The 143,196-nt window shown below is 42.5% G+C and overlaps 1 protein-coding gene, 37 non-coding genes and 2 pseudogenes across 40 annotated transcripts; 28 read left to right on the top strand and 12 right to left on the bottom strand.

Annotated features, from left to right (window-relative positions):
- The first annotated feature begins 10,981 nt into the window (after positions 1-10,981).
- Positions 10,982-37,400, top strand: LOC130378567 (uncharacterized). Of its 3 annotated transcripts, none has more exons than XM_056585319.1 (26): positions 10,982-11,067; positions 11,353-11,479; positions 16,276-16,440; positions 19,667-19,801; positions 20,004-20,152; positions 20,288-20,397; positions 20,492-20,687; positions 20,869-21,000; positions 21,099-21,248; positions 21,409-21,538; positions 22,033-22,162; positions 22,667-22,803; positions 28,073-28,184; positions 28,495-28,558; positions 28,659-28,856; positions 29,709-29,854; positions 30,561-30,679; positions 31,781-31,905; positions 32,025-32,122; positions 32,822-32,952; positions 33,584-33,708; positions 33,822-33,967; positions 34,188-34,290; positions 35,581-35,672; positions 35,941-36,050; positions 36,175-37,400. In XM_056585319.1, exons 2-26 carry the CDS (start codon positions 11,353-11,355, stop codon positions 36,216-36,218), a joined length of 3,174 nt encoding a protein of 1,057 aa, XP_056441294.1. In that variant the 5' UTR covers positions 10,982-11,067; the 3' UTR covers positions 36,219-37,400. The 3 variants fall into 3 exon arrangements, with proteins under 3 accessions (XP_056441294.1, XP_056441293.1, XP_056441292.1); XM_056585318.1 differs by having other exon boundaries at positions 35,581-35,720; positions 36,219-37,400; XM_056585317.1 differs by having other exon boundaries at positions 35,581-35,720.
- A 35,599-nt stretch (positions 37,401-72,999) lies between these two features.
- On the top strand, positions 73,000-73,118 carry LOC130378596 (5S ribosomal RNA). Its single transcript, XR_008894792.1, has one exon. It is a non-coding gene; the product is annotated as a 5S ribosomal RNA (ribosomal RNA).
- Positions 73,119-73,637: 519 nt separating this feature from the next.
- LOC130378601 (5S ribosomal RNA) lies at positions 73,638-73,756 on the top strand. The gene has a single exon (XR_008894797.1). It is a non-coding gene; the product is annotated as a 5S ribosomal RNA (ribosomal RNA).
- Positions 73,757-74,275: 519 nt separating this feature from the next.
- On the top strand, positions 74,276-74,394 carry LOC130378568 (5S ribosomal RNA). The gene has a single exon (XR_008894766.1). It is a non-coding gene; the product is annotated as a 5S ribosomal RNA (ribosomal RNA).
- Positions 74,395-82,585: 8,191 nt separating this feature from the next.
- Positions 82,586-82,704, top strand: LOC130378570 (5S ribosomal RNA). Its single transcript, XR_008894768.1, has one exon. It is a non-coding gene; the product is annotated as a 5S ribosomal RNA (ribosomal RNA).
- Positions 82,705-83,528: 824 nt separating this feature from the next.
- On the top strand, positions 83,529-83,647 carry LOC130378598 (5S ribosomal RNA). The gene has a single exon (XR_008894794.1). It is a non-coding gene; the product is annotated as a 5S ribosomal RNA (ribosomal RNA).
- A 529-nt stretch (positions 83,648-84,176) lies between these two features.
- LOC130378579 (5S ribosomal RNA) lies at positions 84,177-84,295 on the top strand. Its single transcript, XR_008894776.1, has one exon. It is a non-coding gene; the product is annotated as a 5S ribosomal RNA (ribosomal RNA).
- Positions 84,296-84,816: 521 nt separating this feature from the next.
- On the top strand, positions 84,817-84,933 carry LOC130378602 (5S ribosomal RNA). Its single transcript, XR_008894798.1, has one exon. It is a non-coding gene; the product is annotated as a 5S ribosomal RNA (ribosomal RNA).
- A 521-nt stretch (positions 84,934-85,454) lies between these two features.
- Positions 85,455-85,573, top strand: LOC130378609 (5S ribosomal RNA). The gene has a single exon (XR_008894802.1). It is a non-coding gene; the product is annotated as a 5S ribosomal RNA (ribosomal RNA).
- A 519-nt stretch (positions 85,574-86,092) lies between these two features.
- On the top strand, positions 86,093-86,211 carry LOC130378599 (5S ribosomal RNA). The gene has a single exon (XR_008894795.1). It is a non-coding gene; the product is annotated as a 5S ribosomal RNA (ribosomal RNA).
- Positions 86,212-86,741: 530 nt separating this feature from the next.
- Positions 86,742-86,860, top strand: LOC130378603 (5S ribosomal RNA). The gene has a single exon (XR_008894799.1). It is a non-coding gene; the product is annotated as a 5S ribosomal RNA (ribosomal RNA).
- A 518-nt stretch (positions 86,861-87,378) lies between these two features.
- Positions 87,379-87,497, top strand: LOC130378600 (5S ribosomal RNA). Its single transcript, XR_008894796.1, has one exon. It is a non-coding gene; the product is annotated as a 5S ribosomal RNA (ribosomal RNA).
- Positions 87,498-88,018: 521 nt separating this feature from the next.
- LOC130378594 (5S ribosomal RNA) lies at positions 88,019-88,136 on the top strand. Its single transcript, XR_008894790.1, has one exon. It is a non-coding gene; the product is annotated as a 5S ribosomal RNA (ribosomal RNA).
- A 521-nt stretch (positions 88,137-88,657) lies between these two features.
- On the top strand, positions 88,658-88,776 carry LOC130378571 (5S ribosomal RNA). Its single transcript, XR_008894769.1, has one exon. It is a non-coding gene; the product is annotated as a 5S ribosomal RNA (ribosomal RNA).
- Positions 88,777-89,305: 529 nt separating this feature from the next.
- Positions 89,306-89,424, top strand: LOC130378573 (5S ribosomal RNA). Its single transcript, XR_008894771.1, has one exon. It is a non-coding gene; the product is annotated as a 5S ribosomal RNA (ribosomal RNA).
- A 529-nt stretch (positions 89,425-89,953) lies between these two features.
- Positions 89,954-90,072, top strand: LOC130378572 (5S ribosomal RNA). The gene has a single exon (XR_008894770.1). It is a non-coding gene; the product is annotated as a 5S ribosomal RNA (ribosomal RNA).
- Positions 90,073-90,601: 529 nt separating this feature from the next.
- LOC130378592 (5S ribosomal RNA) lies at positions 90,602-90,720 on the top strand. Its single transcript, XR_008894788.1, has one exon. It is a non-coding gene; the product is annotated as a 5S ribosomal RNA (ribosomal RNA).
- A 529-nt stretch (positions 90,721-91,249) lies between these two features.
- LOC130378569 (5S ribosomal RNA) lies at positions 91,250-91,368 on the top strand. Its single transcript, XR_008894767.1, has one exon. It is a non-coding gene; the product is annotated as a 5S ribosomal RNA (ribosomal RNA).
- Positions 91,369-91,897: 529 nt separating this feature from the next.
- Positions 91,898-92,016, top strand: LOC130378581 (5S ribosomal RNA). Its single transcript, XR_008894778.1, has one exon. It is a non-coding gene; the product is annotated as a 5S ribosomal RNA (ribosomal RNA).
- Positions 92,017-92,544: 528 nt separating this feature from the next.
- LOC130378595 (5S ribosomal RNA) lies at positions 92,545-92,663 on the top strand. The gene has a single exon (XR_008894791.1). It is a non-coding gene; the product is annotated as a 5S ribosomal RNA (ribosomal RNA).
- A 6,782-nt stretch (positions 92,664-99,445) lies between these two features.
- LOC130378585 (5S ribosomal RNA) lies at positions 99,446-99,564 on the top strand. Its single transcript, XR_008894782.1, has one exon. It is a non-coding gene; the product is annotated as a 5S ribosomal RNA (ribosomal RNA).
- A 518-nt stretch (positions 99,565-100,082) lies between these two features.
- On the top strand, positions 100,083-100,201 carry LOC130378574 (5S ribosomal RNA). Its single transcript, XR_008894772.1, has one exon. It is a non-coding gene; the product is annotated as a 5S ribosomal RNA (ribosomal RNA).
- Positions 100,202-100,720: 519 nt separating this feature from the next.
- Positions 100,721-100,840, top strand: LOC130378605 (5S ribosomal RNA). The gene has a single exon (XR_008894801.1). It is a non-coding gene; the product is annotated as a 5S ribosomal RNA (ribosomal RNA).
- A 6,274-nt stretch (positions 100,841-107,114) lies between these two features.
- LOC130378593 (5S ribosomal RNA) lies at positions 107,115-107,233 on the top strand. The gene has a single exon (XR_008894789.1). It is a non-coding gene; the product is annotated as a 5S ribosomal RNA (ribosomal RNA).
- Positions 107,234-107,762: 529 nt separating this feature from the next.
- On the top strand, positions 107,763-107,881 carry LOC130378584 (5S ribosomal RNA). Its single transcript, XR_008894781.1, has one exon. It is a non-coding gene; the product is annotated as a 5S ribosomal RNA (ribosomal RNA).
- A 519-nt stretch (positions 107,882-108,400) lies between these two features.
- Positions 108,401-108,519, top strand: LOC130378588 (5S ribosomal RNA). Its single transcript, XR_008894785.1, has one exon. It is a non-coding gene; the product is annotated as a 5S ribosomal RNA (ribosomal RNA).
- A 529-nt stretch (positions 108,520-109,048) lies between these two features.
- Positions 109,049-109,168, top strand: LOC130378590 (5S ribosomal RNA). Its single transcript, XR_008894787.1, has one exon. It is a non-coding gene; the product is annotated as a 5S ribosomal RNA (ribosomal RNA).
- A 4,429-nt stretch (positions 109,169-113,597) lies between these two features.
- On the bottom strand, positions 113,598-113,716 carry LOC130378604 (5S ribosomal RNA). The gene has a single exon (XR_008894800.1). It is a non-coding gene; the product is annotated as a 5S ribosomal RNA (ribosomal RNA).
- A 529-nt stretch (positions 113,717-114,245) lies between these two features.
- On the bottom strand, positions 114,246-114,364 carry LOC130378576 (5S ribosomal RNA). The gene has a single exon (XR_008894773.1). It is a non-coding gene; the product is annotated as a 5S ribosomal RNA (ribosomal RNA).
- Positions 114,365-114,893: 529 nt separating this feature from the next.
- Positions 114,894-115,012, bottom strand: LOC130378597 (5S ribosomal RNA). The gene has a single exon (XR_008894793.1). It is a non-coding gene; the product is annotated as a 5S ribosomal RNA (ribosomal RNA).
- Positions 115,013-115,541: 529 nt separating this feature from the next.
- LOC130378578 (5S ribosomal RNA) lies at positions 115,542-115,660 on the bottom strand. Its single transcript, XR_008894775.1, has one exon. It is a non-coding gene; the product is annotated as a 5S ribosomal RNA (ribosomal RNA).
- A 529-nt stretch (positions 115,661-116,189) lies between these two features.
- LOC130378577 (5S ribosomal RNA) lies at positions 116,190-116,308 on the bottom strand. The gene has a single exon (XR_008894774.1). It is a non-coding gene; the product is annotated as a 5S ribosomal RNA (ribosomal RNA).
- A 519-nt stretch (positions 116,309-116,827) lies between these two features.
- Positions 116,828-116,946, bottom strand: LOC130378587 (5S ribosomal RNA). The gene has a single exon (XR_008894784.1). It is a non-coding gene; the product is annotated as a 5S ribosomal RNA (ribosomal RNA).
- Positions 116,947-117,598: 652 nt separating this feature from the next.
- Positions 117,599-117,718, bottom strand: LOC130378582 (5S ribosomal RNA). Its single transcript, XR_008894779.1, has one exon. It is a non-coding gene; the product is annotated as a 5S ribosomal RNA (ribosomal RNA).
- Positions 117,719-118,237: 519 nt separating this feature from the next.
- Positions 118,238-118,356, bottom strand: LOC130378583 (5S ribosomal RNA). The gene has a single exon (XR_008894780.1). It is a non-coding gene; the product is annotated as a 5S ribosomal RNA (ribosomal RNA).
- A 529-nt stretch (positions 118,357-118,885) lies between these two features.
- LOC130378608 (5S ribosomal RNA) lies at positions 118,886-119,016 on the bottom strand (annotated as a pseudogene).
- Positions 119,017-127,481: 8,465 nt separating this feature from the next.
- On the bottom strand, positions 127,482-127,600 carry LOC130378586 (5S ribosomal RNA). The gene has a single exon (XR_008894783.1). It is a non-coding gene; the product is annotated as a 5S ribosomal RNA (ribosomal RNA).
- A 529-nt stretch (positions 127,601-128,129) lies between these two features.
- Positions 128,130-128,248, bottom strand: LOC130378589 (5S ribosomal RNA). Its single transcript, XR_008894786.1, has one exon. It is a non-coding gene; the product is annotated as a 5S ribosomal RNA (ribosomal RNA).
- Positions 128,249-128,777: 529 nt separating this feature from the next.
- Positions 128,778-128,894, bottom strand: LOC130378606 (5S ribosomal RNA; annotated as a pseudogene).
- Positions 128,895-129,450: 556 nt separating this feature from the next.
- Positions 129,451-129,569, top strand: LOC130378580 (5S ribosomal RNA). The gene has a single exon (XR_008894777.1). It is a non-coding gene; the product is annotated as a 5S ribosomal RNA (ribosomal RNA).
- Positions 129,570-143,196: the final 13,627 nt, after the last annotated feature.

Below are 143,196 nucleotides of genomic sequence, written 5' to 3'. Positions count from 1 at the left end.
AAGTACATGAACTGCGACATGCTGCCGGTTGCCGCGAGGCACCATCGCCCGGCAGCGGGCAGCCGGCAGCAGGCAGCGTGCGGTTCAGTCTACTAAAGGTTGATGTGGAAGTTTGCACTGTAGGCCAGAGTTGGTTGTCAGATCGAAGCCATTTATTTCAGATTTGCGCTCTTGTCAAATGGTCCCGCTTTTATGATCGCAATGCTTTTTAGTCAGCAAGCCAGACCTCCTGTCTTATAACTTCCAAATTCAGTGCCTTTTTAGTCAGCCAGCCAGATCCTCTCGGTGTCTTGTTACACGCTTTATAAGTTAATTATATTTAAATTATTATAGCCATGGAGACTTTGATCTGTGCTGAACTGATTTGACACCGAATTTGAAACTTGTTACGCAGGAGGTCTGGCCTGCTGACTAAAAAGCATTGCGATAATAAAAGCGGGAGAATCTGACAAACGATGGACTCGATCCGGTAACCTCTGGCTTACAAAGCAAATCTGGCTTTGTATGCGAGTTGTCGTAATTTCTTCCAAAATCTGTAGCATAGAATGACCCTCCAGTATTTGTCAGTAATTGCTTACCAGAACAGGGAATGGACTCAGTAATTATTCCCCCTCGTCATGTTGGTCTGATGGCGGGGCTTGAAGAAGGCTCCTCTGTTGGCCGCAGGTTCAGGGTTGATGTCGGGGGTGGAGGGAGATGAGGAGGGACTGCCGTTCCTGGCCCCTAGTGGAGGATGGCATGCGGTGTGTGAGAGGGGGAAAGAATTGTATTAAATCAGTCATCTGTTAATCATGACTGATAATACACATGGGACAGTTCTATTCACTAATATTTCAGAGTTCAGTCCTTACCTTGAGTAACTCTCCGCATGTTAAATGCAGGGAGTTGATTTGGCAACGGTTGTTGCGGTCCTGCCCCATGGTGAGGTGCTAAGGGAAATAAATTGTTATTAAATTATTGTGATTTGTTAACCATGGTAGGCTGTCAGCTAGAGCGTAGCTAGCGTCTCTCCCGACTCCCGCCGTGCCCCGCGAACGAATGAATGAATGGCCCGGGAACCGTGGGCACCGCGGCCCGGGCCACGGCACTCCCGCGTGCCCCGTGAATGAATGAATGGCCCTGGAACTGCGAGCCCCTGACAGCAGCCCAGGCAACGCGGGCACCACGTCCCGGGAACCGTCGGCACGCCACTCCCGCGTCTCCCGCGCCTCCCGCCGTGCCCCATCAATGAATGAATGGCCCGGGAACCGCGTGCACCGTGACAGCGGCCCAGGCAACGCGGGCATCGCAGCCCTGGAACCACGGGCACCGCGAAAACAGATCGCGCGCAGAGGATATTTTGTATTTGAAATGCAACGGCCTTTTCGTGGAGACTACGCTAAAATGATGCAATCGTGCCTGCCTACAAACATGCAAGCGAGCAGCTACATGCTGCTAGCATAGGCTAGGAGTAGATAATGGATATGGGCCTTAAAACAGACCAGACCAACACGGGGATCATTTTCCCCATAATGACCGGCGTTCTATACATTGTCCCTTACATAACATAGTCTGCCGAAATTGCTATTGCATTTTAAATCAAATACACTCACATGATCAATCACTTCTCGGTTCTACTGCTAGTTCAATATCAAGGGGGTGTGGGTGTGGTAGTTCAATATCAAGCAAAGTCATTACAATACAATTATAGCATAGCCCCTACGCGATGAAAACAGAAAGGCCAATGTTTACTGTGAATGTCGCAATAATTCAATTAATAAATGCACTTACTCAGTCAAGAGGATTCATCCCAAAGTCAAAAAAGCACAGAAAATCTCTGATAATGTCCTGACCATCTCCGGTGCTTTAAGCGTCTGCGATAGCTGTTAATTTCAACCGTTATAAGTGGGCGGAGCCATCCTCTGTGAATGGCGCGTCCGCATCCAGGTATCCGAAATGGGTCCGCTCAAGATCCAGTGTTTGACAGTGGGCGGAGCCATCCTCTGTGAAAGGCGCGTCCGCGTACAGGGATCCGACATGGGTCCGCTCAGGATCCGCTGTATGACATTAGAACTTTCGGAGGCAGAGCTGATCCTCTGGGCGGCGCCCAAACGGATGAGACAGCTTACGCGGGTTTGGCGACTTGAAGGCGGATCCGCCTAGGAGTCTCCTGCTGTGTGGGTGTGGTTGTGCATTACATGTTCACACGTCTGAATAACAGCTTAAGCAGTTTAGACGTTGTTTTTAAATTATACTGGATGTGAATTCGCTATGTGATGCGTGGATCCAAACATTGGATGATTGGTATGAGTCCTGTGGTTCTAGCCGTGCACTCGTCTATACAGAGCTATCGTCAATATTATTTTGCGAATGGCCCTAACTTTAACAAAACTGAATGTGCCACTTTTCAAAATATAAAATGGACTGTATAAAATACAGGTTAAAACATTTAATTAGCCAACTGATTGGATATCTATCAAGATTAAGTGAATTAAGCTTTGTGTCATGTTTCTGTGGAGAATCCCCCCTCTACCATTTCGTCCTCACGTTCCTCTGGGCACGTGCCCATTGCCCATATGGTAGATCAAGGATGGGTCTGGGGGAACTCCCCAACCAATACTTCTCAAGAAACAAAGGGGAGGGAGCGAGCAAGCAGGCTCAAATTTGCATGTCATGTAGGCCTTAATAACAATATGTTGATGACAATCTGAAGTCGAACAATGGCCACGCGCTCTAAACCCGTAAATCATGAATCTCTCATTTCTCGGCCAGGAACTTGGAGAGGAACTCTTCCGCCACTCAGTGTTTATGTGGAAAGTTTGGAAAGAGATCAAATAACATGTAGACATAAAACAACATAACCCTTCCCCTGTGTCAGCACAACATTTGTTGTGGAAATTAAATATTTTGACATAGAATGTCAAATAGAATGTCAGAGGTCAGTATAGGATTACTTTCCTCTTCAACATACGTAGTCCTTTGGTTTCAATGGTCGTCTCAGAACTAGGTTCATCATCCACTGCGGTAACAATTAGGGGATGAGGGCTTGAGTGAAACCTAGTGTCCACGGTCTTTATCCATGTTGCTGAACTCCTTCGGCTCTAGATGTTCTAATCCACTTTTTCTCCCACAATAAGTGAAGTAAGGTTTTAGATATGACAGTATAGTTGGCCTAGATAATACATTTTAAATGAGAAACACTTTGATTAACAACCTGGAACTCTAATCTTAGTTGTGAACAGAATTCACAAAACACCCAGACATTTGTGAAGCGACTTGTGAATATTCACAAGGGCAAGGAAGAACTCCCTCGATTATTAAGAAAGATACCTGTCTAAGGAACACAGATTGGTGTTCCCCCTTTCCTGGGATAATCAGAGGGACGGAGTACAATATGTGCCATAATGGACAGACCTAAGGGTTGCATAACAAGTTGCTTCTTCAATAATCAATAATCCATTATCAATAATCAACAGACAGTGAATCCTTTATTCAGACATATTACGAATACGTTTTATATAATATTGTTATGTAGAAAAGGGAATATATCTTGTCAAAAATCCTTGGCGGTTGCGCAGTCAAACATTGTTGTTGAGAGGCTGCTACTGGATAAAACCGGTTCATTCACCTCTGTTTGGCAGCTGGCCTGGTTAGGAGATGTTTCTCACATGTTCGACAACAACAACCCCAGTCAGGAACGTTCCAATATTAAAATGACATTAATGAAAGCAAAATTGTAGTTGTTTTAAAATTATACTGGATTTGAATTCGCTATGTGACGCTAGGATTCAAACATTGGATGATTGGTATCAGTCCTGTGGTTCTAGCCGTGCACTCCTCTATACAGAGCTATCGTCAATATTATTTCGTTAACAAAAGGTGAATTACAGAGTCTACCCCAGTCAGGAACGTTCCAATATTAAAATGACATTAATGAAAGCAAAATTGTAGTTGTTTTAAAATTATACTGGATTTGAATTCGCTATGTGATGCTAGGATTCAAACATTGGATGATTGGTATCAGTCCTGTGGTTCTAGCCGTGCACTCCTCTATACAGAGCTATCGTCAATATTATTTCGTTAACAAAAGGTGAATTACAGAGTCTACCCTGGCCGTAACTAAAACAAAACTACATAGGCCACGTTTCAAAATATCACATGGACTGTATAAAATACAGATTAACGCAGACAATTAGCCAACTGATTGGACTTTTATCAAGATCAAGTGAATTAAGCTTTGCGTCATGTTTCTGTGGAGTATCTCCGCCCATTGCGCATGTGTTTGATCCGGGACGGGTCTGGGGCAACTCAAGAAACAAAGGGGAGGGAGCAAGTGCGCAGGCTCAAATTCGCATGTCATGTAGGCCTTAATAACAATATGTTGATGATAATCTGAAATCAAACAATGGCCACGCGCTCTAAACCCGTAAATCATGAATCTCTCATTTCTCGGCCAGGAACTTGGAGAGGAACTCTTCCGCCACTCAGTGTTTTTGTGGAAAGTTTGGAAAGAGATCAAATAACATATAGACATAAAACAACATAACCCTTCCCCTGTGTCAGCACAACATTTGTTGTGGAAATTAAATATTTTGACATAGAATGTCAAATAGAAAGTCAGAGGTCAGTATAGGATTACTTTCCTCTTCAACATACGTAGTCCTTTGGTTTCAATGGTCGTCTCAGAACTAGGTTCATCATCCACTGCGGTAACAATTAGGGGATGAGGGCTTGAGTGAAACCTAGTGTCCACGGTCTTTATCCATGTTGCTGAACTCCTTCGGCTCTAGATGTTCTAATCCACTTTTTCTCCCACAATAAGTGAAGTAAGGTTTTAGATATGACAGTATAGTTGGCCTAGATAATACATTTTAAATGAGAAACACTTTGATTAACAACCTGGAACTCTAATCTTAGTTGTGAACAGAATTCACAAAACACCCAGACATTTGTGAAGCGACTTGTGAATATTCACAAGGGCAAGGAAGAACTCCCTCGATTATTAAGAAAGATACCTGTCTAAGGAACACAGATTGGTGTTCCCCCTTTCCTGGGATAATCAGAGGGACGGAGTACAATATGTGCCATAATGGACAGACCTAAGGGTTGCATAACAAGTTGCTTCTTCAATAATCAATAATCCATTATCAATAATCAACAGACAGTGAATCCTTTATTCAGACATATTACGAATACGTTTTATATAATATTGTTATGTAGAAAAGGGAATATATCTTGTCAAAAATCCTTGGCGGTTGCGCAGTCAAACATTGTTGTTGAGAGGCTGCTACTGGATAAAACCGGTTCATTCACCTCTGTTTGGCAGCTGGCCTGGTTAGGAGATGTTTCTCACATGTTCGACAACAACAACCCCAGTCAGGAACGTTCCAATATTAAAATGACATTAATGAAAGCAAAATTGTAGTTGTTTTAAAATTATACTGGATTTGAATTCGCTATGTGACGCTAGGATTCAAACATTGGATGATTGGTATCAGTCCTGTGGTTCTAGCCGTGCACTCCTCTATACAGAGCTATCGTCAATATTATTTCGTTAACAAAAGGTGAATTACAGAGTCTACCCCAGTCAGGAACGTTCCAATATTAAAATGACATTAATGAAAGCAAAATTGTAGTTGTTTTAAAATTATACTGGATTTGAATTCGCTATGTGATGCTAGGATTCAAACATTGGATGATTGGTATCAGTCCTGTGGTTCTAGCCGTGCACTCCTCTATACAGAGCTATCGTCAATATTATTTCGTTAACAAAAGGTGAATTACAGAGTCTACCCTGGCCGTAACTAAAACAAAACTACATAGGCCACGTTTCAAAATATCACATGGACTGTATAAAATACAGATTAACGCAGACGATTAGCCAACTGATTGGACTTTTATCAAGATCAAGTGAATTAAGCTTTGCGTCATGTTTCTGTGGAGTATCTCCGCCCATTGCGCATGTGTTTGATCCGGGACGGGTCTGGGGCAACTCAAGAAACAAAGGGGAGGGAGCAAGTGCGCAGGCTCAAATTCGCATGTCATGTAGGCCTTAATAACAATATGTTGATGATAATCTGAAATCAAACAATGGCCACGCGCTCTAAACCCGTAAATCATGAATCTCTCATTTCTCGGCCAGGAACTTGGAGAGGAACTCTAACGCCACTCAGTGTTTTTGTGGAAAGTTTGGAAAGAGATCAAATAACATATAGACATAAAACAACATAACCCTTCCCCTGTGTCAGCACAACATTTGTTGTGGAAATTAAATATTTTGACATAGAATGTCAAATAGAATGTCAGAGGTCAGTATAGGATTACTTTCCTCTTCAACATACGTAGTCCTTTGGTTTCAATGGTCGTCTCAGAACTAGGTTCATCATCCACTGCGGTAACAATTAGGGGATGAGGGCTTGAGTGAAACCTAGTGTCCACGGTCTTTATCCATGTTGCTGAACTCCTTCGGCTCTAGATGTTCTAATCCACTTTTTCTCCCACAATAAGTGAAGTAAGGTTTTAGATATGACAGTATAGTTGGCCTAGATAATACATTTTAAATGAGAAACACTTTGATTAACAACCTGGAACTCTAATCTTAGTTGTGAACAGAATTCACAAAACACCCAGACATTTGTGAAGCGACTTGTGAATATTCACAAGGGCAAGGAAGAACTCCCTCGATTATTAAGAAAGATACCTGTCTAAGGAACACAGATTGGTGTTCCCCCTTTCCTGGGATAATCAGAGGGACAGAGTACAATATGTGCCATAATGGACAGACCTAAGGGTTGCATAACAAGTTGCTTCTTCAATAATCAATAATCCATTATCAATAATCAACAGACAGTGAATCCTTTATTCAGACATATTACGAATACGTTTTATATAATATTGTTATGTAGAAAAGGGAATATATCTTGTCAAAAATCCTTGGCGGTTGCGCAGTCAAACATTGTTGTTGAGAGGCTGCTACTGGATAAAACCGGTTCATTCACCTCTGTTTGGCAGCTGGCCTGGTTAGGAGATGTTTCTCACATGTTCGACAACAACAACCCCAGTCAGGAACGTTCCAATATTAAAATGACATTAATGAAAGCAAAATTGTAGTTGTTTTAAAATTATACTGGATTTGAATTCGCTATGTGACGCTAGGATTCAAACATTGGATGATTGGTATCAGTCCTGTGGTTCTAGCCGTGCACTCCTCTATACAGAGCTATCGTCAATATTATTTCGTTAACAAAAGGTGAATTACAGAGTCTACCCCAGTCAGGAACGTTCCAATATTAAAATGACATTAATGAAAGCAAAATTGTAGTTGTTTTAAAATTATACTGGATTTGAATTCGCTATGTGATGCTAGGATTCAAACATTGGATGATTGGTATCAGTCCTGTGGTTCTAGCCGTGCACTCCTCTATACAGAGCTATCGTCAATATTATTTCGTTAACAAAAGGTGAATTACAGAGTCTACCCTGGCCGTAACTAAAACAAAACTACATAGGCCACGTTTCAAAATATCACATGGACTGTATAAAATACAGATTAACGCAGACAATTAGCCAACTGATTGGACTTTTATCAAGATCAAGTGAATTAAGCTTTGCGTCATGTTTCTGTGGAGTATCTCCGCCCATTGCGCATGTGTTTGATCCGGGACGGGTCTGGGGCAACTCAAGAAACAAAGGGGAGGGAGCAAGTGCGCAGGCTCAAATTCGCATGTCATGTAGGCCTTAATAACAATATGTTGATGATAATCTGAAATCAAACAATGGCCACGCGCTCTAAACCCGTAAATCATGAATCTCTCATTTCTCGGCCAGGAACTTGGAGAGGAACTCTTCCGCCACTCAGTGTTTTTGTGGAAAGTTTGGAAAGAGATCAAATAACATATAGACATAAAACAACATAACCCTTCCCCTGTGTCAGCACAACATTTGTTGTGGAAATTAAATATTTTGACATAGAATGTCAAATAGAAAGTCAGAGGTCAGTATAGGATTACTTTCCTCTTCAACATACGTAGTCCTTTGGTTTCAATGGTCGTCTCAGAACTAGGTTCATCATCCACTGCGGTAACAATTAGGGGATGAGGGCTTGAGTGAAACCTAGTGTCCACGGTCTTTATCCATGTTGCTGAACTCCTTCGGCTCTAGATGTTCTAATCCACTTTTTCTCCCACAATAAGTGAAGTAAGGTTTTAGATATGACAGTATAGTTGGCCTAGATAATACATTTTAAATGAGAAACACTTTGATTAACAACCTGGAACTCTAATCTTAGTTGTGAACAGAATTCACAAAACACCCAGACATTTGTGAAGCGACTTGTGAATATTCACAAGGGCAAGGAAGAACTCCCTCGATTATTAAGAAAGATACCTGTCTAAGGAACACAGATTGGTGTTCCCCCTTTCCTGGGATAATCAGAGGGACGGAGTACAATATGTGCCATAATGGACAGACCTAAGGGTTGCATAACAAGTTGCTTCTTCAATAATCAATAATCCATTATCAATAATCAACAGACAGTGAATCCTTTATTCAGACATATTACGAATACGTTTTATATAATATTGTTATGTAGAAAAGGGAATATATCTTGTCAAAAATCCTTGGCGGTTGCGCAGTCAAACATTGTTGTTGAGAGGCTGCTACTGGATAAAACCGGTTCATTCACCTCTGTTTGGCAGCTGGCCTGGTTAGGAGATGTTTCTCACATGTTCGACAACAACAACCCCAGTCAGGAACGTTCCAATATTAAAATGACATTAATGAAAGCAAAATTGTAGTTGTTTTAAAATTATACTGGATTTGAATTCGCTATGTGACGCTAGGATTCAAACATTGGATGATTGGTATCAGTCCTGTGGTTCTAGCCGTGCACTCCTCTATACAGAGCTATCGTCAATATTATTTCGTTAACAAAAGGTGAATTACAGAGTCTACCCCAGTCAGGAACGTTCCAATATTAAAATGACATTAATGAAAGCAAAATTGTAGTTGTTTTAAAATTATACTGGATTTGAATTCGCTATGTGATGCTAGGATTCAAACATTGGATGATTGGTATCAGTCCTGTGGTTCTATCCGTGCACTCCTCTATACAGAGCTATCGTCAATATTATTTCGTTAACAAAAGGTGAATTACAGAGTCTACCCTGGCCGTAACTAAAACAAAACTACATAGGCCACGTTTCAAAATATCACATGGACTGTATAAAATACAGATTAACGCAGACAATTAGCCAACTGATTGGACTTTTATCAAGATCAAGTGAATTAAGCTTTGCGTCATGTTTCTGTGGAGTATCTCCGCCCATTGCGCATGTGTTTGATCCGGGACGGGTCTGGGGCAACTCAAGAAACAAAGGGGAGGGAGCAAGTGCGCAGGCTCAAATTCGCATGTCATGTAGGCCTTAATAACAATATGTTGATGATAATCTGAAATCAAACAATGGCCACGCGCTCTAAACCCGTAAATCATGAATCTCTCATTTCTCGGCCAGGAACTTGGAGAGGAACTCTTCCGCCACTCAGTGTTTTTGTGGAAAGTTTGGAAAGAGATCAAATAACATATAGACATAAAACAACATAACCCTTCCCCTGTGTCAGCACAACATTTGTTGTGGAAATTAAATATTTTGACATAGAATGTCAAATAGAAAGTCATAGGTCAGTATAGGATTACTTTCCTCTTCAACATACGTAGTCCTTTGGTTTCAATGGTCGTCTCAGAACTAGGTTCATCATCCACTGCGGTAACAATTAGGGGATGAGGGCTTGAGTGAAACCTAGTGTCCACGGTCTATATCCATGTTGCTGAACTCCTTCGGCTCTAGATGTTCTAATCCACTTTTTCTCCCACAATAAGTGAAGTAAGGTTTTAGATATGACAGTATAGTTGGCCTAGATAATACATTTTAAATGAGAAACACTTTGATTAACAACCTGGAACTCTAATTTTAGTTGTGAACAGAATTCACAAAACACCCAGACATTTGTGATGCGACTTGTGAATATTCACAAGGGCAAGGAAGAACTCCCTCGATTATTAAGAAAGATACCTGTCTAAGGAACACAGATTGGTGTTCCCCCTTTCCTGGGATGATCAGAGGGACGGAGTACAATATGTGCCGTAATGGACAGACCTAAGGGTTGCATAAGAAGTTGCTTCTTCAATAATCAATAATCCATTATCAATAATCAACAGACAGTGTATCCTTTATTCAGACATATTACGAATACGTTTTATATAATATTGTTATGTAGAAAAGGGAATATATCTTGTCAAAAGCCTTGGCGGTTGCGCAGTCAAACATCGTTGTTGAGAGGCTGCTACTGGATAAAACCGGTTCATTCACCTCTGTTTGGCAGTTGGCCTGGTTAGGAGATGTTTCTCACATGTTCGACAACAACAACCCCAGTCAGGAACGTTCCAATATTAAAATGACATTAATGAAAGCAAAATTGTAGTTGTTTTAAAATTATACTGGATTTGAATTCGCTATGTGACGCTAGGATTCAAACATTGGATGATTGGTATCAGTCCTGTGGTTCTAGCCGTGCACTCCTCTATACAGAGCTATCGTCAATATTATTTCGTTAACAAAAGGTGAATTACAGAGTCTACCCTGGCCGTAACTAAAACAAAACTACGTAGGCCACGTTTCAAAACATCACATGGACTGTATAAAATACAGATTAACGCAGACAATTAGCCAACTGATTGGACTTTTATCAAGATCAAGTGAATTAAGCTTTGCGTCATGTTTCTGTGGAGTATCTCCGCCCATTGCCCATGTGGTTGATCCGGGACGGGTCTGGGGCAACTCAAGAAACAAAGGGGAGGGAGCAAGTGAGCAGGCTCAAATTTGCATGCCACGTAGGCCTTAATAACAAAATGTTGATGATAATCTGAAGTCGAACAATAACCACGCCCCCCTAAATCATGAATATCTCGTTTCTCGGGCAAAACCTTTCACATAAATAGGAGAGGAACTGCTCTGCCGCTCAGTGTTCCTAACCAGATGAGGAGAAATCTCTCTGGCTTCAGCCACGGTTCCACATCTGGAGCCATACAAGGTAGCCAATTGTTTTATGCTTTTATATCAGAAAGTTGAATTCACTGATTCTGAATCTAACTTGTAACCAACTAAATTGTCTAGCATTTAAGTGGTATCATTGGCTTAATAGACTGGAAAAACATTTCATACGCCTATTCAAATTATGCCAATCAATTCGGCTATACTTTCACTGATAACAAATGTAAACGTGTAGCCAAAGACAGATTTATATAGTCAGAACGGTTTTCTCGAAATATAAATGTAACTATAAATGTAACATTTTTATGTTTTTATAATTTCAAAGATGATAATCTACAACCTGCTTGAAAAATGCGGCCTCGAGTCCCGCTACAAATATTTCTTTGATTCCGGTGTCACCGATGGGTGGGACTTCATCGACAGAGTGAAAGATGATGATCTAAACAAAGAGGGTAAGACTAGACATAGCATACATATAGTTAATCTTAGAATGGACGATCACTTTTTGGTCCAACCAATCTGAAGACTTAAATGATGTGTCATTGAAATATAAACCCAACCAATCAGTCCAGAGTCAACTGTCAATCACTTTTTAACCTTTTTTTTTAAAAAACTTTTTAAGACATTCCTATTCATGGATTTGTCTATACATTCTTCTAGAATGTATGGACAAATCCTTCTGGAATACTATGGACAATTACACTATACCCGGTGTAAAACGTTAGGTTCAATGTTAAATTGTCATAAAGTCTTTTCATGTACCACCTCATATGAAAACCGTGAAATATATATAAATGCACATGCAGTCCCCCCGTTTTACAAAATTTCTACTGCAGGAAGGCCATGGCCAGTTGGAAACAGTGGAGAGAAACACACATCAATGGAAAACAATACAATGGAAAACATAAAATGGAATGCATGAAGCAACCCTATTTTCCAAATAATAACAAGCCATAGACTGTATTTGCTAGGGATGGGTGGGTCGCAAATGATTCGTTCATAATGAACTAATCCCGAATGTGAACGACGAGAACCGATTCCCAAAACAAGAGAATTTATTCTTTTTTTTTTTTTGCACAAAAGAAAAATATGGTCATGTTTATAAAATATACAAACAAACAGAGCTCCGTCTCCCCGCGACCTTATATTGATTGAATCTAAAACGTTCTAACAGATTCAGCCAATGAGAGTACTACAGAAGTTAGCAATCGTATGCGATTCGATTCGGTGCGGCTTGGCGCAGCTCAAGTGCGGCTTGGCGCAGCTCACGCCCGCCTTAATTGGCGGGCGTACCCAATACTTATAAGCAAAGGGGAGGCAGGCACCTGTGAGATTCCCTGTCAAATGACGTAATCTGACTTAACAAATGAATCAAACGAACAAATCAAACGAACGAATCGTGATTGTGAGCGGAACTGAAAGAACTGATTCCCGGAAAATAATAGTTTTGCCCATCCCTAGTATTTACTGAACAATAATTTACATTGTTCAGAGATTTTGGTGGTTCTGGATGCGCTTTATTTTTTCACAGATTCTTCTTTCTCCTTGTTTTCAGATTTACATTTCAACCACTTGTCCAGTTTTTAAATTTTCTATTCTCTAGGTTTCAGAATTTAAACTTGCTCAAGGTGCAATTATTTATTTATTTGTACAAATGTCTATATTTAAGTACCATTTTACTTTTTTTCTTGGGAGGTCCTATATCTGTGTATGACCTGTTTTGTGAAAAATGAAAGCAAACAGTAAAAAAAAAAAAGACCCAGCTGACCTTGGCTCTGCCCGACCCAGATCCTCAGTTCTGGGGTAAACGTGGTGCTTAATATCAAGGAAAACAGTCCTGCTGATGGCCTCATATTGAGCGTGTTGCTAAAATACTACACTTTGGTCGCCGAGCTTCTGCCCCCACCGTTGCAGGGAGTGTCATGGAAAGTGTTTTTCAGGCACACCCATAACCTGTTTAAGGAATGTTGCTAAGTACATCACTGTGAACTGTGATACTGACTGTATCTTGTTACGGCCAATCATTAGAAAAAGTGCAACAAGAAAAAAGTTCTGGGGTCTCATTTATAGAACTGTGCGTGGGATCGTTACCAAAGTTGTTGAAGTGGAAACACTTGTGGGTTAGGCGGAGGCCCGAAAAGTAGTTTTGTTCGGCCGTCACGGGATTGGGGTCACTAACAACAAAAAGTAGAGTGAGTACCAACATGTTGCTGCAGCAGTGAACTCTGTCAGTGGCACGGAGTGCACATTCCCAAAATGAAAAAAGAAGTGGTCTGACCTAAAGGTACATATTTTTATGTACCAATAAATCGTTACGGTTCCTGAAGACCCTCTCCCTCCGAATCGTGCCATTTGCATGGTCCTCCAGCAGTGCCATGGTGCAGCATTAGGGGCTCGGGGGCTCACCGCTTTATTTATAGGGTTACGGTAATAAGACTGACTGAGAAAACCTTGGATAATCAGTTTGTAAACACCCACGTAAAGTGTTCTTCAACATAACCCCTTTTTAATGCCTGATTTGTCATGAAAAGCATCAAGAGGAACGGACAATAATGTAACGATTGTGATGAGGAGTATGTGGCTTGGTTTTCCACACTTGGGATTTGATTGACATTTGATTATGTGTTTACAGTGTCACATAAAAATATTATGTTGTTGACACATGTTGGACAGATGCTTTATTCCATGCAGTCGCGCCGTCTAATTGATAGTCCCCTTAAATTAAATATAGAGAATTTTCATTTTGAATTTTCATTTCTATTCTAAGGAGATGTTTCTGGAGTTGTAAGTGAGAATTAACGCAGTTGACTTAAATTATTCTGATTACATAGATTTAACGCATGATACGGGTTGAAATTTAATTTATGAAGGGCGATGATAAAACATAATCGTTCTTCTCTACATTTCTTCTGTCTGACTTCCGTTCACCACCACACAGTCTGTGTCGCCAATTCTCCTCTTCCTCCAAACCAAGCGTCGTTATTTTTGTATAGATCACAACCTTGGCGTGGAAAGTCACGTACGCCACTTTCAGCCCCGTTTTGTGCGTACGCAACAGTTATAAATGAGACCCCAGGTGTGTCAAACGTATACTGTAGCGGTCCGCGCAGCCTGCATGAGCAGTGCTCTTGCCATCCTGACCCTCTTGTTATTCGCCTACTTCAGTGTCTATTGGATGCAGCTAGAGCCGCAGTGGCATGACTCTGCACTGTCCCTCTTTTATGAGATGGTGTATGACCACCCATTGGTGAGGAATCCTTTAGAGAAAGTAACAATACGTAGGCTGCGCCCATCCTGTATCTTTGGGGCACCACCTTTTGGACCTTCTCTTTGCGCTGAGCTCCATGACACGGGCTCATTATGAACCTATGTGGCAGTCTGACCTGAGATCCCTGTCGCTCAAGGCTACTCTCCTTCTGTTTAGCCAACGATTATGAGAGCTGCATCTCTTCTCAGTTGGCAAGGACCGCTGTGGAAAGCCGATGGCGCAGGGGTTTCCCTAAAGTTGATAAGCTCTCAGGCTGTGAACTACATGGTGGACATAGGGTTATTCTTAGTGATGGGTCGTTCGCGACCGAATCAATTCGAATGAACGAATCTTTAAGAAGAACGAACCGAACTGATTCTTCTCTCTCGTTCATTCTCAGACTTCACTCCTCCCAGACCCAATAGTCGCTGACTCACTGCCTCGCCGTTTGTTCACTGAATGTGAGTGGTTAGGAGGGAAGAGGCTTAGTGAGCGAGCATACGATAATACGATTCAATATCAGTGAAATGGTAAATGCATGCTGTCTTTGTACTTTCTGTATCATGCCAGATTAATCAAATATTTGAATGTCCCGTCAATCTCATTCTTTCATGCTTCAATCTCCATCCGGGACCCCAACCATCATTGCTAAATCAAGTCTATTATCTTGCTGAACACCCAATAATCAAATACACCCCCCCATCCCGCTGCGTTTGGTTAAAATTGTAATGTTGCATTGATTGATGACCGACTTCCACCATTGTTTTAGAATAAGAATGAGGGAGGAGCTGAGTCTGACGGACTCCGTGCATTCCATGATTCGATTCACCGCTATCACGACTGAACAAACAAACAATTCTGAACGATTCCTCTTGGCGAATTGACACGAACTGAATCATGAAAATAGTCATTAAATCCATCACGAGTTATTCTGCCCTACTCCAGATCTCTTGGGAGGTGAGGAAGGCCTCTAGATTTGCTGTATTAGGGCAACCCGAAATAATGTTGAGCGGACACAATCAATGAGAGGCTAAACACACAGCTCGTTGTCTACTATGCGAAAGGGAGACAGGGTCTTCACCTCTCCAAGCAATCCCTTTTCCACTGGATGGGGATGGGAATTGATCAGGACTATTCCATACAGAACCTACCTTGCACTGGAGAGGTTGTGGTTCACTCGACAAGGAGCATGGCCACTTCCTGGGCTGCTCTAAAGGGGGTCCCTACTGCGGACATCTGTGCAGAAGCATCCCGGGATAGACCAAACTTTGACCAGGTTGTAGATGGTTAAAGTGGCACTATAGTATGTGCCATAGTCCAGCGGGCTGAGGATAAGCATTTAATCGTAAAAATAATATAAACTTATAATAATAAAACCGTGATAAGCACCTGACATGGTGGGTCACTAACCCTTACCCCAACCCCTATTATTTACTATTTAAATAATATCAAAATCATAAAATATTATATATATATATATATATATATAATAAATATGTATTAAATAATGTAGCAATGAATACCGAACACGAACACCATTATCAAATGATTAATAGACTACGGTTAATTGTATGTTAGTGCTATTACTGCATTGACTAGGGTTAGCTAACCCTAACCCATCTGAATTAATGTTTAATTAATGTATCCTTATTTTAAAGTGCTACCAAATCATTGGTTTATTGCATTTAATCATTTCAAGGAAGTGTTATTTCTCTGACTTATCTTATCTCTTAAAACATGGACTTTGCATCTTAGTTTGTCCCTCCCAAATCATGGCAGAACTCTTGCATTGCTCTTGATGAATTTCTTGTTGGCATATGCTTATAGTTCACAAATTCATGAAATACATGTTACGATCAACTGATAAAGAAGCCCCATAAAAAAACAAATCTCAAGCGGCCAATACAAAGTTTCAATTGAATCAGCCTTGAATGAGCCCACAGTCCAGAAGCTGTAGCCTGTAAACATAAATCAGGATGTGCATTACACATTCCAAAACAGGTTTCACACAATTGGAGAGGAAAAGCTTTGAAAACCTGAAGGACCTTGTGAGAAGCATCAGAGCGAGGCCAGACCCAGGGGGCCATGGACAAGTCGCCGGCAAGAAGGAGGAATTCAGCCTTCAATACACATACCCAGAGTGTCCTGTGCCAAGAAATATCCCAGGTAAGATTGACGCGTCATTATATGAATGGCTGTCTTGTACAAGCACCCACTTTTCCATAAGTAGTCAAAATTAATTATAGAAAGTGTAGGAGAGGAGGAAGAACAATTTCTTGTCCAAAGAATTTCGACATCCGACTTATCATCCTCCGCCATTTCTCTCTCTCTTAATGGATTGTCTGTTGTGGTGTTGTTTATTTGCCTGTTGTTTGAGTGTCTATTCTGTCTGTATGTAGGCCTATTGCCTTTTCTAAAGCGTCTGAGTATTTAGAATAGCGCTGTAAAAAAGTGATCTGTTATGACTATTATTAGTTTTACAATAACGGCTACATTTACCCTAACCCATACACCACTGGCAGCTGGTGGTTTTCGACTTTTATGAACTATAAACGTTGTTATAATGATTTATGGTCTTCTTTAACCATACTAAAGTGTCAATAATGACGCTTTAGTATGGTACATGCATTTAGACGTATTCCCTGCTGACCGTCTGGGTTAGCTATGCAGAGCGCTAAACACTAGGGACGCCAGTTAGCGATTCACTTGTTCAAATTTCCGGGATATATCTAAGTAGAACAATCCGGATTTTCCATGTATGGTAATGCTGCAACATGCTCTTACAGAAGGTAACCAATCACAACGGAGTGGGATGGCAGGAGGGGGGCGAGGGGGCGCTGAAGGACGAAGCTGAGTGTTGACAGAGAATGCTGAAAGCGTCCAGATGAGAGGAAGAGTTTCCGAAAATCTCCATAGTTTTTTGTGCTGTGATTCGTTTCAGGTTGCTCTATAGGAGTCATTGATAAGAAATGAAGACCAGAAAAGTAGTATTATAGCAGATCGTTAAAGTGAGGGAGGAAGGACTGTGCGCTTGGTTGCCATTGGCCTGCTTGCACTTGCTTGTTAGTGGAAGCAGGCCAATATCAAACGGTTAGAGTAACAAACAATTATAAGAACAACAAGAACATTATTTCACAGCTATTTACATGGGCTGTAAGCCTAACATTGTTTGAGACGAATGTGGATGTCAATGGATGTTTCAGAATGTTGGTCATGATGTTGAGCCAATTAAGATTGAGGGACATCATTTCAAGTCAATCCTCTCCACTGTTTGTGCAAAGATATCAGTGTCAAACCAAAAAGTATATTTCTTAAGTGATTTCAGAATAACGGCGTGTGTAGCTCCTCGTTTTCGCAACCCTTTCAGACGGCTTGCTAACCCAATGGAGGAGTTTCGAAAAATAGTTAAGCTCAGCGCGTTTATTTTGGGACCTTGCTCAACTTTTGGCGTTGGTAACGCCAATGTAAGCGAACCGAGCTGCATCGAACCACACCGCTCGGTGGAAACGCCAATATAAGCGAACAGAGCCGCACTGTACCGCAAAGAACAGTAGCGCACCGCTCGGTGGAAACAAGGCATACGACTGAGCGGGTTTGTTGGTTCTCGTAGCAGGACTTGAGGGGATAACCCCTCCCTCCGGGCTGCTCCACAGCCAGGGCTCCTGCTTATTGGTTCATTGATTAGCCAGGGCTCCAGCCTATTCGTGAAAAGACGTTGGCGTGATTCAGATACCTTAGCTAGTCACACCCACTCAGAGGAGGAATTTCCTCCTCTCTCCTATTGAACCCCATGCTATTCACCAGCCGCGAGGGGAATGAATGAGATTCAATGAAGGCTGAGAGGAGGAACGTCCTCCAGCAGTAATTGTCAATAGGCAATAGGGGGTGCTAATGTCCCTTTACCCAGGGAAACAAACATTACATAAAGGCATTAAAGTAGTCATATTTAAGGGCATTAATTCATTACAGTAGTATGGGCAAACTACATTTTTTATTCTCAACAATGTTAAGGAGGATCTCCCTCCCTCTCCTCACTGGAGAAGCCTCCAATGCATACACAATACACACTCAAGATGAGGAATGACATCTCACACACACTTTTCGAAATAGCTGAGTTAGCGAACTTTGAACACACAGGACTGACAGTCTTTCAGATTTCCGCATAACGACCGGCCATAGCAATCCTGCCGAAATCAACGTGTGACGTCATCACCCTATTGTGCTCTCCCATAGTACGGCCACACCAACCGCGTTACTCGCGTTTGGGGCGTCGAAAATCAGCATTTTCACATAGGGAACCATTGGTATAGGCGCGTAGACACGTTACACGCGTTGAAGCGTCGCGTTAGGGGCGTTAGACGCGTCAGACGCACGTAATTACGCCCGTAAACGCAGTAATGCGCCCAACGCACCAACACCCGGAGTTCAAAAAATTGAACTTTCAACGCTCCAACGCGTGATGCCTAGCCGCGATAGCCAATCAGCGTGGAGCTTGACCCGACGTCACTTGCAGAGAGTAGTGACGCTTGCACAGAAGCATACGGCGACATCTTTCTTTATTCTGGGTGGAAATAGTAAAATAGTTACGCCGTTAAAAGCGTTTATGTAAACTTTTTTAGCGAGAAATGTGCATTTTACTTTCATAATGTTCGCTCGGTGAATGTGAAGGATGTTTGGTTTGATAGTTATCACGAAGAGGGAATGCTCCATTCACTTGCATGGACAGCGTTTCTGGTTGCTAAGCAACCTCAACGTCTTGGCGGACTATATCTCTGCTGATCAACACTACGAATGCTGGAAACACACCAGACACACCATGTGAATTTATTTAACCCGATTATTGTTATTTATATCCGAGATTATTTAATCTAACCCGATCTAAACTCTATCATGCACCCAAACACGGCGGCGTCCCTTGCTACCGCTGTGTACATTGTAATTTCTCTATTTCTTCGTCTACGGATGGAAGTTAAAATAGCCAATGATAACTTCACTGAAAGAACAGTTAGGACTTGCCCAAGGAAAACCAATTGCTGCTTAATTCCTCTCTCCATGTTTGTTGTTTGTTGTTACTCTTCTCTATTGGCGGACTGACCGCTTTTTGTTACATTCGTTACAGCTTTTCTACTTCTACCATTCATTACAGCCACGTATCGGCATTCATTTTTTACCTACAGCACCACCTCCAGGCAGAACTAGGGTAGTTACCCACTCCAACCACTTGATGGAAACGCACCTAATTCGATTTAATTTTTTGCGAACTTTCTAAAGATTTGCATCACCTTTTACTCCCATCACCGAGTAATTGAGCCCAGTAGTTTACGCAGTTCTTCCTGATTATCCAGGTAAGGTTTGCAATATAATGGCAATTCATAATTTCTTCCCCTTCTAGACATGGATCCTGCACAGAACACAGTTGAAGATTTGATGCTGCGGATTTGTCTTGAAAATGTCGACAACAGTAAAGGTGTCTGTCTGTTCACAGTCGACGGAATGCCCCTAACCGATGACCCCTTCCTCAACACATGTAAGAACAGGATTTACCTTTTGACGAAATCATGGTGATGAAACTGCCCTAAGAAACATTGCACAATTATTGATATATTACAAATCCTGAAACATTGATGTTAGCCAGTACTCTTTTGTTGATCTTAATCATGATCTTTTGTCATATGATCTACGATGCATTGAAAAACATTTGTGTGTTTGTCTTTATTGACTTTTCCCAGGGTCCTTAAAAGCCAGACATATCAAGGACAAAGATATACTCTATGCCATATTTACACCAGTGCAGAACCTAAAACAAAAAAGGTGTATTGAAAAACCAGTTGAAGAAGCCCGAGGAGAGCACATTGTTAAATGTCGCATAATGCTAATGGTGGGTGTTTAATGCACAAGCTCTTGTTTTCCTTCATGTTATTTGCAATGCAATATAAATTGTAAGATAACATGTCATTATTCTCTCTCTCTCTCTCTCTCTCTCTCTCTCTCTCTCTCTCTCTCTCTCTTCAAGCCAAAGGGAAACTTTGATATCTCTGTAAACTTGAAGAAGGACACAATTAATGATTTGAGAAGAAAACTGTCGCTTGAAAGTGAAGTCCCCGTCCAAGTTCTACATTACCAGTAATCTCAAATCAAATTGTTATAAAATATTAATATTACATTTTTTCCTGACAGCTCAATTAATTTCTAATCAGTCTCGACTTCATTTTGACAGAGGGATTCATGTTGTTGATAAGATATTGGCAGATTGTGGCATCTCCGAAGACAGAAGGTCAACAGTTACCTTTTCCTTGTCCTCGTTCCACGACGAACACCAGGACTATAACTCATTGTTCGATAATGATGTTACACTGTCTAAGCCTCAAACCAAAAAAGGGCAGAGTGTGTTCCTCGCTTTACTGTATTCTGTTGTAAGCAACATTCAATTATATGTTTGAATTGACTCATATATTAATCATATTTAATTATTCCTATATTAGTCATTTCTATATTATGAATTGTAAAAGTTGAATATAGCTTCCATAACACAACTTTTCAATACTATATCAGTATGCTTTGGAAACAAATTGAAATTATTTTGGCCTCTTTCAGAGAGCAAAAATGATTGGAGGGGAATCCAAACATTTGATTGCTTACATTTGGCAACTAACTGGATGTAACCCTCTGGCACAAAGCCTGTACCAGCTGATCTCCAGGAATGACTATGTAACCAGCATTCAGAGGGTATGAGTGTTTTAGCTATCTTTGTGCTAATCCCACACAACTCTCATACGTTGTACATGCATATGCATTATGGTTTTATTCTCTTCCACTCTCTAAAGATAGCAATCTTTGAGGGACTGTATCTGCTGTTTAGAAAACTTTTGCCAACACCTGGAAAACACACAGAGGAGAAACCGATAGAGGACACGGATGTCTTTGAGTATTCATCACACTGTTGGGCATATCTCATAACATATGCCAAGGAGGAGGTACATTTTGTAATACTAGCTGTAGACTTTGTCAAGATATTATTTGGCTCAAACCTGTCCATTGGAATGCCACACAACTCTTTGATTTAAAGATGATGTCCCATTTCCTTCAAATATAAATGACAGAGTTTAACATTTCCCTCCATTTATCCATAATAAGCCATTGGCGGATGAAAAACATGCACTGATACAACTGTCATCTGAGGATGGACATCGTTTCCATGAACCAGTCGTCCTCGTACCTGGAACAGTTATCTTTGAAAGAGCTGATATCCAACGAAAGATCGATGGTAAATTGAACAGTTTTCAGACCAGTTTTTCTACCCATGTAAAATACTAGCAAGCACTTTGCGAGGCGATAGATGCCAGGATGGTCTAATTCCTTAGTGAAATTGCAAGCTGATAATATATTGTCAATTTTAAACGATTTATGCATGCACAAATTCCTCTCCACACACCTAAACTATTCTGGATAATTGGACATCGGACAGCAGATTAACATGAATCCTTGATAAAAATTGAAATGTGCCCTCATTTAAATAATTTGGGTGTCATACATATAGAATATATTATTAAAGGCAAAAAGCGTAAAGCATGAAGCAAACATTAAGGAATCAATGTTACTGGGATGTTATCGAATATCACCAAAACAATACCTTAGAAAGGGCTAGGGTAGGTATAGGCTAGGCTCATATAATTGATTGATTTTTTTCAACCATATGTAATCGTTTGCAATGTTGTTAACTTCATTCATATTGCTTTGATTCTTTTACAATTCTTAAAGGCTCTCAGATACCCTTGGAGAAAAGATCACTGAAGAGGCACACTGATCTGGAGAAGGTCTTGCTCAGCCTGCCTCCCTCCTTCAAAATATACTACTCATGGATATCTGACGGCGACATGCTGGGAGTGAAGTCTGTAGCTATTTTACATAGATATACGATAAAACTGACTTGCCTCTGTTGATGTTATAAGACTGACAATATGACAGTATTTTAATGTGCGATTTGTAGGGCATTATACAGAAATTAATAATCAGAGGTGTCTCATTATGGAAAAATAATGCAGATCATATGTAAATGATTGACCAATCTAGATCAACTCTTTAAAAATGCTGATATAAAAAATATATATAAATTTATATATTTTTTACGCTGATTAAGTAGCTGATACAATTTAGAAGCTGAAAAGATTAAAATAACTTTATAGATGATAGTATCCAATATCTTATCATTATTGGTAACGGTGTTATAAGCGGAATCTGGGGTTTCCTGTTATTTATAAATAATGTAGGAAGGTGCCATGGTTGATTACCACCACCAAGAAGATGTGGTTTATTACTTTGTTGTTGCCAGGAAGCTTAGGCAACAAAAGCTGGAGTGGTAAAGTCCATGACTATTCACTGTTTTTGCTTTCAGCTTTCAGGTGGATGTAAAGGACACATTTACCAACATGACAGAGAAACTGACAGAGTTCCCCTTCCTGAGAGTGACACCTCCACTCCACCTCAAGGCAGCAGGGCAGCATGGGCCATTGCCTGTACTTCTGAGTGAAGGTACTGCAATAAGTACATTAAAGAAAATTATGCTGTCGTGTGTGTATGAAAACACTAGGGATACAATTTTAATTGGTTTCTTTATAAACTACAGTCAAATTCCAGACTTTCAGGATTTCTGTTTAAAAATGTATCTTCCAAACCATGTTTGATAACCAGTCTTTGAAGAATGCCCTCGCCAGCATCAACCAAACTTAGCAAAAGTCTTGCAGGTATGGGTTTGTTTTAGCCTGGTCCTACCAGTCTCTTGTAGGCCTACTTCATTTCATTTGCGCAGAGAGTCTTGAGCTACTCAATTGACCAACGTTCACTCACTTGAGGGCGGGTGTCTGTTGAAGTTTAAAAATAATGGATCTGCCCAGTGCCACTCTGGATCTTCCATAACCAATCGCTAACGATTTGCCGGGAATCAGGTTGCGCTCAGGCTGTAGACTAATGAAACACTATTTCCGTCATTGTTCTCAGCCATTCCCTCTGTTCACTGATTGGACGTAGAACATTTGGACGGAGAAAACCAACTTACATACCGCAGACTCAGATCTAGTTCTGTAGGGGAATCAAAATTGAGCGGAAGTACTTAGGCGGGCGGAGCCAGGCTAGGTTTGTTTTGCATCAATGAAAGACATGCTGGATGGCAGTGACAGCGCCCTGGAGCCTGGTCGACAGGCGTGGCGTTAGGTCTGGGCATTTGAGGCTATAGCCCTGGATCTTTTGGGAATAGCCCCGGATCGCTGTGCCGTCAAAAAAAACTAAAAGACATAATATTGATGAAAGTAGCCCCGTAGAGTTTACCCTATACGGGCAGATTTTGAATAATTTGCTGCAAAATGTTGCAAATTCAACATTGGTATTCTTTCTTCTCTATGCATAGCGCATCTCGTCGATATTGCTGTTTCGTGCTGCTAGCCTTTTAGTGAGATCAGAGAGTGTTGAGAAGGACTGTCATAAAATATCTTCGTAAGATGGCTATAAGAAGAGAGACCCGCAGTGAATTCACCCCGGTCGACTTGACACCGGGTAGGCTAGGTGCGTGACGGTGGACACATAAAACCTCAATAGCTTTTATTTGTTTCTATCACTGAACTTTTGAAAAAAACTCATGCTCAGCAAAGATGGGAAATACAATCAAATGTATTATTTAAACCAGTACGAATATTACCGGCAATCGAATAACGCACGCACGCACGCACGCACGCACGCACGCACGCACGCACGCACGCACGCACGCACGCACGCACGCACGCACGCACGCACGCACGCACAAGCGGAGTGGTAATCGGGAGAGTTAGGAGAATTCCCGGTGGGCCGTTAACGTTTCGGGGCCGCCGGGCTGATTACTGCAGGATAACAATATTGCATTTATAAAAGTTCCTTGCAGCGCCGTCCGACAGCCTGAGCTGTGCAACCGCAACCTCACACTCACCTAACACACGTAACACATACAATCTGACAACGTCGCAACTAATTCGATTTTGTCTAGAGGGGAGTAACTGAGCGCCCCCTCCCGAATTGGTACAGCCCAGGGCCCCGTTTCCCGAAAGCGTCGTTGGCCTAAGTGGATCGTGAAGTGCGTCGAAAGGGCATCGTAGAGTTTTCACCGCGTTTCCCGAAAGCATCGTGGGGAACGAACGTCTTGAAAACGCTCGTAGCTAACGAGTACTCCAGGGGTGCTCGTAGGTACTCGTAGGACGCTAAGAGCATCGTCAGCTATAGCCTCAGTGGCGACACCATCGGACATTCCGTCTATTGGATGCGTTTTATTAAAACGCATTGCGCCTTTATGTTCTTAGTTTGGTAATTAATAAAGATTATTAATTTATTTATTAGACAGTCCAGAAAATGTTTGCGCAGGCAGGGCACTCAAAATGTGTGTGAGAGAAAGTGGGGGGATTTGTGCAGACTGACATAGGCTACTCATAAAACGTAGCATAAAATAATGTAAAAAATAACGAAATAAAAGAAATTAAAAAAAATAAGAAAATAAAGAAATAATTTTTTTTATAAAAAACAAGCAAAGGAGCAGGCAAAAGGCTGGGATATGGTGGGGATTGGTCACGTTGACGGGAATGTTGTGTAGTGACATGATGGAGGGTGGAGGGGGTTAAAAAAAAGTCTCAATCACTATTCGACGCGCATGAAAACCAGCCGCGTAGTTATGAGGGAGGCCGTCCTCACACCGATCTTCCTCATCGTCATCGTCCTCAACGTCCTCCGGTTCAAACAATGCAACCCCAGCCTTAGCTGCAATGTTGTGCAACATAGCCATCACAAATATCACGGCGCATGACTTGGCCGGAGAAAACTGGAGCCCTCCGCCTGACTTGTGAAGGCATCTAAAGCGCAACTTCCACCTCCCGATCGTGCGCTCAACGATGCACCGGGCCAGACGGTGGGCTTCGTTGTATTCCTCATCATGGACGTCTCCCGGGTTATTCACAGCTGTGAAGAGGAATTATTTAAGGGGGGAAAATGCCGTGAAACACACAGTGCATTCAGGATTAGGACTGATATATGTCGGTTTAAGCCTAATCAATTGTGTTTTAATGTCTTTAGCATTCATATAATTCTATTCTATTTTTTTCGTAGGCTACTCTGCTGTTGTCCTTGATGGGGATATATTTTAACCCTTTTTAACACAATTTTCCTGCGACATTCCTGCGTCTCCCCCTCCTACGGAGCCCATTTCAGCACCGTGTCAGTAGACAGTTACAATCCTACGACGTCGTGAGTGCAGCGAATGCGCGTTCACGTTAAGAGGAGTTTCGGGAAACGCTCCAAAGAAATTGACGATGGATCGCAAGATCCATCGTGAGAATGATCGTACGAGCGTGGATCCATCGTTATCGGGAAACGGGGCCCAGGTCGGCCTTGAACTGCGATTGGTCTGAAAGACGTAACAGCTAATGACAACATTGCACTCTCGTGCAGGCTCGAACAGAGTGACAAAGAAACACACACACACACACACACACACACACACACACACACACACACACACACACACACACACACACACACACACACACACACACACACACACACATTTAATTCTTTATTTGAATCCACCAATCACATTACAAGAGACAAGATTCAAATATTTCAGAGATAAGATAAGTCATTGTTCAAGGGCACAAAAAACATTTCCTGCGCAACACTGCCAGGCTGCCTATCACTGCTGATATGGAGCAGAACTTTGCTAATTGTTTAGATTTTCTGCTGGAGAGCCCAGCCAGCCTTAACCCACTGAAAACATGGTTGTGGACATGCCCCAAGCTTCCAAAAATAAACACTATTAGCTTGCATTGGTAGCCTAGGTCCCTTAGTATTTCCAGAATGGGCTGGTATTTAATGATTTTATCGTTGAAAGCAATTTCAATGTACAGATCAAATACACAGCCTATCTCAAGTAAGAGCACTTCCCTTCTGTCTCTGTTTCAAAACACAACATCAGGGGTATTTGGGATGTTACACATCACCTCAATAGAGCTGTTAAACCATTCCGGCATGATACGTGAATGTTTGTACATGGTCACATTTTCTAGAGATACTTCCTTAACATTCCTGGAAATTAGATCGACAAGTCGGTCATGGCGTGCAATATACAGTACTTTGTACATAGTACAGCCATTCACAACATGGCCAACTGATTCAAGTTGATGGCCAGAGTGCATTATACAGTGTGGATGGTGGTGTGCAGGATACCATAATGCCAGATTATATTTGGTTGGTAGCACCTGCAGCCTAGCTTTGGCAGTGAGGGTTAGGGTTACACACACACACACACACACACACTTTTAAGGAGTTTTTCACCGGCTCCGTATGAAGCTTGTTTTACCTTTTAAGCACCCAGGCTACTAGTATCCGGCGAGCTGGGGCTCTCATGTTCCCCCGGGGTTGTATCGTGTTGCTGCATGACAGTGTTTATTTGGCTACAGGCTTTTCTAATGTCTCATTTTGGCTGCCGGTGTATGTGGTGCACTTTCCTATCCTTAACATAAACATTAACCTACTCAGTAGGCCTGCCCCGACGCATGTTCATAAGCCAGATTTTCTAACCCCCGTTTTAAAAGGACTCTAATTTCTGGGCTACAGCCCCGAATGTTTTCAATTGCTAGCAACACCCCTGCTGGTGAAGACAAGCTGTCCTTCCACAAAACTATCCTATTTTATTAAGAGGATTAATTTATAAGTTTTGCTTTTTCATCCAAGTATCAAATTGTTTGGCGAATGGCAGTTTGAAAACGAGGGGATAATGATTTGTAGGTGTATCTCGGTTTGAATTTCAAGCGTTCTTAAATACATCTATGTTTTAGAGATGTCAATTTTTGAGGTTGTTTCCCTGTTTGGTAAGCAATAGAAGGCTCTCACTCTTTTCGAGAAATTTGAAATTCAAACCAAAACTGTTGTGATACAACTGCACACTGTTATGTCATCAAAAACCACCTATATTCCGTTATTGCAGTGCAAATAAACATTCGCTTGTATCGCCGACTGCTATAAAGAATAATGACCCAATACAAAGAACACGTAGTGATAATCATAGGTCTATGAATTTAGTTATGGCTATGGCTATGGATGCAATAAGAGGACTGAGTGTTCGGAAACATAAATAAGCTCTTCCATCCGCCATTTCCGACAACATGTAAAGTGACCATGGTGATAATGAGAAAGATACCTGATTTTGATTGTTTAAACAGATTTATTCACAGGCTTGGTGCAACAAGAATGTATGCAACTTTTGCACAAAAACTGATATCATTCGTAAGTGTATGTTCCCAGTTTGCTTCATGATTTTATCTTCTTTAATTAATGTGGGCGTTCAATTGCACCAAATAATCCTGTTCAATTTAAGAGGACCTATGTCTGAACGTTGTCGTATTAAGTTTTCTCTAAGATTGCTGAGGGAAAGTTGCAGAACAAAAATGCTCCCAAAGGGCTCAACCATCTTTAACGTTGATGCACATTTCATATGGCTTTCATTGCTTTACATAATCTATTGGCTGTGTGTTGTTTTGATTTGTATGCAAACAAACTTGGTGAAAGGATTTCAGTGTGTGTATCAGTACTTTTTTTGTGTTAATTTGCTCACTATAATCGTGACCAAATGGTTATATTGTTTGAACTCTAGCGTGTACATGCACACACGCACGCACGCATACTTATGTGATTTGTTACTTATATAGCCAGCTCTAAGTACTTTCTTGACTAAATGTAACAAAATAAGTCAAAAGTGCATTATCTGTTCATCATCATGTTCTTCTTGTTGCAGATAATCTCGGCATTTGTCTGTGCAAAAATAAACAGCAGCCAAAACAGATTCAAGTGATGAATTTTCTCAGTGGTAAAAAAGAACTTGTGGATTTGGAGGAACTAGCCAGCAGGTAAGAAAATAAGTTTCACTTGTATATAAACAATACACACATTCATGTGTGCAGAACCTATATTACCCTGTTCTCAACCTAAAAGCTGAGGACCACCGTCAACCATTACCATTCAACCTGCTATATTTATATATATATATATATATATATATATATATATATATATATATATATATATATTTATATATGGAAATATATGAAATACAATAACTAAGGAACCCTAAGATTATCTTTCTATCTATCTATTGCAGGAATAATTGTCAATCTGTAGCAATACTTATTAGCCTGCTATGCATTTTCTTTTATACAGAATTGGTAATCTTTCGGATGACCAGAAATTGCTGACTTGCAGGACTCCAAAAGAAGCAATACTGGTATACTTTCAGTATATTTTAGGGACATATTCTGACTGAATAAATAGTCATAGTAGAGTAATGCAATTACATTGCAATACCAATCTTCTATTTTCTTTAGGTGCTGATGGATACCAGTTCCTCCATGGAGGAGGAATGTGAGCTGAAAATGAGGAAAATAGATGCTGTGAAGGAGCTATTTGACAGCTTTGCATCAAGGACCATGGCCTATGATTTCTATCACGTGATTGGCCTCGTGGGGTTCAGCACAGACGTGAAACTCCTGCATACATTTAAAGAAACTCTGGAAACATTCAAGGTAGGAAACATTTTGAAAGTCCCAAGGTGGGACTTTCAATAGTTCAATATATTCAATAGTTTCCACTATTAGATTGTTGATATCGATATTCAAAGCGTTTTTTTCCTAATTTCAAGGACATCGTGTGGCACTCTGGGAAATATTTGTGAAACATTGTCTTATGTGTTAAACAGGACCAATCTGAAATAATTTGGGTCTCAATGAGCTATTGATATTAGGAAGCATAAACGTCAAACTGAATTCATCATCGCGGATATCATTGTGCGTCGTCATTGTGTGTCTACCGTTGTATATCTGCCCATTGGGCAGCCTCACTCCTCTCTTAAGAGGATTGTGGATTGTGCAATCCTCTCTCATTATTTCTACATTATAGGGGATTTATAAATTACCCTTCCCTTAACATTGGCCAAACTATAATGCAATTAAACTGTAGATTAAAAATGTTCCCAATGGATAAAAATCACTTTTCCATAGTCTATCCCACTAGATTTACAAAAGTAACTATATGGCAAATAATAATAACTGGGTTGCCAAAGGAATTCTGATGTGGATGTAATGCTCATTCTGCTGTGTTGAGAGAGACAGAGCTTTGTTATTGGCCAGGAATCACTGGAAGACGAGATATTATATCTCAATGGGACCTTCTTGGATAAATAAAATAATTAATAGGATGACATTTTTTATAAAATATGTTTTTGACATGATTGGGCAAAACTCATTTGAATCTAAAGAAAGTGAAATGCCCTGTTCAGCCACATTTGAGCTTGTCTGTCATCAGACTTTGGATGCCAATCTAAAGTCAGATTTGTGAGATTAATGCAGCCCTAACTTTAGACCTGAATTCAACTACAGCAATCTCTGCGTAACCTTCAACCGAATGGCCGGACTGTTCTGTACGATGCCCTGCAACAAGGAGTGAAGGAAATGGAGGAAGTGAAGAAGAGGTTCCCTGATTGTAGACTTCGCATCATATGTCTCACAGATGGAAACAATGTTGGGTAAATGTATATTTGTTTTCTATCAAGCAAAAATATATTCAAAAGGATACACCAAGATATCTGTAAATTTGCATTTGCCGAGATTCAAACAAGTGGTTTTATTCCAAATGCATCATTGTGCATCAAGAAGGCTAGTTTGGTGGGTGGATAAGCAATTGCTTTCCCTTAGACGTTTCCATTTCCTTTCAGGGTTATAGGAGCCTAGTGATAGTGACTAGCCTGTGATGCGTCACTTGTGAAATTATTTTTCTGGCATAGTAATCTACGTTTAGGGCGACCTGTCAGTGGCGCATTACAGGTAGACTAATAAACACAGCGCAGGCAAATGTAACTCTGCAAGTTAATGGAAGTGACTAACTGAAAGCAAATGCTAACCCAGCAAACTCCCTTTCTCAACAAATAATGGTGAATTGGAATTAAACAACTCGTCTGAATCTAGGTAAGACAGCCAAACACCAATTTACAGATATCAGATACCTTACACAAGGCCAAACATTTACCACACATTTGCTGTATAATTCATAACAAATCCATGCACGCACAAAGAAAGGTTCATATCATTTATTTATTATCTATAACAAATTATATTCAGATAGTTCATATTGTGTCAAAATATAGGTAATATAGAATAGTATGACATATTTACAACAGATGTAGTTGATTGATACATGAGTTTGTGATGCTATGTGAATACTTGCCCACACAGGTCAACAGTTAAACCTGAAACTGTTGCAGTAAATCTGATCAAATCCAACATCATTGTTGATTCCGTCTTGCTTGGAAAAGTCGATAACAACATGCTTCATGGAATCAGCATCGCCACAGGTATAGCACTACACTGTAAAAAAATAAACTGTTGAGAAAACTCAAAATTGCAAGGCAACTTACTGCAATACATTTTTGAGTTTTGAGCCCAACAAAATGTCATTTTTCTTCTTTAGACAAACTTGAAAGTTAGAGTTATACCAACTAAGATTTTAGATTTTACAAAACTCAAAAAAGTAAGTGAGGGTTGTTAACTTAATATTTCAAATTAAGGTTAATATTATTTAAAAAAAAAATCATTTCAAAGAATGCAAAACTAGTTTTAAGTTCACTTTATTAAAATTGGAAACTTCCATTTTACATTTCTGAATGCCAGGCAGCAATAGAACAAGCAACATGTAGCTAGTTCAGCAGCAGAGAATCGCTGTCTAAATGCAGCAAACCAAAGTGCAGAACAAGTTCGACATTATGGTCAAACTTGTTCTGCACGATACGGGAGTGCAGGTTAAACGGTGACGCAACTCTCGTGCCTCATGCACCGCACGATCCCGAGAGCTGCCTTTATTTAACACACACCCACAACACACAGCGCACCGCACACCCAACCAACGGACATGCAAGTCTCTGTAACGGTGGCGGCAACACTACACACAATAAACAACACACAAACAATAAATACCCCAAACCCGTTAACCCCACTTAACCTAACAGAAACAAATTGACAAAAGGCAATAAACCCCTTTTTCCCAACCGGCATCACGAATACCCAGAATCCCCGGGGGGTAGGAGTCGCCACAATATTTACCATCTGAAAATTCAGTTAGGAAACCCCGTATTGTCCAAAGTGTCGAAATGCGCATGTGCACCGTAGTTGGCCCAGCCTCAGACAGAGTCTGACTTAAACCCATGTGTTTTGCTAACAAAGATACTACACTGAGCCCAACTCTTGACCCAAAACTCAACATTGTTGGTTGGACTAAATTGCATTGCACAGTTGACATGAATGCTTAATGTTTAATATTCATTTTACTCAGAAATCATAATGAGAACAACAATTTTAAGTTTTCGTTTTTACAGTGTAGAGCCGGTAACTCAGACACACATAGTCACAGGATAGCATGTAGTAAATAAATTTAACTTGACATCCAAATCTGGATTTAGGGGGTTGCTGTTTCAAGCCAGAAACACTGACGGATGGCCTCAAACTTTTTGAATGTGAGACTGTTCTTTCTTTGGAAATGAGAAAACCCAGGAAAAAACTTGATCCATCCTCCATCACAAGTGAGGTAAGTTACAGTGGATGAGTACTAGCTCGATAGTCAATGGTTGTCATTTAAATTATAAACAAACACAAAACAGACCAATGTTGTAATCTTCTAAATTGTGAGTTGCATCTGTCCACCAGACCGTTTTAACAAGCATCTTTGCACAACAAGGCTATGATGACCTCCCAGAGACCTCTCTGCCAAGCGGGTTTAACAACACAGTGACCGTTGCACAGAAGTTAGTAAAAACCAACCAATCCCTAATCAATCGTGTTGCGTTTTGCCTTTCCTCCCCTGTCATGTTGAGTACTTTGGATACAGACTCCGCTCCCCATACTGAACCAAACACACATTGGGTGCCAGCACCCAGCTCCCCAGACTGGAGGAAATGTACCTGACCCGCTGTATCCGGAGGGTCAAGGGCATCATTAGACACAGCACACACCAGGGTCACTAACTCTTCCCCCCCCTGACCTTAGGAAGACGTTACAGGACACTGAGCGCCCGCACGACAAGACTGCAAAACAGCTTCTACCATAGAGCTGTGTCACTACTGAACTCTACCCCCCTCCCACACTGAAACTCCCCATCTCATATACACATTGCCCTACCGACACAAAAGGACTTGGACTTTTTTTAAAACATTTTATTTCAGGTATCCACAATCAGGTATCTTTCTCATTATCACCATGGTCACTTTACATATTGTCGGAAATGGCGGATGGAAGAGCTTATTTATGTTTCCGAACACTCAGTCCTCTTATTGCATCCATAGCCATAGCCATAACTACATTCATAGATGGTTGATATGGTTGTTTTTAGATTATATATAAATATATATAGATAACTTTGCAGCTGGAGCACTGCTCCAACAAAATGTAGTTGTCATGTACAATGAAAATAAAGATTATTCATTCATTCACTTCTTTCCAAACAGTGCTTTCAAAAGTCTAAGATCGAAAAAATATTCCTCAATGGAGAGGGGCAAACGTGTACTAGAGGAGTTGAGAATCCTGCATTGTCACCCTCATCCCTACTTCAGTGTCTTCCCATCCGACTCAGACTTCTGTAAGTGAGAATCTTGGCCGCGTTAAGACTTGTTTCTGGATTCAACGTTGTTATTTATCAATCGTCTTTCATTGACATCATATTGACCTCCCATGCATCAATTGTGATATACTGACGCAGTACATGAATATGAGGAGAGCTGATTAGATTTGATTCATAGTAGGAAATTGTGACAGAATATAAATATCCTATTTATATTCCTCTAGATCAGACCCTTTATTCTTAAGTTCATACTGGATAATATGATAATTTTTTATTATCTGTGTGTTCAATCCCGGGATGCAAACTTTGCACGCCTGAAAAAGTCGAAAGGCCAAGTTTGCCTTTTTCCTTTTAAATCGGGCATTCACATCGATCATGTAGATCCATGAAGGACTTTGAATTTGTGCGATTCATTACTTTTATGTGTGATTATGACTTGTGTGTGGCTTGTTACCCTCAAGTGTGTGATTTCTAACTGGTGTATGTGATTTCTAACAGTAATATGGGATTTTAAAACGTCCTTTGTGTTATTTATTGAACTGATATATTTTATTCATAGCGGCTCTGTTTGTGATTTCTCAATATTATCTGATTTCTAACTATTATTTGTGACTTCTAACTGTTATGTGGGATTTCTAACTATCCATAGCGTTTTGGAAGATTCTGATGCAGGGTCCCCCTGCCACGCCTTATGAGAATGGCACCTTTAAACTGTACTGTCAGTTTGGTCCGGATTATCCCGTGAAGCCTCCAACAATCCGCTTTGTGACAGCTGTATCCTTTCATCTGTAGTATTGCTTTTTTGATATAATATTACTGTTGCAGAAGAGCCAATGAGAAGGAGCTTTAAATAAAGTTGTTTTTACATTTTCTTAACATAATCAAAGATTTACCACTGTAATATCAACAGTTCTGGGCGGATATGTCACCACATATTTGACCACGGCTACAATGCCCACATCACCATGAAGGAGATCCTAGAAGCTGTTTATGGACTGCTCATCGCCCCTGAGGCTGAAGATGCACTAGACAGGTTAGATCTTCCAGCATACTTTCATAACAAAGCAATTAAAGGAAGAAACAGCAATGACTTCCGTTTGAGGTTGTAATCATGATAATGGGTTGGTTTATGTGATATGTCAGTATTTCAGTATTGTATAAATCCACAACCTAAAATGCAATCTTAACATACAAATGTATCTAAGTATATTACTGTTCCAATAATAATCATTAGAATCTTTTCTCCTTGGAAGCATTTTGGCCGAGAAATTAGTTTCCAGCCGTGAGGAGTATACACAAGAAGCCAAGGAACAAACCGCCAAAACCGCCGCCAAGTCCTTCGATGAAATGGAGCAGGTGAAGGTTTTAGGTTACATTAAGGATTCTTTGAACTCATAATTTTAAAGATTGCATGCAAACCCACACGCACACACGCACGCACGCACACACACACACACACACACACACGCACACACACACACACACACACACACACACACACACACACACACACACACACACACACACACACACACACACACACACACACTCTACATAGGTTTGTTATTTATTGGTTTTTATTACATTATTTATATTTATCAATAATTTCTATATCATTCTGTACACTTGATCAATTACTTCTGAGGCTCGAATTATCACGGCAGTAAAATGGCACAGGCCCCATAATTGTATGTAGTACTATTATATCTATATATATATATATATATATATAGATATAGATATAGATATAGATATATAGATACATATATATTAGGGCTGTAGTCATTAACTTGATAACGCTCACAATTAATCTGGACATTTTAAAGGTATTATAGGTGACTTCTGCCTCTAGGAGAGTTGTCGTCCTCACCATTTCCAGTGAAAATCTAGCTGACTTGAATCAGGCAGAAATCATGTTCACAGACTAGTTCATGTATTAATGTTTTATTGACTTTAAGTTTAGTCACGTTTATTCATGTTATGTAATTTCATTCTAATGCTGTTGATGCATGTAACAAAACGTTGACTTGCATACTAACAATCAGATGAGTCGACTACCCGAACAGCTATAGATATTGTTCCATGAGGTAGCCCAGTGCTGTTGTCAGTGATAAAAATAATCATACTGAAAATAACTTTTTGAGCGAGTTGAATGTGGTTGTTACCTAATAACTTTGCTGTCCACATTACATTGTGTTCTATAGAAAACAATTTATGGTGGCATGGATGGATTTTTTCTTTTAAAGTCAATTGCTCGCAAGTAAATGGCACATGCGGTTTAAGTAAATGGCACACATGCTTTAAGAATTAGTAGGGGGTGGATCTATCGCGTGTCGCGCACTTCTGCAATTGATTGATTCATTGCTCTGTGATGGGTTGGAGGAGAGGAATAGTTGTACTTCAGCATATTCTACCAGGGTGTTCAATGTCATCTGCCACAATTATTTTATGTCTTTCAATTAAGGTATCTTAATTTCGGGACAATTCCCAGCAAATTTTGATATTGCAATTTAATTGATCAATCAAAGCATATCATTTAATTAATAAGATAGACTTTGTAATCAATTGACAGCCCTCAAGAATATACACACACACACATACAAACCAACACACCATGAATTCATGTTTTTTTAATTTTCTTGAAAGGAATTGGTTGGTCAGGTTCCTGTTCCGATGGCACCCATGCATTTGTCATGTTTTATCACTGGGAAGCTTCTTGTGGACCCTGTTAAAACGAGGTATGATACAGTCTACGAGCGAAGGGCCATCGAGGATTTTCTTAAAACGTAGGTTTTTAATGTACTCAATCATGTTCAGATTTTTGTAATAATGGTATGAAGATATTTACTGATGTAGTACCCTGGTCAAATCTCTCTTGGTGGTCTATTTGGAAAGTCTACTTTGAACAACAATCAACTTTACCCGAGACAGCGACAAGCCTTTCTGTCTTCTCGGATGAGTTGTATTCCTGTGTACTCTCAAACTTAAAATATATATATCTTTCAGGGGAATGTTTGATCCACAAATGGGGAAAGACAATCCGCTCGGGTTGTCAGATCTCACACCAGATCCAGAAATGAAGCAGAGGCTGACGAAATTCCGACTTCATCAAATTGGTAACTATCGACTACTTTGGCTTCTTTGATCTGTAAACATTGTTCCGGCATCATGGATTCTTTTTTAAGATTGTTTTTTACATTTTAAAGATCAAACAATAATCACTGTACATTCTTTTCAAAGGGAATGGCAAATACTTAGATAATTTGTCTGCTTTCTCACTGTAGTTAGCAGCGACAAACAACATATTTCCCAAACTTGATGGATACCATGCTGAAAACCTCTATCAAGCCTATTTTCAGCTATTCATTAGAATTATAACTATTCTTTTACTATTTACTATTCTTTACTGTGTGTTTTTAGACAGATCTGTTTTAAATAGACCAATGTTCCAATAAGGAGCTACACTTCTATTTCCTAAACTCAGACCGTACTGTCTCCTGATGAGCAATAGTTTCAATCATTTGTATCACTGTTGATTTCATTTTTCTATTTTACGCCACTATATCATCCCATGTGAATTATTTGATGACATAAACATACTTAGAATGTGTGCTTGAAATATGCAGGAACCGCATTCTTTTACTTATAGAAATTAGTCATCAGCTCAAAAACCAAAGAAATAGATCAGGCCCATATGGAACCTGGTTGTAACACAACCTATTCGTTGATTTATTTTAGTACTCTGTGTGTAATTCAATGTTCTTTTGTTTTAATAATGTTGAAGCTCAAAGTCCAGCATTTAATTTCTGAATGAATTGATCAATTAATCGATCAGTTTTAAATCATGCTTATTTCATATGGACAGTAAAAAAAAGATTCAGCGTATCTTTTTCACTGGGGCAGATATTTGTTTATCACCTATATCTTATTAAGGCTACTACTTTTATAATAAATAACAGCCATGGGGAATAAATAGGTATTTTTTCTTGAAATATAAAACCCTAATTGCAGTATGTTTTGCAGCAAGTGATTGGTAAATATGATTGGTTTAATCCAGAGTTCACATCATTAGTTGTGTGTTTTTATTGAATAGTAAGGGTTAGATGAGACAGCATAATTAAACCTACGTTCAAGTAAACTTTGTAATTTTATGTGATTCAAACCATGCCAAATTCTTGCCATGTAATTTGCCTTTGTATTTGAAACATGAAATTGGATCAAGCATTTTATGAGAAAAAACAAAAATAGAGTGCACTATGTAACATTCAATTTAAACCCTAATAAAGTCAAACTTTTGAAACCAAGATAACATGCTGCAGCTTCTACATGCAATGTCTGTTTGTTCCTTTAATTGTTGATGATTACTAATTGTATTAATAAAAATCAGCAGTTTTTACTTTCCACTAGATAACGTAATGTCCTCTGGGCCATGTAATACAAACTCTGTATTAACTTTTATTTAAGATCAACTACAAACTAGATCAACACTAGCACAACTCAAATAGTGGAAAATGAATTGTTCCTGTGTACTGTAAAAAGCCCCACAATCAGGTGGCTTTGCAGAGCTCTCTTCCCATCATGAGAAGGGCAGGCGTGCATGCTGTGGACTCCTAGACCACAGAGCGACATGCCCGAGTACCATTGGCAGATGGGTGTCCCAGTCTCGCTGGGCTGAGAGGTGACGATTCCCTGGTGCGGGCCAAAGTTGTAATGGAATCTTTGCACCGAACCGTCACTCTGAGCCACATAAAATGTGGCCATTTTGTGGAGCGGCGGAGAGGACGTAGCGGTTACCCCTGTCTGAGCGAGGTGCCAGTTGGTGCCCCATGGGAAACTGTTGGATTGGAGCATGAGCATTTTGAATTTCCCTGAAGGAGCATTCCCAAGGGATCAATAAAGTGTCTATCTATCTATGTCAGTGGTTTTCAAACTGTGGGGCGCGCCCCCCCTGGGGGGCGCAAGAGTTCTTCAGGGGGGGCGCGACGTGAGAAAAAAAAAACAACGAAAAAACCCCTGAAAGACGTTGATTCAAATCATCAGTCGTACTTCAACTGTAGAATTAACATAACTAAATCAATTTTCAACCGATTATCTTCGTGCAAACCATTTACCAAATCTACACACTTGTATCTTCAATAATATCTAAACAGAATTTCGATATAAGTTAAAATGTCTTCAGAATCACAGTTTTAGTTTCATACCGCTTTGTTTTCAGCTGTTTTCATTGAAGACGTCAGCCCATTCTGATACACCTACTTCTAGACATCGTAACTCATTCCTTTTTCAACCGTTTACCATCGTTCAAACCATTAAACAAATCTACTCACTTGTATCTTCAATACTATCTAAACAGGATTTTTATAGCGTTTATACTTTTTTCAGAATCACAGTTTTAGTTTCAAACCGGCGTCGTTTTCAGTTGCTTATAATAATTTAGGTCACCATAGCAACGCTGGTAAACAAGCCCCGCCGAATGGTCGAATCTCTGGACTCAAATGGCAGATCTGATTCGATTCAGAAAATTCAGAGTCGGGGACCCTGAATGAATCTGTGTAAACTGGCAGTTTACACAGATTAAGATGTTCAAATGTATTTAAAGAAGGTTAAGCTAAAACATGCGTAGATAAAGTTTTTAAATTGTGTTGTTTAAAAACGCAAAAAGATGTAATTTTTCAGAAATATATTTAAAAAATATGTTTAAAAAATATGTTTCAAATGTTTAAAAAATATGTTCCAAATGTTTTAAAATTATGATCGGAGATGTTTGAAATGTGTAAAATAATTAAAATAGCTTTCAAAACTCAGCTGAAATTTTTTCTCTGAGGGGGGGGCTCACTCTCTCACACTTTGAAAACCCCTGATCTATGTGATCGACCAGAGAGACATTTGCGTGCCATACAGGGGTCCCAGCGTTCCTAAAATGTCCCTCCTGAACTGATCCCAGTAGAAGCTCTGGCAGAGAAGGCGAAATGTGACTCCAAAAGTGCCACGACCCTGCTGCTCCATGCATGGCTTTAAGCACCCCCTCCCACAGGCCACTGGGGACCATTACTGCCGACTCCCCAGTCCCCTCACCCGTTGCTGGCTTCTTCCACGTCCACTGCAGCACACCCTCATACAGACATAGAGCCCTTACTAATGCCCCAGCCCCTTGGTCGTCGTGGAGAACACGGCCACCTCATCTCACGTTGGTCGCTGCTGTGCCTCTACCCACTGTTGGCTGCAGATCTGTGTCCTGCACCCGCTGCTGTCTCCACTCTGCCACATCAACTATCTGTCTCCAGGCTGTAGGCAAGGTGGGGTCGGCTGGGGAGAGCACCGGGGCTTCACCTAGGGCACGTTAAAGGCGGCTGAAGGCTGCTTGAGGTGGCAGGAGATGGGTCACGCCGGGGCGGTGTGACATGGGGGAGAGGGGAGGCATTCTCTGCTGTTCATACTGTCGGTGTGAGAAGTCACTGAGGAGGCATGGCAGGGGTGTCAATGGGGAGAGTGTTGTTACACTGGGCTGTAACCATTTACTTTTGGTACTGAGACGTGAATCACATGCACAATCACAATCACACTTCATAAGACACGTTCATTAATAAACCATCAATGGTGGGGATGGCTTAGCTCAGGGGGTAGAGCGGGTTGACTTGTAACGGGAAGGTTGCTAGTCCGATCCCTGGCTCCTCCTGGCATGTCGCGTTGTCCCTGACTAAAACACCAAACCCTAACTGCTCCCATTGAGCTGGCTATTGCCATGCATGGTTGACTCCATCGTTGGTATGTGAATGTGCACTTTGGAATTTGAGCAGAAATTGTTTCAAGACCGACACCCTATCCCAACCACACATACATATCTGAGAAACTGACCTCCATTTAATAACAAAAAAAAGTTATGAGCAAAATGCACATTCACTTTTTTAATCTCACAAGGGAGTGGTGTGGGCTCCTTTTCATCGTTTGACCCCAGCCATGAAAAATGTATCCACAGGCCAGCTGTGTTTACACGTCATATGGCACACATTTCCATCTCCATCCAACTGAAAATGGGAAACTGGAAGCCGTCTGCTTTTTTATCACTACTTTTTACTCCAGTTGAAGGCCTTTTCTCCCTTTTTCAAGATGGTTAGAAATGGTAAAATGCACACACGTCCCCTTGGGTCCTGGGAAGGACATCCGAGAATTGGATGTCTAGTACTTTTTTTGGCCAATACAGGCTGGTTTTTTGACAAGGCCTGTGGCCGCAAAACCTAGTTGATCAGAATGTGGTGTTGAATGTATGTTTGTGTGATAGGAAGGTCCTACCACCCTGAAACTAGACAACCTTATCCAGGGCAAGAGTGGGCTCACTGCGCAATGTGTCGTCGGAGTGACGTCTTTTCTGTGTCATTATTGGACGTCATATTTCGGTCCACTGAAGGGGTTTTTTTGTAAAGCCAGGCGACGTCTTCTATTCGACGCCTACCAAACATCGAATGTTGACGTCTGTGGGACCTCTGTGTAAACCTCTGCGGCTGTCTGAACCTCTGTGGACTTGTAGACCAAAGTTGCGAGCAGCTGAGAGAAATGGATCTCACTATCTTTTCCTTTTCTCAGATTTCACCTCCAATGTGTCAACAACCAAATCTGCCTTCTACCGGACCAAAATCAACTCCTCCGCCTCAAACCCCAGGAAACTGTTTTCCCTGTTCTCGTCCCTCCTCAACCCTCCCTCACCCCCACCTCCTTCCTGCCTCACTGCTGATGACTTTGTTACCTACTTTACCCAGAAAGTAAAGGACATTATCTCCTCTTTTATCCCTGCCTCCATCCTCCCTCTGTCTTTACCCAATTTATCCCTCTCACCTCTGACGAGGTCAACAGAATAATAACATCTAACCATGCCACCACCTGCGCCCTTGACCCTATCCCCTCCTCTCTCCCCCAGGATGTCTCATGCAACATCCTGCCATTTCTCAGCTCAACTATCAACTCCTCCCTCACTTCAAGCATTGTTCCAGCGTCTTTCAAGACTGCCAGAATAAGGCCTCTCCTCAAAAAACCAACTCTTAATACCACGACATCCAGAACTAACCCTTCCTCTCTAAAACACTGGAACGTGCCATTGCTAACCAACTGTCCTCCTATCTCTCATCTAATAACCTGCCTGACCCTCATCAGTCAGGCTTCAAGAAGGCACATTCCACTGAGACGGCTCTCCTCGCGGTGACTGAGTCCCTCCGTGCTGCCAGAGCTTCGTCCCTCTCTTGGGGTCTCATTCTCCTTGACCAGTCCGCAGCATTTGACACGGTGAACCACCAGATCCTCCTTGCCACTCTTGCTGAACTTGGCATTGCTTAATCAGCTCTTTCCTGGTTCACATCCTACCTGACGAGCCGCACCCATCAAGTAACATGGAATGGCTCCTTGTCCAAACCTTGCACGCTTGAAACTGGTGTCCCTCAAGGGTCTGTTCTGGGGCCTCTTCTGTTCTCCCTCTATACCAGATCTCTGGGCTCTGTAATATCATCACACAGCTTTTCCCATCACTGCTATGCTGACGACACTCAGCTTTTTCTCTCTTTCCCCTCATCTGATAATGCCCTGATTGCAACAAGCATATCGGAATGTCTGGCAGACGTCAGCACCTGGACAACTGCCCATCCCCTGAGGCTTAACCTCAACAAAACCGAGCTCCTCCTAATCCCAGGGAAAGACTGCCCACACATGGACTTACTGGTCACCGTTGAGAACATCACTGTATCTCCTTCTCCTACTGCCGGAAACCTTGGTGTGGTATTGGACAATCAGTTATGCTGCACCGCAAACATCACTGCGGTGGCCGATCCTGCAGATTTGCACTTTACAACATCCGCAGAATCCGGCCCTTCCTCACAAGGGAAACAGCTCAGCTTCTAGTCCAATCACTGGTCATCTCCCGCCTCGTCTACTGCAACTCACTCCTGAGTGGACTTCCTGCCTCTGCGATTAAACCCTTGAAGCGCATCCAGAATGCCTCGTGTTCAACCTACCGAAGTTCTCCCATGTGACTCCCCTCTTCCGGGACCTCCACTGGCTCCCTGTAGTAGCTCAGATTAAATTTAAAACGATGGTACTGGCATACAAGGCAGTCAATGGTACTGCCCCTGCCTACCTCCAAGCATTGGTAAAGCCACAGACCCCATCTCGATCCCTCCGCTCAACTTTTCTCGGTTTTGGGACCTCAGTGGTGGAACGAGCTCCCTGCCGTTCTCAGGACCGCAGAGTCGCTCACTATCTTCCGAAAAAGGCTCAAGACTCACCTGTTCAAAGTCCACCTCGACTCTGCATAGCCACCCTCCCCCTTCTGGCCACCATTGTACATTGTATTGTATTGCACTTAACCGTGTAGCAATGTTGTGTAGCAACATTGTATTGTGTTGTATTATATTATAATACTTAACTGTGTAGCAACTGCAGTAGCTGCTATCATTACTGTAACACAGGGAATTGGTTAGCCTAGCGATTGTTTTACTTGCACTTGGTTCTATGAACATCCCTACAATACCGACAGCGATATATTGTTGGACTTCATATGACAAATGTACTTATTGTAAGCGTCTGCTAAATGCCCTAAATGTAAATGTAAAATGTGTAAGTGCTATTTATAGACCAAATGTGTTCGTTTGCAGACGTCTTTTCACTATCAAATTTGTACTGATTTTAGACGTTTTTTTTATACCACCTCTATAATTTATTTATTTTATTTACATGTTTTTGTTTTTTTTTGCCTTCGGAAAAAATAGAAACTGCGATTTATTTAATTGCATCGTCGGATAAATGAAATGGACCATTCATTAGCTCCCATTCACTCTCTTTCTCTCGCTCCCTTTCACTCGCCCCCTCTCGCTCGCATGCTTTCGACCCATCCATGAGCTGGTGAACACATGCACACATGTAGACTCCCCCTGTCCACATTTTTTGTGGACCGGTCGGGATTAGAACCAGCCACACTCCGGTTACTGGTCCAACTCCTTAACCAGTAGGCCACATGCCAGTGCACACCCAGAAAAACACACCACACAAAGAAATAAAAACACACACACACAGTCGCACACAGACACAAAAACAAAGAAGACATGCATAGGGCAATTATTTCCTGAACTTTTCCCACTAACTGCATTTCCAAAAAAATAAATATAAAATAAACCAGGAAACGTAAAATAACAACAAAAAATCGAACATACAAATATTACATCATGTATACATCTCCTGCACCTGTCATAGGCGTCCAAATGACGTCCAAAGATTTACCCAGTTCAAATGGTACAGAAAATATCTTGAAACATTATGCCCTTAGGCTCCTTCCAGGACACCTGGATGGCGCCGGGCGACGACGCCTGGACCCGCACCATTGTGGGGGCCCCGGGGAGCCCGTCGGCCCACAGCACGGTGAGGCGGGTGCTGGCCTGCGTGGAGCCGGCGCTGTTCTCGGCGATGCACTGGTAGATGGCGTCGTCGTCCTGGCTGATGCCGTAGATGGTCAGCGTGCTGCGGGAGAGAGAGACACGGAGAGATCACAGCTACAGCCGAGCCTCTATCACAGCTACAGCCGGTCCTCTATCACAGCTACAGCCGGTCCTCTATCACAGCTACAGCCGGGCCTCTATCAAAGCTACAGCCGGTCCTCTATCACAGCTACAGCCGGTCCTCCATCACAGCTACAGCCGGTGTGTGTGTGTGTATTTATATGCGTATATATATATGTGTATATGTGTACTATGTAGTGTGCTGTCTATGTGGACCTTCCTGTGTCTTGAATAAAGTTATAATAATAATAATATATTTGTTATAATGAATTAAAGATCAGATCACATACAGTCCAGGCCTCGACATTAACGGTTGCCCGCTTGCCCGGGGCAACCAAAAGTCATATTTGGGCAAGTTGAGATTGATTTCTGGTTGCCCGAACGGGCAAGTGGATTTTGGGTGGATGTTAATATAAAGACTATTTATTCAAATATTTTTAGAAACTGCAGAACAACCTTTTTTGCCGCAAAATAACACAAAATATAAGTATTTGCAATTGATCAGCGCGCCGTCTTCTCTTCTCTCGGAAAGCGAGTTAAAAGACACGCATCGCTTCAGTGCGAATATAGCCCCGCCTTCTGTCACTCGCAGTGCGTTCTCTGGCCGTGATTCGAAGGTGTTAGCTGAAGGTTAGCCAACAAAGCTAGCATCGCAAGTGCAGCGCCTCCGCGAACGGTTTAGGTAGAAGGAAAATGGAGGAGTGCAGTTTGGAAGTACTTTGGATTGAGGCAAATTACCAAGGAAAGTCATACGCAAGAACACGGTTTTGGGTTTCATAACTGTGCACATGCACAGCAATAGCGATCTTTTTCACGAAATTGGACCCTCACAAACTATATATTACATGAAAGCTGAGCCTCCACTTATTCCAACAGTCCAAACCATATCATTCTGTGACTAAAACTCGCAAATAACAACTTAAGAAGAAACGTCCCCTTTTCTTTTAACAACCAAAAATGAAGTATTACCTTTGTGATTTTTGTCCACAAAGTTCATTCTGGTCGAATAAAACCACCATAAACAGATAACCCAGTGTCTGGGCCAAATTTTGCAACTAAACATGGTATTTTCAATCAATGAATAAGAGAAGGTTTCTTAGGAAATAGGTAAATTGCCTTCAATCAGAAAACTTATTCTTCAGCGCAATCTAGTGGCCATATGTTTATTTGCGAGTGTTTGGCTTGGTGCAGTCGAATATATTTGCCCTGAAATTTAAATAGAGGTGTCAAGTGTCAAAATTGTAAGATATCTACCTTTATTTGTGTCTCAGAGTAAGACATCGCTCCCAAATGATAACGACCAACTGATAATTATTTCAGGTGGAAATGTTATCTTCCACTTATGCTGTGTTCCATGGCTTTATTCACTTTAACCAAGTATCATCCCCATTGAATATTTCACTTGCACAACAATCTTTCTTTGGCACAAATATGAAATCATCGCCCTAGCAGTTGTGGAGATATACTCTATTTACTTTGGGTATATTATTTCCTGAAAAAAACTTTTCCCCTGATATCGAAAATGCTACAGAATATCGATATTTTTCCAGGTATAGTGTCAAAGTTAGAAAATCCAGTATCGTGACTAACAACACTACTTGGCAATAGCTTTAATAGGTTGCAACGGTGGACTGAAATCACTTCATGGCACGATGTGACCGCTCGATAAATAAGTAAACAAAGGGAAGTTTGTTATTTTTTAAGCACAACATGTGTGGAAGCTAACATTCAGCATTCAAAACCAGGCCGCATGCCTGGCAAAAAGAGGCCTGTTCAAGATTCTGATTATAATTTGGGCAAGTGAACATCACATTCGGGCAAGTTGAACCTGACCTGTACTTGCCCGATGGGCAAGTGCTTTTGAAACCTTAATGTCAACCCCTGCAGTCATTTGACGGCACTATCACGTAAATGGGTTAACTTGTGAATTTGTAATAATGGATTAAAGCTCACGAACTAGGAAGCTGACGCGCCGATATTGTTCAATAATTAATAATGAAGCAATAATATTAAACAGAGATTTTGTCCATAGCAGAGGACATGCCCTACGGAGAGCACACACACACACACACACACACACACACACACACACACACACACACACACACACACACACACACACACACACACACACACACACACACACACACACACACACAAACACACACACGCGTGATAACCGTCTAATCATAATAATAATAACCGGAGATTCAATACATCTCGGAGGACACACACACACACACACACACACACACACACACACACACACACACACACACACACACACACACACACACACACACACACACACACACACAGACACACACACACACACACACACACACACACACACACGTGATAACCGTCTAATCATAATAATAATAACCGGAGATTCTGTCCATAGCAGAGGACATGCCTAGGCCTATGGAGAGCACACGTAATAACAGTCTAATCATAAACTGTAAAGAATTCAAGTCATGCATTGTTCACTTACATTTGACTCTTGATCAATTTGTAACTTATATAAGCAAGCAGCAGCAGCAGCGCCATTTTGCTAATGAGAACAATGTAGACTCAATCAATATATGTTCCCGGGGAGACGGAGCACTTCATTTTGTTTGTTTTTATAGTAACAATATTTGGCCAAAACATTACTAAGAAACGAAATAGTTCATCAATGAAAGGTGGGGTGGCCATTGGCCCAGCGCCCACATAGGTTCCAGCGCCTGTGTTATGTTGCAACGAATTGTTATTGTGTGGCCACAAATTATTATTTCGTGGGCACGAATTATTGATGTGTGGCTCGGGCTGATGAACATTAAATTGTAACGTAGTTTGAGAAGTAAAAGAAAGACAATGACAATCGTCATGTTGTACCTCACGATCATTGTCAACCATAAAACTTTGTTTTCCCCAAGAATCCTGTCTTCTGCCTTTATGTTGGGTAGTCCAAAGGCTGCTGATTTTATGTTTGTTGGACACCGTAACAGTGTGTCACTATCTTATTGCCTGCATGAGAGATCAATGTTGTTATAAGCTGTTACGTCTTTCTTAGCGATCGCAGTTCAAGGCCGACTTGGGCTGTACCACTTCAGGAGGGGGCGCTCCCCTCTAGAGTTGTCCCCTCAAGACAAAATTGAATTGGTTGCGCCGTTGACTCCATATATGGACATTGGAATGCGGTTTTCCGTCGCTGCAATGCTGCCACTGTGGCTGCTGGTAAATCAACCAGAAAGAACTCTACGGCGTTAGTCTGAAGCCATGGCACACGAATATACATTAACTTGTATATTTGTAATAATTAATTGATCCTCACCAACTAGGAAGCTGACACACCGTTATTGTTCAATAATTAATAATGAAATAATAATATTAAACTGAGATTTTGTCCATAGCAGAGGACATGCCCTACGGAGAGCACACACACACACACACACACACACACACACACACACACACACAAAGACACACACACACACACACACACACACACACACACACACACACACACACACACACACGTGATAACCGTCTAATCATAAACTGTAAAGAATTCAAATCATGCACTAAATATTAAATAGTTTTAGAAATGTTTTAGAAATGTTTAGGGTTTTACAGTAACTTTTATTTATTAAATGAATTCATTAAATGAATGAATGAATTAATAAAAAGTGTGATTTCCTGAAAACTGTCTCTTCAATTAATTAATCATGAAAACATTAAGGTACGGGTCTGAAACTGCAGAAGAAAGAAAATCCTCCAAAATCAACTGTCTGACCAAAGGGTGTCAGAATGTGTGAATTTTAAAGGGCAAGTGGGAAAAAAAAAAGTCCACTTTTTTCCCAGATTATCGTTCAGTGGCTCTGGGGGATCCTCTGTTGCGAATCTGGTGGGCCTGGAGTCAAAGGTCGCCGCGCGGCGGCCAACGAGACTTGTTTTTACAAAAAGTGCCTTAGTGCCCTATAGTGAAAATGACACTGTCTCCGTTTAATTAGGCATCGACGCTTTAAGGTAGGGGTCTGAAACTGCAGTATGTGTTATAGGACACCACAGGCAATCGCCTTGTAGAGTTTCCCAAGTGTCAAAGGTCAGCCGTGACCTTCGACGGCGCGACCTCCATGACAGTCTATTTCAGCATAATTCCTAAACGCTTTGAGCCGGCAGTCTGAAAACTGGGTGTGCGTATCAGGAGCTAAGGCTCATCCACGGTGAAGAGTTTCAGACCCGTGCGGTCTTCCCAAATGTCAAAGGTCAGCCGTACAAAATTGTAGACACTTTCTAATTGAGAGAAGTTCCCCGAATCGAGTGAGGCCTTAAAAGGTTACACGGGGTCAGGAATGCTTTTTTAGGCTGTGATGGAAAATCTACATGTTGTCACATTTTTGGTCTATGTATGAATTTAAGTTTTGTTGCTATTCTGTGTAATTTGATATAGGGCCTACGTTCTACTTCTTGTGGGTCACCTAAAGTGTAAACCGTAAAGGGTCGAGTGATGCATTTTGATTGCCTTCCCTTTCTTTATCTTTCGTGTGTTGTAAATCAGCTTTCAAGCAATGCTTTGATGTAATGGGCCTGTTACTCGACCCCCTGGCTAGCATCAACGAAGGAGGAGGGTTACATGGCACAGCCGCCGACCCCTCAAATGGCATCGGGGGGGGGCTTCAATAGAAAAGATTACCATCTGGTAAACAAAGGCTTTTGGGTTATTGGGGGACACACCTCCTCCAGAGCCCCCAAAGGGAATAAGATCTCATCGATTCAAACACTCGGTGGACTTTTGCAGCGTACCTGCAGAGAATGAAGTAACACGCAAAGAGAAGCTCCCATCTGAGGCCTCAGATTATTGTAATGTATGCCTGTTGTGTTGTTTGTTGATGCATGTTGTGATGTATCTTTGTTCGTACTTTTATTACAAATATATATGATCATTAATTGTCAACAGTATTGTGTGCTTTTTTGCATCTAAATATCTCATCTGCCTTAGACGCAAACTCTGATAGAGAAATTGCCGCGACAATTTGGGGGCTCGTCCGGGATACCTAACCTGATGATCCCGTGAAAAATCCCTAGGTGTCTGCCAAGTCAGGTCTGAGGATTCGTTCTCAGTCCCAAAGCTCTACCTCGCCTCCAGGTGACTGTAACCAGACTAATGGGGTCGAGCCAAGGGTGTCTGTGGGGGATGGAGTAGGGGTATTCAGTACGGTATCCAAAGGAAAAAGAATTCGAGCAGGTGAAATCACAATACTGTTAAAGCTTCCAAATAAAATCCGTTACAGGAACGGTATATAAATGTTTCGGTAAACGTAAACTTATATCTGAACTTAGGCCTCGTTCAAGGAAACTCTGTTATAGGAACTGTCGTGGAAATATCAATCATAACTATAAATATACAATCACATACAAATTATATTAACCTTGTTTATATAATTATTACATTAGAAGAAACTGTATACGTTCTCCCTGTAACTTAAAACAAATCCCTTCCTCTCTTAAACTGAGAGAGGTTAAGTTCATTCGTATTCAAGTTCCCACTGGAACCAGTAAGTCTGGTTTTGTGACCAGGGCCCCGTTTCCCGAAAGCGTCGTTAGCCTAAGTGGATCGTGAAGTGCGTCGAAAGGGCATCGTAGAGTTTTCACCGCGTTTCCCGAAAGCATCGTGGGGAACGAACGTCTTGAAAACGCTCGTAGCTAACGAGTACTCCAGGGGTGCTCGTAGGTACTCGTAGGACGCTAAGAGCATCGTCAGCTATAGCCTCAGTGGCGACACCATCGGACATTCCGTCTATTGGATGCGTTTTATTAAAACGCATTGCGCCTTTATGTTCTTAGTTTGGTAATTAATAAAGATTATTAATTAATTTATTAATAAAGATGTTCAAATGGCCAAAATAAAACGGGACAGTCCAGAAAATGTTTGCGCAGGCAGGGCACTCAAAATGTGTGAGAGAAAGTGGGGGGATTTGTGCAGACTGACATAGGCTACTCATAAAACGTAAAAAAACAAGCAAAGGAGCAGGCAAAAGGCTGGGATATGGTGGGGATTGGTCACGTTGCGGGAATGTTTAGTGACATGTGGGAGGGTGGAGGGGTTTAAAAAAAAGTCTCAATCACTCTTCGACGCGCATGAAAACCAGCCGCGTAGTTATGAGGGAGGCCGTCCTCACACCGATCTTCCTCGTCGTCATCGTCCTCAGCGGCCTCCGGTTAAACCAATGCCACCCCAGCCTTAGCTGCAATGTTGTGCAACATAGCCGTCACACATATCACGGCGCATGACTTGGCCGGCGAAAACTGGAGCCCTCCGCGGCTCCGCCTGACTTGTGAAGGCATCTAAAGCGCAACTTCCACCTCCCGATCGTGCACTCAACGATGCACCGGGCCAGACGGTGGGCTTCGTTGTATTCCTCATCAATTACCCTATTTCCGGAGGGGCTTTTACAGCCAATCAAATTATCAATCAAGGAAACCCTTATGCGGAATCAGATTAAGTCGGCTCTTTTTGCTGCGCAAAGCATGTTTCAGAAATCAGCCCATTAAGATAAATGTAGTTGTCACACAAGCTATTTTAAATTTTTTGTCGTATGGAATTATTTCAGGGGGGGAAATGCCGTGAAACGCACAGTGCATTCAGGATTAGGACTGATATATGTCGGTTTAAGCCTAATCAATTGTGTTTTAATGTCTTTAGCATTCATATAATTCCAGTCTATTTTTTTCGCAGGCTACTCTGCTGTTGTCCTTGATGGGGATATATTTTAACCCTTTTTAACACAATTTTCCTGCGACATTCCTGCGTCTCCCCCTCCTACGGAGCCCATTTCAGCACCGTGTCAGTAGACAGTTACAATCCTACGACGTCGTGAGTGCAGCGAATGCGCGTTCACGTGAAGAGGAGTTTCGGGAAACGCTCCAAAGAAATTATCGATGGATCGCAAGATCCATCGGGAGACTGATCGTACGAGCGAAGATCCATCGTTATCGGGAAACGGGGCCCAGGCCAATCGACTGACTTCTTTGTTGTGTAAACTATTTACAGCCACCATGTTTTGCAAACCTGCAGACATGTCCAATAACCACCCATTGTATTGCAAATTGACTTGGCCTTAGGTCACTCCCACTCCCTACCCACAATCAGGGGCGGACTGGCCATCGGGAATACCGGGGACATCCCCGGTGGGCCGATGGCCGAAAATATAAATCCAACGGCCCATCATTATTATGTACCGGCCCACCCCCATCATCGCATCAGCCCTACAACGGTTGAAACAGCGGCACAAGCGTAATTTTCTCCAAGAGCTATACATATCTGTTCGCACTGACTGCTTTTATACTGCTACTCGCAATCGGTCTTCACACTCATGGTGACTATTTTTCGATTTTTTTTTAAGTGTCTTTTAATATGTGTTTTACAGACTTCGGAAGTCCAAATTAAGAAAAGATCTCCACCTTATTAATAAACACCTCTAAATTGGTTCTTACACAGCCGAAGTGTAGAGAATTTGGATTTGCATACATACACGCAACGCGGCACCCAGTTCTACGCATGCGCACAACCCATGAGGCCCAGCTCTTCGTTGCCTTCGTTGTTTTGGAGAGTGGGAGAGCATGCCGTCGGCACCAAAACGAAAAGGTGGAGCTGAAAAGCTAAGAGATAAAAAGAAAAAATGTCTGGAGAAAGGTGCCTCAAAACATTTAAAAATATCAAATTTCTTTGGAAAACCACCGACTGGTGACAGTGAAAAGGTAAGATGTGGCGTTGACGTTGCCAAATGTGAGCTTTCTATTCGCAGATGAGGTAACGTTCCCTACAGCTAGCCTTGCATATATAGACCGTTATGATCTGGTAAAATAAGCAAGCTGGTGTTGTTGTCAACATCTAGATTATCTATTTTAACATGTTAGCCGTAGTCACTGGCTTACAATTGATGAGCAAGCTATCCATGGTGGTAGTTGTAAATAGGTACAATCTTATAATTTCTATTAACCTGTGACAAATAAGTTAACCAGCTAGTTTGTTATGCTAAAATCTAAAATTATAAATAATGTTTATATGTTATCTAGATTGTTAATATGTTATGTAGAGGCGTTGACTTGGCCAAGTATAGCATGCATTTCACAACATATTAAACAAAATGTTAATATGTTGTCTAGATTGATGATTCAGCTGCTGGAAGCAGCAGCCAGGGGCATGAGAGCCAAGATAAGAGCCAGGGTACAACGTACACCGTAAGTAACACTTTAATATACCAAGTACAAAAATAGTGTATTTCAATTGAGCAGATGTATTAAGATAAAGTCAGATTAACGAGTTATTAACGACGCTGCAAACCCATTTTAACGACGTCAATGTTTTTCTCGCGAGATTAACGTTCCTTTTGGTCAACAGGCTTGTCTACTTTCTATTGGTAACCTAACTGTTAAGGTTCATTGTTTCTTAAATAAGAGGCCTGGCGATGTTCACAGCAAACTTGAAAAAATGAATTATTAAGCCATGGTTTGACTGCACTATAGGCTGAGTCTTTGTGAAATGTGCACTTTATAATTATATTTTGTAGCGCCCTGTTTGGCAATGTTGTTTTTCAATAAAATAAAACATTTGCATAAAGCAAGCCAATCCACTTTTCCATGTTGATAAGAGCATTACAATAATAGGGACATTCAAAAATTGCGATTAATTGTGTTTAAATATTTTAATAGTTTGACTCATTTCAAGTATATTTATCTAATACACATTGAGTGTACTAACCAATAGTGGAAAGTTAATTATAAAAAAGTATTCTTAGTACACTTAAATGTAATGATCTTAAGTGTAGTTTGCTGATAGTGTTGTGTCAATGGTTTAACATACTAACATGATAAACCCTATTTACCACTCACGTAGGCTGAAGATGACAGTGATAGGGATATCAGCCAGGATGACAGAGAAAGTCAAGGCCAAGAGGATAGGGATAGCAGCCAGGATGACAGAGAAAGTCAAGGCCAAGAGGATAGGGATAGCAGCCAGGATGACAGAGAAAGTCAAGGCCAAGAGGACAGGGATAGCAGCCATGATGATAGAGAAAGTCGAGGCCAAGATGACAGGGATGATCAAGGGCAAGAAGACACAGAAAGTGAAGGCAAAGATTTTGATTATTTCACCAGGCCGAAGTCAGACACATTTGACCACTTCTTCCGTTTTCACCCCCAGCAGAAGGCAGACAAGGCTGTAGTGCAGAGAGCTTTTTTTTGTAAAGACGGCACAAACAGAAAATGGCTTTCATACAGTCAAGAAAAAGAAGCCCTCTTCTGTTCCCTTTGTCTCGCCTTTGCTAATCACACAGAAAGCAGCACGTTCTTCACTGGCATGTCCAACCTCACACACATACACCAGAGAGTTGAAGAGCATGAGAAGAGCCAACTACACAGAGGTTGCGCTGAGGCATATTTTCTCAGATCTTCAAGAAGCACGATCCAGGACCTTCTCATGGGACCTCAGATGTCACTTCACAGAGAGCAAGTCCGCAGAAGGCGACAAGTGTTGGAGCGCATTATAGATGTAATAAAGCTCATCGGCAAAAGAGGTTTGAGCTACAGAGGCAGGCAGAAAGAGGCAGCATACACACTGGATGACGACACTATTGACCATGGTAACTTTTTGGAAATAACAGTTTTACTGGGAAAATATGATGTTTGTCTCAAGGAACACCTCACTCTCTGCATCGAAAAGAGCAAGCAGATTCACCAGTCTGGTTCAACAAAAGGTAGAGGTGCCCTTGTCACTCTCCTATCCAAAACGACCATCGACTACATCATCACCACCATTCAACGCCTCATGAAAAGTGCCATCGCTGCTGAAGTCCGGAAATCTGGAATGTACTCGGTCCAGATCGACACCACACAGGACATCACAGCCCATGATCAGTGCTCTGTTGTCATACGGTATGTGACAGACACTGTTCATGAGCGACTAGTTGCTGTGACCAGATGTGAGGCTTCCACTGGGCAGTACTTTGCCCAACTTGTGAATGGCGTGCTGGTGGCCATGGATCTGGATGTGAAGCAGTGTATTGGGAATTCCACCGATGGGGCCTCCAATATGCAAGGCCAATATAAAGGCTTCTCTGCATTGCTCTCTGAAAAGTGCCCAACACAAATCCATGTGTGGTGCTATTCACACATATTAAATCTTGTGCTGACAGACACAACACAGTGTGTGCTGGCAAGTGGCTCTCTTTTTTCTCTTATGAACCACATCGCTGTCTTCTTCAGAGAGTCCTACCAGAGGATGAACATCTGGGAAAAGGAGAGCAAAGACCCAAGACGCAGACGTCTCACCTCTATAGGAGAAACGCGCTGGTGGTCCAAAGATGCTGCTCTGACGAAGGTGTTTGGCTCTTTTGGAAAGCCAGACGGGGCCCTGTATTTTGATGGCCTTCACACCCTCTCAGCCATTCAAGATGGAGAGACCATCAATGCCACGGCGAGAGTAAATGCCCAGGGATACATCGGCCAGCTTCTAAAGTATGAAACTATACTAACAGCTCAGATCTTCCTGCGAATTTTCCAGGTCACTTCACCAGTTTCAAAATATCTTCAAACCAGTGGAATGGACATCCTGACAGCTCATCGGATGGTTGCGACTGCAGAAGCAGAGCTGAAAGAAATGACCAGAGATTTTCAGAGCATCAAGACCGCAGCCGACAAATTCATCCAGTGGGCCAACTATAAAATTGGGGAGGAGAGTGAGGAGACTGAGCTGGAGGTGGAGACCACTCTGCCACAGAAACGGGGAAGAAGGAAAAAATCGATGCCTGGAGAGAGGTCCCGAGATGAGGCTGTGACAGATGCCGAAGCATCATACAAGATTGAGGTTCACAATCGAATAATGGACACAGTCGCAGGAAGCATGCACCAACGTTTCCTCAAGAATGGCACTTTGTATGCTGATCTGGCACTTCTGGACCCAAAAAACTTCAGCCAAGTTATATCCTACGGCGAAAGTTTCCCAGAGGCAGCACTTCAAGAGCTAAGCAAATGTTTGCTGCCATTTGATGACAGAGCAACAGAGGCAGAGTTACAGAGCGAACTCAAAAGTCTGGCACGACAATGGGATAGGCTGAAGTCATCAGTATTTGATGAATACACAACAAAGACAACAGAACCCGGGCCAGAGGATGCTGAAGATGAGGCAGAGATAGTGTACAAAAAGTGCTCATCTTGCAAGGACTGTCCAATCTGTTGCTACCGAGTTCTGAAGCAGTACAACCTCCTGACAGATGCATACCACATCATAGGCCTTGCATACAGGTTCCTGCTTACCCTCTCTGTCACACAGGTAGCATGTGAGCGAAGCTTTTCAACCCTGAAATACATAAAAAACAGGCTCAGGAGCTCACTCTCTCAACAGCACCTGGAGGCTTTTATGTTGATGGCTACTCAAACAGATGTTTTGCAGATGCTGGACAGTGAGAAAATCATTGACGGTGTTGCAGAAAAGAGTGAGCTGCTGCAAAAACTACTCATGTAGTGGGCTTATAATAAAACTGTTATAGTATGGAGTATACTGATATTGTTTTTTATATCTATATATATATATATATATTTATTTATAACCATATATATATATTTATTTATTTATGACCTTAAAGAACCTGGGCTGCTAGTTTAGGTTCTGTTATGTAACTTACTGTTTTGTTATGCACCTTCAGCACCCCTACACACACAAACAATCACACACCCAGCATGCAACACTACTGATACCACTGATGTTCACACCCCATCGTATGTTCTGTTCTGTTCATTTCTAATATATTGTTCATACAAATTCTACCCACTGATTCCAGTTTCTTTATTGTGTGGTCTTTCTCTGCTGACATTCATTCCTTAAGGCTTGGTAGTTATACTTGTATAACCATCTGATACTAGCAAAGAGTTAAGCATATTCATCTAGCAAACTATACCTACCTTGGAGTGTTACAATAGCCAATAATCATTTTATTCCATGTGTCCATCCAGGCAAATTGGTGGATCCAAATGTTATTAAAAAACAAGCATACATATATGATGTAATTTCTTTGTAATCATCCAAAATAATGTTAAGTGTATGGGTATTTTTCCCAGAAGGCCACTGACTGTTCGATACGCGCGATCCATTGAGTGGGCAACGCGGCTACTTAGTGGGCCGCGCGCCGTGTATTGAGTGGGCCGGTCTGACAGAAACTCCCGGGCCACTTTTTTCCCCCAGTCCGCCCCTGCCCACAATGGAAACGTTCCCTATAAGAATGTTGTTAACCTATTGTTTCATCGAATGTGTTCTTGGTAAACTTTGCTGCCAGTACTTTTCCCATGATCATGCTTTAAGATTAAATCAAATATTTCGCTGTCCGACGTGTCCGTGAGAGAACTTTCTCTTCATCAAATGGCGTTGTCGGCAGGATCCCAATATGAGATCATCAGACTGGTAAGTTATGTTTCTTTTAAATGACTATCTTGCCATTCTGACCCTCTGACGGGATCCGGAATTTGGAAAATAGATAAAGCCATGTGATTAGGATCTGACCTGGACCTTTGGAGGCGATTAGCACTAAAACAACTATTCAGCTAAAGAGGGGATAAGTGGACATAGTTGCCTGCCTTTGGTATGATGAAAGTAAATTAGTGGTTTATTTTATATAAGGGTTAAGATAACGCCCTCGGGAAGATCGATCTAAAAGCATGAGGTTTCATTTAAATTCTTATTTAGGCGGAGGCTCTGTCTGATATTTTTTGCTAAAATATCCAAGAATTAGGAATCCCTACGAATTGATAATCCGTACTACGTAGGCATCAATGATTGGCCAGTAGTAGACTGTTACTACGAATGGAAAGCTTGTGCCGTGCGAATCGTTAGCAAGATTTCGCTCTGCAGATTAACTCTTGTTATGTGACGAATGCAGGAATGTTGGCGGAGAACGTTTTGATTACTCTCAGTAAGGGTAACAACCCTCCAAAGAACTACGTACATTACAAGAGTTACGTTGGTGTGTTACAAATGAATGTGCATCCCAAGTAGAACCCATTCAGTAAGCCCAGTAATAAAACAGTTTGGGACCCCACATACGGCCAACCAGTGAATGCATTTGCTTGGACCTCAGATGAATGGGTAATGTACGTCCCTCGGAAGTTATGCAATTCTGACCTCGGACCTTTGAACGTTTCTGTACTGACAGACCTTTCACTGGTATGATGAATAGATAGAGATCTATTTCAAATAGGGCTGATAATTGCACCCACGGGAAGAAGTTATTTAATTTTGACCCGGACCTTTGCACCGTTTCTGCACTGACAGAAACGGTTCAAAGGTATGATGAATAGACAGAGATTCTATTTCAAATAGGGCTGATGATTGCACCCGCGGGAAAACCAAGTAGGATGAATTGAGTGGCCTCATGTTGTTTGAACCTGAATGAAATGTACATAAAATAGAGGAGCCTCCCAACCTAAAGACACCAACGACGGCGAAAAATTTGATTTAACCACTGTTCAACTTTTCTTGTCATGTTACTAAACTTATCTTTTTTCAGAAAAGTGGACGAGTGGTAAAACTAAATATAATAGAAAAATAACGTCCGGCCTTTACGGACGCAAACAGTGCCAGCAGGTAAGTATGGCACTGAAACAACTGAGGGAATAGGCCCCCCTCGGTTGTGAAAAGAAAAAATATATAAAGAACATCGTTGTGTCTCATCCCAATTGTTATGTTATGTATTTTTCGCGCCGTATTTCTATCCTTTCTTTCCATGCTTTGCTTTCATGTTGTCTACAACCTCTTGTAGACCCTTCTTCTTTCCACAGCGCTGGAGAAGCAGTTTTACGCCGTCCCGAAATTCGAAATGTATTTGAATGCGATTGTAATAGATTTACTGCTGAGTTGTATTAATATGATCTGAGAGATCGTATAGATTTTTTTTTCAGATAAATAGCAATGCCCAAGGAACGAATGCCCGAAAAACTTAGCAGTTCAAGACACTGATCGAGAGCCAGAGGACAATTCAACTCCACAAAAGTTTATTCTTCAAACAGGTTTGATTGATAAACCACAAGTGAGTACCCTGAAACTAACATAGAAATAAATAAATCGGGCTCCTTTGAGACATTGACTTTACTCTGATTTACAAATTTGTACAAAATATATTACAGTTTTTTCCTATCGTTTTAGGCAATTTACCTAAACCATGTTCACATTCCCTAAACACTTAACACAGTGAGCATACCAGTAGACCATGTGAACCAAACTGTGGTTACTTGCCCCTATGCTAAGATACAAATGCTGGCAATGACGCCTTCTTCCAATTTTCATGGATACCTGCCCCAGTCAATGTTCACTACCGGCAAAACGCTGTGGAACTACAGCATATTTTACCAATGTTTAGATACTCTGTTCAAAACAGTGAACTTTCTGTTCAAAACATAACAGTAATTTAGATCACTGTAGATGGAAAGATGCTACATTTGGACAGACAAATGAAGTTACATGTTTGAATAAGAAAAAATATTTAGTTTATAGTTTATTTATTTTATTTTACAGTAATTTAGATTTTTTTTCCCCCTGTGCACCATAGTTCTTGGTGAATTGGCATGGAATTACTTTTTTTACGTAAAAGCAACACTACATACAATGATCTGTACAAAACACAGAGGATAAGTTTTGCAATGCAAAACACCTGGTGGTCATTTCAGCTAAATCTCCAAAAAGTAAAGCACAGTGAAAAAAACTGTGTTTGTGATTTGTTTCTGGATCATATATTACGTACTTACTGTATGTAATTTGCATTACAAAAACTGAAAATTGTTATTCTCAGTTTCTCATAAAACACTTACAGTATTTACTGTATTTACAATTACAGTACATTTACCACACTCAATTGTGACATCTTTTGTGGGAGGTAAACCGACATATGAACACTGTCAGCAGATACTTGGCTTGGATTGTCATACTGTAATATTACAAACTTTATTATTGTAGTCCAAAGAAGTGTTTGTCTGTGTTTTTCTCTTTTTTTCAATGCAACACTACAGGAAATCTATGCCAAACTGGAGGACACAGCAACATTTTATATATGCAATTGGCAATGCTTCAAGATGTTAGTGTTTTTTAGGTCATAGTGTTCTGAGAGGAAACATGTGTTAAGTTATGGCAGCATTGTTTGTGGTGTGGTTGTTGTAGTGCATTTTGCACCAAAGGTTAACAGATATGCAGAGGTGTGTGTCTCTAAAGCCCACTGTGTTAAGTGATAGGGAAAAGTGACCATAGTATGGGTACATGACCGAAAACGATAGGAAAAAACTGTAATATCATTCAGTTAGATAACATTTCTTTGTTTCTTTATCAAACAGATCTGTGGTCTCCATTTACGTTGAGTTCCACATGTTTTAAAATTATTAAATAACATTAACATAGCCTACTTTTAGCATTAAAGAATTCATGACGTAAAACTATAACAAAAGTGATTGTATTTTGTTTCGTATCCCTATCTGTTGTATCAGCTGTGTGTGTATTCCTTTATTTGTATTAATTTGTTTGTGTTTTCTTTCCAAAAGAACGTCTGAATCCCACAATCATAAAGAGTAAAATGGACGCCCATTCATCAAAACGGGACGCTAAGGTGACAATAACGGTATCAAAGCAAATTAAAAAAGAGCGGACCTGGTAAGAACCCGCTATAAAAAAAAATTAAAAAAAATGATCCTATAGTGCCACCAAGATCCCCCGCAGATATAGTCTTGAGAGAAGAAGGCATATACTCGGTCTTTCCATTTACTTATGATGTGTACGAATGGACAGATGGCTGTTGGCCAATAGGTGGTTCTTTGGATTCTTGCAAACTACAAGAATTAAAAGAAACAATAACGTCTGGACCAGATCCGAATTGGGATTTTAATTACACACAGAATTGTTTAGATGCATGGATTCGCACGGCAAAACGACACCCAATACCGAAACCAGTTAAACAAGAAGTAACTCCAGAAATCGCGTCTAACATTTTCAAAATAACGATGCAAATCAACCCAGATTGGACAGAAGTGTATAGAACAACTCTGTTGAACAAAACAGCAACTAGTAATGCAGAACATGTTGATAAATTAATGACTGAAATAGAGTTAACAGCCGCAGAAGTAGACGCTATTAAAACAGCCCAAAACAACATAAAAGACAAAACCGCCCTCGCTACACTTTGTGTATGGAGCCAACGTCAACTCGTTAAAGAACCCTCCAGATGTTTTTACTGCAAAAAGATAGGTCATCGGGAGAAATATTGCAGAAAGAAACACAGAGACGAGGCCAAACCGTCGGCCCCGCCCATGGAACCAGTCAGCGCCCCCCACACCATGAAGAACCCGCTACAACGCCCAGGTGAGTATAATCATTACTAGGACCCCTTGGAGAAGGAAACAAGGATCCAGGCAACGCTTCTTCAACTGTCTTCCACCCCCACCGAAAATCCAAAATGCTCCGTGCAGATGGCAAGGACCAACCCAGGTGTTACTGACCACGAGGACTGCAGTCAAACTCCAAGGAAAACCAGAATTGATCCATGCAAGCCGATGCCGCCCAGCACCTCCAGAAGAGGAAAGCACCAACGCCTCGAATGGACCACCTCTACCGTGATCTGCATAATACTCCTGATGAGCCCAGCAGACCAATGCAACGCAACCACCAGCAACAACGACCAACTCCCGACCAGAGCGGAACCCCAGCTCACCACATCATCACACAACCAGTTTGCAAGCCTACTTGCTGCAGCTCAAGAATGGGCCCCTTACTCCAATGAAGAGTTACCAAATGGAAAATGAGTGACCTAACATGCCAGACATACATTTTACTAATGTACATATTGATCATTTACTTTTACTAATTTCTTTGAATTTGCAATTTTACTAATGTACATATTGAATACTTTATTAATGATTGTTTTTTTTACTAATTTCTTTGAATTTGCAATTTTACTAATGTACATATTGATTACTTTATTAATGATTGTTTTTTACTAATTTCTTTGAATTTTGTTCCTATTATTCTGTGTTTTAAATTGTTTCACCATCATTTGTAATCCTGTGCCATAATATACCACCTGTAATAAGTGTTGATCTTATGATCAAAAAGGGAGGAACTGTCGTGGAAATATCAATCATAACTATAAATATACAATCACATACAAATTATATTAACCTTGTTTATATAATTATTACATTAGAAGAAACTGTATACGTTCTCCCTGTAACTTAAAACAAATCCCTTCCTCTCTTAAACTGAGAGAGGTTAAGTTAATTCGTATTCAAGTTCCCACTGGAACCAGTAAGTCTGGTTTTGTGACCAGGCCAATCGACTGACTTCTTTGTTGTGTAAACTATTTACAGCCACCATGTTTTGCAAACCTGCAGACATGTCCAATAACCACCCATTGTATTGCAAATTGACTTGGCCTTAGGTCACTCCCACTCCCTACCCACAATGGAAACGTTCCCTATAAGAATGTTGTTAACCTATTGTTTCATCGAATGTGTTCTTGGTAAACTTTGCTGCCAGTACTTTTCCCATGATCATGCTTTAAGATTAAATCAAATATTTCGCTGTCCGACGTGTCCGTGAGAGAACTTTCTCTTCATCAGGAACATACAGTAAAGCTCCGGTTCCGTCGATATATATAGGAAGTTATATAGGTAACAGAAAGGGCAGCTAGAGTCTGTCGGGGGAACGGGAAAAAGGGAAACCCGTTGCGGTTGGTGTTTTATATATATATATATATATAAATAATAATAATAGGCATTCATTAATAAATATATGTATATGTGTGTAGTAACAAGGAGGTTTCGGGGATATTAAATAATTTGTCAAATAATAACTAATAGTGTAAAAGGATCTAAAACATGGGTAACAGATCGGGAAAAACTGAGATAACGGGGCCTGCAAAGGTTATGTTGGAGAAGCATGGTGAATCGGCTCTGGAGGGTTTAAAATATTGGTGCAAACTGGGCTTTCCTGAAATGGGGAGTTTTAGCTTAAAACGATTACAGGAGTTAGAGAGACGGTTGTTGGAGTCAGAAATGAAAAAGAAAAGTTCCAAACTATGTTGGTGTGCATTTTATTTGTGGGAAAGAGAGGGCCAGGATAGAAAAAAAAATCAGCCAGGGACAGAGAGCGTAGAGAGTGTAGGGATTTTTAATCTCAATGTCACCCGAGATATAGACCCGGACCTGGACTGCACCGGCGGACCGCGTGCGAATCCCCCTTCTCATCCACCGTATGACAACGCCCCTGAAGCCGCCTCATCGGACAATCTCTACCCTGACCTCGAAGAAGAGGAGAAAGCCCCCGCTCGCAGCGCGAGAGAAGATAGGCCTGCAACTCGTAGCCAGGGGAAAGCTCAAAGCAGGCGACGGCCACACCGACCAAGCGGGAACCCGTCGCCAGCCGCTTGAGGAACCAGGGAATGGCGTTCTCCCCAACTCCTCAACATGGGGACGTGATGGATGGACAATTCCCCATGATCGAAGTACTGAACCCCCAGGATGGCAGTCCAGCATACGTTTTCCGTGCATGGAGACCCAGTGACATTAAGGACATAGCGGAATGGCTCCCAGACCCATCTGTAGTGGGGGGGGCTGCCTTCGCCACAGCCCTTCAAGAGTTGGTCCAACTCTGTACATACAGACTGACCCTAAGGTGGGGTCGGAACCAAGGCGACATGCCCGGGAGGGACGAAGCGGATTTAATGTTCAATTGGGATCAAGGGTCTGTGTACCGCCGGCTGGTAGAGGGACTGTGTGTACGGGCCAGGGGGGCGTTCCCCATGGTTAGAGATTGGACCGCTATTCGAAAGATCAAACAAATAGAAGGCGAGACGGTGGCTGACTTGATGGACCGCGTTGAAAAGGTGTTCAAGATCCATGGGGGAGTGCCTGTACCAACCGACCGGGTGGTTCAGACTCTGTACGAAGAAAATCTCACCGTGGCCTTCCTGGATGCGTTGGCCGACAAAATATCGGAATTCATAGAGACACACTGCATTGGGTGGCGTACCGCCAGACTTGATTTGATTATAAGTCACGCGACCCACGCAGAAAACCTCTTCATGAAGAAAGAAAAGTTCGAGAAGAATAGAAAAGAAGAGATAACCAAGAAGCTCCAGCTCGCCCAACTGGAGGCCCTGGAGAATCCTAAGCCAACCCGTCGCGACAAAGACCAAGGAACCGACCGGCCAGAAGAGAGAAAGTCCCATGGATTAATCAACCAGGGCCCCGTTTCCCGAAAGCGTCGTTAGCCTAAGTGGATCGTGAAGTGCGTCGAAAGGGCATCGTAGAGTTTTCACCGCGTTTCCCGAAAGCATCGTGGGGAACGAACGTCTTGAAAACGCTCGTAGCTAACGAGTACTCCAGGGCTGCTCGTAGGTACTCGTAGGACGCTAAGAGCATCGTCAGCTATAGCCTCAGTGGCGACACCATCGGACATTCCGTCTATTGGATGCGTTTTATTAAAACGCATTGCGCCTTTATGTTCTTAGTTTGGTAATTAATAAAGATTATTAATTAATTTATTAATAAAGATGTTAAAATGGCCAAAATAAAACAGTCCAGAAAATGTTTGCGCAGGCAGGGCACTCAAAATGTGTGAGAGAAAGTGGGGGGATTTGTGCAGACTGACATAGGCTACTCATAAAACGTAGCATAAAATAATGTAAAAAAAGAAATAAATTAAAACAATTAAAAAAAAGAAAAAAAATTATAAAAAACAAGCAAAGGAGCAGGCAAAAGGCTGGGATATGGTGGGGATTGGTCACGTTGACGGGATTGTTTAGTGACATGTGGGAGGGTGGAGGGGGTTAAAAAAAAGTCTCAATCACTCTTCGACGCGCATGAAAACCAGCCGCGTAGTTATGAGGGAGGCCGTCCTCACACCGATCTTCCTCGTCGTCATCGTCCTCAGCGTCCTCCGGTTCAAGCAATGCCACCCCAGCCTTAGCTGCAATGTTGTGCAACATAGCCGTCACACATATCACGGCGCATGACTTGGCCGGCGAAAACTGGAGCCCTCCGCCTGACTTGTGAAGGCATCTAAAGCGCCTTCCACCTCCCGATCGTGCGCTCAACGATGCACCGGGCCAGACGGTGGGCTTCGTTGTATTCCTCATCAATACATACCTTACCCTATTTCCGGAGGGGCTTTTATAGCCAATCAAATTATCAATCAAGGAAACCTTTATGCGGATTCAGATTAAGTCGGCTCTCTTTGCTGCGCAAAGCATGTTTCAGAAATCAGCCCATTAAGATAAATGTAGTTGTCACACAAGCTATTTTTAATTTTTTGTCATATGGAATTATTTCAGGGAGGAAAATGCCGTGAAACGCACAGTGCATTCAGGATTAGGACTGATATATGTCGGTTTAAGCCTAATCAATTGTGTTTTAATGTCTTTAGCATTCATATAATTGCAGTCTATTTTTTTCGTAGGCTACTTTGCTGTTGTCCTTGATGGGGATATATTGTAACCCTTTTTAACACAATTTTCCTGCGACATTCCTGCGTCTCCCCCTCCTACGGAGCCCATTTCAGCACCGTGTCAGTAGACAGTTACAATCCTACGACGTCGTGAGTGCAGCGAATGCGCGTTCACGTTAAGAGGAGTTTCGGGAAACGCTCCAAAGAAATTATCGATGGATCGCAAGATCCATCGGGAGAATGATCGTACGAGCGAAGATCCATCGTTATCGGGAAACGGGGCCCAGGACTGTTTGCATTGTGGCTCCAAGGATCATTGGTTAAAAGATTGTCCCATTAGAAATGAGGAAAACGATGAAGCGGACGACTGAGAATCCGCACCTTCCCGTGAAGTGACTGTGAATCATCCAAGAGGCGGAGGTGAAGGGAGGCATTCGCATTGACGGGACGCAGGAGCAGGCCAGGGCCCCGTTTCCCGAAAGCGTCGTTAGCCTAAGTGGATCGTGAAGTGCGTCGAAAGGGCATCGTAGAGTTTTCACCGCGTTTCCCGAAAGCATCGTAGGGAACGAACGTCTTGAAAACGCTCGTAGCTAACGAGTACTCCAGGGGTGCTCGTAGGTACTCGTAGGACGCTAAGAGCATCGTCAGCTATAGCCTCAGTGGCGTCACCATCGGACATTCCGTATATTGGATGCGTTTTATTAAAACGCATTGCGCCTTTATGTTCTTAGTTTGGTAATTAATAAAGATTATTAATTAATTTATTAATAAAGATGTTAAAATGGCCAAAATAAAACGGGACAGTCCAGAAAATGTTTGCGCAGGCAGGGCACTCAAAATGTGTGAGAGAAAGTGGGGGGATTTGTGCAGACTGACATAGGCTACTCATAAAACGTAGCATAAAATAATGTAAAAAATAAATTAAATTAAACAAATTAAAAAAAATAAAAAATAACGAAATAAAATAAATTAAAAAAAACAAGCAAAGGAGCAGGCAAAAGGCTGGGATATGGTGGGGATTGGTCACGTTGACGGGAATGTTTAGTGACATGAGGGAGGGTGGAGGGGGTTAAAAAAAAGTCTCAATCACTATTTGACGCGCATGAAAACCAGCCGCGTAGTTATGAGGGAGGCCGTCCTGACACCGATCTTCCTCATCGTCATCGTCCTCAACGTCCTCCGGTTCAAGCAATGCCACCCCAGCCTTAGCTGCAATGTTGTGCAACATAGCCGTCACACATATCACGGCGCATGACTTGGCCGGAGAAAACTGGAGCCCTCCGCCTGACTTGTGAAGGCATCTAAAGCGAAACTTCCACCTCCCGATCGTGCGCTCAACGATGCACCGGGCCAGACGGTGGGCTTCGTTGTATTCCTCATCATGGACGTCTCCCGGGTTATTCACAGGTGTGAAGAGGAATTATTTAAGGGGGGAAAATGCCGTGAAACGCACAGTGCATTCAGGATTAGGACTGATATATGTCGGTTTAAGCCTAATCAATTGTGTTTTAATGTCTTTAGCATTCATATAATTGCAGTCTATTTTTTTCGTAGGCTACTCTGCTGTTGTCCTTGATGGGGATATATTTTAACCCTTTTTAACACAATTTTCCTGCGACATTCCTGCGTCTCCCCCTCCTACGGAGCCCATTTCAGCACCGTGTCAGTAGACAGTTACAATCCTACGACGTCGTGAGTGCAGCGAATGCGCGTTCACGTTAAGAGGAGTTTCGGGAAACGCTCCAAAGAAATTGACGATGGATCGCAAGATCCATCGTGAGAATGATCGTACGAGCGTGGATCCATCGTTATCGGGAAACGGGGCCCAGGGCCCCGTTTCCCGATAACGATGGATCCACGCTCGTACGATCACGATCCATCGTCAATTTCTTTGGAGCGTTTCCCGAAACTCCTCTTAACGTGAACGCGCATTCGCTGCACTCACGACGTCGTAGGATTGTAACTGTCTACTGACACGGTGCTGAAATGGGCTCCGTAGGAGGGGGAGACGCAGGAATGTCGCAGGAAAATTGTGTTAAAAAGGGTTAAAATATATCCCCATCAAGGACAACAGCAGTGTAGCCTACAAAAAAATAGACTGCAATTATATGAATGCTAAAGACATTAAAACACAATTGATTAGGCTTAAACCGACATATATCAGTCCTAATCCTGAATGCACTGTGCGTTTCACGGCATTTTCCCCCCTGAAATAATTCCTCTTCACACCTGTGAATAACCCGGGAGACGTCCATGATGAGGAATACAACGAAGCCCACCGTCTGGCCCGGTGCATCGTTGAGCGCACGATCGGGAGGTGGAAGTTGCGCTTAGATGCCTTCACAAGTCAGGCGGAGGGCTCCAGTTTTCGCCGGCCAAGTCATGCGCCGTGATATGTGTGACGGCTATGTTGCACAACATTGCAGCTAAGGCTGGGGTGGCATTGCTTGAACCGGAGGACGTTGAGGACGATGACGATGAGGAAGATCGGTGTGAGGACGGCCTCCCTCATAACTACGCGGCTGGTTTTCATGCGCGTCGAATAGTGATTGAGACTTTTTTTTAACCCCCTCCACCCTCCCTCATGTCACTAAACATTCCCGTCAACGTGACCAATCCCCACCATATCCCAGCCTTTTGCCTGCTCCTTTGCTTGTTTTTTATATTTTTTTTATTTCTTTATGTTTTATTTTTTTTAATTTATTTTATTTCGTTTTTTATTTTATTTTTTAATTTGTTTAATTTAATTTTTTTTTTACATTATTTTATGCTATGTTTTATGAGTAGCCTATGTCAGTCTGCACAAATCCCCCCACTTTCTCTCACACATTTTGAGTGCCCTGCCTGCGCAAACATTTTCTGGACTGTCCCGTTTTATTTTGGCCATTTTAACATCTTTATTAATAAATTAATTAATAATCTTTATTAATTACCAAACTAAGGACATAAAGGCGCAATGCTTTTTAATAAAACGCATCCAATAGACGGAATGTCCGATGGTGTCGCCACTGAGGCTATAGCTGACGATGCTCTTAGCGTCCTACGAGTACCTACGAGCACCCCTGGAGTACTCGTTAGCTACGAGCGTTTTCAAGACGTTCGTTCCCCACGATGCTTTCGGGAAACGCGGTGAAAACTCTACGATGCCCTTTCGACGCACTTCACGATCCACTTAGGCTAACGACGCTTTCGGGAAACGGGGCCCAGGTCCAAGGAGGAGGTATAATAATAATAATAATAATACATTTAATTTAGAGGCGCCTTTCAAAACACCCAAGGTCACCTTACAGAGCATATAGTCATCATACATATTTAAAAAAAAAAAAAAAAAAGACATTGTGGAAAAAATAAATAAATAAATAAATAAACAAGCAATAATAAATAAATAAAACAAAAACAAGACAAAACAAAACAAAAAAACAATCAAAACAGTGATCAGTTAGACGTTGTGTGCGAGTTTGAACAGGTGAGTTTTGAGTTGTGACTTGAAGGTTGTAATGGTGTCTGACTGTTTTATGTGTGGGGGGAGGGAGTTCCAGAGCCTGGGTGCTGAACAGCTGAATGACCGGGCACCCATTGTAGTGAGTCGTGATGTGGGGATACATAGTAGTCCAGCAGAGGTTGAGCGGAGGGAGCGGGAGGGAGTGTATTCTTGGAGGAGGTCGCAGAGATAACTGGGGGCTAGGTTGTGGAGAGCTTTGTAGGTGAGGAGTAGGGTTTTGTATTGGATGCGGTAGTGTACTGGGAGCCAGTGAAGTTGAATGAGGACAGGGGTGATGTGGTCAGATGATTTGGTGCGGGTGATGATCCGGGCGGCTGAGTTCTGAATGATCTGCAGTCTGTTGATGAGTTTGGTGGGGAGTCCGGTGAGGAGGGCGTTGCAGTAGTCTATGCGTGATGTGACAAATGAGTGAACTAGGATTTCAGTGCTGGATTGGGTCAGTGATGGGCGGAGTCTGGCGATGTTGCGGAGGTGGAAGAATGCAGTCCGGGTGATGTTGTGAATATGGGGTGCGAATGAGAGGGTGTTGTCCAGGATGACGCCGAGGCTCTTGACTTTGGAGGAGAAGGGTACTGGGAATCCATCGATAATTATGAGTGGAGCTGGGGTGTGTTGTGATTTAGTGAGGGTGGATTTGGATCCGATGAGCAGGGCCTCGGTCTTGTTTCCATTGAGTTTCAGGAAGTTCCTGCTCAACCAGCTCCGGATCTCTTCCAGGCACGTGATGAGGGAAGTGGGGGGGATGGCAGCGGTGGGTTTGGTGGAGATGTAGACCTGTGTGTCGTCAGCGTAGCAGTGAAAATGGACCCCATGGTGACGGAGGAGTGTGCCCAGCGGGAGGAGGTAAGTGGTGAAGAGGAGTGGACCCAAGACTGACCCCTGGGGGACACCCAGTGAGACACCTGAACACCCAGACTTGTGGTTGCTTAGTTGAACAAATTGTTGACGGCCGGTGAGGTAGGATGTAAACCAGGAGAGTGCAGCACCAGTGATCCCAATACCAGCTAGGCGGTCCAGGAGCAGAGGGTGGGAGATGGTGTCGAATGCTGCGCTGAGATCGAGGAGGATGAGAATGGTGAGTAATCCAGAGTCGGCTGCAAGGAGGAGGTCGTTGGTGATTTTGACTAGGGCTGTTTCAGTGCTGTATCACTGTCACACAACGGTATGAGCACCATAACACAAACACAACGCACGCAAGCACCACATCCAAATGATTGTTGTATGGTTCTCACCAGCCTTACGCGACCTGATCAGCTAAATGTAATATTATATATGGTTATTATATATAGTTATTATATATGGTTATAGTAAACAACGGGCTATTGTAGACAGTGAAAACTCGATTTTTACAATCTATCACAACCAATTTAATGGTCAACCATATCACACAGCCATGACATGACCCCAATTGACCCAGACTAACCCAGACTGACCCCCGACTGACAACGTGACGGGGACAACGGAAGTGTATTGCCTAATATTGAAAATGCAGATTTTTATATTATGATATTTTGTTAATGTTTTATAGCCAAAATGGCAACAAGGTGAAATGACGAACGTATGAGAGAGATTGGAAGAAGTATGTGTTATGGAAGGAGAAGAGATAGATGAGAACGTAAGGCAAGACAAGATAAGGAAAGGGGTGGGGAGAGAGATAACCCATCTGCATCGAGTTTTGTTCAAATAGATCCGGACCTGGACAACGCTCCTCCTTCCCCTGCTTTCAGCCCGACCATTGGCCCAATACAGTGCAAATACCCCACGTCACGACTCCTCTACATCAGACTTTATGAAGTTACAGACCATGGGAGGCCCACCTGAAGAGCTACGGAACAGTCTGCTGGACGACACAAGGAGACAGTCCAGCAGGACCAACAGCACCAGAGTGGTGGCCTCCATGGTGCCTGTGTAGCCACAAGGGAGTGGCCTGAACATTGAGACAAAGGAGGGTCTCAGAGACGGGAGAGACGTGGGGACAGGCACTTCAAATGACAGCCTGTGATGCGGATATGACGCAGGAAGCAGAGAGAGAGGTGGAGGCGTGTCCAGGCGGATGGAGAGAAGAGCAGTGTCCCTCAGAGACATCATGAAGGACAATGGGAAAGAGAAGAGGAATACCGTTTAAATGTTGGGTTATACTGTGTGTTATTAATACTGACTGGATTGACAATTAATGTTTAGAGTAGTAAACATTAAGTGCTTGCCAACTACTCATGTGTTTGTATCACGGAAGCAGCATTAAGGACACATCAAATAAGAATATTTTTGTTTAGAAATGTTTTTAAAAAGGTAGCCTTGTTTCTTTGTTATAGTTTTTTTTTGTTTTTTCTGTTTTTGTTTTTATGACTTTTGAATATATGGAAACAGATGACTTGATTGTGATGTTAGGTGATTTTATGCTACCTTCTGTAAAAGCGAACGGTGGTATAAATATCTGTACTTGGAGGCCATGGTCGGACATAGTAGATTATGAACATATGCATGTTGTGAATAAGTGATCATTTTAATCCTAAAGGTTGCATCATTTTGTGATTATAAATAATCAAAGGGGGGATTGTGATGGAAAATCTACATGTTGTCACATTTTTGGTCTATGTATGAATTTAAGTTTTGTTGCTATTCTGTGTAATTTAATATAGGGCCTACGTTCTACTCCTTGTGGGTCATCTAAAGTGTAAACCGTCAAGGGTCGAGTGATGCATTTTGATTGCCTTCCCTTTCTTTATCTTTCGTGTGTTGTAAATCAGCTTTCAAGCAATGCTTTGATGTAATGGGCCTGTTACTCGACCCCCTGGCTAGCATCAACGAAGGAGGAGGGTTACATGGAACAGCCGCCGACCCCTCAAATGGCATCGGGGGGGGCTTCAATAGAAAAGATTACCATCTGATAAACAAAGGCTTTTGGGTTATTGGGGGGGACACCTCTTCCAGAGCCCCCAAAGGGAATAAGATCTCATCGATTCAAACACTCGGTGGACTTCTGCAGCGTACCTTCAGAGAATGAAGTAACACGCAAAGAGAAGCTCCCATCTGAGGCCTCAGATTATTGTAATGTATGCCTGTTGTGTTGTTTGTTGATGCATGTTGTGATGTATCTTTGTTCGTACTTATGTTGCAAATATATATGATCATTAATTGTCAACAGTATTGTGTGCTTTTTTGCATCTAAATATCTCATCTGCCTTAGACGCAAACTCTGATAGAGAAATTGCCGCGACAAGGCTCATTTCTGCCAGATTTATGACCATGTAGTGCGCCAGAGGACCTTCAGCTAGGATATCTTCGCCACGTTGCGATACGACCACCGCAGAGCTACTGAAGGTCTACCGGGCCGGGACCCTGGGAGACTGACGAGGACCCCACGGGAGGGCCACAGGCCAAATAAAAAAATATTCATTTTCGAGATATAGAAAGTGTCCCGAAGTGAAGGGGCGCGGCCCCGGTACACCTCCGGCCAATCCCGGCAAAGTTCTGTTAAAAGTGCCCCGAACTTACTCCAAAGTGCTCCTAAGTGAAGGGGCGTGGCCCCGGTACACCTCAGGCCAATCCCGGCGAAGTTCTGTTAAAATAACTAACTTTGGCCTGAAATTCATGAAGTACAAAGTACATGTTTGGTCATTAATGGTATTAGAGGGCCCCCTATTGGAAAAATTACGTAGTAACTTTTAAAAACCAGAAAGTAACCCAGGGTGACCGATTCTCAATTAGGAAGCGGACATTTTCTTCCGTTTGGGGCAAAGTGCCCTTCATTTCGGGGGCCCCAATTCAATTGGGGTAACTTTTCGCACAAAGTATGCCAAAATGTCCAATTTAGTATACCCAAAATGAAGCCTTCCCTCAGGCTTTCTTGGGAAAACCTGGCTCGACAGAGCCGCAACTCGCAATCAGAGTTAAATGGTACCACGAAGCTCACTTTAGGTTCAATTAGTTGAACCAGGTTTTCCGCTTTAGGTTCAGTGCGCGTTCACGTGAAAGGGGCATTTTTTGCGTCATTTTTCTCACCTTTACGATAGATCAAGCAGTCTTTATGAGTATAAGTGAAAAGATTCTGCATATTGTCTGTAAAATAACTATGCCAAATGCAGCATTGTTCGCCATTAATCCAAATAGAATGATGATGATTTAAAAATGCATAAGCAACGTCCATCCTGCCTTATTCTATCATTTAGGGAATTCACTTTAAATACACCCTATTTAAGAAATGTATTGCATGTTTTCGACCGCTGAGAGGTAGCGGCTGTAGCGTAGTGGATTAGTATAAGACCCGAACGCCAGCGACCGGGGTTCAAATTCGCCGGTCTATCATCTTGCATTTTACCCCCATAGATGTGGTGCCAGCACGGCCTTGAAAATATGGGTTCAAGTTCGAAATAAGCACAAAAATATAATTCCCTAAGCTTTAGTGAATCAGTATTCCATATGCATGAGAATTAGGACTTTTTAAGCTTCACATAAATTCGCATCACTTGGGAGTCGAACCCCCCGCGCAGAAATTCAAGACTGACGCTCTACCTCCACTCTTGCACTGTGACACAATGCGCAACAGTATCTACATAAGGTCCAAAATAACGATCAAATAACGAACACCCTCTGATGAGAATCTGTATCTCTCATGAAGAACCCCAATTTCGTTGTTTGCACAATGACAATAAAGTCTGAAATCTGAATATCGTCAGACAATGCCAAGGGATCGGTTCTGTCCCGTAAAACCCTTGTCTCCGGAGAGACGCCTGTACGAGAAGTGCGCCAGGGTCCACGGGAACACCCACAAATGGTGACGCCATTGTCAGAGGAGGGGCTAGGAAGCTGCGCACGCCGATTTAAGTAGCCGATCTCCGGCTAGACTAAGCCGAAAAACTGCTCCCGACCAGGTTTGGTTGCGAGCATAAGTCACCATGGTGATACATCGACGCTAAAAGAGATCGACTTTCGTGGTACAACTAACCCAGGCTTGGAGCTCAACATACCTCGCTAACCCTCTAAGCGAGCTTCGTGGTACAGGGCTCTGGTTAGTACTTGGATGGGAGACCGCCTGGGAATACCAGGTGCTGTAAGCTATTTCTCTTTCAACTCGAGCTCATTGCCTCCGTGGCCTACCGTGACCTGATGTTTACTGCCAACCGCTTTGGAGGATTTAAACAACATACAAAGACTGACAACGTCTCTCAAAACTATTTTTGTGAAACATGAGGACAGTATAGTGATACTGCCAGCAGGGAGCACCAGAGAGCTGAAACGACAGTTGTACATTTCTTAAACTTTCACCAACACAAACACGCACCCTCACTTCAGATCATGGGAGGACGTCAAAAAATCACCACCCATTCTCTGACACTTTAACCGTTAACCTTGGTTCAAACATTTAACATCACACGCACACGCAGTGTATTGCAGATAATTAATGAATTCAGATGTCACAATGATCGTTTACATGGATAAGGAGTCCTACTGAATCAATTACTGCCGTTTATATCTAACTAATGATTGTTTTTGTAAAAGTGTAACGTCGAGCCTCAGCAGCTTTCTCACTCCTTATGTGCTACTGTATAAAAACTGGTTTTGCGCCTGCACTAATTGCTTACGGCCATACCACCCTCAACATGCCTGATCTCGTCTGATCTCGGAAGCTAAGCAGGGTCGGGCCTGGTTAGTACTTGGATGGGAGACCGACTGGGAATACCAGGTGCTGTAAGCTATTTCTTTTTCAACTCGAGCTCATTGCCTCCGTGGCCTACCGTGACCTGATGTTTACTGCCAACCGCTTTGGGGGATTTAAGCAACATACAAAGACTGACAACGTCTCTCAAAACTATTTTTGTGAAACATGAGGACAGTATAGTGATACTGCCAGCAGGGAGCACCAGAGAGCTGAAACGACAGTTGTACATTTCTTAAACTTTCACCAACACAAACACGCACGCTCACTTCAGATCATGGGAGGACGTCAAAAAATCACCACCCATTCTCTGACACTTTAACCGTTAACCTTGGTTCAAACATTTAACATCACACGCACACGCAGTGTATTGCAGATAATTAATGAATTCAGATGTCACAATGATCGTTTACATGGATAAGGAGTGCTACTGAATCAATTACTGCCATTTATATCTAACTAATGATTGTTTTTGTAAAAGTGTAACGTCGAGCCTCAGCAGCTTTCTCACTCCTTATGTGCTACTGTATAAAACCTGTTTTTACGCCTGAACTAATTGCTTACGGCCATACCACCATGAACACGCCCGATCTCGTCTGATCTCTGAAGTTAAGCATGATCGGGCCTGGTTAGTACTTGGATGGAAGACCGCCTGGGAATACCAGGTGCTTTAAGCTTTTTCTTTTTCAACTCGAGCTCATTGCCTCCGTGGCCTACCGTGACCTGATGTTTACTGCCAACCGCTTTGGAGGATTTAAGCAACATACAAAGACTGACAACGTCTCTCAAAACTTTTTTTGTGAAACATGAGGACAGTATAGTGATACTGCCAGCAGGGAGCACCAGAGAGCTGAAACGACAGTTGTACATTTCTTAAACTTTCACCAACACAAACACGCACGCTCACTTCAGATCATGGGAGGACGGCAAAAAATCACCACCCATTCTCTGACACTTTAACCGTTAACCTTGGTTCAAACAATTAACATCACACGCACACGCAGTGTATTGCAGACAATTAATGAATTCAGATGTCACAATAATCGTTTGCATGGATAAGGAGTCCTACTGAATCAATTACTGCCATTTATATCTAACTAATGATTGTTTTTGTAAAAGTGTAACGTCGAGCCTCAGCAGCTTGCTCACTACTTATGTGCTACTGTATAAAACCTGGTTTTGCGCCTGCACTAATTGCTTACGGCCATACCACCCTGAACACGCCCGATCTCGTCTGATCTCGGAAGCTAAGCAGGGTTGGGCCTGGTTAGTACTTGGATGGGAGACCGCCTGGGAATACCAGGTGCTGTAAGCTTTTTCTTTTTCAACTCAAGCTCATTGCCTCCGTGGCCTACCGTGACCTGGGGCCTAATTTATAACCGTTGCGTACGCACAAAACGGGGCTGAAAGTTGCGTACGTGACTTTTCACGCCAAGGTTGTGATCTATAAAAAACCAACTTGACGGGAAAATGTGCGCAGCCCTAAGCAAACTCTGACCCATGCGTACGCATGGTTTGGAGGAAAAGGAGAATTGGCGACACAGACGGTGTGGTGGTGAACTGAAGTCAGACCGAAGAATTGCAGAGTGAGAAGAACGATTATGTTTTATCATCGCCCTTCATAAATTTAATTTCAACCCGTGTCATGCGTTAAATCCTAATCAGAATAATTTAAATCCACTGCGTTATTTCTCAGTTATAACTCCAGAAATATCTCCTTTAGAATAGAAATAAAAAGAAATTCTCTATATTTAATCCCGTCACTCCATACTAACCACTGACGGCGCGACTGCATGGAATAGAGCATCTGTCCAACATGTGTCAATAACATAATATTTTTATGTGACACTGTAAACACCTGTAATCCTTAGCCCAAGTGAAGGAGTTCAAATACCTCGGGGTCTTGTTCGCGAGCAAGGGTACTATGGAGCGTGAGATTGGCAGGAGAATCGGAGCAGCGGGGGCGGTATTGCGTTCGCTTTACCGCACCGTTGTAACGAAAAGAGAGCTGAGCCACAAGGCAAAGCTCTCGATCTACCGGTCGATCTTCGTTCCTATCCTCACCTATGGTCATGAGGGCTGGGTGATGACCGAAAGGACGAGATTGCGGGTACAAGCGGCCGAGATGAGTTTTCTCAGAAGGGTGGCTGGCGTCTCCCTTAGGGATAGGGTGAGAAGCTCAGCCATCCGTGAGGAACTCGGATTAGAGCCGCTGCTCCTTTACTTAGAAAGGAGTCAGCTGAGGTTGTTCGGGCATCTGGTAAGGATGCCCACTGGGCGCCTTCCTTGGGAGGTGTTTCAGGCACGTCCAGTGGGGAGGAGACCTCGGGGAAGACCCAGGACTAGGTGGAGAGATTATATCTCAACACTGGCCTGGGAACGCCTCGGGATCCCCCCGTGGGAGCTGGTCAATGTGGACCGGGAAGGGGAAGTTTGGGGCCCCCTGCTTGAGCTGCTCCCCCCGCGACCCGACCCCGGATAAGCGGACGGAAATGAGATGAGATGAGACTGTAAACACATAATCAAATGTCAATTAAATCAAGTGTGAAAAACCAAGCCTCACCACAATCGTTGTCCGTTACTCTTGATGCTTTTCATGACAAATCAGGCATTAAAAAGGGGTTATGTTCAAGAACATTTTACGTGGGTGATTACAAACTGATTATCCAAGGCGTTCTCGTCAGTCTTATTACCGTAACCCTATAAATACAGAGGTGAGCGCTGTTGTAATGCTGCACCATATGGCACTTCTGGCGGACCATGCAAATGGCAGGATTCGGAGGGAGAGGGTATTTAGGGACCATAACGATTTATTGGTAGGCTACATAAAAATATGTAACTCTATGTCAGACCACTTCTTTTTTTAATTCTGGGACAGTGCGCTCCGTGCTACTGACAGAGTTCACTGCTGCAGCAACATGTTGCCACTCACTCTGCTTTTTGTTGTTGATGATCCCAATCCCGTGACCGCCGAACAAAACTACCTTTCGGGCCTCCATCTCACCCACAAGTGTCTCCACTTCAACCTCCGTGAAATTTCGCTTTTTTGATTTTCTCAGTACTTCTGCCATTGTTTCCAACAAGACATAATACCGGCATCTGAGTCTGTTTTATATGCAGATCGCATTCATGAGGTCATTTGCATTGACCATTTATGGTTAAAAAGGGGCGTGTAGAGGGCGGAACGTGAAGCTGATTCAGCTGCGCACACTTGTAGGCAGTCTGTGATTTATAAAGCAAAGATTGCGTACAGGTGTGCGTACGCAGTGTTTTATAAATCGGAATATTTTTTGGCGCACGCAAAACTTGGCTTCTGGGCGTACGCATATTTTTAGTAACGATCCCACGCATAGTTTTCTAAATGAGACCCCTGATGTTTACTGCCAACCGCTTTGGAGGATTTAAGCAACATACAAAGACTGACAACGTCTCTCAAAACTATTTTTGTGAAACATGAGGACAGTATAGTGATACTGCCAGCAGGGAGCACCAGAGAGCTGAAACGACAGTTGTACATTTCTTAAACTTTCACCAACACAAACACGCACGCTCACTTCAGATCATGGGAGGACGTCAAAAAATCACCACCCATTCTCTGACACTTTAACCGTTAACCTTGGTTCAAACATTTAACATCACACGCACACGCAGTGTATTGCAGATAATTAATGAATTCAGATGTCACAATGATCGTTTACATGGATAAGGAGTCCTACTGAATCAATTACTGCCGTTTATATCTAACTAATGATTGTTTTTGTAAAAGTGTAACGTCGAGCCTCAGCAGCTTTCTCACTCCTTATGTGCTACTGTATAAAACCTGTTTTTACGCCTGCACTAATTGTTTACGGCCATACCACCCTGAACACGCCCGATCTCGTCTGATCCCGTTCAGGTGCGCAAGCAGGAAGTGAGCAGAGAGCAGAGAGCAGTCGAGTGTTTGGTGAGACCTTTATGCTTGTTTAAGTATCCTATTTTTTGATTTTCTTTGATACATCTCCCCCAAACAGTGAGGCACTGTTTGGGGGAATATAATTCTCCCATTGGTTTGGGGAAGGAATACCATGCGGACGGACGTAATGGAATCGGGAAATGGAAACGTAAAAGGCTTGGATGGAGTAGATTATGGAAAGAAAGACCAGAGGGGAGAAGAGGTTGGAGAGATTAAATACGACAAAGAACTGACCGTGAGTGTGGAACTGATCGGGGAAGATCCAATAACAGTGATGGAGTTTATGAGAGTGACGAGAGAGGTGTGCGGGGAGTTGATGGCGTGCCGTAAAACTGGTTTGAAAAAGTACGAATTGACAATGGGACACCTCAGTGGGAAGAATAAACTTATGGACGGGTTCAAAATAAGAGGGGTTAGTATAGTTGCAAAGGAGCTTACCAGTGACGAAACGGTGGTGTCGTTCCTGGAGCTTCCGGCGTAGCGGAAGAGACAACGGAGACGGGAGGAGAGATGGAAAGGGAGGAGAACGGCTGCAGCGCGGACAGTGCTGTGAGAGGGACGGACGAGCGAGAGGAGCGGAGCAGCGCGGGTGAGGGAGCGAAAGGAGGGGAGAAGAACGTGGGAAAGAGTGGAATGACTGTGGTGGGACAGGGAGGAGGAAGGTCGGTGGCAAGCGGGATTAAGTTTGGGTGGAGGGCTTCTGATATAACAGAAAGTAGGAAGTGGGTGGCTTCGGATATATCAGACAGTGGGGAGGAAAACATGGAGGTGGTGGGAGGAAATAGGAAAAGACCATCGGGGAGGAAGGAGAGAGAAGATAAGGGGAAAAAAAGTGCAAATTAATAATATAACGTGTGGAATCTCTTCTCATTTATACTTTTAATGATCAGGATAACTTCTTTTAACGCTAATGGGCTAAGGGACAGGAACAGGAGGCAGCAAACCTTGATGGTGTGTGAGGCAGACATAATATGTTTACAAGAGACACATTGGGATGAGGAGGTTATGAGGGTGGTTGAGAGAGAATGGATGGGGGACATGTATGTGAATAATGGTGGTGTTAAATCAAGAGGGGTAGCAATTTTAGTGAAAAGGGGAGTGGTTGAGAAAGTGACGAAGTGTGTGGATGATGGTGATGGGAGGGTGATAGGAATTACTTTTGAGTACTTGGGTAAAATATGTCGATTGTTGAATGTGTATGCGCCGAATGAGGTGAAGGAGAGGAGGGTTTTTTTTGAGGGATTGGGGGGAATGTGTGTGGAAAACTGTTTGGTGGTGGGTGACTTTAACGTGTGGTGTGGGAGGTTGGATGCGTCTGCAAGTATGTGTTTCATGAATGACTTGTCAAGAGGTGTGTTGGAGGAGGTTATGAGAGACAATGGTTTAATAGATGTGTGGAGGGAAAGGAATCCAGAAGGGAGGGTTTTTTCAAGGAGGCAAGTGGTGAGAGGAGTTTTAAAACAGAGTAGGATAGATTTAGTTTTGAGTACAAACGGCATTTCAGGTAGGATAGGGAGAATTGAGTATAAGGTTACTGCGCTCAGTGATCACATGGTGTTAGGGTTTAATTTAGGTCAGGGGTTTGAGAGGAGAGGGGGAGGCGTGTGGTGTATGAATGGTGAGTTGCTGAGAGAAGAAAAGTACAAAAGGAAAGTGAGAGAATGTATATTGAGGAGGAAGAATGAGAGAATGTATGAGGAGGACATTGGGAGGTGGTGGGAGAGTTTGAAAGGAGAGATAAAGGAATTGAGTATGGGTTATAGTAGAGGCAGGAATATGACCCAGAGAGAGAGAGAGAGGAGGTTAAAGGGAGATTTAGCTAGAGAGGCAAAGAGAGCGGATGAGGTGGTAGGCTATGATTTGGGGAAGTATATTAGAATTAAGGATGAACTGAAGGAGATAGAACAGAGGAGGTGTATGGGTGCAATAGTCAGAAGTAGGGCCAGATATGTGATTGAGGGAGAGAAATGTACAGGATTCTTTTTAGGATTAGAAAAGACGAAGCAGAAGAATAATTATTTAGAAAAGGTGGAAGGATAGGAAGGGGAGATGATTACTGATTTTGTAGGGATAGCTGAAAGAGTAGAAGATTTTTATAGGGATTTATTTAGGAAAGAAGAAGTGGATGAGGAGAGTATGAGGCAGGTGTTGGATAGTGTGAAAGCCAGGTTGAGCGATGATGATAGGGAGATGTGTGAGACAGGAATAGGGACAGGTGAAATAAATGAAGCGATAGGAGGGTTAGGGAGAAATAAGAGTCCAGGGATAGATGGGTTAATTGGTGAATTTTATGTTGAGTTTAGGGAGGAGTTAGTGCCAGTGCTAGAGAGGTTATTTAGATGGATAGAGGAGAAGGGCGAGATGCCGCTGAGCATGTCGACAGGGTTAGTAACGGTGATACACAAGAAAGGGAGTAGGGTTAAGCTACAGAATTATAGGCCACTTAGTATGTTGAATGGTGATTATAAAGTTTTAGCAAGGGTGTTAGCCAACAGGGTCAAGCAGGTAATAGGGAAGGTGGTGGGAAGCACACAGGCATATAGTATACCAGGTAGGGACATAGCAGACACAATTAGCAGTATTAGGGACATAATAGAATATATGAAGAGAGATAAAGGGGGGATAGTTGTAAGTTTAGATTTGAACAAAGCATTTGATAGGGTGGATCATGAGTATTTATATAGAGTGTTAGATAAATTTGGTTTTGGGCACAGGTTGGTAGGATGGATAAAGAGGATGTACGACAGGGCAGTGAGTTGCGTTAAAATCAATGGGATTGTCACAGACTCATTTAGACTGGAAAGGTCGGTTAGGCAAGGCTGTCCGCTGTCGGCACTGCTCTACTCCTTGTCGGCAGAGCCGCTAGCGGCACTTCTAATGCAGAATGATGGGATCAGGGGTATAGAGTTACCAGAGGGGCGGGTTAGTTTATTATTTCAGTATGCGGATGACACGACAGTTACAGTAAGGGACAGGGAAAGTGTAGTTGAGGTTTTAGGTAGTGTAGAGTTATATGGTAGGGCATCAGGGGCAAAAATAAACATAGAAAAGTCAGAAATCATGTATGTAGGTGTGGAGAGAGCAGGTAGGAGGGAGATAGGATTGAAAGAGAAAAAGGATTATTTTAGGATGTTAGGTGTGAACTTAGGGATAGAGGATAAAGAAGGGAGGGATATGCAGTTTGAAGGGATAATGAATGGTATTAGGAAGACGTTAAGGTTTTGGAAACTTAGAGGGTTGAAGCTGAAGGGGAAGGTGACAGTTGTGAATGCGCTGGTAATGAGCAAGCTTGTGTATGCAATGAATGTGTTGGATGTGCCTGATAGAGTTTTGAAGGAGGTGGAGAGAATGGTGAGTGAGTTTGTGTGGGGAGGGAAGGGAGTTAGGATAGCCAGGGAGGTGATGGAAAATGAGTATGAGGATGGTGGGTTAAAATTGATTAATTTAGAAAGGAAAAAGAAAGCCCTGAGGGTGAAAATGGTGGTGAGATATTTAAAGGACAAGGGGGATCATATATGGAAGGTGTTTTTAAGGGAAGCAATTAATAAGTGTGGTGGGTGTGGAGAGAGTGGAGTGTATATGGAACTAAAGAAAGGTATGTTGGTTGGAGTGGCTGAGTTTTATAAGGAGGTGTTGGGAGCGTGGGGAGAGTTTGTGAAATGTGTGAAGTATGAGTGTAAGGATGTTAAGCAGGTATGGGAGCAACCAGTGTTTTTAAATCCAAAAATCACATTTGAGGGGAACACAATTTATAACAGGGTGATTTGGAGAGCAGGGGTTAGGAAGGTGAAGGATTTAGTTTATGAGTATGTACCTGGGTTCATGAGGGCACAGGTAATGGTCGATGAGGTGAGGGAAAGAGGGGATGAAATATGGTTGGGTACGGCACAGGGAGTGTTGGAAAGGATCAAGGAGGGTATGCCGAGAGAATGGGTTGGGATGATTGAGAGAGAGGCTGTGGTGAATGGAGAAGGTGAGATGGAAATGTATGTGGGGGAAGGAGAAAGGAGGGTGAGTCTGAAGAGTGTGAAAACGAGAGTAATGTATAGATGTTTAAGAGGGAAAGAAGTGAGGAGACCGGCTGCAGAGAAAGTATGGGTTAGAGTGATGATTGATATGGATGTAGGGGGAATATGGAGGAATTTAAGAGTGAAATGGAACTGCATTGAATGTGAAGATTTTGATTTCCTTTTGCGGCACAATAGGGTGTTTAACAATTTAATAATCAGTAGGTTTGATGTGAATGTGAGGAAGGAATGTGATGTGTGCGGAGTGGGGGTGGAAACGTGTATGCATGAGTTTGTTGAATGTTGTGAGTTGGAGGGATACTTTGGGAAAATTAAAGGATTAATAAACAGATGTTGGGGAGGAGGGTTTGTGGAGAGAATGAAATGGAGAGAGTTGTGGCTGTTTGGTGTGACAAGTAGGTTGGAAGGTTGTAATGTTAATCTGTTAAATTATGTTTTAAGCCACGCAAGGTTTGCTGTCAAGCTCAGGAGAAATTTGGCCCATTATGAGAAGAAGAGAGTTGAGGTATGGAGTGTTTTTAAGAGTATAATGAGAAGAGATGTAAATATGGTGTATAGTTATGTTGGGAAAGATGAGTTTCTGGGAGGGTTTGTGGAGGGGAGCACTTTTGTTGTGCTTGGAGGCGATGGGGAAGTGAAATTGGATTTTGGATAAGTTGAGGTCAGCAGGGTGACTGACTATTTTTTATTTCTTGTTAATTAGTGTTTTAAGTTCATGACTTTTTTGATTTGGTGAGGGGCCAGCGTATTGAAGGTTTTTACAAAAGCATCCTGGCTAACCCAGTATTGTTTGTAGTTATTTTGGTTTTATGAAGTATCTTTCTTGTTTTATTTGTTTTATATTTTATTTATGTATGATGGTGTATGTATATATTTTGTGTTAATAATAAAAAAAAATAAAAAAAAAAGAACACGCCAGATCTCGTCTGATCTCTGAAGCTAAGCATGGTCGGGCCTGGTTAGTACTTGGATGGGAGACCGCCTGGGAATACCAGGTGCTGTAAGCTTTTTCTTTTTCAACTCGAGCTCATTGCCTCCGTGGCCTACCGTGACCTGATGTTTACTGCCAACCGCTTTGGAGGATTTAAGCAACATACAAAGACTGACAACGTCTCTCAAAACTATTTTTGTGAAACATGAGGACAGTATAGTGATACTGCCAGCAGGGAGCACCAGAGAGCTGAAATGACAGTTGTACATTTCTTAAACTTTCACCAACACAAACACGCACGCTCACTTCAGATCATGGGAGGACGTCAAAAAATCACCACCCATTCTCTGACACTTTAACCGTTAACCTTGGTTCAAACATTTAACATCACACGCACACGCAGTGTATTTCAGATAATTAATGAATTCAGATGTCACAATGATCGTTTACATGGATAAGGAGTCCTACTGAATCAATTACTGCCGTTTATATCTAACTAATGATTGTTTTTGTAAAAGTGTAACGTCGAGCCTAAGCAGCTTTCTCACTCCTTATGTGCTACTGTATAAAACTTGGTTTTGCGCCTGCACTAATTGCTTACGGCCATACCACCCTGAACACGCCCGATCTCGTCTGATCTCGGAAGCTAAGCAGGGTCGGGCCTGGTTAGTACTTGGTTGGGAGACCGCCTGGGAATACCAGGTGCTGTAAGCTCTTTCTTTTTCAACTCGAGCTCATTGACTCCGTGGCGTACCGTGACCTGATGTTTACTGCCAACCGCTTTGGAGGATTTAAGCAACATACAAAGACTGACAACGTCTCTCAAAACTATTTTTGTGAAACATGAGGACAGTATAGTGATACTGCCAGCAGGGAGCACCAGAGAGCTGAAACGACAGTTGTACATTTCTTAAACTTTCACCAACACAAACACGCACGCTCACTTCAGATCATGGGAGGACGTCCCATTGGATGGGAGACCGCCTGGGAATACCAGGTGCTGTAAGCTTTTTCTTTTTCAACTCGAGCTCATTGCCTCCGTGGCCTACCGTGACCTACCGTGACCTGATGTTTACTGCCAACCGCTTTGGAGGATTTAAGCAACATACAAAAACTGACAACGTCTCTCAAAACTATTTTTGTGAAACATGAGGACAGTATAGTGATACTGCCAGCAGGGAGCACCAGAGAGCTGAACCGACAGTTGTACATTTCTTAAACTTTCACCAACACAAACACGCACGCTGACTTCAGATCATGGGAGGACGTCAAAAAATCACCACCCATTCTCTGACACTTTAACCGTTAACCTTGGTTCAAACATTTAACATCACACGCACACGCAGTGTATTTCAGATAATTAATGAATTCAGATGTCACACTGATCGTTTACATGGATAAGGAGTCCTACTGAATCAATTACTGCCGTTTATATCTAACTAATGATTGTTTTTGTAAAAGTGTAACGTCAAGCCTCAGCAGCTTTCTCACTCCTTATCTGCTACTGTATAAAACCTGGTTTTGCGCCTGTACTAATTGCTTACGGCCAAACCAGCCTGAACACACCCGATCTCGTCTGATCTTGGAAGCTAAGCAGGGTCGGGCCTGGTTAGTACTTGGATGGGAGACCGCCAGGGAATACCAGGTGCTGTAAGCTTTTTCTTTTTCAACTCGAGCTCATTGCCTCCGTGGCCTACCGTGGCGTACCGTGACCTGATGTTTACTGCCAACCGCTTTGGAGGATTTAAGCAACATACAAAAACTGACAACGTCTCTCAAAACTATTTTTGTGAAACATGAGGACAGTATAGTGATACTGCCAGCAGGGAGCACCAGAGAGCTGAAACGACAGTTGTACATTTCTTAAACTTTCACCAACACAAACACGCACGCTCACTTCAGATCATGGGAGGACGTCAAAAAATCACCACCCATTCTCTGACACTTTAACCGTTAACCTTGGTTCAAACATTTGACATCACACGCACACGCAGTGTATTTCAGATAATTAATGAATTCAGATGTCACAATGATCGTTTACATGGATAAGGAGTCCTACTGAATCAATTACTGCCGTTTATATCTAACTAATGATTGTTTTTGTAAAAGTGTAACGTCGAGCCTCAGCAGCTTTCTCACTCCTTATGTGCTACTGTATAAAACCTGGTTTTGCGCCTGCACTAATTGCTTACGGCCATACCACCCTGAACACGCCCGATCTCGTCTGATCTCAGAAGCTAAGCAGGGTCGGGCCTGGTTAGTACTTGGGTGGGAGACCGCCTGGGAATACCAGGTGCTGTAAGCTTTTTCTTTTTTCAACTCGAGCTCATTGACTCCGTGGCCTACCGTGGCGTACCGTGACCTGATGTTTACTGCCAACCGCTTTGGAGGATTTAAGCAACATACAAAAACTGACAACGTCTCTCAAAACTATTTTTGTGAAACATGAGGACAGTATAGTGATACTGCCAGCAGGGAGCACCAGAGAGCTGAAACGACAGTTGTACATTTCTTAAACTTTCACCAACACAAACACGCACGCTACTTCAGATCATGGGAGGACGTCAAAAAATCACCACCCATTCTCTGACACTTTAACCGTTAACCTTGGTTCAAACATTTAACATCACACGCACACGCAGTGTATTTCAGATAATTAATGAATTCAGATGTCACAATGATCGTTTACATGGATAAGGAGTCCTACTGAATCAATTACTGCCGTTTATATCTAACTAATGATTTTTTTTCTAAAAGTGTAACGTCGAGCCTCAGCAGCTTTCTCACTCCTACTGTATAAAACCTGGTTTTGCGCCTGCACTAATTGCTTACGGCCATACCACCCTGAACACGCCCGATCTCGTCTGATCTCAGAAGCTAAGCAGGGTCGGGCCTGTTAGTACTTGGTGGGAGACCGCCTGGGAATACCAGGTGCTGTAAGCTTTTTCTTTTTCAACTCGAGCTCATTGACTCCGTGGCCTACCGTGGCGTACCGTGACCTGATGTTTACTGCCAACCGCTTTGGAGGATTTAAGCAACATACAAAAACTGACAACGTCTCTCAAAACTATTTTTGTGAAACATGAGGACAGTATAGTGATACTGCCAGCAGGGAGCACCAGAGAGCTGAAACGACAGTTGTACATTTCTTAAACTTTCACCAACACAAACACGCACGCTCACTTCAGATCATGGGAGGACGTCAAAAAATCACCACCCATTCTCTGACACTTTAACCGTTAACCTTGGTTCAAACATTTAACATCACACGCACACGCAGTGTATTTCAGATAATTAATGAATTCAGATGTCACAATGATCGTTTACATGGATAAGGAGTCCTACTGAATCAATTACTGCCGTTTATATCTAACTAATGATTTTTTTTCTAAAAGTGTAACGTCGAGCCTCAGCAGCTTTCTCACTCCTACTGTATAAAACCTGGTTTTGCGCCTGCACTAATTGCTTACGGCCATACCACCCTGAACACGCCCGATCTCGTCTGATCTCGGAAGCTAAGCAGGGTCGGGCCTGGTTAGTACTTGGATGGGAGACCGCCTGGGAATACCAGGTGCTGTAAGCTTTTTATTTTTCAACTCGAGCTCATTGACTCCGTGGCGTACCGTGACCTGATGTTTACTGCCAACCGCTTTGGAGGATTTAAGCAACATACAAAAACTGACAACGTCTCTCAAAACTATTTTTGTGAAACATGAGGACAGTATAGTGATACTGCCAGCAGGGAGCACCAGAGAGCTGAACCGACAGTTGTACATTTCTTAAACTTTCACCAACACAAACACGCACGCTCACTTCAGATCATGGGAGGACGTCAAAAAATCACCACCCATTCTCTGACACTTTAACCGTTAACCTTGGTTCAAACATTTAACATCACACGCACACGCAGTGTATTTCAGATAATTAATGAATTCAGATGTCACAATGATCGTTTACATGGATAAGGAGTCCTACTGAATCAATTACTGCCGTTTATATCTAACTAATGATTGTTTTTGTAAAAGTGTAACGTCAAGCCTCAGCAGCTTTCTCACTCCTTATGTGCTACTGTATAAAACCTGGTTTTGCGCCTGCACTAATTGCTTACGGCTATACCAGGCTGAACATGCCCGATCTCGTCTGATCTCGGAAGCTAAGCAGGGTCGGGCCTGGTTAGTACTTGGATGGGAGACCGCCCGGGAATACCAGGTGCTGTAAGCTTTTTCTTTTTCAACTCGAGCTCATTGACTCCGTGGCCTACCGTGGCGTACCGTGACCTGATGTTTACTGCCAACCGCTTTGGAGGATTTAAGCAACATACAAAAACTGACAACGTCTCTCAAAACTATTTTTGTGAAACATGAGGACAGTATAGTGATACTGCCAGCAGGGAGCACCAGAGAGCTGAAACGACAGTTGTACATTTCTTAAACTTTCACCAACACAAACACGCACGCTCACTTCAGATCATGGGAGGACGTACAAAAAATCACCACCCATTCTCTGACACTTTAACCGTTAACCTTGGTTCAAACATTTAACATCACACGCACACGCAGTGTATTTCAGATAATTAATGAATTCAGATGTCACAATGATCGTTTACATGGATAAGGAGTCCTACTGAATCAATTACTGCCGTTTATATCTAACTAATGATTTTTTTTCTAAAAGTGTAACGTCGAGCCTCAGCAGCTTTCTCACTCCTTATGTGCTACTGTATAAAACCTGGTTTTGCGCCTGCACTAATTGCTTACGGCCATACCACCCTGAACACGCCCGATCTCGTCTGATCTCGGAAGCTAAGCAGGGTCGGGCCTGGTTAGTACTTGGATGGGAGACCGCCTGGGAATACCAGGTGCTGTAAGCTTTTTATTTTTCAACTCGAGCTCATTGACTCCGTGGCGTACCGTGACCTGATGTTTACTGCCAACCGCTTTGGAGGATTTAAGCAACATACAAAAACTGACAACGTCTCTCAAAACTATTTTTGTGAAACATGAGGACAGTATAGTGATACTGCCAGCAGGGAGCACCAGAGAGCTGAACCGACAGTTGTACATTTCTTAAACTTTCACCAACACAAACACGCACGCTCACTTCAGATCATGGGAGGACGTCAAAAAATCACCACCCATTCTCTGACACTTTAACCGTTAACCTTGGTTCAAACATTTAACATCACACGCACACGCAGTGTATTTCAGATAATTAATGAATTCAGATGTCACAATGATCGTTTACATGGATAAGGAGTCCTACTGAATCAATTACTGCCGTTTATATCTAACTAATGATTGTTTTGTAAAAGTGTAACGTCGAGCCTCAGCAGCTTTCTCACTCCTTATGTGCTACTGTATAAAACCTGGTTTTGCGCCTGCACTAATTGCTTACGGCTATACCAGGCTGAACATGCCCGATCTCGTCTGATCTCGGAAGCTAAGCAGGGTTGGGCCTGGTTAGTACTTGGATGGGAGACCGCCCGGGAATACCAGGTGCTGTAAGCGTTTTCTTTTTCAACTCGAGCTCATTGACTCCGTGGCCTACCGTGGCGTACCGTGACCTGATGTTTACTGCCAACCGCTTTGGAGGATTTAAGCAACATACAAAAACTGACAACGTCTCTCAAAACTATTTTTGTGAAACATGAGGACAGTATAGTGATACTGCCAGCAGGGAGCACCAGAGAGCTGAAACGACAGTTGTACATTTCTTAAACTTTCACCAACACAAACACGCACGCTCACTTCAGATCATGGGAGGACGTCAAAAAATCACCACCCATTCTCTGACACTTTAACCGTTAACCTTGGTTCAAACATTTAACATCACACGCACACGCAGTGTATTTCAGATAATTAATGAATTCAGATGTCACAATGATCGTTTACATGGATAAGGAGTCCTACTGAATCAATTACTGCCGTTTATATCTAACTAATGATTGTTTTTCTAAAAGTGTAACGTCGAGCCTCAGCAGCTTTCTCACTCCTACTGTATAAAACCTGGTTTTGCGCCTGCACTAATTGCTTACGGCCATACACCCTGAACACGCCCGATCTCGTCTGATCTCGGAAGCTAAGCAGGGTCGGGCCTGGTTAGTACTTGGATGGGAGACCGCCTGGGAATACCAGGTGCTGTAAGCTTTTTATTTTTCAACTCGAGCTCATTGACTCCGTGGCGTACCGTGACCTGATGTTTACTGCCAACCGCTTTGGAGGATTTAAGCAACATTACAAAAACTGACAACGTCTCTCAAAACTAGTTTTTGTGAAACATGAGGACAGTATAGTGATACTGCCAGCAGGGAGCACCAGAGAGCTGAACCGACAGTTGTACATTTCTTAAACTTTCACCAACACAAACACGCACGCTCACTTCAGATCATGGGAGGACGTCAAAAAATCACCACCCATTCTCTGACACTTTAACCGTTAACCTTGGTTCAAACATTTAACATCACACGCACACGCAGTGTATTTCAGATAATTAATGAATTCAGATGTCACAATGATCGTTTACATGGATAAGGAGTCCTACTGAATCAATTACTGCCGTTTATATCTAACTAATGATTGTTTTTGTAAAAGTGTAACGTCGAGCCTCAGCAGCTTTCTCACTCCTTATCTGCTACTGTATAAAACCTGGTTTTGCGCCTGTACTAATTGATTACGGCCATACCACCCTGAACACGCCCGATCTCGTCTGATCTCGGAAGCTAAGCAGGGTCGGGCCTGGTTAGTACTTGGATGGGAGACCGCCTGGGAATACCAGGTGCTGTAAGCTTTTTCTTTTTCAACTCGAGCTCATTTACTCCGTGGCCTACCGTGGCGTACCGTGACCTGATGTTTACTGCCAACCGCTTTGGAGGATTTAAGCAACATACAAAAACTGACAACGTCTCTCAAAACTATTTTTGTGAAACATGAGGACAGTATAGTGATACTGCCAGCAGGGAGCACCAGAGAGCTGAAACGACAGTTGTATATCTCTTAAACTTTCACCAACACAAACACGCACGCTCACTTCAGATCATGGGAGGACGTCAAAAAATCACCACCCATTCTCTGACACTTTAACCGTTAACCTTGGTTCAAACATTTAACATCACACGCACACGCAGTGTATTTCAGATAATTAATGAATTCAGATGTCACAATGATCGTTTACATGGATAAGGAGTCCTACTGAATCAATTACTGCCGTTTATATCTAACTAATGATTGTTTTTGTAAAAGTGTAACGTCAAGCCTCAGCAGCTTTCTCACTCCTTATGTGCTACTGTATAAAACCTGGTTTTGCGCCTGGACTAATTGCTTGCGGCCATACCACCCTGAACATGCCCGATCTCGTCTGATCTCGGAAGCTAAGCAGGGTCGGGCCTGGTTAGTACTTGGATGGGAGACCGCCTGGGAATACCAGGTGCTGTAAGCTTTTTCTTTTTCAACTCGAGCTCATTGCCTCCGTGGCCTACCGTGGCGTACCGTGACCTGATGTTTACTGCCAACCGCTTTGGAGGATTTAAGCAACATACAAAAACTGACAACGTCTCTCAAAACTATTTTTGTGAAACATGAGGACAGTATAGTGATACTGCCAGCAGGGAGCACCAGAGAGCTGAACCGACAGTTGTACATTTCTTAAACTTTCACCAACACAAACACGCACGCTCACTTCAGATCATGGGAGGACGTCAAAAAATCACCACCCATTCTCTGACACTTTAACCCTTAACCTTGGTTCAAACATTTAACATCACACGCACACGCAGTGTATTTCAGATAATTAATGAATTCAGATGTCACAATGATCGTTTACATGGATAAGGAGTCCTACTGAATCAATTACTGCCGTTTATATCTAACTAATGATTGTTTTTGTAAGAGTGTAACGTCGAGCCTCAGCAGCTTTCTCACTCCTTATGTGCTACTGTATAAAACCTGGTTTTGCGCCTGGACTAATTGCTTGCGGCCATACCACCCTGAACATGCCCGATCTCGTCTGATCTCGGAAGCTAAGCAGGGTCGGGCCTGGTTAGTACTTGGATGGGAGACCGCCTGGGAATACCAGGTGCTGTAAGCTTTTTCTTTTTCAACTCGAGCTCATTGCCTCCGTGGCCTACCGTGGCGTACCGTGACCGGATGTTTACTGCCAACCGCTTTGGAGGATTTAAGCAACATACAAAAACTGACAACGTCTCTCAAAACTATTTTTGTGAAACATGAGGACAGTATAGTGATACTGCCAGCAGGGAGCACCAGAGAGCTGAAACGACAGTTGTATATTTCTTAAACTTTCACCAACACAAACACGCACGCTCACTTCAGATCATGGGAGGACGTCAAAAAATCACCACCCATTCTCTGACACTTTAACCCTTAACCTTGGTTCAAACATTTAACATCACACGCACACGCAGTGTATTTCAGATAATTAATGAATTCAGATGTCACAATGATCGTTTACATGGATAAGGAGTCCTACTGAATCAATTACTGCCGTTTATATCTAACTAATGATTGTTTTTGTAAGAGTGTAACGTCGAGCCTCAGCAGCTTTCTCACTCCTTATGTGCTACTCTATAAAACCTGGTTTTGCGCCTGCACTAACTGCTTACGGCCATACCACCCTGAACACGCCCGATCTCGTCTGATCTCGGAAGCTAAGCAGGGTCGGGCCTGGTTAGTACTTGGATGGGAGACCGCCTGGGAATACCAGGTGCTGTAAGCTTTTTCTTTTTCAACTCGAGCTCATTGCCTCCGTGGCCTACCGTGGCGTACCGTGACCTGATGTTTACTGCCAACCGCTTTGGAGGATTTAAGCAACGTACAAAAACTGACAACGTCTCTCAAAACTATTTTTGTGAAACATGAGGACAGTATAGTGATACTGCCAGCAGGGAGCACCAGAGAGCTGAACCGACAGTTGTACATTTCTTAAACTTTCACCAACACAAACACGCACGCTCACTTCAGATCATGGGAGGACGTCAAAAAATCACCACCCATTCTCTGACACTTTAACCGTTAACCTTGGTTCAATCATTTAACATCACACGCACACGCAGTGTATTTCAGATAATTAATGAATTCAGATGTCACAATGATCGTTTACATGGATAAGGAGTCCTACTGAATCAATTACTGCCGTTTATATCTAACTAATGATTGTTTTTGTAAGAGTGTAACGTCGAGCCTCATCAGCTTTCTCACTCCTTATGTGCTACTGTATAAAACCTGGTTTTGCGCCGGCACTAATTGCTTACGGCCATACCACCCTGAACACGCCCGATCTCGTCTGATCTCGGAAGCTAAGCAGGGTCGGGCCTGGTTAGTACTTGGATGGGAGACCGCCTGGGAATACCAGGTGCTGTAAGCATTTTCTTTTTCAACTCGCGCTCATTGACTCCGTGGCCTACCGTGGCGTACCGTGACCTGATGTTTACTGCCAACCGCTTTGGAGGATTTAAGCAACATACAAAAACTGACAACGTCTCTCAAAACTATTTTTGTGAAACATGAGGACAGTATAGTGATACTGCCAGCAGGGAGCACCAGAGAGCTGAACCGACAGTTGTACATTTCTTAAACTTTCACCAACACAAACACGCACGCTCACTTCAGATCATGGGAGGACGTCAAAAAATCACCACCCATTCTCTGACACTTTAACCGTTAACCTTGGTTCAAACATTTAACATCACACGCACACGCAGTGTATTTCAGATAATTAATGAATTCAGATGTCATAATGATCGTTTACATGGATAAGGAGTCCTACTGAATCAATTACTGGCGTTTATATCTAACTAATGATTGTTTTTGTAAGAGTGTAACGTCGAGCCTCAGCAGCTTTCTCACTCCTTATGTGCTACTGTATAAAACCTGGTTTTGCGCCTGCACTAATTGCTTACGGCCATACCACCCTGAACACGCCCGATCTCGTCTGATCTTGGAAGCTAAGCAGGGTCGGGCCTGGTTAGTACTTGGATGGGAGACCGCCTGGGAATACCAGGTGCTGTAAGTTTTTCTTTTTCAACTCGAGCTCATTGCCTCCGTGGCCTACCGTGGCGTACCGTGACCTGATGTTTACTGCCAACCGCTTTGGAGGATTTAAGCAACAGACAAAAACTGACAACGTCTCTCAAAACTGTTTTTGTGAAACATGAGGACAGTATAGTGATGCTGCCAGCAGGGAGCACCAGAGAGCTGAACCGACAGTTGTACATTTCTTAAACCTTCACCAACACAAACACGCACGCTCACTTCAGATCATGGGAGGACGTCAAAAAATCACCACCTATTCTCTGACACTTTAACCGTTAACCTTGGTTCAAACATTTAACATCACACGCACACGCAGTGTATTTCAGATAATTAATGAATTCAGATGTCACAATGATCGTTTACATGGATAAGGAGTCCTACTGAATCAATTACTGCCGTTTATATCTAACTAATGATTGTTTTTGTAAGAGTGTAACGTCGAGCCTCAGCAGCTTTCTCACTCCTTATGTGCTACTGTATAAAACCTGGTTTTGCGCCTGCACTAATTGGTTACGGCCATACCACCCTGAACACGCCCGATCTCGTCTGATCTAGGAAGCTAAGCAGGGTCGGGCCTGGTTAGTACTTGGATGGGAGACCGCCTGGGAATACCAGGTGCTGTAAGCTGTTTCTTTTTCAACTCGAGCTCATTGACTCCGTGGCCTACCGTGGCGTACCGTGACCTGATGTTTACTGCCAACCGCTTTGGAGGATTTAAGCAACATACAAAAACTGACAACCTCTCTCAAAACTATTTTTGTGAAACATGAGGACAGTATAGTGATACTGCCAGCAGGGAGCACCAGAGAGCTGAACCGACAGTTGTACATTTCTTAAACTTTCACCAACGCAAACACGCACGCTCACTTCAGATCATGGGAGGACATCAAAAAATCACCACCCATTCTCTGACACTTTAACCGTTAACCTTGGTTCAAACATTTAACATCACACGCACACGCAGTGTATTTCAGATAATTAATGAATTCAGATGTCACAATGATCGTTGACATGGATAAGGAGTCCTACTGAATCAATTACTGCCGTTTATATCTAACTAATGATTGTTTTTGTAAGAGTGTAACGTCGAGCCTCAGCAGCTTTCTCACTCCTTATGTGCTACTGTATAAAACCTGGTTTTGCGCCTGAACTAATTGCTTACGGCCATACCACCCTGAACACGCCCGATCTCGTCTGATCCCGTTCAGGTGTGCAACCAGGAAGTGAGCAGTGAGCAGAGAGAGCAGGTGGAGAGAGCAGGTGGACTTTTTGTTTGTGCTAGATTTAAAGTGAGTGAGTGTGTTTTACTTTTTGTTTTAGTTTTTTTTATTCCCCCAGCAGCTTGCTGTTCGGGGGAACGTCTTTTTTGTTTTTGTTTGTGTGTGTGTGTTTGAATGAGTGACGTAATGGAGAGGAGAGAGCGAGTAGAGAGGAGTAGGACGGATCTCATGGCAACTGACAGCGGACCGGCAAGCACAACGACACAGAATATGGACAACGGCATGGAGCAGACATCGCCCAAGAACACCGACCATGGAAAGACCCCGACCACGAGCAGGATCATGGACAACGGCAAGACGCAGCAACCGACAAAGAACGCCGACATTGGAAAGGAAACGACTATGAGAAGGATCACGGACAACAGTAAAAGTACCTAGGAACTTCTTCAAAGCACAGATAAGAAATTTGAGAAGGAGCTTACCTTGGCGGTAGAGATCGTTGGAGATGAGATGGTGACTATGATGGAGCTTCTAAGTGAGGTTAAAAAAACGTGCGGGGTGGTGAATGGATGCCGTTTTAAAATGCCCAAAAAGTACGAAATAACAATGGACAATGTTGAAGGGAAGGATAAACTGTTAGATGGGATTAGAATAAAGAAGAGCACGGTAGTGGCAAAAGAAATTAGAAATGACGAATTAGTTGTATCTTTTTTAAACTTGCCGACGTACATTGTGGATGGTGTCATTCTTGCCAAACTTGCAGAATGGGGAGTTAAGGCAATCTCGCCAATTAAAAGAAGAATGTGGCCAGGAACTGACATAGCCGATGGAACCAGGTTCTTGAAGGTCCGGTTCACTGAAACAGTGAAATCGCTACCTTACACAACGAAGTTCGAAACACTAGAGGGGGGAGAGTACTTCCGCGTGATCCATGACAGGCAGATGAAAGTATGCAGATTATGTATAAAACCGGGTCACATCTTCCGAGAATGCCCAGAATTCAGATGTCACAGGTGTAAAAAACAGGGACACTATGCAAGGGAGTGTGTTCCAGAAGCAGCGGAGAGAGAGGATGTCAGCGTCGCGGAGGAGGTCAACGTCGCGGAGGAGGTCAACAGCACTGACGGCGAGGAGGAGGAGCCGGAGGACAGCGACGAGGACGACATGCAGACGGAGGGAGACCTAGGGGGCGTCCCAGAGAGCAGGGCGGAGACCATGGTGCAGAACCAAAGACGGCATCCCCTGAGTGACGTCGCAGCAGGAGACGTGTTGGGAGCTGTGGGGCAGGAGGAGAGCCGGTCCGGAGAGGAATCGAGTGGAGAGAAGGCTCCTCGCGAGACGACTCCAGCAGACGGAACCGGCAGCGTTGGGGTAAAGGAGCATGGAGATGGAAACCGAGACGAGAGGGAAACTGCGATGGACTTCATGATTATCGAGGATATTTCAGAGGCAGAGAGTGTAAGCAGACCGCAGAAGGAACGAAAGGCGGAGGAGACCACAAAGAAAAGAAAAGCTGCGCTCCAAGCTGAGGAGAAAAGGAGGAAGAGGGAGGAAAGAAGGACAAAATGAAGGTTGGGAATGAAACCGTAATTATGTGTTTAATGTTAAGCTTGATTTCATTCAACACAAATGGGCTAAGGAATCAAAGCAAATTTGGAAAACTATTAATTAAATGTAAAAATAATGACATGTTATGTCTGCAAGAAACGAACTGGACAGACCATATCATGAAAGATATAAAAACGAAATGGACAGACATTATGTATGCAAACCATGGTACGGATAAAGCATGTGGGGTAGCAATCCTGATAAAAAATAATACTGTAGAAAACCTCAAAGAAATCTACAAAGATAAAAAAGGAAGAGTCATAATCATAGAATTTAAATACAAAAAGATAGAGTACAGAATAATTAATATATATGCACCAAATATAGAAGCAGACAGGAAGGCTTTTTTTTTGGATTTAGGAAAATGGTGTGTGGGAAACTGTATAATAGTGGGAGATTTTAATTTAAAAAGTACAAGGTTGGATATGGCAAGAGGGAAGGAATTTAAAAATGATGCTTCAAGAAAGGTTTTTCTGAAACAATGGAGGAAAAACAATTAATTGATGTATGGAGAAACGAAAACCCAAACAGGAGAGAGTACTCAAGAAGGCAAATGGTAATGGGGGAATTAAAACAAAGCCGAATAGACTTGTGTATAGCACATCAGACAATGGTTAAATTTATAAAAAATATGATGTATAAATTCACATCATTCAGTGACCATGCAATCCTGTCAATAGAGGTTGGTACTGGGATAGAGAGAAGGGGAGGAGGAGTGTGGTGCCTAAACAGTACTCTCCTAGAGGAAGAGGGATATAGAAATAAAATAGTGGCCTGCATAGAGAATGGAAGAAAGAACATGGACATGTGTAGAAACAAGGGATTATGGTGGGAAAGACTGAAGCAAAAGATAAGGACAATAAGTATTAGATATGCAAAGGTCCGGGCTTTTATAGAAAGAGAGAAAATAAAATGTTTGAAGGATGAGCTGGCAGAAGAGGCAGAAAGAATTGATAAGGATCCAAAACATAGCATAGAAAAATACATGAAGGTGAAATCCAAACTGGACGTTTATGAACAGAATAAATGTATGGGGGCAATAACAAGGAGTAGGGAGAAATATGCGACGAAGGGGGAGAGATGCACAGGCTATTTTTTGGGATTAGAAAAAAGGAAACAGGAAAGGGTATATATTGAAGAGTTAGAAAATGAAAATGGAGAGATAATAAATGATTTTGTAGACATTATTGGAAATGTTGGGACATTTTATAAAAATCTATACAAAAAAAGGAAATGCAAAGAAGGAAGATATAAATACAGTATTAGGTAATATTAATAAAACGATAACAAATGATGAGAAAAGTATGTGTGATGACAACATCAAAGACATAGAAATAAAGGAAGCAATAATGTCATTAAATACCAATAAAAGTCCGGGAACAGATGGCCTTACAAGTGAATTTTATAAAACATTTATAGACGATCTGCTACCAATTTTAAACATACTTTATGCAGAGATGGAGAAGGAGCAGGAGATACCAGAGTCGCTGGCAACAGGACTAATAACGATCATATATAAAAATAAGGGAAGCAAAAGAAAACTGGAAAACTATAGACCGCTAACTGTACTAAACACGGATTACAAGATCTTAACAAAGGTATTAGCAAACAGAATAAAACAGCAGCACCAACAATCATAGCACCAACACAGGCGTATGGGATACCAGGGAGGGACATATCGGACATTATTTGCACAATAAGGGACACAATCGAATGCATGGGGAAGGATGGTGGAATTATTTTAAGTATGGACCTTAATAAAGCCTTCGATAGGGTTGAGCATAGTTTTTATTTTGCACATTAGAAAAATTGGTTTTGGGCAAAGAATAATCAACTGGATTAAATTATTGTACAAAAATGCAAGGAGTAGGATAAAAATAAATGGAGCTATAACAGATCCTTTTCCATTGGAAAGATCTGTGAGGCAAGGGTGCCCGCTATCGGCAGTACTTTACAGCTTAACTGCAGAAAGTCTCGCGGAAATGATAAAGAATGATAAGGAAATAGAGGGGATAAAATTGCCAAATGGGGGTGAAAGCAAAATACAGCAATATGCTGATGACACCACATGTATGGTAAAAAATATGAATAGCGTGAAAAGGATAATGGGAAAAATGGAAATATATGGGAGAGCAGCAGGGGCTAAAGTAAATATAGACAAAACTGAAATAATGTACGTCGGAAATATAAACCAAAATGATTGTAACATACCTTTTAGAGTTTCAAATGATTATATGAAAATATTGGGGATAAATATGGGAGTGAAAGAAAAGGAGGCGAGAGATGAGACATGGAATGGGGTAATAAATAAAGTGAAAAACACATTAAATGCGTGGAAGCCGAGGAGATTGAAATTAAAGGGGAAGGTTTTAGTGGTAAATGCATTAATACTATCCCAGATTGTCTATGCCTTGACTGTGATAGACATGCCAGAGTGGGTGCACAAAGAGCTAAACGGCACAATTACAAATTACATTTGGGATGGGAAACTGGCAAGAATAGCACAAAAGACACTGATAGGGAAATATGAAGAAGGAGGATTGAAATTGGTGGACTTGAATATTAAGAAAAAAGCAATACGAATAAAAACTGTTAAAAAGTATCTGTATGATAGGGTTGATTATGGATGGAAAAATGTTTTTAAGGAATATTTATATAAAAATGGAAGATGTGAAGAAAACGGTCTAATAATGATAATGAAAAACTCCATGTATGAGAAAGTGCCTAGATATTATAAAGAGGTGTTTGATGCATGGGGGAAATACAGAATAAACATTAAATATGAATGCACAAAATACAGTCAGGTAATAAATCAACCAATATGGTGTAACCCATTGATAAAAATGAACAATAACATGCTATGGGATAAAAAAATATTTTATTCTGGACTAACACAAATAAAACATTGCCTATATGAATTCATACCTGGGTTTCTAAGATACCAGGCTATAATAGACACAGTTAAGGAGTATGATGAAGAAATGAACGAAACCACTACTGTAAATATGTACGATAAAATAAAAGAAAGCATACCAATAGATTGGGTGAGGCAAATAGAAAATAACGTGGTTATAGAAAGGAAAATAACGTTCCCCGAGTTATATATAGAAAATAATGGGGAAAAAAGGCCACTAAGGGATTCAAAGGTAAAGGACTACTACAAAGCGCTGATCCAAAAGGAATTTAAGGAACCTGCATCGGAAAAGGTTTGGGAAAAGGTGTTCCCAGGTATGGAAGGAAATCAAATATGGAAGCAGTGGAATGTAAGCAAAAATAGTATAGAATGTCAGGATCATGATTTAAATGACGGCACAACAGACTGTACACAAATGTGGTGATACACCAAATAAATAAGGATGTAAGAAGGGAGTGCGATATATGCAAAACTGATCCGGAGACATTAATGCATTTGTATTATGAGTGTGACAAATTGAAGATCTTTTTCATGAAGCTAAAGGAATTCTTGCAGGAGAACTGGGGGAAGCAGTATTTTGAGGGAAAGGACTGGAAAAAACATTTCTGTTTGGAGTATGGGAAAAGAAGGAGAAAGTAAACATAAATATGATAAACTATGTACTAAGTCATGCTAGATATGCTGTATGGCTAAGAAGGAATCTAGCGCATTTTGAACAAAAAAATAATATCTGTCTGGGCCTACTTTGTATCAGGGTTGAAAAAAGACATAAGTTTAATTTTTAAGTATGAAAAGGAAGAATTTCAACATTTTGTTAATGGATGCAGTTTCATTTCTGTCAATGACAAAGGGAAACTGATGTATAAGATTGAATAATGCATGGCAGGAGGACCTATTTGTTGAAATGCTGATGTTATTGTTTACTTTTATTTTATTTATTTTGTGATTTTACATTTGAATTCAAGTATATGTTTTTTCCCCTCTGTGTAGATTACGCTTGTATATAAAATCTGATTTATTTTTATAATAAAAAAAAAAAAAAAAAAAAAAAACACGCCCGATCTCGTCTGATCTCGGAAACTAAGCAGGGTCGGGCCTGGTTAGTACTTGGATGGGAGACCGCCTGGGAATACCAGGTGCTGTAAGCTTTTTCTTTTTCAACTCGAGCTCATTGACTCCGTGGCGTACCGTGACCTGATGTTTACTGCCAACCGCTTTGGAGGATTTAAGCAACATACAAAAACTGACAACGTCTCTCAAAACTATTTTTGTGAAACATGAGGACAGTATAGTGATACTGCCAGCAGGGAGCACCAGAGAGCTGAAACGACAGTTGTACATTTCTTAAACTTTCACCAACACAAACACGCACGCTCACTTCAGATCATGGGAGGACGTCAAAAAATCACCACCCATTCTCTGACACTTTAACCGTTAACCTTGGTTCAAACATTTAACATCACACGCACACGCAGTGTATTTCAGATAATTAATGAATTCAGATGTCAAAATGATCGTTTACATGGATAAGGAGTTCTACTGAATCAATTACTGCCGTTTATATCTTACTAATGATTGTTTTTGTAAGAGTGTAACGTCGAGCCTCAGCAGCTTTCTCACTCCTTATGTGCTACTGTATAAAACCTGGTTTTGCGCCTGCACTAATTGCTTACGGCCATACCACCCTGAACACGCCCGATCTCGTCTGATCTCGTAAGCTAAGCAGGGTCGGGCCTGGTTAGTACTTGGATGGGAGTCCGCCTGGGAATACCAGGTGCTGTAAGCTTTTTCTTTTTCAACTCGAGCTCATTGACTCCGTGGCGTACCGTGACCTGATGTTTACTGCCAACCGCTTTGGAGGATTTAAGCAACATACAAAAACTGACAACGTCTCTCAAAACTGTTTTTGTGAAACATGAGGACAGTATAGTGATACTGCCAACAGGGAGCACCAGAGAGCTGAACCGACAGTTGTACATTTCTTAAACTTTCACCAACACAAACACGCACGCTCACTTCAGATCATGGGAGGACGTCAAAAAATCACCACCCATTCTCTGACACTTTAACCGTTAACCTTGGTTCAAACATTTACGTCACACGCACACGCAGTGTATTTCAGATAATTAATGAATTCAGATGTCACAATGATCGTTTACATGGATAAGGAGTCCTACTGAATCAATTACTGCCGTTTATATCTAACTAATGATTGTTTTTGTAAAAGTGTAACGTCGAGCCTCAGCAGCTTTCTCACTCCTTATGTGCTACTGTATAAAAACTGGTTTTGCGCCTGCACTAATTGCTTACGGCAATACCACCCTGAAAACGCCCGATCTCGTCTGATCTCGGAAGCTAAGCAGGGTCGGGCCTGGTTAGTACTTGGATGGGAGACTGCCTGGGAATACCAGGTGCTGTAAGCTTTTTCTTTTTCAACTCGAGCTCATTGACTCCGTGGCGTACCGTGACCTGATGTTTACTGCCAACCGCTTTGGAGGATTTAAGCAACATACAAAAACTGACAACGTCTCTCAAAACTATTTTTGTGAAACATGAGGACAGTATAGTGATACTGCCAGCAGGGAGCACCAGAGAGCTGAACCGACAGTTGTACATTTCTTAAACTTTCACCAACACAAACACGCACGCTCACTTCAGATCATGGGAGGACGTCAAAAAATCCCCACCCATTCTCTGACACTTTAACCGTTAACCTTGGTTCAAACATTTAACATCACACGCACACGCAGTGTATTTCAGATAATTAATGAATTCAGATGTCACAATGATCGTTTACATGGATAAGGAGTCCTACTGAATCAATTACTGCCGTTTATATCTAACTAATGATTGTTTTTGTAAAAGTGTAACGTCGAGCCTCAGCAGCTTTCTCACTCCTTATGTGCTACTGTATAAAACCTGGTTTTGCGCCTGCACTAATTGCTTAAGGCCATACCACCCTGAACACGCCCGATCTCGTCTGATCTCGGAAGCTAAGCAGTGTCGGGCCTGGTTAGTACTTGGATGGGAGACCTCCTCAGAAGCCCAGGTTGCTGTAAGTAGTGACGGGTGTCACCAAAAAGAAAAAAAAAAAAAACACGCCCGATCTCGTCTGATCCTGTTCAGGTGTGTAACCAGGAAGTGAGCAGTGAGCAGAGAGAGCAGGTGGAGAGAGCAGGTGGACTTTTTTGTTTGTGCTAGATTTAAAGTGAGTGAGTGTGTTTTACTTTTTGTTTTAGTTTTTTTTATTCCCCCAGCAGCTTGCTGTTCGGGGGAACGTCTTTTTTGTTTTTGTTTGTGTGTGTGTGTTTGAATGAGTGACGTAATGGAGAGGAGAGAGCGAGTAGAGAGGAGTAGGACGGATCTCATGGCAACTGACAGCGGACCGGCAAGCACAACGACACAGAATATGGACAACGGCATGGAGCAGACATCGCCCAAGAACACCGACCATGGAAAGACCCCGACCACGAGCAGGATCATGGACAACGGCAAGACGCAGCAACCGACAAAGAACGCCGACATTGGAAAGGAAACGACTATGAGAAGGATCACGGACAACAGTAAAAGTACCTCGGAACTTCTTCAAAGCACAGATAAGAAATTTGAGAAGGAGCTTACCTTGGCGGTAGAGATCGTTGGAGATGAGATGGTGACTATGATGGAGCTTCTAAGTGAGGTTAAAAAAACGTGCGGGGTGGTGAATGGATGCCGTTTTAAAATGCCCAAAAAGTACGAAATAACAATGGACAATGTTGAAGGGAAGGATAAACTGTTAGATGGGATTAGAATAAAGAAGAGCACGGTAGTGGCAAAAGAAATTAGAAATGACGAATTAGTTGTATCTTTTTTAAACTTGCCGACGTACATTGTGGATGGTGTCATTCTTGCCAAACTTGCAGAATGGGGAGTTAAGGCAATCTCGCCAATTAAAAGAAGAATGTGGCCAGGAACTGATATAGCCGATGGAACCAGGTTCTTGAAGGTCCGGTTCACTGAAACAGTGAAATCGCTACCTTACACAACGAAGTTCGAAACACTAGAGGGGGGAGAGTACTTCCGCGTGATCCATGACAGGCAGATGAAAGTATGCAGATTATGTATAAAACCGGGTCACATCTTCCGAGAATGCCCAGAATTCAGATGTCACAGGTGTAAAAAACAGGGACACTATGCAAGGGAGTGTGTTCCAGAAGCAGCGGAGAGAGAGGATGTCAGCGTCGCGGAGGAGGTCAACGTCGCGGAGGAGGTCAACAGCACTGACGGCGAGGAGGAGGAGCCGGAGGACAGCGACGAGGACGACATGCAGACGGAGGGAGACCTAGGGGGCGTCCCAGAGAGCAGGGCGGAGACCATGGTGCAGAACCAAAGACGGCATCCCCTGAGTGACGTCGCAGCAGGAGACGTGTTGGGAGCTGTGGGGCAGGAGGAGAGCCGGTCCGGAGAGGAATCGAGTGGAGAGAAGGCTCCTCGCGAGACGACTCCAGCAGACGGAACCGGCAGCGTTGGGGTAAAGGAGCATGGAGATGGAAACCGAGACGAGAGGGAAACTGCGATGGACTTCATGATTATCGAGGATATTTCAGAGGCAGAGAGTGTAAGCAGACCGCAGAAGGAACGAAAGGCGGAGGAGACCACAAAGAAAGAAAAGCTGCGCTCCAAGCTGAGGAGAAAAGGAGGAAGAGGGAGGAAAGAAGGACAAAATGAAGGTTGGGAATGAAACCGTAATTATGTGTTTAATGTTAAGCTTGATTTCATTCAACACAAATGGGCTAAGGAATCAAAGCAAATTTGGAAAACTATTAATTAAATGTAAAAATAATGACATGTTATGTCTGCAAGAAACGAACTGGACAGACCATATCATGAAAGATATAAAAACGAAATGGACAGACATTATGTATGCAAACCATGGTACGGATAAATCATGTGGGGTAGCAATCCTGATAAAAAATAATACTGTAGAAAACCTCAAAGAAATCTACAAAGATAAAAAAGGAAGAGTCATAATCATAGAATTTAAATACAAAAAGATAGAGTACAGAATAATTAATATATATGCACCAAATATAGAAGCAGACAGGAAGGCTTTTTTTTTGGATTTAGGAAAATGGTGTGTGGGAAACTGTATAATAGTGGGAGATTTTAATTTAAAAAGTACAAGGTTGGATATGGCAAGAGGGAAGGAATTTAAAAATGATGCTTCAAGAAAGGTTTTTCTGAAAACAATGGAGGAAAAACAATTAATTGATGTATGGAGAAACGAAAACCCAAACAGGAGAGAGTACTCAAGAAGGCAAATGGTAATGGGGGAATTAAAACAAAGCCGAATAGACTTGTGTATAGCACATCAGACAATGGTTAAATTTATAAAAAATATGATGTATAAATTCACATCATTCAGTGACCATGCAATCCTGTCAATAGAGGTTGGTACTGGGATAGAGAGAAGGGGAGGAGGAGTGTGGTGCCTAAACAGTACTCTCCTAGAGGAAGAGGGATATAGAAATAAAATAGTGGCCTGCATAGAGAATGGAAGAAAGAACATGGACATGTGTAGAAACAAGGGATTATGGTGGGAAAGACTGAAGCAAAAGATAAGGACAATAAGTATTAGATATGCAAAGGTCCGGGCTTTTATAGAAAGAGAGAAAATAAAATGTTTGAAGGATGAGCTGGCAGAAGAGGCAGAAAGAATTGATAAGGATCCAAAACATAGCATAGAAAAATACATAAAGGTGAAATCCAAACTGGACGTTTATGAACAGAATAAATGTGTGGGGGCAATAACAAGGAGTAGGGAGAAATATGCGATGAAGGGGGAGAGATGCACAGGCTATTTTTTGGGATTAGAAAAAAGGAAACAGGAAAGGGTATATATTGAAGAGTTAGAAAATGAAAATGGAGAGATAATAAATGATTTTGTAGACATTATTGGAAATGTTGGGACATTTTATAAAAATCTATACAAAAAAGGAAATGCAAAGAAGGAAGATATAAATACAGTATTAGGTAATATTAATAAAACGATAACAAATGATGAGAAAAGTATGTGTGATGACAACATCAAAGACATAGAAATAAAGGAAGCAATAATGTCATTAAATACCAATAAAAGTCCGGGAACAGATGGCCTTACAAGTGAATTTTATAAAACATTTATAGACGATCTGCTACCAATTTTAAACATACTTTATGCAGAGATGGAGAAGGAGCAGGAGATACCAGAGTCGCTGGCAACAGGACTAATAACGATCATATATAAAAATAAGGGAAGCAAAAGAAAACTGGAAAACTATAGACCGCTAACTGTACTAAACACGGATTACAAGATCTTAACAAAGGTATTAGCAAACAGAATAAAAACAGCAGCACCAACAATCATAGCACCAACACAGGCGTATGGGATACCAGGGAGGGACATATCGGACATTATTTGCACAATAAGGGACACAATCGAATGCATGGGGAAGGATGGTGGAATTATTTTAAGTATGGACCTTAATAAAGCCTTCGATAGGGTTGAGCATAGTTTTTTATTTTGCACATTAGAAAAATTGGTTTTGGGCAAAGAATAATCAACTGGATTAAATTATTGTACAAAAATGCAAGGAGTAGGATAAAAATAAATGGAGCTATAACAGATCCTTTTCCATTGGAAAGATCTGTGAGGCAAGGGTGCCCGCTATCGGCAGTACTTTACAGCTTAACTGCAGAAAGTCTCGCGGAAATGATAAGAAGGATAAGGAAATAGAGGGGATAAAATTGCCAAATGGGGGTGAAAGCAAAATACAGCAATATGCTGATGACACCACATGTATGGTAAAAAATATGAATAGCGTGAAAAGGATAATGGGAAAAATGGAAATATATGGGAGAGCAGCAGGGGCTAAAGTAAATATAGACAAAACTGAAATAATGTACGTCGGAAATATAAACCAAAATGATTGTAACATACCTTTTAGAGTTTCAAATGATTATATGAAAATATTGGGGATAAATATGGGAGTGAAAGAAAAGGAGGCGAGAGATGAGACATGGAATGGGGTAATAAATAAAGTGAAAAACACATTAAATGCGTGGAAGCCGAGGAGATTGAAATTAAAGGGGAAGGTTTTAGTGGTAAATGCATTAATACTATCCCAGATTGTCTATGCCTTGACTGTGATAGACATGCCAGAGTGGGTGCACAAAGAGCTAAACGGCACAATTACAAATTACATTTGGGATGGGAAACTGGCAAGAATAGCACAAAAGACACTGATAGGGAAATATGAAGAAGGAGGATTGAAATTGGTGGACATGAATATTAAGAAAAAAGCAATACGAATAAAAACTGTTAAAAAGTATCTGTATGATAGGGTTGATTATGGATGGAAAAATGTTTTTAAGGAATATTTATATAAAAATGGAAGATGTGAAGAAAACGGTCTAATAATGATAATGAAAAACTCCATGTATGAGAAAGTGCCTAGATATTATAAAGAGGTGTTTGATGCATGGGGGAAATACAGAATAAACATTAAATATGAATGCACAAAATACAGTCAGGTAATAAATCAACCAATATGGTGTAACCCATTGATAAAAATGAACAATAACATGCTATGGGATAAAAAAATATTTTATTCTGGACTAACACAAATAAAACATTGCCTATATGAATTCATACCTGGGTTTCTAAGATACCAGGCTATAATAGACACAGTTAAGGAGTATGATGAAGAAATGAACGAAACCACTACTGTAAATATGTACGATAAAATAAAAGAAAGCACACCAATAGATTGGGTGAGGCAAATAGAAAATAACGTGGTTATAGAAAGGAAAATAACGTTCCCCGAGTTATATATAGAAAATAATGGGGAAAAAAGGCCACTAAGGGATTCAAAGGTAAAGGACTACTACAAAGCGCTGATCCAAAAGGAATTTAAGGAACCTGCATCGGAAAAGGTTTGGGAAAAGGTGTTCCCAGGTATGGAAGGAAATCAAATATGGAAGCAGTGGAATGTAAGCAAAAATAGTATAGAATGTCAGGATCATGATTTTAAATGACGGCACAACAGACTGTACACAAATGTGGTGATACACCAAATAAATAAGGATGTAAGAAGGGAGTGCGATATATGCAAAACTGATCCGGAGACATTAATGCATTTGTATTATGAGTGTGACAAATTGAAGATCTTTTTCATGAAGCTAAAGGAATTCTTGCAGGAGAACTGGGGGAAGCAGTATTTTGAGGGAAAGGACTGGAAAAAAACATTTCTGTTTGGAGCATGGGAAAAGAAGGAGAAAGTAAACATAAATATGATAAACTATGTACTAAGTCATGCTAGATATGCTGTATGGCTAAGAAGGAATCTAGCGCATTTTGAACAAAAAATAATATCTGTCTGGGCCTACTTTGTATCAGGGTTGAAAAAAGACATAAGTTTAATTTTTAAGTATGAAAAGGAAGAATTTCAACATTTTGTTAATGGATGCAGTTTCATTTCTGTCAATGACAAAGGGAAACTGATGTATAAGATTGAATAATGCATGGCAGGAGGACCTATTTGTTGAAATGCTGATGTTATTGTTTACTTTTATTTTATTTATTTTGTGATTTTACATTTGAATTCAAGTATATGTTTTTTCCCCTCTGTGTAGATTACGCTTGTATATAAAATCTGATTTATTTTTATAATAAAAAAATAAATAAAAAAAAACACGCCCGATCTCGTCTGATCTCGGAAGCTAAGCAGGGTCGGGCCTGGTTAGTACTTGGATGGGAGACCGCCTGGGAATACCAGGTGCTGTAAGCTTTTTCTTTTTCAACTCGAGCTCATTGCCTCCGTGGCCTACCGTGGCGTACCGTGACCTGATGTTTACTGCCAACCGCTTTGGAGGATTTTAGCAACATACAAAAACTGACAACGTCTCTCAAAACTATTTTTGTGAAACATGAGGACAGTATAGTGATACTGCCAGCAGGGAGCACCAGAGAGCTGAAACGACAGTTGTACATTTCTTAAACTTTCACCAACACAAACACGCACGCTCACTTCAGATCATGGGAGGACGTCAAAATATCACCACCCATTCTCTGACACTTTAACCGTTAACCTTGGTTCAAACATTTAACATCACACGCACACGCAGTGTATTTCAGATAATTAATGAATTCAGATGTCACAATGATCGTTTACATGGATAAGGAGTCCTACTGAATCAATTACTGCCGTTTATATCTAACTAATGATTGTTTTTGTAAAAGTGTAACGTCGAGCCTCAGCAGCTTTCTCACTCCTTATGTGCTACTGTATAAAACCTGGTTTTGCGCCTGCACTAATTGCTTACGGCCATACAACCCTGAACACGCCCGATCTCGTCTGATCTCGGAAGCTAAGCAGGGTCGGTCCTGGTTAGTACTTGGATGGGAGACCGCCTGGGAATACCAGGTGCTGTAAGCTTTTACTTTTTCAACTCGAGCTCATTGACTCCGTGGCCTACCGTGGCGTACCGTGACCTGATGTTTACTGCCAACCGCTTTGGAGGATTTAAGCAACATACAAAAACTGACAACGTCTCTCAAAACTATTTTTGTGAAACATGAGGACAGTATAGTGATACTGCCAGCAGGGAGCACCAGAGAGCTGAAACGACAGTTGTACATTTCTTAAACTTTCACCAACACAAACACGCACGCTCACTTCAGATCATGGGAGGACGTCAAAAAATCACCACCCATTCTCTGACACTTTAACCGTTAACCTTGGTTCAAACATTTAACATCACACGCACACGCAGTGTATTTCAGATAATTAATGAATTCAGATGTCAAAATGATCGTTTACATGGATAAGGAGTTCTACTGAATCAATTACTGCCGTTTATATCTTACTAATGATTGTTTTTGTAAGAGTGTAACGTCGAGCCTCAGCAGCTTTCTCACTCCTTATGTGCTACTGTATAAAACCTGGTTTTGCGCCTGCACTAATTGCTTACGGCCATACCACCCTGAACACGCCCGATCTCGTCTGATCTCGTAAGCTAAGCAGGGTCGGGCCTGGTTAGTACTTGGATGGGAGTCCGCCTGGGAATACCAGGTGCTGTAAGCTTTTTCTTTTTCAACTCGAGCTCATTGACTCCGTGGCGTACCGTGACCTGATGTTTACTGCCAACCGCTTTGGAGGATTTAAGCAACATACAAAAACTGACAACGTCTCTCAAAACTGTTTTTGTGAAACATGAGGACAGTATAGTGATACTGCCAACAGGGAGCACCAGAGAGCTGAACCGACAGTTGTACATTTCTTAAACTTTCACCAACACAAACACGCACGCTCACTTCAGATCATGGGAGGACGTCAAAAAATCCCCACCCATTCTCTGACACTTTAACCGTTAACCTTGGTTCAAACATTTAACATCACACGCACACGCAGTGTATTTCAGATAATTAATGAATTCAGATGTCACAATGATCGTTTACATGGATAAGGAGTCCTACTGAATCAATTACTGCCGTTTATATCTAACTAATGATTGTTTTTGTAAAAGTGTAACGTCGAGCCTCAGCAGCTTTCTCACTCCTTATGTGCTACTGTATAAAACCTGGTTTTGCGCCTGCACTATTTGCTTACGGCCATACCACCCTGAACACGCCCGATCTCGTCTGAACTCGGAAGCTAAGCAGGGTCGGGACTGGTTAGTACTTGGATGGGAGACCGCCTGGGAATACCAGGTGCAGTAAGCTTTTTCTTTTTCAACTCGAGCTCATTGACTCCGTGGCCTACCGTGGCGTACCGTGACCTGATGTTTACTGCCAACCGCTTTGGAGGATTTAAGCAACATACAAAAACTGACAACGTCTCTCAAAACTATTTTTGTGAAACATGAGGACAGTATAGTGATACTGCCAGCAGGGAGCACCAGAGAGCTGAACCGACAGTTGTACATTTCTTAAACTTTCACCAACACAAACACGCACGCTCACTTCAGATCATGGGAGGACGTCAAAAAATCACCACCCATTCTCTGACACTTTAACCGTTAACCTTGGTTCAAACATTTAACATCACACGCACACGCAGTGTATTTCAGATAATTAATGAATTCAGATGTCACAATGATCGTTTACATGGATAAGGAGTCCTACTGAATCAATTACTGCCGTTTATATCTAACTAATGATTGTTTTTGTAAGAGTGTAACGTCGAGCCTCAGCAGCTTTCTCACTCCTTATGTGCTACTGTATAAAACCTGGTTTTGCGCCTGCACTAATTGCTTATGGCCATACCACCCTGAACACGCCCGATCTCGTCTGATCTCGGAAGCTAAGCAGGGTCGGGCCTGGTTAGTACTTGGATGGGAGACCTCCTCAGAAGCCCAGGTTGCTGTAAGTAGTGACGGGTGTCACCAAAAGAAAAAAAAAAAAAAAAACACGCCCGATCTCGTCTGATTTCGGAAGCTAAGCAGGGTCGGGCCTGGTTAGTACTTGGATGGGAGACCGCCTGGGAATACCAGGTGCGGTAAGCTATTTCTTTTTCAACTCGAGCTCATTGACTCCGTGGCGTACCGTGACCTGATGTTTACTGCCAACCGCTTTGGAGGATTTAAGCAACATACAAAAACTGACAACGTCTCTCAAAACTATTTTTGTGAAACATGAGGACAGTATAGTGATACTGCCAGCAGGGAGCACCAGAGAGCTGAACCGACAGTTGTACATTTCTTAAACTTTCACCAACACAAACACGCACGCTCACTTCAGATCATGGGAGGACGTCAAAAAATCACCACCCATTCTCTGACACTTTAACCGTTAACCTTGGTTCAAACATTTAACATCACACGCACACGCAGTGTATTTCAGATAATTAATGAATTCAGATGTCACAATGATCGTTTACATGGATAAGGAGTCCTACTGAATCAATTACTGCCGTTTATATCTAACTAATGATTTTTTTTCTAAAAGTGTAACGTCGAGCCTCAGCAGCTTTCTCACTCCTACTGTATAGAACCTGGTTTTGCGCCTGCACTAATTGCTTACGGCCATACCACCCTGAACACGCCCATTGAGGAAGTGATACGCCCATTGAGGAAGTGTTTGGTGTGCTTGAGTGGTGAGAGGAGGACGGTGTTGGAGCGAGGATTATTTTGGTGGTAAATCAAGTATTTATAGATATTTTTTTGGTTAGTTTTGCGTCTAGTCGTTTATTCCCCCGACAGCTTGCTGTTTGGGGGAGTATTAGTATAATTTAGTTCGGTTTTTTTTCGATGTCTCACGCGGTTTCGAAAACTCGAATAGAAGACGGCATGGAACGGAACACGGCTCCTGCTGCGGTGACGGATGGTGGTTGTGTGGCGAAGAGGACATCGGAGGACGTACTAGGCGGGAGACCGGTGACTGCGGAGAGAGCAACAAGAGAGAAGGAGGACAAGGTTGCGGATGGTGGCCCGAGCTACAGCAGGGAGTTGTCTGTGGCTGTGGAGCTTGTGGGAGAGGAGAAAATCCCGATGATGGAGATGCTAAGGGCGATGCAGAGTGTATGTGGATTGGTCTTGGGATGTCGCTACCTCTCATTGAACCAATATGAAGTAACGATGAATCACCCCAACGGGAAGAGGCGATTGTTGGATGGTTTTAGGATAAGGGGGACCAGCGTCGTCGCAAAAGACTTGACTGCAGATGAGATGGTGGTGTCCTTTATGAGTCTACCAGTGTACATTACGGATGAGGAGATTCTGAAGAAGCTTGCGGACTGGGGTGTGGAGGCAGTTTCGCCGATTGCAAGGAGGAAGTGGCCTGGGATGACCATATGTGAGGGTACACGGTTTGTTAAGGTGAAGTTTAACAAGGAAGTACGGTCCTTGCCTTGGTCCACACGTTTTGACACTGAAAAGGGTGCTGAATATTTCCGTGTCATCCATGACAGACAAGTAAAGGTGTGTAGATTGTGCATCCAGCCTGGACATATAGTGAGGGACTGTCCTGACTTCCTCTGTCGGAAGTGCGGGAAGCAGGGGCACTATGCAAGGGAGTGTGTGGCTGTGATTAAATGCAGAGAGTGTGGTAATAGAAAGGAAAATTGTGTGTGTAAGGAGGAGCAGGTGGGAGGGGGTGCCCTCTCAGTTGACCCAGACTCAAGGGCTGTATCGTTGGAGAGTGAGGGAAGTGGAGGGGAAGAGAGTGCGGAAGAGGAGATGGAGCACGGGGAGCTGTCTGACGGGGAGACAGTCTTGGACAGTCAGCTACAGGTTGAGCTGGAGGACCCGGGTGTGGGGGGCACGGGGTTGCCCGGGGGGCAAAGCTCTCAAGTAGAGCTTTCCTCTCTACCGGCATCTGGGCACCCTACACCAGCGGAGGGCATAGCCAAGGTGCCGCGGGGGTCTGGACAGTTGGGGAACGAGGCGGGACATGGCACGGGGGCTAGCCTAGAAGTGGATTTGGTTGTGTCAATGGCCCCGGCATCAGGGGGAGATGGGGGCACAGGGTTGGGGGGGGCAGGAGCTCTCAAGCGGGGCTCCTCTCTTTACAGGCGCCCGGGTGGCCTACAGTAGAGGAAGATGCAGCCTGGGGGTCTTGTGCTGTGACTATTGAGGCTACAACTGACACGTCTCATTGGCATGGTATGGCGCCTATAATTTCCCCCCCCACACTGGCTGATGGAAGGGAGAGGGAGAATAAGTCTGGGAATGAGGCGTTGGGTGTTTGTAGGGAGAGGGCGCCCAGGGTCAGACGCAGGAGAGGGGTTGATTCCGATGAGGAACAGAGGAACTTGAAAAAGAAAGGGGTACGTAAAAAAAAAAAAAAGATTTTAACAGTAATACCCACTCTGTGTCTTTTGATTTCAATGGTCACACTCACATCAATTAATATCAACGGTCTTAACAATATGGCGAAGTTTGATGAGGTGTTAATCAATTTTAAATCCGATATTTTAGTGCTGCAGGAAACAAACTGGACGCAGGCTAAAATGCCAGAAATCAAGGAGAAATGGAGGGGACTGTTATTCGTCAATTGTGGGACGGCAAGATCGTGTGGTGTGGCAATACTTGTAAAGGAGGATGTGGTTGGGAATGTGAAGGAGGTTCTGAATGATGGGAAGGGGAGGATTTTCACAAGTATTTTGTTAGGAACAGCACTTTAGTCATGGTAACGGAATCAGGGACGTTAGGATTTAGTGTGTAGTGTGGGCATTGTTTTTCCTGCTTGTTAGGACCTGGCAGACCACTCCGACGCAAATGTTTGTTGTGTATGATTAGGGTTAACCTCTCTATATGATTGTTGCGTACATTTGTGATTATCAACTGTCTGTATGTCTTCTGTGTGTCATACTGTGTTTGGTTATGACCGTAAAAGATTGTAAATTACTGTAAATACGGAATTTTAATAAAAAAAACCCCAAAAAAAAAAAAAACCCGCCCGATCTCGTCTGATCTCGGAAGCTAAGCAGGGTCGGGCCTGGTTAGTACTTGGATGGGAGACCTCCTCAGAAGCCCAGGTTGCTGTGAGTAGTGACGGGTGTCACCAAAAAGAAAAAAAAAACACGCCCGATCTCGTCTGATCTCGGAAGCTAAGCAGGGTCGGGCCTGTTTAGTACTTGGATGGGAGACCGCCTGGGAATACCAGGTGCTGTAAGCTTTTTCTTTTTCAACTCGAGCTCATTGCCTCCGTGGCCTACCGTGGCGTACCGTGACCTGATGTTTACTGCCAACCGCTTTGGAGGATTTAAGCAACATACAAAACCTGACAACGTCTCTCAAAACTATTTTTGTGAAACATGAGGACAGTATAGTGATACTGCCAGCAGGGAGCACCAGAGAGCTGAAACGACAGTTGTATATCTCTTAAACTTTCACCAACACAAACACGCACGCTCACTTCAGATCATGGGAGGACGTCAAAAAATCACCACCCATTCTCTGACACTTTAACCGTCAACCTTGGTTCAAACATTTAACATCACACGCACACGCAGTGTATTTCAGATAATTAATGAATTCAGATGTCACAATGATCGTTTACATGGATAAGGAGTCCTACTGAATCAATTACTGCCGTTTATGTCTAACTAATGATTGTTTTTGTAAAAGTGTAACGTCAAGCCTCAGCAGCTTTCTCACTCCTTATGTGCTACTGTATAAAACCTGGTTTTGCGCCTGCACTAATTGCTTACGGCCATACCACCCTGAACACGCCCGATCTCGTCTGATCTCGTAAGCTAACCAGACCCGACCCTGCTTAGCTTCCGAGATCAGACGAGATCGGGCGTGTTCAGGGTGGTATTGCCTCAAGCAATTAGTGCAGGCGCAAAACCAGGTTTTATACAGTAGCACATAAGGAGTGAGAAAGCTGCTGAGGCTTGACGTTACACTTTTACAAAAACAATCATTAGTTAGACATAAACGGCAGTAATTGATTCAGTAGGACTCCTTATCCATGTAAACGATCATTGTGACATCTGAATTCATTAATTATCTGAAATACACTGCATGTGCGTGTGATGTTAAATGTTTGAACCAAGGTTAACGGTTAAAGTGTCAGAGAATGGGTGGTGATTTTTTGACGTCCTCCCATGATCTGAAGTGAGCGTGCGTGTTTGTGTTGGTGAAAGTTTAAGAAATATACAACTGTCGTTTCAGCTCTCTGGTGCTCCCTGCTGGCAGTATCACTATACTGTCCTCATGTTTCACAAAAATAGTTTTGAGAGACGTTGTCAGTTTTTGTATGTTGCTTAAATCCTCCAAAGCGGTTGGCAGTAAACATCAGGTCACGGTACGCCACGGTAGGCCACGGAGGCAATGAGCTCGAGTTGAAAAAGAAATTGCTAACAGCACCTGGTATTCCCAGGCTGTCTCCCATCCAAGTACTAACCAGGCCCGACCCTGCTTAGCTTCCGAGATCAGATGAGATCGGGCGTGTTCAGGGTGGTATGGCCTCAAGCAATTAGTGCAGGCGCAAAACCAGGTTTTATACAGTAGCACATAAGGAGTGAGAAAGCTGCTGAGGCTTGACGTTACACTTTTACAAAAACAATCATTAGTTAGACATAAACGGCAGTAATTGATTCAGTAGGACTCCTTATCCATGTAAACGATCATTGTGACATCTGAATTCATTAATTATCTGAAATACACTGCGTGTGCGTGTGATGTTAAATGTTTGAACCAAGGTTAACGGTTAAAGTGTCAGAGAATGGGTGGTGATTTTTTGACGTCCTCCCATGATCTGAAGTGAGCGTGCGTGTTTGTGTTGGTGAAAGTTTAAGAAATATACAACTGTCGTTTCAGCTCTCTGGTGCTCCCTGCTGGCAGTATCACTATACTGTCCTCATGTTTCACAAAAATAGTTTTGAGAGACGTTGTCAGTTTTTGTATGTTGCTTAAATCCTCCAAAGCGGTTGGCAGTAAACATCAGGTCACGGTACGCCACGGTAGGCCACGGAGGCAATGAGCTCGAGTTGAAAAAGAAAAAGCTTACAGCACCTGGTATTCCCAGGCGGTCTCCCATCCAAGTACTAAACAGGCCCGACCCTGCTTAGCTTCCGAGATCAGACGAGATCGGGCGTGTTCAGGGTGGTATGGCCGCAAGCAATTAGTGCAGGCGCAAAACCAGGTTTTATACAGTAGCACATAAGGAGTGAGAAAGCTGCTGAGGCTTGACATTACACTTTTACAAAAACAATCATTAGTTAGATATAAACGGCAGTAATTGATTCAGTAGGACTCCTTATCCATGTAAACGATCATTGTGACATCTGAATTCATTAATTATCTGAAATACACTGCGTGAGCGTGTGATGTTAAATGTTTGAACCAAGGTTAACGGTTAAAGTGTCAGAGAATGGGTGGTGATTTTTTGACGTCCTCCCATGATCTGAAGTGAGCGTGCGTGTTTGTGTTGGTGAAAGTTTAAGAAATGTACAACTGTCGGTTCAGCTCTCTGGTGCTCCCTGCTGGCAGTATCACTATACTGTCCTCATGTTTCACAAAAATAGTTTTGAGAGACGTTGTCAGTTTTTGTATATTGCTTAAATCCTCCAAAGCGGTTGGCAGTAAACATCAGGTCACGGTACGCCACGGTAGGCCACGGAGGCAATGAGCTCGAGTTGAAAAAGAAAAAGCTTACAGCACCTGGTATTCCCAGGCGGTCTCCCATCCAAGTACTAACCAGGCCCGACCCTACTTAGCTTCCGAGATCAGACGAGATCAGGCGTGTTCAGGTTGGTATGGCCGCAAGCAATTAGTGCAGGCGGAAAACCAGATTTTATACAGTAGCACATAAGGAGTGAGAAAGCTGCTGAGGCTTGACGTTACACTTTTACAAAAACAATCATTAGTTAGATATAAACGGCAGTAATTGATTCAGTAGGACTCCTTATCCATGTAAACGATCATTGTGACATCTGAATTCATTAATTATCTGAAATACACTGCGTGAGCGTGTGATGTTAAATGTTTGAACCAAGGTTAACGGTTAAAGTGTCAGAGAATGGGTGGTGATTTTTTGACGTCCTCCCATGATCTGAAGTGAGCGTGCGTGTTTGTGTTGGTGAAAGTTTAAGAAATGTACAACTGTCCGTTCAGCTCTCTGGTGCTCCCTGCTGGCAGTATCACTATACTGTCCTCATGTTTCACAAAAATAGTTTTGAGAGACGTTGTCAGTTTTTGTATGTTGCTTAAATCCTCCAAAGCGGTTGGCAGTAAACATCAGGTCACGGTACGCCACGGTAGGCCACGGAGGCAATGAGCTCGAGTTGAAAAAGAAAATGCTTACAGCACCTGGTATTCCCAGGCGGTCTCCCATCCAAGTACTAACCAGGCCCGACCCTGCTTAGCTTCCGAGATCAGACGAGATCGGGCGTGTTCAGGGTGGTATGGCCGTAAGGAATTAGTGCAGGCGCAAAACCAGGTTTTATACAGTAGCACATAAGGAGTGAGAAAGCTGCTGAGGCTCGACATTACACTTTTACAAAAACAATCATTAGTTAGATATAAACGGCAGTAATTGATTCAGTAGGACTCCTTATCCATGTAAACGATCATTGTGACATCTGAATTCATTAATTATCTGAAATACACTGCGTGAGCGTGTGATGTTAAATGTTTGAACCAAGGTTAACGGTTAAAGTGTCAGAGAATGGGTGGTGATTTTTTGACGTCCTCCCATGATCTGAAGTGAGCGTGCGTGTTTGTGTTGGTGAAAGTTTAAGAAATGTACAACTGTCCGTTCAGCTCTCTGGTGCTCCCTGCTGGCAGTATCACTATACTGTCCTCATGTTTCACAAAAATAGTTTTGAGAGACGTTGTCAGTTTTTGTATGTTGCTTAAATCCTCCAAAGCGGTTGGCAGTAAACATCAGGTCACGGTACGCCACGGTAGGCCACGGAGGCAATGAGCTCGAGTTGAAAAAGAAAATGCTTACAGCACCTGGTATTCCCAGGCGGTCTCCCATCCAAGTACTAACCAGGCCCGACCCTGCTTAGCTTCCGAGATCAGACGAGATCGGGCGTGTTCAGGGTGGTATGGCCGTAAGGAATTAGTGCAGGCGCAAAACCAGGTTTTATACAGTAGCACATAAGGAGTGAGAAAGCTGCTGAGGCTCGACATTACACTTTTACAAAAACAATCATTAGTTAGATATAAACGGCAGTAATTGATTCAGTAGGACTCCTTATCCATGTAAACGATCATTGTGACATCTGAATTCATTAATTATCTGAAATACACTGCGTGTGCGTGTGATGTTAAATGTTTGAACCAAGGGTAACAGTTAAAGTGTCAGAGAATGGGTGGTGATTTTTTGACGTCCTCCCATGATCTGAAGTGAGCGTGCGTGTTTGTGTTGGTGAAAGTTTAAGAAATGTACAACTGTCGTTTCAGCTCTCTGGTGCTCCCTGCTGGCAGTATCACTATACTGTCCTCATGTTTCACAAAAATAGTTTTGAGAGACGTTGTCAGTTTTTGTATGTTGCTTAAATCCTCCAAAGCGGTTGGCAGTAAACATCAGGTCACGGTACGCCACGGAGTCAATGAGCTCGAGTTGAAAAAGAAAAAGCTTACAGCACCTGGTATTCCCAGGCGGTCTCCCATCCAAGTACTAACCAGGCCCGACCCTGCTTAGTTTCCGAGATCAGACGAGATCGGGCGTGTTCAGGGTGGTATGGCCGAAAGCAATTAGTGCAGGCGCAAAACCAGGTTTTATACAGTAGCACATAAGGAGTGAGAAAGCTGCTGAGGCTCGACGTTACACTCTTACAAAAACAATCATTAGTTAGATATAAACGGCAGTAATTGATTCAGTAGAACTCCTTATCCATGTAAACGATCATTCTGACATCTGAATACATTAATTATCTGAAATACACTGCGTGTGCGTGTGATGTTAAATGTTTGAACCAAGGTTAACGGTTAAAGTGTCAGAGAATGGGTGGTGATTTTTTGACGTCCTCCCATGATCTGAAGTGAGCGTGCGTGTTTGTGTTGGTGAAAGTTTAAGAAATGTAAAACTGTCGGTTCAGCTCTCTGGTGCACCCTGCTGGCAGTATCACTATACTGTCCTCATGTTTCACAAAAATAGTTTTGAGAGACGTTGTCAGTTTTTGTATGTTGCTTAAATCCTCCAAAGCGGTTGGCCGTAAACATCAGGTCACGGTACGCCACGGTAGGCCACGGAGTCAATGAGCTTGAGTTGAAAAAGAAATAGCTTACAGCACCTGGTATTCCCAGGCGGTCTCCCATCCAAGTACTAACCTGGCCCGACCCTGCTTAGCTTACGAGATCGGGTGTGTTTTTTTTTTTTTTTTTCTTTTGGTGACACCCGTCACTACTTACAGCAACCTGGGCTTCTGAGGAGGTCTCCCATCCAAGTACTAACCAGGCCCGACCCTGCTTAGCTTCCGAGATCAGACGAGATCGGGTGTGTTCAGGGTGGTATGGCCGTAAGCAATTAGTGCAGGCGCAAAACCAGGTTTTATACAGTAGCACATAAGGAGTGAGAAAGCTGCTGAGGCTCGACGTTACACTTTTACAAAAACAATCATTAGTTAGATATAAACGGCAGTAATTGATTCAGTAGGACTCCTTATCCATGTAAACGATCATTGTGACATCTGAATTTATTAATTATCTGAAATACACTGCGTGTGCGTGTGATGTTAAATGTTTGAACCAAGGTTAACGGTTAAAGTGTCAGAGAATGGGTGGTGATTTTTTGACGTCCTCCCATGATCTGAAGTGAGCGTGCGTGTTTGTGTTGGTGAAAGTTTAAGAAATGTACAACTGTCGGTTCAGCTCTCTGGTGCTCCCTGCTGGCAGTATCACTATACTGTCCTCATGTTTCACAAAAATAGTTTTGAGAGACGTTGTCAGTTTTTGTATGTTGCTTAAATCCTCCAAAGCGGTTGGCAGTAAACATCAGGTCACGGTACGCCACGGAGTCAATGAGCTCGAGTTGAAAAAGAAAAAGCTTACAGCACCTGATATTCCCAGGCGGTCTCCCATCCAAGTACTAACCAGGCCCGACCCTGCTTAGCTTCTGAGATCAGACGAGATCGGGCGTGTTCAGGGTGGTATGGCCGTAAGCAATTAGTGCAGGCGCAAAACCAGGTTTTATACAGTAGCACATAAGGAGTGAGAAAGCTGCTGAGGCTCGACGTTACACTCTTACAAAAACAATCATTAGTTAGATATAAACGGCAGTAATTGATTCAGTAGGACTCCTTATCCATGTAAACGATCATTGTGACATCTGAATTCATTAATTATCTGAAATACACTGCGTGTGCGTGTGATGTTAAATGTTTGAACCAAGGTTAACGGTTAAAGTGTCAGAGAATGGGTGGTGATTTTTTGACGTCCTCCCATGATCTGAAGTGAGCGTGCGTGTTTGTGTTGGTGAAAGTTTAAGAAATGTACAACTGTCGGTTCAGCTCTCTGGTGCTCCCTGCTGGCAGTATCACTATAATGTCCTCATGTTTCACAAAAATAGTTTTGAGAGACGTTGTCAGTTTTTGTATGTTGCTTAAATCCTCCAAAGCGGTTGGCAGTAAACATCAGGTCACGGTACGCCACGGTAGGCCACGGAGGCAATGAGCTCGAGTTGAAAAATAAAAAGCTTACCGGACCTGGTATTCCCAGGCGGTCTCCCAGGCGGTCTCCCATCCAAGTACTAACCATGCCCGACCCTGCTTAGCTTCCGAGATCAGACGAGATCGGGAGTGTTCAGGGTGTTATGGCCGTAAGCAATTAGTGCAGGTGCAAAACCAGGTTTTATACAGTAGCACATAAGGAGTGAGAAAGCTGCTGAGGCTCGACGTTACACTTTTACAAAAACAATCATTAGTTAGATATAAACGGCAGTAATTGATTCAGTAGGACTCCTTATCCATGTGAACGATCATTGTGACATCTGAATTCATTAATTATCTGAAATACACTGCGTGTGCGTGTGATGTTAAATGTTTGAACCAAGGTTAACGGTTAAAGTGTCAGAGAATGGGTGGTGATTTTTTGACGTCCTCCCATGATTTGAAGTGAGCGTGCGTGTTTGTGTTGGTGAAAGTTTAAGAAATGTACAACTGTCGGTTCAGCTCTCTGGTGCTCCCTGCTGGCAGTATCACTATACTGTCCTCATGTTTCACAAAAATAGTTTTGAGAGACGTTGTCAGTTTTTGTATGTTGCTTAAATCCTCCAAAGCGGTTGGCAGTAAACATCAGGTCACGGTACGCCACGGAGTCAATGAGCTCGAGTTGAAAAATAAAATGCTTACAGCACCTGGTATTCCCAGGCGGTCTCCCATCCAAGTACTAACCAGGCCCGACCCTGCTTAGCTTCCGAGATCAGACGAGACCGGGCGTGTTTTTTTTCTTTTTTATAATTAAAAATAGATTCAATTTTATACAATTACACATTCATTTATACGTATATCAAATAAAAGTAAATGAAAAACAGTCCCACAAATTAAACCACCCTCAGAAACCGCACAAACAATTAACTAAGCACACTTTCTCTTTTAAATTAAAATAAGAACAACACAGCAAAAGCAGTATCTTTTCCCGAATACACTTACCCTCGAAATTAAACCGCCCCTCAATCCCAAAGCACAAACCGAATAGCCAAACACAGATTATTTTAACCTCGACCATTTACCCACAAAATTAAACCACCCCTCATTCGAAAAAACCACACAAAACCAAAATCCCACAAAAAACCCCCCACTCTCCCACCTCCAAAAATAAGCCACCCCCTTTAAACCACCCAAATCAACCCCAAACGGTGCCCTGCTCAGTCATCCATACAATTCCATTCTCATTCACACCACATACTCCCGCGCTCTCTACAAACATACTCACAAACAAAGCCTCGTCCACAACATACAGCATTCGTAAGTGTCTTTTCCATTCATTCACAAACAGCCTCCATGCATCCAACTTTCTCCTTTCATACAGCGCAAAATCGCGTCTGTTAAAAATCGCCCTCCTTGCGAATCCAAAGATCATATTGATCATTTTCCAATTTCTATATTTCCTACTCACTCCCAAGAGTACAGACAATTCCCACCCCCGTTCCACCCAGCAGTCTCCCACACTGCACCCTCCCAGCAGCCCCTTGATTTTTCCCCAGAACTCCACTAGCTCGCAACTCTTTCCAATATGGCATTTCTTTTATATTCAGTTCTCATAACGTTCGCATTCAGGGAAAAAATAACCAAAGCCATAAATAATAAAAAATAAAATAAGGAAAAACCAACGAAAAAGAGCCAGCTAGCACAATAACCTTCATCAAAAAAATTAACAATTCTTATTCTTCTTCCCACTCCCCTCCGTTTTTTGCTTTGCGGACAGCCTTTTTTTCGCCTCCCTTAGCTCCTCCATGTCCATATCACTCCCCGAGCTCCCCTCCCTCACAGTATTATCAACAAAATCCCCACTCTCACCCACCTCATCATTGCCCCAAGTCATATTAAGTACAGTTTTCCCCGTCCCATCCCCAAACATTCTTACCCCTTCCCGTCTTTCACCTCTGCCTCTCACGCTCCTGTCTCCCTGCCGCCACGGCAGGCCCTCGCTCCGCTCTCCCCTCAGGTCCGCAGGCTGGCCCGAGGTGAGCTCCTCCTCCAGCAACGTGGGGAATTCCTCCCCCCCAGAGACACCGTCCCGGTCCATGCTCGCGCCCATGCCCTCCTCCTCGTCCTCACCACCACCGTCATCCGGCGCCCCCGGTTCGTCACCATCCAGCTCGCCGCCGTCCTCCTCCGCCTCCTTCTCCACCGGGCATATACAGTCTCTCTCTCTCCTCCGGCATGTCAGACACTTTGCCACCCCAGTGGCACACTCCCGAGCGTAGTGGCCCTGGCATCCACAATTATGGCAGGTAAAATCCGGGCACTCACGCAGGATGTGGCCCGGCTGCATACAGCTCCTGCAAACCTTCATCTGGCGGTCGTGGATTACTCTAAAGTATTCAACACCCGTTGCGGTATTGAATTTAGTGGAATATGGCAAGGATTGCACGAGCTCATTAAATTTGACCCGTACAATCCTTGTACCATCGGCAATATTGGTGCCCGGCCACATCCTCCTCTTGATGGACGAAAGCGCCCGTACTCCCCACCCACTTAGTTTATCCAGGATTTCCGCATCAGAAATGTATGCTGGCAGGGTAAGAAAGGAAACCACCAGCTCGTCATTACATAGTTCTCTGGCAATAATCCTAGTGTTGTGTATTTTAAACCCATCGAGCAGACGGTCCTTCCCCCTCTCTCCGCACACCGTCACCTCCAGCTTCCCGAGGGCCAGCACCCTACAGGCCCTGATTTCTCCGCACACGACCGCCATAGCCTTCATTAATTCTCCTATGGGTATAACGTCCCCGCACTGCTCCACGCAAACCGTGAGCCTCCTCTCATACATGCGCTCTACCTTCTTAATCCCGTCCACTGTTTCTCCACCAGCCACCTGCTCTTGCCCGCCTCCAGCCGCCTTGCCGTTCCCATCTCCCCCGCTCTCTCCTTCTCTCCTTTCTCCTCCCGACTCCTCCGCAACACTCCTTCCTCCTCGCAACCCGCCAGCTTTTCCGTCCTCCTCCACCTCAAGTCCTGCTCCATTCACCGTCCCTCCAGCTCGCTGCCCGCCGGCACTCATTTCGCCCGGTGGCTTCGCCGAAGCTAGGCCCCGGATCATTCTCGCCTCCACCGCTGCAAACAAACAAAAACGACTGGAAAAGTATATATATAATAACTCAGGGCGATCCCCCAACAGTCTATGACTGCGGGGGACGAAAAAAAACACAAAATAACTGGGTTGTTAGACCAGATAGCAACACTCCAAAATTCTCTCCACCAGAACAAACAATTTACCATGCGGCTGTCCAAAAAAACACTACGTACTCCGACACTGTAGGGGGCGTCAGGGTGGTATGGCCGTAAGCAATTATTGCAGGCGCAAAACCAGGTTTTATACAGTAGCACATAAGGAGTGAGAAAGCTGCTGAGGCTCGACGTTACACTTTTACAAAAACAATCATTAGTTAGATATAAACGGCAGTAATTGATTCAGTAGGACTCCTTATCCATGTAAACGATCATTGTGACATCTGAATTCATTAATTATCTGTAATACACTGCGTGTGCGTGTGATGTTAAATGTTTGAACCAAGGTTAACGGTTAAAGTGTCAGAGAATGGGTGGTGATTTTTTGACGTCCTCCCATGATCTGAAGTGAGCGTGCATGTTTGTGTTGGTGAAAGTTTAAGAAATGTACAACTGTCGGTTCAGCTCTCTGGTGCTCCCTGCTGGCAGTATCACTATACTGTCCTCGTGTTTCACAAAAATAGTTTTGAGAGACGTTGTCAGTCTTTGTATGTTGCTTAAATCCTCCAAAGCGGTTGGCAGTAAACATCAGGTCACGGTAGGTCACGGTAGGCCACGGAGGCAATGAGCTCGAGTTGAAAAAGGAAAAGCTTACAGCACCTGGTATTCCCAGGCGGTCTCCCATCCAAGTACTAACCAGGCCCGACCCTGCTTAGCTTCCGAGATCAGACGAGACCGGGCGTGTTTTTTTTCTTTTTTATAATTAAAAATAGATTCAATTTTATACAATTACACATTCATTTATACGTATATCAAATAAAAGTAAATGAAAAACAGTCCCACAAATTAAACCACCCTCAGAAACCGCACAAACAATTAACTAAGCACACTTTCTCTTTTAAATTAAAATAAGAACAACACAGCAAAAGCAGTATCTTTTCCCGAATACACTTACCCTCGAAATTAAACCGCCCCTCAATCCCAAAGCACAAACCGAATAGCCAAACACAGATTATTTTAACCTCGACCATTTACCCACAAAATTAAACCACCCCTCATTCGAAAAAACCACACAAAACCAAAATCCCACAAAAAACCCCCCACTCTCCCACCTCCAAAAATAAGCCACCCCCTTTAAACCACCCAAATCAACCCCAAACGGTGCCCTGCTCAGTCATCCATACAATTCCATTCTCATTCACACCACATACTCCCGCGCTCTCTACAAACATACTCACAAACAAAGCCTCGTCCACAACATACAGCATTCGTAAGTGTCTTTTCCATTCATTCACAAACAGCCTCCATGCATCCAACTTTCTCCTTTCATACAGCGCAAAATCGCGTCTGTTAAAAATCGCCCTCCTTGCGAATCCAAAGATCATATTGATCATTTTCCAATTTCTATATTTCCTACTCACTCCCAAGAGTACAGACAATTCCCACCCCCGTTCCACCCAGCAGTCTCCCACACTGCACCCTCCCAGCAGCCCCTTGATTTTTCCCCAGAACTCCACTAGCTCGCAACTCTTTCCAATATGGCATTTCTTTTATATTCAGTTCTCATAACGTTCGCATTCAGGGAAAAAATAACCAAAGCCATAAATAATAAAAAATAAAATAAGGAAAAACCAACGAAAAAGAGCCAACGGAAAAGTATATATATAATAACTCAGGGCGATCCCCCAACAGTCTATGACTGCGGGGGACGAAAAAAAACACAAAATAACTGGGTTGTTAGACCAGATAGCAACACTCCAAAATTCTCTCCACCAGAACAAACAATTTACCATGCGGCTGTCCAAAAAAACACTACGTACTCCGACACTGTAGGGGGCGTCAGGGTGGTATGGCCGTAAGCCATTAGTGCTGGCGCAAAACCAGGTTTTATACAGTAGCACATAAGGAGTGAGAAACCTGCTGAGGCTCGACGTTACACTTTTACAAAAACAATCATTAGTTAGATATAAACGGCAGTAATTGATTCAGTAGGACTCCTTATCCAAGTAAACGATCATTGTGACATCTGAATTCATTAATTATCTGAAATACACTGCGTGTGCGTGTGATGTTAAATGTTTGAACCAAGGTTAACGGTTAAAGGGTCAGAGAATGGGTGGTGATTTTTTGACGTCCTCCCATGATCTGAAGTGAGCGTGCGTGTTTGTGTTGGTGAAAGTTTAAGAAATGTACAACTGTCGTTTCAGCTCTCTGGTGCTCCCTGCTGGCAGTATCACTATACTGTCCTCGTGTTTCACAAAAATAGTTTTGAGAGACGTTGTCAGTCTTTGTATGTTGCTTAAATCCTCCAAAGCGGTTGGCAGTAAACATCAGGTCACGGTAGGCCACGGAGGCAATGAGCTCGAGTTGAAAAAGAAAAAGCTTACAGCACCTGGTATTCCCAGGCGGTCTCCCATCCAAGTACTAACCAGGCCCGACCCTGCTTAGCTTCCGAGATCAGACGAGATCGGGCGTGTTTTTTTTTTTTATATATATATATTTTTTTATTATCAAAAAATATAGTTTACAATTAAAATTCCGTATTTACAGTAATTTACAATCTTTTACGGTCATAACCAAACACAGTATGACACACAGAAGACATACAGACAGTTGATGATCACAAATGTACGCAACAATCATATAGAGAGGTTAACCCTAATCATACACAACAAACATTTGCGTCGGAGTGGTCTGCCAGGTCTTAACAAGCAGGAAAAACAATGCCCACACTACACACTAAATCCTAACGTCCCTGATTCCGTTACCATAACTAAAGTGCTGTTCCTAACAAAATACTTGTGAAAATCCTCCCCTTCCCATCATTCAGAACCTCCTTCACATTCCCAACCACATCCTCCTTTACAAGTATTGCCACACCACACGATCTTGCCGTCCCACAATTGACGAATAACAGTCCCCTCCATTTCTCCTTGATTTCTGGCATTTTAGCCTGTGTCCAGTTTGTTTCCTGCAGCACTAAAATATCGGATTTAAAATTGATTAACACCTCATCAAACTTCGCCATATTGTTAAGACCGTTGATATTAATTGATGTGAGTGTGACCATTGAAATCAAAAGACACAGAGTGGGTATTACTGTTAAAATCTTCTTTTTTTTTTTTACGTACCCCTTTCTTTTTCAAGTTCCTCTGTTCCTCATCGGAATCAACCCCTCTCCTGCGTCTGACCCTGGGCGCCCTCTCCCTACAAACACCCAACGCCTCATTCCCAGACTTATTCTCCCTCTCCCTTCCATCAGCCAGTGTGGGGGGGGAAATTATAGGCGCCATACCACGCCAATGAGATGCGTCGGCTGTAGCCTCAATAGTCACAGCACAAGACCCCCAGGCTGCATCTTCCTCTACTGTAGGCCACCCGGGCGCCTGTAAAGAGAGGAGCCCCGCTTGAGAGCTCCTGCCCCCCCCCAACCCTGTGCCCCCATCTCCCCCTGATGCCGGGGCCATTGACACAACCAAATCCACTTCTAGGCTAGCCCCCGTGCCATGTCCCGCCTCGTTCCCCAACTGTCCAGACCCCCGCGGCACCTTGGCTACGCCCTCCGCTGGTGTAGGGTGCCCAGATGCCGGTAGAGAGGAAAGCTCTCCTTGAGAGCTTTGCCCCCCGGGCAACCCCATGCCCCCCACACCCGGGTCCTTCAGCACAACCTGTAGCTGACTGTCCAAGACTGTCTCCCCGTCAGACAGCTCCCCGTGCTCCATCTCCTCTTCCGCACTCTCTTCCCCTCCACTTTCCTCACTCTCCAACGATACAGCCCTTGAGTCTGGGTCAACTGAGAGGGCACCCCCTCCCACCTGCTCCTCCTTACACACACAATTTCCCTTTCTATTACCACACTCTCTGCATTTAATCACAGCCACACACTCCCTTGCATAGTGTCCCTGCTTCCCGCACTTCCGACAGAGGAAGTCAGGACAGTCCCTCACTATATGTCCAGGCTGGATGCACAATCTACACACCTTTAATTGTCTGTCATGGATGACTCGGAAATATTCAGCACCCTTTTCAGTGTCAAAACGTGTGGACCAAGGCAAGGACCGTACTTCCTTGTTAAACTTCACCTTAACAAACCGTGTACCCTCACATATGGTCATCCCAGGCCACTTCCTCCTTGCAATCGGCGAAACTGCCTCCACACCCCAGTCCGCAAGCTTCTTCAGAATCTCCTCATCCGTAATGTACACTGGTAGACTCATAAAGGACACCACCATCTCATCTGCAGTCAAGTCTTTTGCGACGACGCTGGTCCCCCTTATCCTAAAACCATCCAACAATCGCCTCTTCCCGTTGGGGTGATTCATCGTTACTTCATATTGGTTCAATGAGAGGTAGCGACATCCCAAGACCAATCCACATACACTCTGCATCGCCCTTAGCATCTCCATCATCGGGATTTTCTCCTCTCCCACAAGCTCCACAGCCACAGACAACTCCCTGCAGTAGCTCGGGCCACCATCCGCAACCTTGTCCTCCTTCTCTCTTGTTGCTCTCTCCGCAGTCACCGGTCTCCCGCCTAGTACGTCCTCCGATGTCCTCTTCGCCACACAACCACCATCCGTCACCGCAGCAGGAGCCGTGTTCCGTTCCATGCCGTCTTCCATTCGAGTTTTCGAAACCGCGTGAGACATCGAAAAAAACCCGAACTAAAGTATACTAATACTCCCCCAAACAGCAAGCTGTCGGGGGAATAAACGACTAGACGCAAAACTAACCAAAAAAATATCTATAAATTGATTTACCACCAAAAGAATCCTCGCTCCAACACCGTCCTCCTCTCACCACTCAAGCACACCAAACACTTCCTCAATGGGCGTATCACTTCCTCAATGGGCGTGTTCAGGGTGGTATGGCCGTAAGCAAATAGTGCTGGCGCAAAACCAGGTTTTATACAGTAGCACATAAGGAGTGAGAAACCTGCTGAGGCTCGACGTTACACTTTTACAAAAACAATCATTAGTTAGATATAAACGGCAGTAATTGATTCAGTAGGACTCCTTATCCATGTAAACGATCATTGTGACATCTGAATTCATTAACTATCTGAAATACACTGCATGTGCGTGTGATGTTAAATGTTTGAACCAAGGTTAACGGTTAAAGTGTCAGAGAATGGGTGGTGATTTTTTGACGTCCTCCCATGATCTGAAGTGAGCGTGCGTGTTTGTGTAGGTGAAAGTTTAAGAAATGTACAGCTGTCGGTTCAGCTCTCTGGTGCTCCCTGCTGGCAGTATCACTATACTGTCCTCATGTTTCACAAAAACAGTTTTGAGAGACGTTGTCAGTTTTTGTATGTTGCTTAAATCCTCCAAAGCGGTTGGCAGTAAACATCAGGTCACGGTACGCCACGGAGGCAATGAGCTCGAGTTGAAAAAGAAAAAGCTTACAGCACCTGGTATTCCCAGGCGGTCTCCCATCCAAGTACTAACCAGGCCCGACCCTGCTTAGCTTCCGAGATCAGACGAGCTCGGGCGTGTTCAGGGTGGTACGGCCGTAAGCAATTAATGTAGGCGCAAAACCAGGTTTTATACAGTAGCACATAAGGAGTGAGAAAGCTGCTGAGGCTCGACGTTACACTTTTACAAAAACAATCATTAGTTAGATATAAACGGCAGTAATTGATTCAGTAGGACTCCTTATCCATGTAAACGATCATTGTGACATCTGAATTCATTAATTATCTGAAATACACTGCGTGTGCGTGTGATGTTAAATGTTTGAACCAAGGTTAACGGTTAAAGTGTCAGAGAATGGGTGGTGATTTTTTGACGTCCTCCCATGATCTGAAGTGAGCGTGCGTGTTTGTGTTGGTGAAAGTTTAAGAAATGTACAACTGTCGGTTCAGCTCTCTGGTGCTCCCTGCTGGCAGTATCACTATACTGTCCTCATGTTTCACAAAAATAGTTTTGAGAGACGTTGTCAGTTTTTATATGTTGCTTAAATCCTCCAAAGCGGTTGGCAGTAAACATCAGGTCACGGTACGCCACGGTAGGCCACGGAGGCAATGAGCTCGAGTTGAAAAAGAAAAAGCGTACAGCACCTGGTATTCCCAGGCGGTCTCCCAACCAAGTACTAACCAGGCCCGACCCGGCTTAGCTTCCGAGATCAGACGAGATCGGGCGTGTTCAGGGTGGTATGGCCGTAAGCAATTAGTGCAGGCGCAAAACCAGGTTTTATACAGTAGCACATAAGGAGTGAGAAAGCTGCTGAGGCTCGACGTTACACTCTTACAAAAACAATCATTAGTTAGATATAAACGGCAGTAATTGATTCAGTAGGACTCCTTATCCATGTAAACGATCATTGTGACATCTGAATTCATTAATTATCTGAAATACACTGCGTGTGCGTGTGATGTTAAATGTTTGAACCAAGGTTAACGGTTAAAGTGTCAGAGAATGGGTGGTGATTTTTTGACGTCCTCCCATGATCTGAAGTGAGCGTGCGTGTTTGTGTTGGTGAAAGTTTAAGAAATGTACAACTGTCGGTTCAGCTCTCTGGTGCTCCCTGCTGGCAGTATCACTATACTGTCCTCATGTTTCACAAAAATAGTTTTGAGAGACGTTGTCAGTTTTTGTATGTTGCTTAAATCCTCCAAAGCGGTTGGCAGTAAACATCAGGTCACGGTACGCCACGGTAGGCCACGGAGTCAATGAGCTCGAGTTGAAAAAGAAAAAGCATACAGCACCTGGTATTCCCAGGCGGTCTCCCATCCAAGTACTAACCAGGCCCGACCCTACTTAGCTTCCGAGATCAGACGAGATCGGGCATGTTCAGGGTGGTTAGTACTTGGATGGGAGACCGCCTGGGATTACCAGGTGCTGTAAGCATTTTCTTTTTCAACTCGAGCTCATTGCCTCCGTGGCCTACCGTGACCTGATGTTTACTGCCAACCGCTTTGGAGGATTTAAGCAACATACAAAGACTGACAACGTCTCTCAAAACTATTTTTGTGAAACATGAGGACAGTATAGTGATACTGCCAGCAGGGAGCACCAGAGAGCTGAAACGACAGTTGTACATTTCTTAAACTTTCACCAACACAAACACGCACGCTCACTTCAGATCATGGGAGGACGTCCAAAAATCACCACCCATTCTCTGACACTTTAACCGTTAACCTTGGTTCAAACATTTAACATCACACGCACACGCAGTGTATTTCAGACAATTAATGAATTCAGATGTCACAATGATCGTTTACATGGATAAGGAGTCCTACTGAATCAATTACTGCCGTTTATATCTAACTAATGATTGTTTTTGTAAAAGTTTAACGTCGAGCCTCAGCAGCTTTCTCACTCCTTATGTGCTACTGTATAAAACCTGGTTTTGCGCCTGCACTAATTGCTTACGGCCATACCACCCTGAACACGCCCGATCTCGTCTGATCTCGGAAGCTAAGCAGGGTCGGGCCTGGTTAGTACTTGGATGGGAGACCGCCTGGGAATACCAGGTGCTGTAAGCTTTTTCTTTTTCAACTCGAGCTCATTGCCTCCGTGGCCTACCGTGACCTACCGTGACCTGATGTTTACTGCCAACCGCTTTGGAGGATTTAAGCAACATACAAAGACTGACAACGTCTCTCAAAACTATTTTTGTGAAACATGAGGACAGTATAGTGATACTGCCAGCAGGGAGCACCAGAGAGCTGAAACGACAGTCTCTATGAATTCCGATATTTTGTCGGCCAACGCATCCAGGAAGGCCACGGTGAGATTTTCTTCGTACAGAGTCTGAACCACCCGGTCGGTTGGTACAGGCACTCCCCCATGGATCTTGAACACCTTTTCAACGCGGCCCATCAAGTCAGCCACCGTCTCGCCTTCTATTTGTTTGATCTTTCGAATAGCGGTCCAATCTCTAACCATGGGGAACGCCCCCCTGGCCCGTACACACAGTCCCTCTACCAGCCGGCGGTACACGGACCCTTGATCCCAATTGAACATTAAATCCGCTTCGTCCCTCCCGGGCATGTCGCCTTGGATCCGACCCCACCTTAGGGTCAGTCTGTATGTACAGAGTTGGACCAACTCTTGAAGGGCTGTGGCGAAGGCAGCCCCCCCCACTACAGATGGGTCTGGGAGCCATTCCGCTATGTCCTTAATGTCACTGGGTCTCCATGCACGGAAAACGTATGCTGGACTGCCATCCTGGGGGTTCAGTACTTCGATCATGGGGAATTGTCCATCCATCACGTCCCCATGTTGAGGAGTTGGGGAGAACGCCATTCCCTGGTTCCTCAAGCGGCTGGCGACGGGTTCCCGCTTGGTCGGTGTGGCCGTCGCCTGCTTTGAGCTTTCCCCTGGCTACGAGTTGCAGGCCTATCTTCTCTCGCGCTGCGAGCGGGGGCTTTCTCCTCTTCTTCGAGGTCAGGGTAGAGATTGTCCGATGAGGCGGCTTCAGGGGCGTTGTCATACGGTGGATGAGAAGGGGGATTCGCACGCGGTCCGCCGGTGCAGTCCAGGTCCGGGTCTATATCTCGGGTGACATTGAGATTAAAAATCCCTACACTCTCTACGCTCTCTGTCCCTGGCTGATTTTTTTTTCTATCCTGGCCCTCTCTTTCCCACAAATAAAATGCACACCAACATAGTTTGGAACTTTTCTTTTTCATTTCTGACTCCAACAACCGTCTCTCTAACTCCTGTAATCGTTTTAAGCTAAAACTCCCCATTTCAGGAAAGCCCAGTTTGCACCAATATTTTAAACCCTCCAGAGCCGATTCACCATGCTTCTCCAAAATAACCTTTGCAGGCCCCGTTATCTCAGTTTTTCCCGATCTGTTACCCATGTTTTAGATCCTTTTACACTATTAGTTATTATTTGACAAATTATTTAATATCCCCGAAACCTCCTTGTTACTACACACATATACATATATTTATTAATGAATGCCTATTATTATTATTTATATATATATATATAAAACACCAACCGCAACGGATTTCCCTTTTTCCCGTTCCCCCGACAGACTCTAGCTGCCCTTTCTGTTACCTATATAACTTCCTATATATATCGACGGAACCGGAGCTTTACCGTATGTTCCTGATGAAGAGAAAGTTCTCTCACGGACACGTCGGACAGCGAAATATTTGATTTAATCTTAAAGCATGATCATGGGAAAAGTACTGGCAGCAAAGTTTACCAAGAACACATTCGATGAAACAATAGGTTAACAACATTCTTATAGGGAACGTTTCCATTGTGGGTAGGGAGTGGGAGTGACCTAAGGCCAAGTCAATTTGCAATACAATGGGTGGTTATTGGACATGTCTGCAGGTTTGCAAAACATGGTGGCTGTAAATAGTTTACACAACAAAGAAGTCAGTCGATTGGCCTGGTCACAAAACCAGACTTACTGGTTCCAGTGGGAACTTGAATACGAATTAACTTAACCTCTCTCAGTTTAAGAGAGGAAGGGATTTGTTTTAAGTTACAGGGAGAACGTATACAGTTTCTTCTAATGTAATAATTATATAAACAAGGTTAATATAATTTGTATGTGATTGTATATTTATAGTTATGATTGATATTTCCACGACAGTTCCTCCCTTTTTGATCATAAGATCAACACTTATTACAGGTGGTATATTATGGCACAGGATTACAAATGATGGTGAAACAATTTAAAACACAGAATAATAGGAACAAAATTCAAAGAAATTAGTAAAAAACAATCATTAATAAAGTAATCAATATGTACATTAGTAAAATTGCAAATTCAAAGAAATTAGTAAAAAAAACAATCATTAATAAAGTATTCAATATGTACATTAGTAAAATTGCAAATTCAAAGAAATTAGTAAAAGTAAATGATCAATATGTACATTAGTAAAATTTATGTCTGGCATGTTAGGTCACTCATTTTCCATTTGGTAACTCTTCATTGGAGTAAGGGGCCCATTCTTGAGCTGCAGCAAGTAGGCTTGCAAACTGGTTGTGTGATGATGTGGTGAGCTGGGGTTCCGCTCTGGTCGGGAGTTGGTCGTTGTTGCTGGTGGTTGCGTTGCATTGGTCTGCTGGGCTCATCAGGAGTATTATGCAGATCACGGTAGAGGTGGTCCATTCGAGGCGTTGGTGCTTTCCTCTTCTGGAGGTGCTGGGCGGCATCGGCTTGCATGGATCAATTCTGGTTTTCCTTGGAGTTTGACTGCAGTCCTCGTGGTCAGTAACACCTGGGTTGGTCCTTGCCATCTGCACGGAGCATTTTGGATTTTCGGTGGGGGTGGAAGACAGTTGAAGAAGCGTTGCCTGGATCCTTGTTTCCTTCTCCAAGGAGTCCTAGTAATGATTATACTCACCTGGGCATTGGAGCGGGTTCTTCATGGTGTGGGGGGCGCTGACTGGTTCCATGGGCGGGGCCGACGGTTTGGCCTCGTCTCTGTGTTTCTTTCTGCAATATTTCTCCCGATGACCTATCTTTTTGCAGTAAAAACATCTGGAGGGTTCTTTAACGAGTTGACGTTGGCTCCATACACAAAGTGTAGCGAGGGCGGTTTTGTCTTTTATGTTGTTTTGGGCTGTTTTAATAGCGTCTACTTCTGCGGCTGTTAACTCTATTTCAGTCATTAATTTATCAACATGTTCTGCATTACTAGTTGCTGTTTTGTTCAACAGAGTTGTTCTATACACTTCTGTCCAATCTGGGTTGATTTGCATCGTTATTTTGAAAATGTTAGACGCGATTTCTGGAGTTACTTCTTGTTTAACTGGTTTCGGTATTGGGTGTCGTTTTGCCGTGCGAATCCATGCATCTAAACAATTCTGTGTGTAATTAAAATCCCAATTCGGATCTGGTCCAGACGTTATTGTTTCTTTTAATTCTTGTAGTTTGCAAGAATCAAAAGAACCACCTATTGGCCAACAGCCATCTGTCCATTCGTACACATCATAAGTAAATGGAAAGACCGAGTATATGCCTTCTTCTCTCAAGACTATATCTGCGGGGGATCTTGGTGGCACTATAGGATCGTTTTTTTTATTATTTTTTTTATAGCGGGTTCTTACCAGGTCCGCTCTTTTTTAATTTGCTTAGATACCGTTATTGTCACCTTAGCGTCCCGTTTTGATGAATGGGCGTCCATTTTACTCTTTATGATTGTGGGATTCAGACGTTCTTTTGGAAAGAAAACACAAACAAATTAATACAAATAAAGGAATACACACACAGCTGATACAACAGATAGGGATACGAAACAAAATACAATCACTTTTGTTATAGTTTTACGTCATGAATTCTTTAATGCTAAAAGTAGGCTATGTTAATGTTATTTAATAATTTTAAAACATGTGGAACTCAACGTAAATGGAGACCACAGATCTGTTTGATAAAGAAACAAAGAAATGTTATCTAACTGAATGATATTAATATATTTTGTACAAATTTGTAAATCAGAGTAAAGTCAATGTCTCAAAGGAGCCCGATTTATTTATTTCTATGTTAGTTTCAGGGTACTCACTTGTGGTTTATCAATCAAACCTGTTTGAAGAATAAACTTTTGTGGAGTTGAATTGTCCTCTGGCTCTCGATCAGTGTCTTGAACTGCTACGTTTTTCGGGCATTCGTTCCTTGGGCATTGCTATTTATCTGAAAAAAAAATCTATACGATCTCTCAGATCATATTAATACAACTCAGCAGTAAATCTATTACAATCGCATTCAAATACATTTCGAATTTCGGGACGGCGTAAAACTGCTTCTCCAGCGCTGTGGAAAGAAGAAGGGTCTACAAGAGGTTGTAGACAACATGAAAGCAAAGCATGGAAAGAAAGGATAGAAATACGGCGCGAAAAATACATAACATAACAATTGGGATGAGACACAACGATGTTCTTTATGTATTTTTTCTTTTCACAACCGAGGGGGGCCTATTCCCTCAGTTGTTTCAGTGCCATACTTACCTGCTGGCACTGTTTGCGTCCGTAAAGGCCGGACGTTATTTTTCTATTATATTTAGTTTTACCACTCGTCCACTTTTCTGAAAAAAGATAAGTTTAGTAACATGACAAGAAAAGTTGAACAGTGGTTAAATCAAATTTTTCGCCGTCGTTGGTGTCTTTAGGTTGGGAGGCTCCTCTATTTTATGTACATTTCATTCAGGTTCAAACAACATGAGGCCACTCAATTCATCCTACTTGGTTTTCCCGCGGGTGCAATCATCAGCCCTATTTGAAATAGAATCTCTGTCTATTCATCATACCTTTGAACCGTTTCTGTCAGTGCAGAAACGGTGCAAAGGTCCGGGTCAAAATTAAATAACTTCTTCCCGTGGGTGCAATTATCAGCCCTATTTGAAATAGATCTCTATCTATTCATCATACCAGTGAAAGGTCTGTCAGTACAGAAACGTTCAAAGGTCCGAGGTCAGAATTGCATAACTTCCGAGGGACGTACATTACCCATTCATCTGAGGTCCAAGCAAATGCATTCACTGGTTGGCCGTATGTGGGGTCCCAAACTGTTTTATTACTGGGCTTACTGAATGGGTTCTACTTGGGATGCACATTCATTTGTAACACACCAACGTAACTCTTGTAATGTACGTAGTTCTTTGGAGGGTTGTTACCCTTACTGAGAGTAATCAAAACGTTCTCCGCCAACATTCCTGCATTCGTCACATAACAAGAGTTAATCTGCAGAGCGAAATCTTGCTAACGATTCGCACGGCACAAGCTTTCCATTCGTAGTAACAGTCTACTACTGGCCAATCATTGATGCCTACGTAGTACGGATTATCAATTCGTAGGGATTCCTAATTCTTGGATATTTTAGCAAAAAATATCTGACAGAGCCTCCGCCTAAATAAGAATTTAAATGAAACCTCATGCTTTTAGATCGATCTTCCCGAGGGCGTTATCTTAACCCTTATATAAAATAAACCACTAATTTACTTTCATCATACCAAAGGCAGGCTACTATGTCCACTTATCCCCTCTTTAGCTGAATAGTTGTTTTAGTGCTAATCGCCTCCAAAGGTCCAGGTCAGATCCTAATCACATGTGTTTATCTATTTTCCAAATTCCGGATCCCGTCAGAGGGTCAGAATGGCAAGATAGTCATTTAAAAGAAACATAACTTACCAGTCTGATGATCTCATATAGGGATCCTGCCGACAACGCCATTTGATGAAGAGAAAGTTCTCTCACGGACACGTCGGACAGCGAAATATTTGATTTAAACTTAAAGCATGATCATGGGAAAAGTACTGGCAGCAAAGTTTACCAAGAACACATTCGATGAAACAATAGGTTAACAACATTCTTATAGGGAACGTTTCCATTGTGGGCAGGGGCGGACTGGGGGAAAAAAGTGGCCCGGGAGTTTCTGTCAGACCGGCCCACTCAATACACGGCGCGCGGCCCACTAAGTAGCCGCGTTGCCCACTCAATGGATCGCGCGTATCGAACAGTCAGTGGCCTTCTGGGAAAAATACCCATACACTTAACATTATTTTGGATGATTACAAAGAAATTACATCATATATGTATGTTTGTTTTTTAATAACATTTGGATCCACCAATTTGCCTGGATGGACACATGGAATAAAATGATTATTGGCTATTGTAACACTCCAAGGTAGGTATAGTTTGCTAGATGAATATGCTTAACTCTTTGCTACACTGGAAAAAGGGTTTTAAGCCGTACTTCATCTGATTATTATTTTGTAATTCAATTCAAATAAACATTTTTTGTTTTATTTTTAAAATAACTTTTTTTTATTTCAAAATACTGTGAAATATAGATATTTTTAATTAGGAGCTCAATTAAGAAATATCCATTTTGACAAATGTAAAATTTTAAGGTTGTGTATTCAACTGATTAATAATTTTGTCATTCAATCCAAATAATTTTTTTTGTTTTCTTCCTAAAACACTGTTATACACTGGAAAAAGGGATTTATGCCGCACTTCATCTGATTATTATTTTGTAATTCAATTCAAGTAAACATTTTTTGTTTTATTTTTAAAATAACTTTTTTTTACTTCAAAATACTGTGAAATATAGATATTTTTAGTTAGGAGTTCAATTAAGAAATATCTATTTTGACAAATGTAAAATGTCAAGGTTACGTACAAGCCTGCGCATGCGCATTAAATACAAAGACGCTTACGACTACTGGACCAAACCGCAGTGTTGCCAACTTAGCGATTTTGTCGCTATATTTAGCTACTTTTCAGACCCCTTTGGCGACTTTTTTTCAAAACAGCGACAAGCGACAAATCTAGCTTCTTTTTCAGCTGCTATTGGTGACTTTTGGCGACTTTTTGAGGTGAAAGCACTACGCTTGACCAGAGTGATGATGACCCACTGGCGGCAGTAGCTCAGGTGGTAGAGCGGGTTGGCTGGTAATCTGAAGGTTGTTGGTTCAATCCACGGCTTCACCAAGCAGTGTATCGAGGTGTCTTTGGCAAAGCACCTAACCCTGACTGATTTCGCGATGTGATGTCGAATCCAGACAGAAGCTCCTCAAGGCCATGAAGCGGCGAGAGCCGAGCGGGAAAAAATGATGATGATGATGATGTATACAATAATGAGAAACAATTGTTTGATTAAATTGTAATCTTTTTGATTGGATAAACCAAATTATTTCTGATAGATATTTCTTAAATGAGAACCAATTGTTGGAGTGAATCAATATTTTTTTGTTTAGGATTTAACATACGATTTAAATGTATTAACTTCATTGAAAGAATAGAATTATACTTGGTGCCAAGTTGTATTATTTTGTTTTTATGAACATAGGAAATATTGTTTGAGGCAAGCTATATATTTGTCATTGGCTCAAGTTATGTAATATAGATGTGAACCATTACCCATATTTTTTTTACTTGGTTCAACAGAAGACTTTTTCCAGTGTACTTGATTAGGAGCTCAATTTAGAAATATTTGTTCAGACAAATGTACAATTTCAAGGTTACGTACAAGCCTGCGCATGCGCATTAAATACAAAGACGCTTACGACTACTGGACCAAACCGCAGTGTTGCCAACTTAGCGATTTTGTCGCTATATTTAGCTACTTTTCAGACCCCTTTGGCGACTTTTTTTCAAAACAGCGACAAGCGACAAATCTAGCTTCTTTTTCAGCTGCTATTGGTGACTTTTGGCGACTTTTTGAGGTGAAAGCACTACGCTTGACCAGAGTGATGATGACCCACTGGCGGCAGTAGCTCAGGTGGTAGAGCGGGTTGGCTGGTAATCTGAAGGTTGTTGGTTCAATCCACGGCTTCACCAAGCAGTGTATCGAGGTGTCTTTGGCAAAGCACCTAACCCTGACTGATTTCGCGATGTGATGTCGAATCCAGACAGAAGCTCCTCAAGGCCATGAAGCGGCGAGAGCCGAGCGGGAAAAAATGATGATGATGATGATGTATACAATAATGAGAAACAATTGTTTGATTAAATTGTAATCTTTTTGATTGGATAAACCAAATTATTTCTGATAGATATTTCTTAAATGAGAACCAATTGTTGGAGTGAATCAATATTTTTTTGTTTAGGATTTAACATACGATTTAAATGTATTAACTTCATTCAAAGAATAGAATTATACTTGGTGCCAAGTTGTATTATTTTGTTTTTATGAACATAGGAAATATTGTTTGAGGCAAGCTATATATTTGTCATTGGCTCAAGTTATGTAATATAGATGTGAACCATTACCCATATTTTTTTTACTTGGTTCAACAGAAGACTTTTTCCAGTGTACTTGATTAGGAGCTCAATTTAGAAATATTTGTTCAGACAAATGTACAATTTCAAGGTTACGTACAAGCCTGCGCATGCGCATTAAATACAAAGACGCTTACGACTACTGGACCAAACCGCAGTGTTGCCAACTTAGCGATTTTGTCGCTATATTTAGCTACTTTTCAGACCCCTTTGGCGACTTTTTTTCAAAACAGTGACTCACTGGTTCTGTGAGCTAGGACAGTCTGTCTGTGTCTGGAGGGAGGTCTGGAGTTGGTCTAACTCTGCCATTTAGATTGTTAATATATATTGCATATTGTGTGGCGGCAGTAGCTCAGGTGGTAGAGCGGGTTGGCTGGTAATCTGAAGGATGTTGGTTCTATCCCCGGCTTCACCAAGCAGTGTAAAGAGGTGTCTTTGGCAAAGCACCTAACCCTGACTGATGTCACGATGTGATGTCGAATCTAGACAGAAGCGCCTCAAGGCCATGAAGCGGCGAGAGCCGAGCGGGAAAAAATGATGATGATGTATACAATAATGAGAAACAATTGTTTGATTAAATTGTAATCTTTTTGATTGGATAAACCAAATTATTTCTGATAGATATTTCTTAAATGAGAACCAATTGTTGGAGTGAATCAATATTTTTTTGTTTAGGATTTAACATACGATTTAAATGTATTAACTTCATTCAAAGAATAGAATTATACTTGGTGCCAAGTTGTATTATTTTGTTTTTATGAACATAGGAAATATTGTTTGAGGCAAGCTATATATTTGTCATTGGCTCAAGTTATGTAATATAGATGTGAACCATTACCCATGTTTTTTTTAATTGGTTCAACAGAAGGCTTTTTCCAGTGTAGTATCAGATGGTTATACAAGTATAACTACCAAGCCTTAAGGAATGAATGTCAGCAGAGAAAGACCACACAATAAAGAAACTGAAATCAGTGGGTAGAATTTGTATGAACAATATATTAGAAATGAACAGAACAGAACATACGATGGGGTGTGAACATCAGTGGTATCAGTAGTGTTGCATGCTGGGTGTGTGATTGTTTGTGTGTGTAGGGGTGCTGAAGGTGCATAACAAAACAGTAAGTTACATAACAGAACCTAAACTAGCAGCCCAGGTTCTTTAAGGTCATAAATAAATAAATATATATATATAGTTATAAATAAATATATATATATATATATAGATATAAAAAACAATATCAGTATACTCCATACTATAACAGTTTTATTATAAGCCCACTACATGAGTAGTTTTTGCAGCAGCTCACTCTTTTCTGCAACACCGTCAATGACTTTCTCACTGTCCAGCATCTGCAAAACATCTGTTTGAGTAGCCATCAACATAAAAGCCTCCAGGTGCTGTTGAGAGAGTGAGCTCCTGAGCCTGTTTTTTATGTATTTCAGGGTTGAAAAGCTTCGCTCACATGCTACCTGTGTGACAGAGAGGGTAAGCAGGAACCTGTATGCAAGGCCTATGATGTGGTATGCATCTGTCAGGAGGTTGTACTGCTTCAGAACTCGGTAGCAACAGATTGGACAGTCCTTGCAAGATGAGCACTTTTTGTACACTATCTCTGCCTCATCTTCAGCATCCTCTGGCCCGGGTTCTGTTGTCTTTGTTGTGTATTCATCAAATACTGATGACTTCAGCCTATCCCATTGTCGTGCCAGACTTTTGAGTTCGCTCTGTAACTCTGCCTCTGTTGCTCTGTCATCAAATGGCAGCAAACATTTGCTTTACTCTTGAAGTGCTGCCTCTGGGAAACTTTCGCCGTAGGATATAACCTGGCTGAAGTTTTTTGGGTCCAGAAGTGCCAGATCAGCATACAAAGTGCCATTCTTGAGGAAACGTTGGTGCATGCTTCCTGCGACTGTGTCCATTATTCGATTGTGAACCTCAATCTTGTATGATGCTTCGGCATCTGTCACAGCCTCATCTCGGGACCTCTCTCCAGGCATCGATTTTTTCCTTCTTCCCCGTTTCTGTGGCAGAGTGGTCTCCACCTCCAGCTCAGTCTCCTCACTCTCCTCCCCAATTTTATAGTTGGCCCACTGGATGAATTTGTCGGCTGCGGTCTTGATGCTCTGAAAATCTCTGGTCATTTCTTTCAGCTCTGCTTCTGCAGTCGCAACCATCCGATGAGCTGTCAGGATGTCCATTCCACTGGTTTGAAGATATTTTGAAACTGGTGAAGTGACCTGGAAAATTCGCAGGAAGATCTGAGCTGTTAGTATAGTTTCATACTTTAGAAGCTGGCCGATGTATCCCTGGGCATTTACTCTCGCCGTGGCATTGATGGTCTCTCCATCTTGAATGGCTGAGAGGGTGTGAAGGACATCAAAATACAGGGCCCCGTCTGGCTTTCCAAAAGAGCCAAACACCTTCGTCAGAGCAGCATCTTTGGACCACCAGCGCGTTTCTCCTATAGAGGTGAGACGTCTGCGTCTTGGGTCTTTGCTCTCCTTTTCCCAGATGTTCATCCTCTGGTAGGACTCTCTGAAGAAGACAGCGATGTGGTTCATAAGAGAAAAAAGAGAGCCACTTGCCAGCACACACTGTGTGTGTGCCTCAGCGCAACCTCTGTGTAGTTGGCTCTTCTCATGCTCTTCAACTCTCTGGTGTATGTGTGTGAGGTTGGACATGCCAGTGATGAACGTGCTGCTTTCTGTGTGATTAGCAAAGGCGAGACAAAGGGAACAGAAGAGGGCTTCTTTTTCTTGACTGTATGAAAGCCATTTTCTGTTTGTGCCGTCTTTACAAAAAAAAGCTCTCTGCACTACAGCCTTGTCTGCCTTCTGCTGGGGGTGAAAACGGAAGAAGTGGTCAAATGTGTCTGACTTCGGCCTGGTGAAATAATCAAAATCTTTGCCTTCACTTTCTGTGTCTTCTTGCCCTTGATCATCCCTGTCATCTTGGCCTCGACTTTCTCTATCATCATGGCTGCTATCCCTGTCCTCTTGGCCTTGACTTTCTCTGTCATCCTGGCTGCTATCCCTATCCTCTTGGCATTGACTTTCTCTGTCATCCTGGCTGCTATCCCTATCCTCTTGGCCTTGACTTTCTCTGTCATCCTGGCTGATATCCCTATCACTGTCATCTTCAGCCTACGTGAGTGGTAAATAGGGTTTATCATGTTAGTATGTTAAACCATTGACACAACACTATCAGCAAACTACACTTAAGAACATTACATTTAAATGTACTAAGAATACTTTTTTATAATTAACTTTCCACTATTGGTTAGTACACTCAATGTGTATTAGATAAATATACTTGAAATTAGTCAAACTATTAAAATATTTAAACACAATTAATCGCAATTTTTGAATGTCCCTATTATTGTAATGCTCTTATCAACATGGAAAAGTGGATTGGCTTGCTTTATGCAAATGTTTTATTTTATTGAAAAACAACATTGCCAAACAGGGCGCTACAAAATATAATTATAAAGTGCACATTTCACAAAGACTCAGCCTATAGTGCAGTCAAACCATGGCTTAATAATTAATTTTTTCAAGTTTGCTGTGAACATCGCCAGGCCTCTTATTTAAGAAACAATGAACCTTAACAGTTAGGTTACCAATAGAAAGTAGACAAGCCTGTTGACCAAAAGGAACGTTAATCTCGCGAGAAAAACATTGACGTCGTTAAAATGGGTTTGCAGCGTCGTTAATAACTCGTTAATCTGACTTTATCTTAATACATCTGCTCAATTGAAATACACTATTTTTGTACTTGGTATATTAAAGTGTTACTTACGGTGTACGTTGTACCCTGGCTCTTATCTTGGCTCTCATGCCCCTGGCTGCTGCTTCCAGCAGCTGAATCATCAATCTAGATAACATATTAAAATTTTGTTTAATATGTTGTGAAATGCATGCTATACTTGGCCAAGTCAACGCCTCTACATAACATATTAACAATCTAGATAACATATAAACATTATTTATAATTTTAGATTTTAGCATAACAAACTAGCTGGTTAACTTATTTGTCACAGGTTAATAGAAATTATAAGATTGTCCTATTTACAACTACCATCATGGATAGCTTGCTCATCAATTGTAAGCCAGTGACTACGGCTAACATGTTAAAATAGATAATCTAGATGTTGACAACAACACCAGCTTGCTTATTTTACCAGATCATAACGGTCTATATATGCAAGGCTAGCTGTAGGGAACGTTACCTCATCTGTGAATAGAAAGCTCACATTTGGCAACGTCAACGCCACATCTTACCTTTTCACTGTCACCAGTCGGTGGTTTTCCAAAGAAATTTGATATTTTTAAATGTTTTGAGGCACCTTTCTCCAGACATTTTTTCTTTTTATCTCTTAGCTTTTTAGCTCCACCTTTTCGTTTTGGTGCCGACGGCATGCTCTCGCACTCTCCAAAACAACGAAGGCAACGAAGAGCTGGGCCTCATGGGTTGTGCGCATGCGTAGAACTGGGTGCCGCGTTGCGTGTATGTATGCAAATCCAAATTCTCTACACTTCGGCTGTGTTAGAACCAATTTAGAGGTGTTTATTAATAAGGTGGAGATCTTTTCTTACTTTGGACTTCCGAAGTCTGTAAAGCACATATTAAAAGACACTTAAAAAAAAATCGAAAAATAGTCACCATGAGTGTGAAGACCGATTGCGAGTAGCAGTATAAAAGCAGTCAGTGCGAGTAGATAGGTATAGCTCTTGGAGAAAATTACGCTTGTGCCGCTGTTTCAACCATTGTAGGGCTGATGCGATGATGGGCGTGGGCCGGTACATAATAGTGATGGGCCGTTGGATTTATATTTTCGGCCATCGGCCCACCGGGGATGTCCCCGGTATTCCCGATGGCCAGTCCGCCCCTGATTGTGGGTAGGGAGTGGGAGTGACCTAAGGCCAAGTCAATTTGCAATACAATGGGTGGTTATTGGACATGTCTGCAGGTTTGCAAAACATGGTGGCTGTAAATAGTTTACACAACAAAGAAGTCAGTCGATTGGCCTGGTCACAAAACCAGACTTACTGGTTCCAGTGGGAACTTGAATACGAATTAACTTAACCTCTCTCAGTTTAAGAGAGGAAGGGATTTGTTTTAAGTTACAGGGAGAACGTATACAGTTTCTTCTAATGTAATAATTATATAAACAAGGTTAATATAATTTGTATGTGATTGTATATTTATAGTTATGATTGATATTTCCACGACAGTTCCTATAACAGAGTTTCCTTGAACGAGGCCTAAGTTCAGATATAAGTTTACGTTTACCGAAACATTTATATACCGTTCCTGTAACGGATTTTATTTGGAAGCTTTAACAGTATTGTGATTTCACCTGCTCGAATTCTTTTTCCTTTGGATACCGTACTGAATACCCCTACTCCATCCCCCACAG

This window comes from Gadus chalcogrammus, unplaced genomic scaffold (assembly GCF_026213295.1).
Source record: "Gadus chalcogrammus isolate NIFS_2021 unplaced genomic scaffold, NIFS_Gcha_1.0 GACHA089, whole genome shotgun sequence".
Classification (NCBI taxonomy): Eukaryota; Metazoa; Chordata; class Actinopteri; order Gadiformes; family Gadidae; genus Gadus; species Gadus chalcogrammus.
This window is presented reverse-complemented; position numbering and strand designations above follow the sequence as displayed.

Coding starts and splice junctions, on each gene's coding strand:
- LOC130378567 (XM_056585317.1), top strand. CDS start 11,353: ATGATAATCTACAACCTGCTTGAAAAATGCGGCCTCGAGTCCCGCTAC. Junction 20,153..20,287: donor AATGTCGCATAATGCTAATG/GTGGGTGTTTAA, acceptor TCTCTCTTCAAG/CCAAAGGGAAACTTTGATAT. Junction 31,906..32,024: donor CATCCTCCATCACAAGTGAG/GTAAGTTACAGT, acceptor TCTGTCCACCAG/ACCGTTTTAACAAGCATCTT.